Source organism: Lithobates pipiens, unplaced genomic scaffold (assembly GCF_037356315.1).
Source record: "Lithobates pipiens isolate NorthernLeopardFrog02 unplaced genomic scaffold, aLitPip1_a1.2 Scaffold_16, whole genome shotgun sequence".
NCBI classification, from domain to species: Eukaryota; Metazoa; Chordata; class Amphibia; order Anura; family Ranidae; genus Lithobates; species Lithobates pipiens.
Genome location: NW_027507748.1, coordinates 616,995,882 through 617,140,060, shown reverse-complemented (window position 1 = coordinate 617,140,060; position 144,179 = coordinate 616,995,882). Strand labels below are relative to the sequence as shown.

The 144,179-nt window shown below is 44.2% G+C and overlaps 1 protein-coding gene across 1 annotated transcript; it reads left to right on the top strand.

Annotated features, from left to right (window-relative positions):
- The first annotated feature begins 42,518 nt into the window (after positions 1–42,518).
- SLC7A1 (solute carrier family 7 member 1) lies at positions 42,519–133,701 on the top strand. The gene is made up of 12 exons (XM_077484082.1): positions 42,519–42,711; positions 92,589–92,973; positions 98,944–99,102; positions 101,216–101,387; positions 101,853–101,980; positions 102,557–102,779; positions 105,042–105,181; positions 108,992–109,094; positions 109,200–109,408; positions 111,786–111,952; positions 116,913–117,021; positions 124,802–133,701. The coding sequence occupies exons 1-12, from the start codon at positions 42,625–42,627 to the stop codon at positions 124,957–124,959; spliced, it is 2,040 nt and encodes a 679-aa protein (XP_077340208.1). The 5' UTR covers positions 42,519–42,624; the 3' UTR covers positions 124,960–133,701.
- Positions 133,702–144,179: the final 10,478 nt, after the last annotated feature.

Here is a 144,179-nt window from a genome sequence, read left to right as displayed (position 1 = left end):
ATACCTAAATAGGTAAACCTATCCACCCACTGAAGCGAGGTAGAGGATGGTGAGGTCCTGGCCCCCTCGTCCACCGGAAAGAGCTGAGACTTATGCCAATTCACCTTTAACCCGGTGAAGGCAGAGAAGGCACCCATGATTCCGAGTGCGCCCCGCAGAGAATCACCAGGATCATTTAAAAAAAGCAGTAGATCATCCGCATAGAGAGCCACTCTCTCCTCCAGCCAGCCCACCCTATGACCACGGACCTCGGCCGAGCTCCTGAGAGCCTCAGCAATATGTTACATGGCCAGGGCAAACAAGGTCGGGGAGAGAGGGCATCCCTGCCTGGTGCCCCTCTGCAGGGGGAACGAAGGAGACAGGGAGTTATTCAGTTTAATGCATGCTAGGGGACCGGTGTATAGTGTGCGTATTCAGGCAATAAACCTCAGTGGGAAACCCATTCTTCTAAACACCTCCCACAGATACACCCATTCCACCGGGTCAAATGCCTTCTCCATATCAAGGGTGGCAATGGTCCTAGTGCCTTGATTATCATGGGGGGCATGAATGTTAGAAAACAGCCTACGTATATTGATGTCTGTGGACCTACCTGGCATAAAGCCTGTTTGATCAGAGTCAATCAGAAATTTAATTTCTTTATTGAGTCTAGTGGCCAGTATTTTGGTTAATATTTTTAAGTCACAATTTAGGAGTGCTACTGGCCTGTAAGAGGAGCACTGCTTGGGGTCCTTATTAGGCTTTGGAATGAGAACAATATGGGCCTCCCTCATAGAGGCCAGCAGGGAGCCCTGTTGGAGACAGGCTGGATACATCTGAGCCAACCTGGGGGCAAGCAGTTCTACGTGGTGTAATGTTCGGGGGACCAGGTAGATCGCAGGACACAGGCTTTTTATACAACAAAGGGTTTATTAACTTAAATAGCTTTACAGCAGCCAAAAACAAAAGGAAAAAGGTTTGTAGTCTCACCGACTTGCAAAGTCCAGAACAGCTGTCCTTATCAAAACAGAGCTTGATCTTGATGGCAGGTAGCTTCCCCTGCCAGGAGCCTTCCAAACAGGACACTGCTGTCCACTTCAGTTGCTGCAGTCCAAAATAAACACCATCCACCATCCACCATGTCTTCTCCACTCCTCCACACACATCTACCACTTCCTGTCTTGTTTTTTAAAGACACTTCCTTAACAGGTGGGTTAATCAATTTTTTTTTCCTTAAAGAGACCACAACCCAAACAGAGGGGAAATATAGCGTCCTTCCAGGACCCAGCCACGGCGTCCTGTACATATCCCCCCCCCCCTGTGCCCCAACGCCAAGGAGGTGGAGGCAACAGTGGAGCTCAAACAATGGACTCGGGAGAGGGCATCTGCATTTTGATGCAGTCTCCCAGGCCTATGCTCCACTACAAATTTAAATTCCTGGAGTGCCAGGAACCACCGGGTAGCCCTGGCATTAGTCCCTTTTCCCTGCCTCAGCCATGTTAAAGGGGCATGGTCAGAAATCAACCTAAATTTCCTCCCCAAAAGGTAATATCTGAGGGATTCCAGAGCCCACTTAATGGCCAGACACTCTCGTTCAATTATGGCATAGTTTTTCTCCGCTGGTGTTAACTTCCTGCTGAGGAAGACTATCGGGTGTTACTCGCCATGAATAACCTGTGACAACACCGCTCCCAATCCTACATCGGAAGCATCAGTCTGGACAACAAACTCTTTTGAAAAATTGGGTGCTACCAGGACAGGGTGTTGGCACAGCGCCGACTTGAGCTCCAAAAAAGCCTTCTCAGCGTCTGCATTCCACTCCACCATGACCGATTTCCGACCCTTATTCAGATCGGTCAACGGAGCCGCCAACGTGGCAAAGTTGGGTACAAACCTCCTGTAGTATCCCACCATGCCCAGGAATGCACGTACCTGCTTTTTTGTGAGGGGGCAGGGGCCAATTCTGTATAGCCTCTATCTTGTTGACCTGAGGTTTCACTACCCCTCTACCCATGATATAACCCAGGTATTTCACCTCTTCCATTCCCAAAGCACATTTTTCAGGGTTTATTGTAAACCCCTCCTTCCAAAGAGAGTCCAGCACTGCCTGCACTTTGGGCAAATGTGATTCCCAGTCTTTGCTAAAAATGACTATATCGTCCAAGTATACTGAGGCATACTTCTGGTGAGGTCGTAAAATCCTATCCATTGCTCTCTGGAACGTGGCTGGAGCAGTTTGCAATCCAAAAGGCATCCTTTTGTACTGAAAACTCCCCTCTGGGGTAGAAAAAGCAATTTTCGCTCTAGCGGCCTTAGTCAACGGTATTTGCCAATACCCCTTGGTAAGGTCTAACGTAGTGATATACCTGGCTGGACCTAGTCTCTCGATAAGCTCATCTACCCGGGGCATGGGGTAGGCATCAAACCGGGAAACTTCATTAAGTTTCCGGAAATCATTGCAAAATCGCAGAGTCCCGTTGGGCTTCGGTACCAACACAATCGGGCTCGACCATTCACTCTGCGATTCCTCAATAATCCCTAGGTCTAACATCTTTTTTACTTCCTCTGAAACGGCCTTCCTTTGAGCCTCTGGGATGCGGTAGGGCCGGACAAAAACTTTGACTCCTGGTTCTGTGACAATATCATGCTCTATGACACTAGTGAGCCCTGGCAAGTCTAAAAAATTTTCTTTATTTCTCTGCAAGAACTCCTTTGCCTGCTGACTTTGGGTTTTAGACAGGGTATTTGCTACTTGGACACTCTCCACCCCAACCCGAGGCTCAAGTTTTGTACTAGCCAGGGAGGTCACTGGTTCCCTGTCTGTCCAGGGCTTTAACAAGTTTACATGATATATCTGGAAGGGTTTCCTCTTGCCTGGCTGGTGGACTCTATAATTTACCTCTCCCACTTTTTCTACAACCTCGAAAGGGCCTTGCCATCTGGCCAAGAACTTACTTTCCACAGTGGGAATCAACACTGCTACTCGATCCCCCACTTGGAAGTTCCTAATTTTGGCTGCCCTATTATAGACCCGTCGTTGAGCCTCCTGGGCTTTTTGTAAATGTTCCTTAACTAGCGGCATCACAGTTCGGATCCTCTCCTGCATTTGAGAGACATATTCAAGAACACTTTTATGCTGAATTGGTTCACTTTCCCATTCTTCTTTAACAAAGTCCAGTAATCCACGAGTTCTCCGCCCATATACCAATTCAAAGGGCGAAAACCCAGTGGAGGCCTGGGGCACTTCTCGGATAGCAAACAGGAGAGCTGGTAACAGGCAGTCCCAGTCTTTCCAATCCCTTTGTACCACTCTCTTGAGCATAGACTTAAGGGTCTTATTAAAACGTTCTACCAATCCATCTGTTTGGGGATGGTAGACCGATGTGCGCAGCTGTTTTATCCGGAACAGTTTGCATACATCAGCCATAACCTTCGACATAAATGGGGTGCCCTGGTCTGTGAGAATTTCCTTGGGAAAACCTGTCCGTGTAAACAACTGGAATAAATCCCATGCAATAGCCTTAGAGGAGGTATTCCGCAGGGGTAGCGCCTCAGGATATCGAGTGGCATAGTCGAGGATCACCAGTATGTAAGAATGACCTCGAGCCGACTTTACCAAGGGACCCACTATATCCATGGCTATCCTCTCGAATGGGACCTCAATTATGGGCAGAGGGACCAACGGGCTCCGGAAATGGGTCGCCGGAGCGGTCAACTGACAGGTGGGACAAGAGGTACAGTATCTCCTTACCTCTGCTTTCAAGCCTGGCCAGTAAAACCGGTCGGCGATCCGTGCCTCCGTCTTTTCAACTCCCAGGTGTCTAAAACATCATCATGGGCCAGGTCCAGGACCTTGCGTCTATGCTGTTGGGGTACTAATAATTGTTCTACCACATTTTCTCTCACTTTAGTAACCCGATAAAGCAATTCATTACATATTGAAAAATGTGGCCACCGCTCATTAGCACCTGGCTCTTGGGGCTCCCCATTTATTACTACAACCTGTTCCCGTGCCCTGGCCAAAGTGGGGTCCTGCATCTGGGCAGTACCAAATGCCCCCTGGGGAACACCCAAATCTGGCAAGTCAGGGGTAGAGGCCATTTCCTCATCCTCTTCCCCCAGCATTACCTGAAGCGGGGAAGGTTCCCCCCCCCTCAGTGTTCAGGTAGGTCTGAGAACCCCACATATTGACATCCTTAACAGTATCAGCACTATTTTCATCATTATTAACCAAAGTCTTGGCGTTTTTATCAACTGGGTCCATATTACGAATATGTGGCATCTCAGGGTTATTACCCTCAACAACAGGAACAGAGGTACTAGTTTCTTCCCAGTCTCTGGACCTTTCAGATAGTTCTCCTTGTCTCCAAAGTTTTGCAAATAACGGACAGTCACGTCCTATGATAACGTCATGTACCAAGTTCTTTACCACCCCCACCTCTTGAGTACCAGTGCCACATGCTGTGGAGATGGACACCGAGATGAGAGGGTACTCTCTAGTGTCACCATGAATGCACACGACCCGCAAAATTTTGCTTACCGGACCGATCTTCCCAATTACTCTAGGGTGAACCAGGGTTACCATGCTTCCAGAGTCCAGCAAAGCCTGTGCAGGGTGGTGGTTCACTTGAACTTCACACTCAAACTTCCCCTCTCCAAGGTCAAGATGTGTTGTACACGCTTTATGGGCATAAAAAGACCCCCTCTGAAGAACCCCGCATTCCATGGGTTCTTCCTGCAATGGGCAGTGGGCCCGGGTATGGCCCCAGGCATGACATCGCCAACATTGTACATCCCCTCCCCTCCGATCAGGAACAGGTCGCTGAGGGGGTAACGGGTGTGACTCTTGGCCTTCCGGGGTGTTGGTTCCAGGGCTCCTGGGGACATCCTTTCGAAGGGCGGCAGTTGGTCGGAAAGGCCTTGGCAGACTGGGCCCTTGACGCAGATCCTCCACCACTGTATATCGTTCCACCATCTCGACAAGGTGGTTCACGGTTTTGGGGTCTCCATGGCTGACCCACCGTTGAAGGTCGCCTGGCAGTGACCTTAGGTATCAGTCCAGCACGACCCGCTCCACAATTTGGGGGCCAGACAACACTTCGGGCTGCAGCCATTTTTTTACAAGTTGCACCAGGTCATGCATTTGAGATCGCGGTGGCCGATTTGAACGATACTTCCATTGGTGCACTCGTTGGGCCCAAACAGCCGTAGTCACTCCCAACCGAGCCAGTATTTCTGCCTTTAGTTTTTGATAATCTTTAGCATGTTCTGGTGGTAGGTCAAAATAGGCTTTTTGAGGATCTCTGGTGAGGAAAGGAGCAATTAAGCCGGCCCACTGGTCCTGGGGCCACCCTTCTCTCTCTGCCGTCCTCTCAAATGTTGCCAGAAACGCCTCTACGTCATCACTCAGGGACAACTTCTGCTTGCCCTTATGGTCACCTGGTTGCCAGGGGCAACGGCTACTTTTTCACGGCCCTGAGAAAGCTGCTGCACTGCTTCTTTTAAGGCAGTTATCTGAGCCTGCATCACCCCTTGTTGGGTCGCTTGCTGCTAACTGGGCCACCAACAGGCGAGTATTTTCTTGCTGCAGAGCCAGCGCCTCATTGTGGTGCGTTTTTTGTACCTCTAGCTGGGTTGCTAAGCGCTGATTAGCTTCCTCATGGCGAGTCTGCGCTTGCATATTAGCCAAGGACAGCTGTTTAATTAGCTCCTCCATTGTTTCAGCTTTCAACAGTTGTGCAGCTTTAACCCAGGACATAAATTCACTGTACTGTCCCTTTAAATGTCAGTTCAAATCCAATGCAAAAAAAAAAATAGCAAGAAAAACGTCTGTTACTTTGTCCTGCCCGCATTCGAGCACCACTTGTAATGTTCGGGGGACCAGGTAGATCGCAGGACAGAGGCTTTTCATACAACAAAGGGTTTATTAACTTAAATAGCTTTACAGCAGCCAAAAACAAAAGGAAAAAGGTTTGTAGTCTCACCGACTTGCAAAGTCCAGAACAGCTGTCCTTATCAAAACAGAGCTTGATCTTGATGGCAGGTAGCTTCCCCTGCCAGGAGCCTTCCAAACAGGACACTGCTGTCCACTTCAGTTGCTGCAGTCCAAAATAAACACCATCCACCATCCACCATGTCTTCTCCACTCCTCCACACACATCTACCACTTCCTGTCTTGTTTTTTAAAGACACTTCCTTAACAGGTGGGTTAATCAATTTTTTTTCCTTAAAGAGACCACAACCCAAACAGAGGGGAAATATAGCGTCCTTCCAGGACCCAGCCACGGCGTCCTGTACAGTGGGCTCTATAATATTCTATGGGTAGTCCATCTGCCGGGAAAGACCCGATGGCCATCGTGACCTCTTCTGGTGTGATCTCCGAGACAAGGAGTTGTTGCTCCGTATCAGAGAGCCATCCCAGTGCCAGCGTATCCAACATCGAGGTCATTGGTGTGGGGTCAAATCCATCAGGGAGTGAGGAGACATATAGGGAGGCATAAAACCTGGTGAAAGCAGACAAAATATCCTCCAGAGAGGTACCGTATATACTCGAGTATAGGCCGACCCGAGTATAAGCCGAGGCCCCCAATTTACCCCCAAAAAACTGGGAAACCTATTGACTCGTGTATAAGCCGAGGGTGAGATATGCCTGTCCATCCCTGTGTGTGTGTCCATCCATCCATCCATCCCTGTGTGTGTGTCCATCCATCCATCCATCCCTGTGTGTGTGTGTGTCCATCCATCCATCCATCCCTGTGTGTGTGTCCATCCATCCATCCATCCCTGTGTGTGTGTCCGTCCATCCATCCATCCATCCCTGTGTGTGTGTCCATCCGTGTGTGTGTGTGTGTGTGTGTGTGTGTGTGTGTGTGTGTGTGTGTGTGTGTGTGTGTGTGTGTCCAGCCTACCTGTGTCCCCAGCCTCCGTCCGGACCCGAGCCTCCGTCCGGTCCCGTCCCGTCCCGAGCCGAGCCTCCGTCCGGTCCGGTCCCGTCCCGTCCCGAGACTCCGTCCGGTCCCGTCCCGTCCCGAGCCGAGCCGAGCCTCCGTCCGGTCCCGTCCCAGGATCACCGCTCTTCGTCGGCGCCCATTTTCCTGTTCAAATGCCGCGCCTCCCTGTCTGTGATAGGCGGAACACAATTTCCCAGCAGTCTGTGTTCCGCCTATCACGGCCATCCTTTCATCCTCGTCCGTAGTACGAGGATGAGCGGATGTCCGTGATAGGCGGAACACAGGCTGCTGGGAAATTCAGTGTTCCGCCTATCACAGGCGAAGGCGGAGCCGGAGGCGCGGCTTTTGAATTAGAATAGAATGGCCGCTGTCTGTCTGCTCGACACGCTGATCGAGCAGGCAGACAGCGATGACTCGAGTATAAGCCGAGGGGGGCACTTTCAGCCTCAAAAAAGAGGCTGAAAATCTCGGCTTATACTCGAGTATATACGGTAACTAGTACTCCTTCTGCCGTGAGTATTTCTGGTATAACCGCTAAAGGCCTGTCCTGCTGTGCCAGCATAGCTAGTAGTTTGCTATTCTTATCTCCATGTTCAAAGTATTTCTGCCTGCTATCTTGTAAACCAAGCCTGGTGGTGTCTGAAACATGGAGATGCAGTTCTCGCCTGAGTGATGAAAGGTGCTTGAAGTTGGGGACCGTTGCCGAGGCCGAGTATTGATTTAGAGCCTCCAGGTCAGACACCTTGTCCCCAAGTTCTGCCCTAACAGCCGCCACTGCAGAGATATACTGCCCCCTACCATAGGCTTTGGAAGCATCCCATGTCATCTCCAGGGAGGCTGACCTGGCATTGTGCACCCAGTAGTCCTGCAAGGAGGGAGAAACTCTATCGTGGACTGTCATATTATTGATCCAATGGGGTTGTAGCCTCCAAAGGGCTTTACTCCTTGTCTTGGTGGTCCTAATAATTAATTTAAGGGGGTGGTGATCCGATAGGCCAGAGGGAAGGTAGCTGGCCTCCTGGATGTTAGCTAGGAGGATGTCATTAGCAAAGGCCAAATCAATGCGGGAGGATGTTTTAAACGTGGATGAGAAACAGGAGTATGTTCTATCCTGGGGATGAAGCCACCTCCACACCTCCTGGAATTTGGTTGCCTGGGCCCACGTACCAAGATCAGGATTGAAAGTAGATTGTGGGGAGGGTCTATCTAGGTCACGGGACAATGTGACATTGAAATCTCCCATGAACCTTACTACCAGTTAAGTGTGTTTCCTGCAGTAGGACTATATGAGGGTTATGTAGTTTTAAATATTGGAATAACAGCGAATGCTTGTATTCGGAGTTGAGTCCCCTGACGTTCCACAATATAATAGTCAGCGACTCAGCATCTGAGGGCGCCATCATGGAACACCAGGGGGGAACAGAAGCAGCATGATCCTAGACAACCAGTAGATGTAGGCAAACCCAAATTCGGTACACATACTCATCAGCATTCGAGCAGCACAGTACTTAAACATAGCTTTAAGGCAAAAAAAACCCTCCCCCCAGAACATATAAAGCCCTACCCAAACACCATGAGAACCGGGGTCAATGAACAAAACTTTAGGCCATAGAGCCATATAAACCGATGCAAGGTTTCTTCCCATAACTAGAGAAAGAAAATAGAATCTTTAGGTCACTGGGACCCCTGGATGATGGGCCACAGGTGGATGCAGTCCTTCCCAATAGAGTCCGTCTCGGTTTCAGGAGGGGGAATCCAATCATGGAGGGGGGAACAGGGGGGTAAACAGGGGGCACTTCTGAACAAAAGTGGGGTAATTCAGTGGCATTCAGTGGAGCTCCTTAGGCAGGAGTAAACTGCAGTCTATCCAGCAACGTAAGACAAAAACAATCAGTAAGGACAAAGTAGGATATAATGGGGAGGAAAGGGTTGGGGACAGAGAGCAAATGATGCCAGGAGTCTGCTCGAGTCAATTCTTTTGAAGAAGAAGAGGAATACTTGGCTACTTCTTGCCGGCCACGATCGGCCATTACTCCCCCTTGGCCGCTCATGGTCAGCGGGTATCCAGCCACGCTGCCACAGCCTCTGGAGTGTCGAAAAATAAGGTGTTATCACCATCAGTAATTCGTAGCCTGCTGGGATACAGAAGGCCAAAACAAATTCCTCTTTCTCTGAGCCGTGTCTCACATCGGTAAAGGATTTGCGTCTTTGCTGTACTTCCTGAGAGAAGTCCGGAAAAAAAGAAGTCTGGTATTCCCATACTTGATTTCAGGCATGGTACGAGCCGCCACCAGGATGCGCTCGCGGTAATTTAACAGCCGTAGCAGGAAGGGGCGCGGAGGGGCCCCAGGCCTTGGAGGGAGTGGTGGGACCCTGTGGGCTCTCTCCACTACAAAGGTGGGCAGCATCTCCCCCGGGTTGAACAGGGTGGACAAGAGCCTCTCAGTAAACTCAGCGGGTCTAGGGCCCTCAGCACCTTCGGGGAGTCCAAGTATGCGGATATTGTTTCGCCTGAGGCGATTTTCAGTATCTATTGCACGTTCCTGGAGCGTCTTTCCCCTGGATCTGGAGTAAACAATTCATGGTCCATGAACTCCTCCTCGCCCTGTTCATGGACTGGGCTTGGGTCAAAGTAAGAACCCCAACACCAAGCCCCTGCACAGCACGAACTCTTACGACAAGTACGTAACCGCAACATGGCTTCAAAGCGGTCCGCTGGCCAGAACGAACTAACCAAATGTACTGAAGAACAGCAAGACCTGTGAAGTGCGAGCTGAAAATTAGAAACAAGCGGACAAGAACACACTGAAAAACAGAAACGAACTGACTACACACACTGAAAATCAGATACAAACCCACAAGCACAAACTGAACAGCAGTAAAACGATCGGAATAAGCGCGAATATGAAAAGGGCAAATCGTCTCTCACCAAACTTCGACTAACACGAGATTAGCAGAAGGAGCCCAAAGAGTGGCGCACTGAGTATTGAACTTCCTTTTTCTAGTCCCATCGTATGTGTTGTACGTCACCACGTTCTTGATGGTTGGAATTTGGTGTGACCATGTGTTTGCAAGACAGCTTGAGCAAATTCAGTCTGGAAAACCATCAAAGCTTTTTCCGACCAAAATTGAGATCATGTATATGCGGCACAAGACTTTGAATAGATCCAGTATTTGGAATTTGCAGAAGTAGATAACATAACAAAAAATGTAGAACAAGTCTATTTTCAGCTAACAGTCCCTGGATGGATGCTCAAATTTACCTACCCTGATCCTCAGATTCCTCACACAAAGAAGGCTGAAGGAACTTCCACAAATAACTTCCTGTATTTTCTTTGCATCCAATATATTACTAAAGCAAAAAACTAGGAGAGGTTCCAGTGTGACCTTTTTTCGTTGTCAAAACTCAGGTATAACTGTCAGGACCTGGAGCACCTGCTGGTGGCACTGAGCTTCCCAGTTCTGGAGGTTGCAGTTCCAGCATCCAGCATTCCAGCAGCCAGTAGTCTCCAGTAATAAGTCTCCATCTGATGCTGGTTGCTGGGAGAATATACAGTGAGGGAAAAAGAGTATTTTATCCCCTGCTGATTTTATACGTTTGCTCACTGACAAAGAAATGAGGCATTGATGTGTAAATTGTGGAAAAAAATTATATGTAAATTGCTAGAGCATTCATAGGTATGGCAAACTCCCTCAGCCCTGGCCCACCATCACTTTTCTGAATGCTGCAGACATTGGGGATGTACAACAAGCTCTACCATCAGCCTGTACTGCAAAAGGGATGGTGGGGGTGTTCAGAGGTAAACAGAGAAGGGACTGCAGATTGGAAAAGGGGGTGTGCAGGGGGGGGGGCTGGGGTGCAAAGATGGGCAGAGACATGTGGTAATGAGTAATGAGTGGGTTTGGGGTGCAGGGGACGGTTTGGGGTGCAAAGGTTAGCAGGGGGATTTAGAATGCACAGGTGTACTGAGAGAAGGTGGATAAAGATGCAGAGATTAGCAGAGAGGCAGGGAATGGTCTGTCATAATAAATACCCCTGTTGAATGGTTGGTAAGTGTAAGACTCTATTCAAATCATGCAGATGTAATAAAGCATGCACTTTCCCATGCATTGCGTGTAGGGCAGCCTCTCCCACTCTTACCGCAATGTGGCTCCACCCACAGTTTGTTGTGGCGTGCTATACTACCCTACTAAAACTACCCAAATGCACCCTCTCTCACCCTTCCTCTCTCTCTCTCACTCCCTCCCTCTCACCCTGCTTCTCTCTCTCTCTCACACCCTCCCTCCCTCTCACCCTTCCTCTCTCTCTCACCCTCTCTCTCTCTCTCACATCCCCTCCCTCTCATCCTTCCTTTCTCTCTCACCCTTCCTCTCTCTCACCCCCTCCCTCCCTCTCACCCTTCCTCTCTCTCTCACCCTCTCTCTCTCTCACATCTACTCCCTCTCACCCTTCCTTTCTCTCTCATCCTTCCTCTCTCTCACCCCCTCCCTCTCTCTCACCTTTCCTCTCTCTCTCTCACCCCCCCCCTCACCCTACCTCTCTGTCTCTCACCCCCTCCCTCTCTCTCACCCTTTCTCTCTCTCTCACCCCTTCTCTTTCTCTCACCCCCCTCCCTCTCACCCTTCCTCTCTCTCACCCCCTCCCCCTCTCCCTTCCGCTCTCTCTCTCTCTCTCTCTCCCCCCTCTTTCCTCCTCTCTCACCCTTCCTCTCTCTCTCAACCTTCCTATTTCTTTCACCCCTCTCACCCTTTCTCTCTCACCTTTCCTCTCTATCTCTCTCATCCTTCCTATTTCTCTCACCCCTCCTCTCTCTCTGTCACCCTTCCTCTCTCTCGCCATTCCTGTCTCTTACCCTATCCCTCTCTTTCTCTCCCTCACCCTTCCTCTCATTCTCTCTCTCTTACCCTTCCTCTCTCTCTCTCACCCCCTCTCTCTCACCCCCTCTCTCTCACCCTTCCCCTCTCTCTCACCCCCTCCCCCTCTCTCACCATTCCTCTCTCTCTCATCCTTCCTATTTCTCTCACCCCTCTAGCTCTCCCTCGCCCTTCTCTCTCTCACACCACCTCTCACTCTCACACTTCCTCTCTCTCTCACCCCCTCATCTCCTCTCTCTCTCTCTCTCACCCACATCTTCTCTCTCTCTCAGAATAACAACAAAAAAATCCAGAAAAACGCATTTCAAAAAAGTTATAAATTGATTTGCATTTTAATGAGTGAAATAAGTATTTGTTCTCCTATCAAACAAAATAACAAAATAACTGTTAATCTGCCTCGGTCTGAAGCTCCACACAAGTTCTCACCTCATGGAGTTTCAATGATCATGAGAATGGTGAGGAATTAACACAGAACTACACAGGAGAATTGATGTCAAGGCAGCTGAGGCCATAGTCACCAGCAAAAAAAATTGGTAACACACTACGCCATGAAGGACTGAAATCCTGCAGTGCCCACAAAGTCCCCCTGCTCAAGAAAGCACATGTACAGGCCCATCTGAAGTTTGCTAATTAACATCTGAATGATTCAGAGGAGAACTGGGTGAAAGTGTTGTGGTCAGATGAGACCAAAATCAAGCTCTATGGCATCGACTCAACTCACAGTGTTTGGAGGAGGAGGAGGAATGCTGCCTATGACCCCAAGAACCTCATCCCCTCAAACAAGGAGGTGGAAACATTAAGCTTTGAGGGTGTTTTTCTGCTAAGGGGACAGGACAACTTTACCGTATCAACGGGACGATGGACAGGACCATGTACCATCAAAACTTGGTTGAGAACCTCCTTCCCTCAGCCAGGGCATTGAAAATGGGTCATCGATGGGTATTCCAGCATGACAATGACCCTAAACACACGGCCAAGGCAACAAAGGAGTGGCTCAAGAAGAAGCACATTAAGGTCCTGGAGTCTCCAGACCTTAATCCCATAGAAAATATGTGGAGGGAGCTGAAGGTTTGAGTTACTAAATGTCAGCCTCAAAACCTTAATGACTTGGAGAGGCTCTACAAAGAGGAGTGGGACAAAATCCCTCATGAGACGTGAGCAAACATGGTGGCCATCTACAAAAAAATCATGTTTTGCGAAGGAGTCAATTACTTATTTCATTCATTAAAATGTAAATCAATTTATAACTTTTTTGAAATGTGTTTTTCTGCATTTTTTTTGTTCTTGTTCTCACTGTTAAAATAAATATACCATTAAAATTATAGACTGATCATTTCTTTGTCAGTGGGAAAATGTACAAAATCAGCAGGGGATCAAATAAATTTTTCCCCTCACTGTATAGGTCCTCTTCTGCTATTACACAGTGCATCATCATTTTGATTTTCTTGCTGTGCTAGTCTGATGCTCCTGATCCTGCTCTAGCCTTGCATCCTGTTCCCTGCTGCCTTACATCTGCTCCCCTTGTTCCTGTACCCAGTCCTGATCCCCCCCCTCCTTACATCTCGGGTATTCCCTGTTACCCATGTTTCTCATCTTGTATTTCTATTGTACATGTTATACAGTTTGTTAGGCTTCCCGTTACTTGTTAGGCATTTTGGTTCTATGGTTGTGGTTCACTTGTACTTTTATGTTCACTGTTTACTGGTGTGCGCATATCTTTTGTTTTACTATCAAAACATTTACTTCACTATGTATAGTCTAGTCTCAGTTTTCAAGTATAGCCACACAGATCAGGCCATCTTTGCTGCAGATTCCTGAAAATAACATAGGTTAGGCTTCAATAGCTTCAGTAGCTTCCTGTCAGGGCTGGCTTAGCCCTTCCTCCTCTGGGCTGGCCGCTCAGCTGTCGGCTAATTGCCAGCTCTCTTCTCTTTCCACAGTTACCAGCAGTTCCCGATGATGCTCGTCTGACCTACCTATTTAAAGCCTTCATGCTCACTTTTTCATTTGCCTTTGTGTTGGTCACATCACAGGAAACCATCTCCTGCTGTTTGTTTCAAGACTGGCTTGCTGACATCCCACCTGGCTTCTTATCCTGCTTGCGGTTGCTCTCCTTGGATCCCTGACTTCCGGCCTGGCTGATTACCTGATCTGGTTAATGAACTTTGGACTGGCTGACTACCTGATCTGGTTACAGGGCTCTGGCTATGCTTAAATATGCTTTTTTCTATTTACCTTTTTATTTTTATTAATAAACAAGTGTGATTTGATTGTACTTCTGTCTTAGTCTGTTTCATGGTTTCTGACACTTCCTCTTTAACCATAACTGCAAGCCATGAAGCCCTGAGCTTGGTCCTAGTATTCCACACTCAATTTGCAAAGTATGCTTGTGAACACTGATCCAGGTTGAGCCTACGCTTGCCTGCGACTGTTGGGTGCTATAGTAGGCTGCCAAGGGGGTTGCTCCAACTCCCTTCTTCCACAATAAAATAATGCAAAGAACATAGTCACACTCTGTCTTCCAGCATGCATAAGGCTTTATTGTACTTAAAAATACACAACCTCACAAAGACCTTTCCCAATGTGTTTCACTCAGTTTGCATAATCATTAACCTTTTGGTAAAATGCATCAAAGAGTAAGGTCCTGGGGAGGGGGGGGGGGGCATGTACTATAAGACTGCTTAAGATCTTAACAGTTTTACTGTCCTATCTCACTGGGCATAACTGCTCAGTGATTGAACAGTTTGTAGGCAGGTGCCTACTTTTGGCGTGTACACTGCCCTATGTTATTGTATTGCACTGTATTGTATTTAAGTCTGTGTTAGAGAGTTCAAGGTTCAAGGATGTACAAGGTTGTTTATGGAGGTATGAAGCGGTTAAGGTTGCTAATTCCCTAGTGATCATGGTCTTACTTCTACAGCCGATAAATACAAGGGGAGGTGTCAGGAAAGGTTTCACCTGCTGGTGGCACTGTGGCTTCCAGATCTATGGTCTGCAGTTCCGGTGACCACCAGCGGGTGTCTCTCAGCAGTCGAAGGCTGACGGTCAGGAGAGGATTCACCTGCTTGTGGCACTGTGCCCTCAGATCTTTAGGCTGCAGTTCTGGTGTCCACCAGCGGGTGTCTCTCGGCAGTCAGGAGCTGACATCATCCTCTGCAATCAGGCGAATGTTATTACACTTTGCCTTAGTATTTTCTTCCTGTGCCCCTGATCTATCTTCCTGAAACCTTCGACTCTGACCCTGATCCTGCAGCCTGATTCCTTCGTACCCGCTCAGTCCGTCTCCTGGTTCCCTTTCCCTGTCCTGTCTTGTTCCCAACTCCTTTCTGCTTGATCTCCCGTGTTACTGGTACTGATACGATTATGATTTGGTTATCCCATGCTCTGTACATATTGGATTTAGACTGTCATTTGTTTTGTGTTCACTGGTTAGTTTACACTATTTAATTTAATGGAGGTGCGTTTTCTTTGCTGTTCACTCGTCTTTTAATAAATCATATTATTTACACTTTACCTGTGCTTGGTACACTATGTTGCAGTCCACACATTTCTGGTCACACTGATCCCTGACTAGAGGTAACCATCTAGCGCTCTCTAGGAGGCTCTTCTTCATGGGAACTAGTAAGAAGACCTGCTGAAAGATGTACTGTAGCTCTTCTAAAGAACACATGGGCACCCATTTTGAGTTACCCAGTTGGGGTACTAAAGCCAGAACCTGGACTGTTCCTTGCTTTAAGAGATATGACATGAGCAGTCGGAGTTGATTAGAATTAACTGAACTGTGTCTGCAATATATTTGCAAGAACATTCAGTAAAAGTTCTTAAGCCAGAAAGTGTCTGTTCTGATGTCTCTTAATAGGGTGCATGTAAATGTTTCCTACCAAGGTCTACATGTAGAGAATGCTGCAAGAGAAGACCTAAGTGCCATTTCTATAAGTAACCGGTAATGTGTTGGTGCATAGGCTGCCAGACGGAGTGTGTTCATTGTTTCTGGCATGGATGACAGTATACTATGGTAGCAAGGGGGTGCCTGATGTGACCCCCTTCCTAGCAGCCAGAGCCCCTAGGTATCTGGAAAAGGAGTGTGCACGAGGATCCTCAGCAGCATGTTACAGGGAGTGAGGCGACATCAAAGCTGAGCTGGAGAGTGGGATACAGACTCTGTGGTATACCCCTAACAAGTACTACATCATGTAAGGAAGACAGTGTACAGTTGGTCTAGCGTAACATTGCTGTAAAGTGGATAAGACACTAGGAGTTATTTGTGATACGAAGTGTGCTTGCTTCTAAGTTGGAGATGCCCCTTAATGCACATATCTCATTACCATGGTCTCCACCTGCATAGTTGGGCATTAGCGAGTGAAGAAGATAGAGTTCCCCTTTATGGGTAATAAGCCCCACCCACAAGCTGTTAAATACATAAAGTTAACCCATGTTACAATTCTGGCTTAGCCCTCTGCATAATTCAACAGAGGCTTGCATAATTCAACAGAGGCTTACAGATATCACAATAAATGGAAAACCCAGAATGCAGCAAATCCAAATAGAGATTTGTCTTAATAGTTGGCAAAAGAACTGGTGGCATATTTTTTGAGGATCCCAATAGGATATAGTATCTAATTTTGGTGCCTAACCCACACACACCTCCGTGCTATAGTATGAGCAGTCTCAAATCAATTATTTAACATTATATGAAGTAATTGGAAATCATTTTGCGTATATCAGCTTTGACTTCTGATCTGTTACATTTGCACTGATCTCCCCATATTTGGAAATAAATACTCATTAGCTAGAATTAGGACAAATTACCAATTTTATACTGTGTGATCAAATGAAAAAATTGAATATATATTTTAAGTTGAATTTAGAGGTAACTCTTTAGGTATTGCGCATATCGTATCAGTTTACCATTGTGTTAATTTTGGACAGATAAAAGTTAGCCTTATCCTGAATACACTCAGCAGATCCAGGCACCCTGCTGTATAAATGTGCACACCCAGATAAGTTCCAAATGTAAATGGGCACATACAATGGAAACACTGATACTCTTCCAGAAATTATGGCCATCAGACAAACCTCATACAACTGCTAATATAAACTAACATGAACTAACCACATTATGCAAGGCTGCTATCTTAGATGCATAATCCAAATATTTCATGTTTCACAAGCGTCCTTGTCTCTCGGCCAGATATAATAGCAACAAATATTCTGGTATTATTAAAGTGGACACATCTATTACTGAAAAAATAAGTATAACTATTATTCGTTTTACTAAATCAGCCAATTTATGGCCAAACAATTAGCAACTATTTAAAAAAAATATGTGAAATGTGAGAAGCACAGACTAATGATATGCAAAAATATTAGCTAACAGTCCAAATCTGCAGCATTGTGAGTTTTGAAATGTTAGTATTCTAATATTTTTTATGCTGAGATATTTCAAAACATTTTGCAGAATGCATACAATTATCGAGTGGTATTTGAGGATTCCAAAAGACAAGGTACCCTAAAGGGAATATCACCAAAGAAAAGCTCTATTTGTGGGAAAAAAAGGATGTCAATTTTGTTTGGGAGCCACGTTGCACGACCGCGCAATTGTCAGTTACAGCGACACAGTGCCGAATCGCAAAAAGTGGTCTGGTCTTTGGCCAGAAAAATGCTCCGGTCTGAAAGTGGTTAAAGAAAATTGGCATGTGGTGGATAGGGTTGATCGACCAATATTTTGTAAGCCCCATGTTGAGCGTTAGACCTAAAAACAATTTAAGCTCCTCTGCTGTTAGGGGTCTCCATTCAAAAGGGTGGGCATAGCTTGAGCTGGGGTTGTTTTCAATGAATTGTTGGGCAAAAATATTGGTTTGTTACACAATGCTTTGATTTAATTCGTCAGTGAAAAATACATTTAAAAAATCAATTTCGGAAAAACCTTCTGTGTTGACTTGCACACCTGGTTGTGCTGTGAAAGGGGGATCATGGCTGACCCTGTGCTAGAAGGCAGCCACAATGGGTTTGCCAAGGCATCTGGAAGCTGGGTTTGGGCCCTAATTCTTGGGCGTGCAATTCCCGCACTTGTACTGGGCCTTTCCTCCTGGGGTCTAGCATCGCTTGTACTGGGGCTCTCCTCCTGGGGTCTAGCACCATTGGAACTGCTGGTAGCTGCCTGGTGTTCAGACTGTCTTCTTTTTTTATGGACTACTTCCTGCTCCTCTGATTCGGATCCTGATGTGCTGTCTTCGGGGGGCTCATATTCCGAACCAGAATTGGAATCAGAACTGGGCGGTGAGAGCTCCCCGTTGCCCTCATCAGTCAGAATCAGAACTTGATATGCCTCTTCTGGAGTGTATAATTTTCTGGACAGTGGCTGTATGACGGGTGAACACTGAAGAGCTGCACGTCAGGGACTAATGGGCCAAACGTCAGGGACTAATGGGCTGCACCATGGTTGTAATTGGCTGCAGACAGGTACTCCTGATGGGATCACGGGACATGTACTCAGATGGGATGGATGGATGACAGGTTTTCTGACGGGATGAATGAGCCACTAGCGCTTATGCGGGGCTCCATGGGACAGTACATAGGGTGATAAGTGGAATGTCGTCCCCCTCCATTCTTTTAAGTTGCCCCAGGTGATGAAGTTTGTGCAGCGGCATGGCAACAGGTCCTGATTGGCTGAATCGGGCGGGATTGAGCCAGGCTGTGTCTATATAAGCAGGCGGCTTTCCCGCTCCATTCACCGCTTGAAAGACCCCGCTGAGGACGGACCCTGCGCTGTTCTAAGCAGTTACCTGAAGATGGAGGAGTTGTTGCGCCGTCTTATCCACAAGGCAGAGAGTTATGGAGGGGCGGAGTGGTTGAGGTGGTGTTTAGAAGAAGATGCCGTCCCTTCTGTGTCAGCTTCGGCTGATATGGAGCATGCTCAGACTATGCCCATTGAAGTAATGGAGTCTGTCAGTCACAAGGCTCCCCCTGCTGGCCAGAAGAGAGGTCGCAAAGGTAACAGGGGAAAAAGGTTGAGAAGGGAATATTCTCCCTCTTCCCCTGTGAAAGAACAAGTGAAACAGGCAAGGTCACTCTCATCTAACAGAGCCATGATAGAATCACCTCAGCTAGCTTCTGCAGGCATATCAAATGAGGTACCAGCATCTGGGCAGCCTGTTAGCGTGGACCATAATTCTGGTGAGAGGAATGATTTGAATTTATTAGGATTGGGTAAAGTAGTTGGTTCTTTAGCCAATGTACTTGCAAGAATGGGTGAGCCTATTAATATTGGGAATGTATGGAGTGGTGGTGGCGCAAGTGGTTTGAATGTACCATTTAATGATGTTTTTCCACAGAGTAACCCCGCCACTGCAGTGAGTATTAACCCTTTGAGTAAGAATGTTGCTATTGATAAGCTACCTGTTAAGAACATTATTAATTCATCTACACCTCTTTCTGTCTCTGATATTACTATAGCTTTACCTATTAACCACTTAAGGACCGCCGCATGGCAGAGCAGATCTTGCGGTTCATGCACTTCAATGACAATGAACTTTGTCGTCATCGTGGAGACCCTGAATACGATCAGCTGTACAAAATTCGGCCCCTCATAAACCACTTCAACCAACGATTTGCAGACTTGTTTACTCCCCATAAAGTTGTCTGCGTTGATGAGTCCCTGATTAAGTTTACTGGTTGCTTGTCATTCAAACAATACATTCCCAACAAGCGTACCAGATACGGGGTCAAGCTCCATAAGTGCTGTGACAGGGCCACAGGCTATACATGGAACTTTATGGTTTATGAGGGTAAAGATAGCACGTAGAGCCGGAGAACTGCCTTGACTACATAGGAAGTGATGGCAAGATAGTGTGGAACTTGGTGTCACCCTTATTCGGAAAGGGGTACCACTTGTACGTGGACAATTATTACACGAGCGTGCCACTGTTTAGTCACTTGTTTGATCATCAGATTGGAGCATGTGGCACCGTGCGACCTAATCGCCGGGGCTTTCCCCAGCGGCTTGTAGATTCCTGTCTTAGGCTGGGGGAGAGAGCCTGCTTCAAGTGTAATAACTTGGTCGCTATGAAGTGGAGGGATAATAAGAATGTTTTCGTTCTTACCTCCCTTCATGCACACACGACGGTCCAAATTCATACGGCGACTGGTATTGTGGAGAAACCCCTGTGTCCACGAATATAACAAAAATATGGGAGGGGTGGACCTCAATGACCAGTTGTTGGCGCCGTATCTAGTTGTCCGTAAGGCCAGACGCTGGTACAAAAAAGTGTCTGTTTACTTATTTCAATTGGCTATGCTGAATGCTTTTGTGCTATACAAAGCTTCAGGCGGGACTTTAACCTTTCTTTTCTTCCAGAGAGAGGTTGTCACAGAGCTTCTGTATCCATACGGTTCTGCACCTCACCATTCCTAACCAAATGCAGTAAGCCGGCTGCATGAGAGGCATTATGCTTATGCCCTTCCGAGTACCCCTACCCAACGAGCCCCCCAAGGAAGATGTCGTGTCTGTACCAAGCACGGATATAGGCATGACACCCGTTGTTATTGTCCACGCTGTCCTGGCAATCCTGGTCTTTGCCTTGGTGAGTGTTTTGAACCCTACCATGAACTAGTGAAGTATTAGCGTAGGGTACAGCATTTCACAGGCTAGGCAAACTAACACAGGGTCTCCCAAGATGCCATCGCATTTTGAGAGACCCAAAATGTTACAGTTGTTACAGTTTACAGTTCAAAAAAAAAGTAAAAAAAAAATAAAAATAAAAAAAAGTAAAAAAATATATATATATATATAAAATATAAAAACCATAAATAGTTGTCGTTTTATTGTTCTCTCTCTCTCTCTTCTCTCTAATTTTTTATACTTTACTGTTTACTGTGTTTTATTGTTAACCATTTTTTTTTGTTTTCAGGTACGCCATTCAGCTGCAGCGCGGATTTATTTATCTTGACAGCAATAGCGTTTGCTCCCACGATACATAAAGCCGTGACTCCAGTGCTGTAGGAGGTGATTTCATCACCACAGTTATAAAAAAAAGAGCATATATGCCAAAGCATGGGGGCAGCAGGGGAGGAGGAGCTATTTTGCTCCTAATGCCGCGTACATATGGTCGAAATTCCGACGGAGGGCTTGCCCGTGGAAAAGTTCGACCGTGTGTACGTGGCATTACTTTTTTGCAGGAGGATGCCCCCCATGCTTTGGCATATATATATTTTAGGCACAGGTTGTGTTATAAAATGTTTTATTTAGTTTTTTTGGGCATTTGCTTTGCAGGTATGGTATGGTAAGGTTTTACTGTTATACTGTAATGTTACTTTGTTTTAACGTTAACCATAATTTGCTTAGCAGGTACGCCATTCAGTTGCAGCATGGATTTATTTATCTTGACAGCAATAGCGTTTGCTCCCACGATGCATAAAGCCGCAACGCCAACGCTGCAGGAGGTGATTTCACCACTACAGTTAAAAAAAAGAGCATATATGCCCGAAGCATGGGGGCAGCAGGGGCGGAGGAGCGATTTTGCTCCTAATGCCGTGTACATACGGTCGAAATTCCGACAGAGGGCTTGCCCGTGGAAAAGTTCGACCGTGTGTACGTGGCATAACTTTTTTATGGGAGGATGCCTCCATGCTTCGGCATATATAAATGGTGCATGTATGTCCATCATTAGAAGTGGGTGGATGAAGGGAGGTATTCTAATGGTGAGCATACGCACTGATCAATCTCTTTTTTTTCGTACAGCCAACATGACTCTCAGAAAATAGCTTGGGGTGTCTACTTTCCAAAATTGGGTCATGGGGGGGGGGGGGGGGGTTGTGCTATTTTGGCATTTTATGGCCTTCGAAACTGTAATAGGTAGTGAAGAGTGAAATCAGAAATGTGCGCCTTTATAAATCCAGAAGGTGGCGATTGGTTTTCGGGCCCCCGTACGCAGCTAGGCTCCCAAAAAGTCCCACACATGTGGTATCCCTGTACTCAGGAGAAGCAGCAAAATGTATTTTGGGGTGCAATTCCACATATAACCATAGCATGTGTGAGAAATATATAATTTAGTGACAACTTTTTGTAAAAAAAAAATTATTTTTATTTTTTGTCATTATTTAATCTCTTGGGACAAAAAAATATTCAATGGGCTCAACATGCCCCTCAGCAAATAGCTTGGGGTATCTACTTTCCAAAATGGGGTCATTTGGGGGGGGGGGGTTTGTGCCATCTTGGCATTTTATGACCTTCAAAACTGTGATAGGTAGTGAGGAGTAAAATAAAAAATTAATGCCCTTAGAAATCCTGAAGGCGGTGCTTGGATTTCGGGATCCCGTAAGCGGCTAGGCTCCCAAAAAGTCCCACACATGTGGTATCCCTGTACTCAGGAGAAGCAGCAGAATGTATTTAGGGGTGTAATTTCACATATGCCTATAGCATGTGTGAGCAATATATCATTTAGTGACAACTTTGTGCAAAAAAAAAAGTTTGTAATATTCCCACAACTTGTGGCAAAATATAAAATAGTCCATGGACTCATAATGCCTCTCAGTAAATAGCTTGGGGTATCTACTTTCCAAAATGGGGTCATTTGGGGGGGGGGGTTTGTGCTATTTTGGCATTTTATGGCCTTCGAAACTGTGATAGGTAGCGAGGAGTGAAATCAAAAATTTTCACCCTTAGAAATCCTGAAGGTGGTGATTGGTTTTGGGGCCCCCGTACGCAGCTAGGCTCCCAAAAAGTCCCACACATGTGGTATCCCCGTACTCAGGAGAAGCAGCAAAATGTATTTTGGGGTGCAATTTCACATATAACCATGGCATGTGTGAGCAATATATAATTAAGTGACAACTTTTTGTAAAAAAAAAAATTTTTTTTATTTTTTGTCATTATTCAATCCCTTGGTACAAAAAAAAATATTCAATGGTCTCAACATGCCCCATAGCAAATATCTTGGGGTGTCTACTTTCCAAAATGGGGTCATTTGGGGGGGTTTGTGCCATCTTGGCATTTTATGGCCTTCAAAACTGTGATAGGTAGTGATAGGTAGTGAGGAGTAAAATAAAAAATTAATGCCCTTAGAAATGCTGAAGGCGTGCTTGGATTTCAGGGTCCCGTACGCGGCTAGGCTCCCAAAAAAAAAATGTGGTATCCCTGTACTCAGGAGAAGCAGCAGAATGTATTTTGGGGTGTAATTTCACATATGCCTATAGCATGTGTGAGCAATATATCATTTAGTGACAACTTTGTACAAAAAAAACATTTGTAATATTCCCGCAACTTGTGGCAAAATATAAAATATTCCATGGACTCAACATGCCTCTCAGCAAATAGCTTGGGGTGTCTACTTTCTAAAATGGGGTCATTTTGGGGAGTTTTGTGCTATTTTGGCATTTTATGGCCTTCGAAACTGTGATAGGTAGTGAGGAGTGAAATCAAAAATTTTCACCCTTAGAAATCCTGAAGGTGGTGATTGGTTTTCGGGGTGCCGTGCACGACTAGGCTCCCAAAAAGTCCCACACATGTGGTATCCCCATACTCGGGAGAAGTAGCAGAATATACTTTGGGGTGCAATTCTACATATAACCATGGCATGTGTGAGCAATATATCATTTAGTGACATTTTTTTTTTTGTCATTATTCAATCCCTTAGGACAAAAAAAAAAATTCAATGGGCTCAACATACCCCTCAACAATTTCCTTGGGGTGTCTACTTTCCATAATGGGGTCAATAAAAATCGCAGAGGCAATCAAATACCATCAAAAGAAAGCTCTATTTGTGGGAAGAAAAGGATGCAAATTTCGTTTGGGTACAAAATTGCATGACCGCGCAATTACCAGTTAAAGCAGTGCAGTGCGAAATTGTAAAAAGACCTCTGGTCCTTAGGCTGACAATTGGTCCGGGGCTGAAGTGGTTAAAACTATGGTTTCGGAATCCTGTCTTAAAGAAGCCCTCCCTTGTGAATTATCTCCCTTGAAATATCATTTATCCATAGCAGTTAAAGAAAAAATTTGGCGGGGAGAATTCATAGACATTTTGTCATTGCTCCCGTCTTCTAAAGAATTTTTGTTAAAATCTGAGAAAAGAATGGATGACAGGTCTGAAGAAGATAGGAGGAGAGCAATTCCCCGGACTTTCCAGAACTGGTTTCAGGCCTTTTGTATTTTTGCCTCTGTCATGGGTGAACGTTTTCGTGACAAATGCTCAGGTTTGTTTCAACACCTTGATATAATTGCGGAAGCATACCGCCACTTTGGTGCCATTGCATGGTTTAGTTATGATGAGTGCTTCAGACAGAAGCTTTCAGTTCACCCATCTCTCCACTGGGGGGTTAAGGATGTGGGTCTGTGGCTGAATTTGATGCTGCCGCAAAGACCTCAAAATACACAGAGGCCGCAAATTCCGAATGTTCAGTCAACTTTTCGTAAAGCAGTGTGCTTTGCATACAATGATTCACAATGCAGATTCTTATCGAACTGCAGATATAAACATGAGTGCTCATTTTGCACGGGTACCCATCCAGCAGCCCGCTGTTTCAAAAAATCAGCTAACGCATCTCAATCAAGGGACAATATTTTAAAAGGCATGGACGCCAGTGAAGTTGTCAAAAATGCAGTTCTGGCTAGATCATTATCCAGACCGCAAGATGGCGGACCTTCTTTATGAAGGCTTTAAGTTTGGCTTTTTAGTCCCTGCTTTTAGTGGTGAAGGTTGTCTTTCAGTTAAGAATTTAAGCTCGGTTCTTGCGTGCCCGGATATAGTCAAAGAAAAAAATTTGAAGGAATTGCAAGAAGGCAGAATTGCTGGACCTTTTCCTTCTCCCCCCTTTTTAAATTTTCGTTTATCTCCTTTGGGCCTAGTCCCAAAGAAGGAGCCAGGCTCCTTTCGGCTGATCCATCATTTATCTTTTCCTCATGGGAATTCTTTAAATGATGAAATAGCGGAATTTGAATCAACAGGGTCTTATGCTTCTTTTGATGATGCTCTTTGTCTTCTAATGCATTTTGGTGAAAGCAGATATAAAATCTGCATTTCGGCTTTTGCCAGCCAATCCTATAGGCTTTAATTCATTGTTCATTGGTTTCCACTTTGAAGATCAATTTTACTTTGATAAGTGCTTACCAATGGGTTTTTCCAAGTCATGCAGTTATTTTGTGGCATTTTCTACCTTTTTGCAGTGGGTCTTGTCGCAAAATGCCCCTTAGGGTGGCGTTATTCATTATTTAGATGATTTCTTATTTATAGGCCTCCCAGAGGTTCAAGTTTGTTATGAGATGTTGAATTGTTTTTTCAACATGTGCGAGTCGTTTAGTATTCCCTTAGCACATGAAAAAACAGTGGGTCCGGTGACGGTGATTGAATTCTTGGGCATTACAATTGATTCAGTTGCCATGGAATTCCGACTGCCAATGGAAAAAAATTATCAAAATGAGATTAATTATTTTTAAAAAATTGTCAAAAAGAAAAGTCCTGTTACGGGAGGTTCAGTCCTTGCTGGGTCTCTTTGCTTTTGCGTCTAGAGTAATCCCAGTAGCCAGAGTTTTTTCTCGTAGATTTGCTCTGGCTACTTTGGGTCTTAAAAACCCCTTTTCACATGTTAATATTACTCGACCCATTAACCACTTCAGCTCCGGACCAATAAACACCTTAAGGACCAGAGGTCTTTTTGCAATTTCGCACTGCGCTGCTTTAACTGGTAATTGCGCGGTCATGCAATATTGCACCCAAACGAAATTTGCGTCCTTTTCTTCCCACAAATAGAGCTTTCTTTTGATGGTATTTGATTGCCTCTGCGATTTTTTTTTTTTGCGATATAAATGGAAAAAGAGCGAAAATTTTGAAAAAAAAATATATTTTCTTCTTTTTGTTATAAGAAAAATCGAATAAACTAAATTTTAGTCATACATTGAGGGCAAAATTTATTCAGCCACATGTCTTTAGTAAAAAAAATGTCAATAAGCGTATATTTTTTGGTTTGCGCAAAAGTTATAGCGTCTACAAACTAGAGTACATTTTCTGGAATTTACACAGCTTTTAATTTATGACTGCCGATCTCATTTCTTGAGGTGCTAAAATGGCAGGGCAGTACAAATCCCCCCCAAATGACCCCATTTTGGAAAGTAGACACCCCAAGGAAATTGCTGATGGGTATGTTGAGCCCATTGAATATTTATTTTTTTTGTCCTAAGGGATTGAATAATGACAAAAAAAAATAAAAATTATTTTTACAAAAAGTTGTCACTAAATGATATATTGCTCACACATGCCATGGTTATATGTGGAATTGCACCCCAAAATATATTCCGCTACTTCTCCCGAGTATGGGGATACCACATGTGTGGGACTTTTTGGGAGTCTAGTCGCGCACGGCACCCCGAAAACCAATCACCACCTTCAGGATTTCTAAGGGTGCAAATTTTTGATTTAACTCCTCACTACCTATCACAGTTTCGAAGGCCATAAAATGCCAAAATAGCACAAAACCCCCCCAAATGACCCCATTTTGGAAAGTAGACACCCCAAGCTATTTACTGAGAGGCATGTTGAGTCCATGGAATATTTTATATTTTGCCACAAGTTGCGGGAATATTACAAACTTTTTTTTTTTTGCACCAAGTTGTCACTAAATGATATATTGCTCACACATGCTATGGGCATATGTGAAATGACACCCCAAAATACATTCTGCTGCTTCTCCTGAGTACGGGGATACCACATGTGTGGGACTTTTTGGGAGTCTAGTCGCGCACGGCACCCCGAAAACCAATCACCACCTTCAGGATTTCTAAGGGTGCAAATTTTTGATTTAACTCCTCACTACCTATCACAGTTTCGAAGGCCATAAAATGCCAAAATAGCACAAAACCCCCCCAAATGACCCCATTTTGGAAAGTAGACACCCCAAGCTATTTACTGAGAGGCATGTTGAGTCCATGGAATATTTTATATTTTGCCAAAAGTTGCGGGAATATTACAAACTTTTTTTTTTTTTGCACAAAGTTGTCACTAAATGATATATTGCTCACACATGCTATGGGCAGAAGTCAAATTACACCCCAAAATAAATTCTGCTGCTTCTCCCGAGTACGGGGATACCACATGTGGGGGACTTTTTGGGAGCCTAGCCACGTACGGGACCCCGAAAACCAAGCACTGCCTTCCGGATTTAAATATAAAATGCTACCAAAAAAACCTGTTAGCGATGGCAGGGATCAGGCCTGACTCTGCGATCGCTGCAGTTATGTGTTTAGTGTTTTGTAAGTGACAGTGATCGATCGATACTGCACTGGGGTGGGCTGGGCAGAGGGGCAAAACGCAGGTGCTAGCAGGTATTTGGGCTGATCCCGCTAACAATGCGTTTTTTTGGAACCCTAAACTGCTGGGGACGCTAGTATAGATCTGATCAGATCAGATATTGATCTGTTCAGATTCTATACCACTACGGGAGGTGTATGCTTTGCGTGTGGGTGTTAGCGGTACTGGCACTAACCTAGCGCTGCCTGGGGCGACGCAGACCCTGACCCTAAAACCTAATTGATATCACCCGCCGGGTGATCAGGGGGTTAAACCTTTATTGGGTAATAAATGGTGGGTGCCATGATGCTATAAAAAACAAACTAACCAGAGTCACCCGTAACACTTATACGGTGATCAGTGGTGAAAGGGTTAACTAGGGGCAATCAGGGGGTTCAAATTTTTATTAGGTAGTATATGGGGGTCCCTGGCGCTATATAAAAACCTGACGGGGAACCTAAATAACTAACTGGCTAACCAGCGTCACCAGTGACACTTATACTGTGATCGCTGGTGAAAGGGGGTGAAAGGGTTAACTAGCAGCAATCAGGGGGTTAAAACCATTATTGGGTAGTATATCGGGGTACCTAGCGCTATAAAAACCTGGCGGTGAACCTAAAAAAATAGCTAGCTACCTAGCGACACTGATGCAGCGTTCAGAAAAATTATCGCTTAGTGACACTGGCAAAAGGGGCTGAAAGGGTTAACTAGCGGAAATAAGGGGGTTAAAACCATTATTGGGTAGTATATCGGGGTACCTAGCGCTATAAAAACCTGGCAGTGAACCTAAAAAAATAACTAGCTACCTAGCGACTGTAGCGACACTAATGCAGCGATCAGAAAAACGATCGCTTAGTGACACTGGCAAAAGGGGGTGAAAGGGTTAACTAGCGGCAATCAGGGGGTTAAAACCATTATTGGGTAGTATATCGGGATACCTAGCGATATAAAAACCTGGCGGTGAACCTAAACAAATAACTAGCTACCTAGCGACACATGCAGCGATCAGAAAAATGATCGCTTAGTGACACTGGCAAAAGGGGGTGAAAGGGTTAACTCTAGGGGCAATCAGGGGGTTAAATCTTTATTGGGGGGTGATAGGGGGCTACCCTGGACCTAACACTAATTGTCCTGACAGTTTTTACTGGCACAACTGACACTGAATGCATTGATCAGTAAAGAAATGATCAATGCAATCAGTGACACTGTGACTGGGGGGGGAGGGGGGGCGGGGGGGGATCGGGGGGCGATCGGGGGGGGATCGGGGGGGGTTTGTGTGCCTGTGTGTACCTACATGTCAGTGTAGTGTTGGTGCACACTTACTATTAGTCTTCTCCTCGTAGTCCGGTCAAAAAGACCGCCCCGAGGAGAATGACATCACTTCCTCCTTCCTGTGTAAACAATACACAGTGGGAGGAAGCTTCTCATTGGCCAGGAGCGATCCAGAGGGGGTGGCCGAAAACCAACGACCATCCCCTCATCACGGAGCGCTCCTGGAGCGAACCGGACCGCCGTAACCAGCGGGAGGGGGTCCGATCGGACCCCCCACCCGCTGGAAGGCAATCACGTACATCTACGTGATTGTGCCTGCCTGTGCCATTGTGTTGACGTACATTGGCAATACGGCGGTCCTGAAGTGGTTAAGGAGGACTTGAAAGTTTGGGACCAATTTTTGATCAATTTTAATGGATGCGCAGTATGGCAGAGCGAATTCATTGAAAATTTTGATATTCGCTTGTTTACCGATGCATCCATTTCTGTTGGTTTTGGTGCCTTCTTGAATGGCCATTGGTGTGCTAAGGAATGGCCTAATTCTTGGAGGTCTCCGGATATTATCCGGAATGTAGTATTATTAGAACTGTTTCCAGTAGTGGTGGCTATTTCCATTTGGAAAGAATTCTTCAAAAATAAAAGAGTCATACTGCATATGGATAATAAAGGAGTATTATTTGCAATAAATTGTTTGTCGTCAAAGTCGGAATTTGTGATAAAATTGCTCCAGTTTTTGGTTTTGCAATGCATGACGTTTAATATTTGGCTGAAAGCAAAGCATGTTCCAGGTATTACTAATGAGATCGATGATTCATTATCTCGTTCGCAGTTCCAGAGGTTTTGGGAACTCGCTCCAGAGGCAGATCAAGAAGGCTTCCCTTGCCCAGATTTTCTCTGGAGCTTGATTTGGGATTAATTGAAGAAAATATAAGGAATTCCATTGCTCCCAAAACTTGGGAAGAATACTTACAAGCCTGGTTTAAGTGGTGTAACTTCTGTGCAGAGTATCATTTTTCTGTTGATACAGTTAGTGTGAATATGGCTTTATGTTTTGTTTCTTCCCTGATTCAAGCTAAGCTTAGCCCTGCTTCAGTTAGTAAAATTTTAGCAGGGGCCTCATTCTTTTTAAAATGATCAGGACATCCCGCTCTCAATTCCCTTTTTCCAGTCAAGCAAATGCTGAAAGGTTTTAGAAGATCATCTCCAGCTGTTGACAGTAGACGCCCTATTTCCTCAGAATTAATGATAAAATTGATGTCTTCCCCGGAATGAGTTTGCTTTTCCCCTTTTGAGACTTCGCTGTTTAGAGCAGCGTTTGTCATTGCATTTTTTGGCGCTCTTAGGTTGGGGGAATTCACTGCACCTAATAAATATTCTTCTTCCTTTTTGGTTTTCTCAGACATCTCTGTAGATCCGGTTAGGATTTTTCTCCGTAGATCCAAGATGGATCAATTAGTCAAGGGTCACTGTTTAACTATTTATAGAGCCCCTTTTCAGATAATATGTCCAATCTTTAGAGTTTCTCAATATCTTTCTGCCCGAACCCAATTTTTAGGTTCCTTTTTTATTCATGATAATCTATCTCCATTAACAAGATTTCAGTTCTCGTCTGTCCTGTCTTCTTGCCTTAAGCAGCTTAATCTATCTGGTTTCCAATTTTCCTCACATTCATTTAGAATTGGGGCTGCTACAGAGGCAATCTTGCTTGTGTTTTCTAAGGATGGTTTAAAGCAATTGGGGCGTTGGGATAGTGATAGATTTAAATTGTATGTTCGTCCTGATCTTATCATTGTTTAATTTTTTCCTTAGGTCCTTCCAAGCGTGTAATTTGGATAATAGGACATTCCTTTATATTTTGGGCCAAAAGGAGAGCTTCCATCAAGAATGGCAAAATCAATTTGGGTTTGGATGAGAGACGTTTTCAGGTTCTGTGGTGGGGAATAAGGGGGCTGAGATGGACAAATTTAGAAGATCAATTAATTTACCTGTTAGGTCAGGGGCCTTCTCCTGATGTGCTTATAGTTCATGCCGGGGGTAATGACCTGGGCAAAGTAAAAACTTGGGATCTGATCTGTGAGATGAAAATAGATTTATCTGCCTTTAAGTTACTATTTCCTTCCACAGTTATGATTTTTTCCGAAATGGTCCCAAGACTGATTTGGTCAGATGTAAGCATTCACTATTTAGACAGAATTAGGAAGTGGGTGAATAGAACTATACGCAATTTGGTTCTTTCACAAGGCGGTCTTTCTTATCACCATATAGACCTTGAGGGTTTCCTGCCTGGTCTATATGGATTTGATTTGGTGCACCTTTCCGAAGTTGGTTTAGATTAGGGATGAGCTTGACGTTCGACTTGAACATCAGCTGTTCGCAGGTTCGGCGAATACCGAATGTTATGGGCCGTTCGTGTGGCGCTCACGGCCCACAATGCACTGCGCATTCGCAGTGCATTGCTGGCTCATGATTGGCCAAGCATGCACTGTGACCCCGCATGCTTGGCCAATCACAGCGCCGGCAGCGAGGAGAGCCATGACTGGCCACAGGCAGGATGCCTGTGGCAATCATAGTTCAGGCTGTGTAGTACACGCCCCACACTATACAAGGCCTCCAGCGCAGCGGCCTTGTGTAGTGTGTTGGCGTCTGTAGGAGTTAGTGGGTGTTCTCTGTGTACCTTCAGTATACACCATTCGTTATCGGCCGATTTAGCGTTCTTGCTCTTCTGTAATTGAGCTTTAAGCAATCTGCAGGAGTTTGTGGGTGTTGTCTGCGTGCCCTGACCGCAGTATACACCATTATATCCACCTATATAACTAGCTATATTGCTCTTCTGTAATAGAGCTTTCAGTCAGTTGTAGGAGATTGTGCGTGTTGTCTGCATGCCCTGACCGCACTATACACCATTATATCCACCTATATAGCTAGCTATATTGCTCTTCTGTAATAGAGCTTTCAGTCATTTGTAGGAGATTGTGCGTGTTGTCTGTGTGCCCTGACCGCACTATACACCATTATATCCACCTATATAGCTAGCTATATTGCTCTTCTATAATAGAGCTTTCAGTCAGTTGTAGGAGATTGTGCGTGTTGTCTGCGTGCCCTGACTGCACTATACACCATTATAGCCACCTATATAGCTAACTATATTGCTCTTCTGTAATAGAGCTTGCAGTCAGTTGTAGCAGATTGTGCGTGTTGTCTGCGTGCCCTAACCGCACTATACACCATTATATTCACCTATATAGCTAGCTATATTGCTCTTCTGTAATAGAGCTTTTAGTCAGCTGTAGGAGATTGTGGGTGTTGTCTGCGTGCCCTGACCGCAGTATACAGCATTATCCACCTATATAGCTATTCTCTAATTGAGCCATCTGCAGGAGTTAGTTGGTGTTGTGTGCCTCCAGCACAGCACAGTATACATCAGTATCTACCCTTTAATTCCTGTTCTATAATAAAGGCATCTGCAGGAGTTAGTGGGTGTTGTGTGCCTCCAGCACAATATACACTACCCAATTGCTGGTTTTCCCATCTCCCTTCAGGCCATTACCATGTCTGGAAGGCAAACAAGGAGAGGCAGACAGGCACAAGCCGATAAAAGAGGGCAAGCAATCTCTGTGTCTAGAGACAACAGTGCTGGTCGTGGACGCGGTGCATCGTCATCATCAGCACGTGGCCATGGGACACGCTTGTCCTTCTTTTCGGCAGCTGGACGTGTTGAGCCGCATCATGCCGAAGACTTGGTAGAGTGGATGACCAAGCCCTCTTCATCCTCCTCATCCTCTCTCACCCAAGCTCAGGGTACTAGCAAAGCAGCTGCCAACGCATCTTCTTCCCTCGTCTCAATGTCATCATCAGTGACTCCTTCCCTAGACCCACCACGTCCTCCTGAGGAGTCCCCTCAACTCTTTGAGCACAATGTTGGGTACATGCTCCAGGAGGATGCCCAGTGTTTTGTAGACTCTGATGATGATACTCAGCTAGAGGAAGGCAGTAGCGTGAGCGCAGAGAGAGGGGATGCTCAAGAAGGACAGCAATCTGGCAGTCATGTTCCACAAGCTGCAGCATACTGCCAGGTTTGCTACAGCGATGAAGAGGGAGGGGATGATGAGGGCACTGACTCCACGTGGGTGCCTGGTAGGAGAAAGGAGGAGGAGGCACATGTCCAACGAGGCAAGATGCCCTCCGGGGGCCAGCTTAGGGGCAGGACACCGACTAAATAACACAGCAGAGCTTCGCCTGTGCAGGACGCTGCCTCTACACGTTATTCTAAAAGTTCTTTGGTGTGGGCCTTTTTTGAGACGAGTGCATCAGATCGCACCGCTGCTATTTGCAACATATGTCTCAATCGTATCTCGCGTGGCCAAAACATCAGCCGCTTGGGCACCACATGCTTGACCAGACATATGTTGACCTGCCATGCAGCTCGTTGGCAAGTGTACCTCAAAGACCCACACCAAAGAACAATGCGGACCTCTCCTTGCTCCTCATCAGCTGGCATCTCCAACCCCACTAGACCTTCAGTCCTCTCTGAAACCTGCTCTGAGAGGAATGAAGGTGTAGAATTAGGTGTGTCACAGCCAAGTGCTTCCGGGCACTCTGCTAGCAGTACAACCACATCCGATTATAGCAGGCAAATTTCCCTGCCCCAGCTGCTGGACCGTCGAAAGAAGTCCACTCCCAGCCATCCAAATGGCCAGCGGTTGAATGCTGGCTTGGCTAAATTGCTAGCACTTCAACTGATGCCTTTTCAGTTGGTAGACTCGGCCCCCTTCCGTGAGTTTGTACAATGTGCGGTTCCTCAGTGGCAGGTCCCCAAACGCGATTCCGGCTCTCTACCGGCATGTGGAAGGCAATGTCCTTGCCTCGCTGGACAGGGCGGTCAGCGGTAAGGTGCATATTACTGCTGACTCATGGTCCAGCAGACATGGACAGGGACATTACCTGTCTTTCACGGCCCATTGGGTCACTCTTCTGGCAGCTGGGAAGGATGCAGGACAAGGTGCAGTAGTGTTGGAGGTTGTTCCACCACCACACCTCCAAAATGCTACTACTGGTTGTAACACACCTCTCTCCTTCACCCCCTCCTCTTCTTCTTCTTCCCTGGCCTCTTCCAGTGCTCTGTCCTCAGAACCAGCAGTGCTCCGTAGGCGTTCAAGGTGCTACGCAAGTACGCAGGCAAAACGATGCCATGTCGTGCTTGCACTGGTTTGTTTGGGGGACAGGAGCCACACTGGGGCAGATATTTTGTCAGCTCTGCAGGGGCAGGCTGAGAGGTGGTTGACGCCACGCCAGCTTAAGCCAGGAATGGTGGTTTGCGGCAATGGCACCAACCTCCTCTCCGCCCTCCGACAAGGACAACTGGCCCATGTGCCCTGTGTGGCTCACGTCCTTAACCTGGTGGTGCAGCGGTTCTTGGGCAGGTACCCGGGCTTACAGGATGTCCTGAAGCAGGCCAGGAAAGTCTGTGTGCATTTCCGCCGATCATTTAATGCCTGTGCTCGGCTGGCTGAGCTCCAAAAGGAGTTGAACCTGCCCAAGAACCGCCTTGTATGTGACATGCCCACCAGGTGGAACTCAACATTGGCCATGCTGCAGCGGCTGCACATGCAGCAGAGGGCCATCAATGAGTACCTGTGCGACTACGGCACCAGGACAGGGTCAGGGGAGCTCGGTTTTTTTCTCACCACACCAGTGGGGCATGATCAGGGATGCATGCACTGTCCTGTCACCGTTTGAGGAGGTCACAAGGATGGTGAGCAGTGACAGTGCATGCATCAGTGACACTGTACCTCTTGTCCACCTCTTGGAGCATACGCTGCGTGGAATAATGGACAGGGCACTTGAGGCAGAACAGAGGCAGGAAGAGGAGGAGTTCTTTGCCTCTCAAGGCCCCCTTTATCCAGACAGTGTTCCTGGAGGAGGAGGAGGAGGATGATTGTGTCAGCATGAAGGTGGAGGCTGGCACTCAGGATCAGCAGCAGCAGCAGCAGTCTTGTAGGGATGATTTACAGTCCCAAGAAACCCATGGACTTGTACTTGGCTGGGAGGATTTAGCTGCGGATCATGTTGTCCTTAGTGACCCAGAGGAATCCGGACCGAATGCCTCAGCTAACCTACGCTGCATGGCCTTCCTGATCCTGCAAAGCCTGCAGAAGGATCCTCGTATTCTTCGGATCAAGGAGAGGGACCATTACTGGCTGGCCACTCTACTTGATCCACGGTACAAGGGTAAGGTTGCCGACCTTATCTTGCCATCACAGAGGGAGCAGAGGATGAGACATCTCCGGGAGGCCTTGCAGAAAGGTCTGTGCAACACGTTCCCGGAGACTGGGAGGTTACAAACTCCTGGTTCTGGACAACATGTTGCTGAGGCATTGGACAGAAGGAGCGGTGGAGAAGGTGGCCATCTGACCGATGCGTTCAGACAATTTTTTAGTCCGCAGCCCCAAGGTATGATCGGTTCCAGCAACCATCGCCAGCGTCTGATTTACATGGTGCAGGAATACCTAGGGGCAAGGTCAGACTTGGACACCTTTCCCACCGAAAATCCTCTGGCTTACTGGGTCTTGAGGATGGATCACTGGCCAGAGCTTGCACAGTATGCAATTGAGCTACTGGCCTGTCCTGCATCCAGCATTCTTTCGGAACGCACCTTCAGTGCTGCTGGTGGCTTTGTTACCGATCACAGGGTGCGCCTGTCCACCGACTCGGTTGATCAACTGACCTTCATAAAGATGAATCAGTCTTGGATCACCCACAGCTACCAAGCACCTGAAGCTGATGTAACCGAATATTTTTTTTCTGAAATATCACATCCCTTCAAGACTGCCTATGCTGATGCTGAGTGACTGTCCTGTTATGTTGATTGTCTATCCTTTTCCTCCTCCGCTGATATGTTGGAAGAACATTTTTAGTTCTGGGTGATGCCACCAGCCCAATTTTTCAGCCCCTGTTTAACAGGGGCATTTAATTACAATTTTTGATGCAATGCTTTGCAGCAGTGCTCATTCCTGCACCACAACTAGAGTATATGGGAGAGGTTGCAGTGTCGTGGCACCAGCACCAGTGCCTAAGGCCCAATTTTTAAGCCCCTGTCTACCAGGGGCGTTTAATTACAATTTTTGATGCAATGCTTTGTAGCAGGGCTCATTCCTGCACTACAACTAGAGTATATGGGAGAGGTTGCAGTGTCGTGGCACCAGCACCAGTGCCTAAGGCCCAATTTTTCAGCCCCTGTTTAACAGGGGTGTTTAATTACAATTTTTGATGCAATGCTTTGCAGCAGGGCTCATTCCTGCACCACAACTAGAGTATATGGGAGATGTTGCAGTGTGGTGGCACCAGCACCAGTGCCTAAGGCCCAATTATTTCAGCACCTGTTTAACAGGGGCGTTTAATTACAATTTTTGATGCAATGTTTTGCAGCAGGGCTCATTCCTGCACCGCAACTAGAGTATATGGGAGAGGTTGCAGTGTCGTGGCACCGGCACCAGTGCCACCAGCCCAATTTTTCAGCCCCTGTTTAACAGGGGCATTTAATTACAATTTTTGATGCAATGCTTTGCAGCAGGGCTCATTCCTGCACTACAACTAGAGTATATGGGAGAGGTTGCAGTGTCGTGGCACCAGTGCCACAGGCCCAATTTTTCAGCCCCTGTTTAACAGGGGCATGTAATTACAATTCTTGATATAATATTTCACAGCAGGGCCTGTTCCTGTGCCCACGAGAGTAACTGTGAGGACTTATAGTGTTGTGGCACCAGCACCACAATCACCAAAGGCCCAATTTTTCTTCCACTGTTCAACAATGGCATGTAATTACAATTCGTGATATAATCGTTCACAGCAGGGCGCTCCAGCGCCCACCAAGAGTCACTTTGAGGGCTTACAATGTTGTGGCAACACCAACACCTTGTTCCGGAATTTCTGCAGAGCATATAGGGCAAGACCCTATTTTCAAACATCCAACTTACAAACGTCTCCTACTTGCAAATGGAAGGTGACAACAGGAAGTGAGATGAAAAAAGACGGACGGCAAAACAAATTATACAGGGGTGATAAACCTTCCCTGTTTTCCAAAAAGCTTAAAAATTGATTTTTTGACTGGAGCTACACTTTAAAAATGTACCAGTTCAAAATTACAAACAGATTCTACTTAACACAACAAACCTACACAGTCCCTGTCTTGTTTGCACCGCCTGTATACTGCTGTTCTGAGTATATAGGGCCTGGGGGCCCCACGTCTTTTCTTTTTTTAATATGGGTACGGGGTTCCCCCTTAATATCCGTACAAGACCCAAAGGGGCTGGCAATGGGCAGGGGGGCTACCCATGCCATTTTTCTCAATGATTTTCATCCATATTGCCGGAACCAGATATTACATTAAAAACGCAAGCAGTTTGAAATTACTTTTTTTCAGTTAAATGTCATTTTGTGCAGGGACTGTTCTAAACACAGGAAACATGTGGCACTTCACAGGCATACTATAGACACCCCCCCCCCCCCCCCCCGGCATGATATTTAAAGGAATATTTCACTTTTTTTTCACTTTAATCGTCATTAAAATCAGTGTTCCCGCCAAAACGGCCATTTTTAAAAACATTTTAGGCATTGACCCATGCCCCCTGGGGCAGGAGCCAGGTCCCCAAACCCTTTTTAGGACAGTATCTTGCATGTTAGCCATTAAATTTAGCACTTTTTATGTCGAACGTTCGAGTCCCATAGACTTCAGTGGGGTTCTAAAGTTCGTACGAATTTGCGGTCCGTTCGAAAGTTCTGATGCGAACCGAACCGGGGGTTGTTCGGCTGATCCCTAGTTTAGATATATTTCTTTTGGGTTTACAGAACATGGTTGAGCAGGCCATGGCATTTTGGGGGCTTCAGCCACTCAGTTTGTGAGTGGCTTTCAGCTGTTGGGGTTTGTCATCCAGTTTAGTTCTGGATGGACTTCGTGAGATTAATAAATTAAATAATTTATGGTTATGGAATTTTAAGTTAAAGATTTTGTTAAGAGTGATTATTGTTATGTTGGGTAACCCCTTAATAAATGCAATTTTTTGCCAAACATGAAATTGTTTGTGTCTCTTTATTTTATATCTTTATGTATAGCTATTTTAGTCCTTTGTGCTGTCTCATGAATGAGCCACTAGCGCTTATGCGGGGCTCTGTGGGACAGTACATAGGGCGATAAGTGGAATGTCCCCCCCCTCTCCCTCATTCTTTTAGGTTGCCCCAGGTGATGAAGTTTGTGCAGTGGCATGGCAACAGGTCCCGATTGGTTGAATCGGGCGGGATTGAGCCGGGCTGTGTCTATATAAGCCGGCGGCTTTCCCGCTCCGTTCACCACCTGAGGAGACCCTGCTGAGGACGGACCCTGCAGTGCTCCCACCCTCCCTCCCTGAAATGTATACAGAAGTTTGAATTTGTCATGGCATTTTTTAGTGGGGTTTGTCATCCAGTTTAGTTCTGGATGGACTTCGTGAGATTAATAAATTAAATCATTTATGGTTATGGAATTTTAAGTTAAAGATTTTGTTATGAGTGATTATTGTTATCTTGGGTAACCCCTTAATAAATGCCGTGGCCATTTTTTGCCAAACATGAAATTGTTTGTGTCTCTTTATTTATATTTTTATGTATAGCTATTTTAGTCCTTTGTGCTGTTCCATGCATGGATGGCAGGTACTCTGGTGACAGGTACTCTGATGGCTGGTATTTTGGTGACAGGTACTCTGATGGCGGGTACTCTGGTGGTGGGTATACTGGTGGCGGGTACTCCTGATGACGGTTACTCTGATGGAGTGTACTCTGGTGACAGGTACTCTGATGGCGGGTATTTTGGTGACAGGTACTCTGATTGCGGGTACTCTGATGACGTGTACCCTGGTGACAGGTACTCTGATGGCGGGTACTCTGGTGACAGGTACTCTGATAGCAGGTAATCTGGTGATAGGTAATCCTGGTGACAGGTACTCCTGGGAAAGGTACTGTGGTGACAGGTACTTTAGTGACAGGTACTCTGTGACAGGTACTGTGGTGACAGGTACTCCGGTGACAGGTACTCATTATTGGGGGGGGGGCAATCTGGACACTGTAGTATAAACTATGCAACTCACTGTTAGCTGATCTCCTCCTCACGCTGGATCGGTGTGTGAGGAGAAGAACCCAGCAACAGCTGTTATACTGCAGTTTGTTGACATTTGTGACCGGCTGTGATTGGACACAGCTAGACAAGTGGTAAAGAGCCAATTTCCCTTCATATTTCAGTATGGATGGGGGCTCAGTATTCGGGGTCTGTATGGATGGGGCTCAGTATTGGAGGGTCTGTATGAACGCGTCTCAATATTGGGGGGTCTGTATGAACGGGGCTCAGTATTGGGGGTATGGATGGGGCTCAGTATTGGGGGGCCTGTATGGATGGGGGCTCACTATCGGGGGGGTCTGCATGGATGGGGCTCAGTATTGGGGGTCTGTATGAACGGGTCTCAATATTGGGGGGTCTGTATGAACGGGGCTCAGTATGGGGGGTCTGTATGGATGGGGCTCAGTATTGGGGGGCCTGCATGGATGGGGGCTCACTATTGGGGGGTCTGTATGGATGGGGGCTCGGTATTGGGGGCCCTGTATAAATGGGGCTCAGTATTGGGGGTTCTGTACGGATGGGGCTCAGTATTGGGGGTCTGTATGGATGGGGCTCCTGTATGGATTGGGCTCAGTATTTGGGGTCTGTATGGATGGGGCTCAGTATTCGGGGTCTGTATGGATGGGGCTCAATATTGGGTGGTCTGTATGAACGGGGCTCAGTATTGGGGGTATGGATGGGGCTCAGTATTGGGGGGCCTGTATGGATGGGGGCTCACTATCGGGGGGTCTGCATGGATGGGGCTCAGTATTGGGGGTCTGTATGAACGGGTCTCAATATTGGGGGGTCTGTATGAACGGGGCTCAGTATGGGGGGTCTGTATGGATGGGGCTCAGTATTGGGGGGCCTGCATGGATGGGGGCTCACTATTGGGGGGGTCTGTATGGATGGGGGCTCTGTATTGGGGGCCCTGTATGAATGGGGCTCAGTATTGGGGGTTCTGTACGGATGGGGCTCAGTATTGGGGGTCTGTATGGATGGGGCTCCTGTATGGATGGGGCTCAGTATTTGGGGTCTGTATGGATGGGGCTCAGTATTGGAGGTCTGTATGGATGGTGTTCAATATTGGGGGTCTGTATGGATGGGGCTCAGTATTGGGGGTCTGTATGAATTGGGCTCAGTATTGTGGGGTCTGTATGGATGGAACTCAGTATTGGGGGGACTGTATGAATGGGGCTCAGTATTGGGTGGTCTGTATGGATGAGGCTCAGTATTGGGGGGTCTGTATGAATGAGGCTCAGTATTGGGGGGACTGTATGAATGGGTATCAGTATTGGGGGGGGGGTCTGTATGAACAGGGCTCAGTATTGAGGGGCCTGTATGAACGGGGCTCAGTATTAGGGGGGTCTGTATGGATTGGGTTCAGTTTTGGGGGTCTGTATTGATGGGGCTCAGTACTGTGGGGCTGTATGGATGAGGCTCAGTAGTGGGAGGTCTGTATGGATTGGGCTGTGTATGAATGGGGCTCAGTATTGGGGGGTCTGTATGAACAGAGCTCAGTACTGGGGGTTGTCTACATGAACGGGGCCCAGGATTGGGGGGGGGGGGTCTGTATGAACAGGGCTTGGTATAGGGGGGGGGGTCTGTATGAACAGGGCTTGGTATTAGGGGCCCTGTATGAATGGGGCACAGTATTGGGGGTTCTGTATGGATGGGGCTCAGTATTGGGGGTCTGTATGGATGGGGCTCAGTATTGGGGGTTCTGTATGGATGGGGCTCAGTATTCAGGGTCTGTATGGATGGGGCTCAGTATTGGAAGCCTGTATGGATGGTGTTCAGTATTGGGGGTCTGTATGGATGGGGCTCAGTATTGGGGTCTGTATGAATTGGGCTCAGTATTGTGGGGTCTGTATGGATGGAACTCAGTATTGGGGGCGACTGTATGAACGGGGCTCAGTATTGGGTGGTCTGTATGGATGAGGCTCAGTATTGGGGGGGGGGGTCTGTATGAATGAGGCTCAGTATTGGGGGGACTGTATGAATGGGTATCAGTATTGAGGGGGTCTGTATGAACAGGGCTCAGTATTGAGGGGCCTGTATGAACGGGGCTCAGTATTGGGGGGGTCTGTATGGATCGGGTTCAGTTTTGGGGGTCTGTATTGATGGGGCTCAGTATTGTGGGGCTGTATGGATGGGGTTCAGTAGTGGGAGGTCTGTATGGATTGGACTCTGTATGAATGAGGCTCAGTATTGAGGGGCCTGTATGAACGGGGCTCAGTATTGGGGGGGGGGTCTGTATGGATTGGGTTCAGTTTTGGGGGTCTATATTGATGGGGCTCAGTATTGTGGGGCTGTATGGATGGGGCTCAGTAGTGGGAGGTCTGTATGGATTGGGCTCTGTATGAATGGGGCTCAGTATTGGGGGGTCTGTATGAACAGGGCTCAGTACTGGTGGTTGTCTACATGAACAGGGCTCGGGATTGGGGGGGGGTCTGTATGAACGGGGCTTGGTATTGGGGGGTCTGTGTGAACAGGCTCGGTATTGGGGGAGGCTGTATGGATGGGACTCAGTATTGGGGGGAGGAGTCTCTATGGACGGGGCTCAGCATTGGGGAGGCTGTATGGATTGGGCTCAGTATTGGGATGTCTGTATAATGTCAGATGAGTAGTTGTATGAATGGGGCTCAGTATTGGGGGATCTGTGTGAACGGGGCTCTGTATTGGGGGAGGCTGTATGAATGGGGCTCAGTATTGGGGGGGTCCTATGGATGGGGCTCAGTATTGGGGGAGGCTGTATGGATGAGGCTCAGTATTGGGGGGGTCTCTATGGATGGGGCTCAGCATTGGGGAGGCTGTATGGATGGGGCTCAGTACTGGGATGTCTGTATAATATCAGATGAGTAGTTGTATGAATGGGGCTCAGTATTGAGGGGTCTGATGAGTAGTTTTATCTCTCCTCGGTGACGTATGCAGTGTGATATATACACTCTGACGACAATGAACAGTGTGTATGAATGGGGCTCAGTATTGGGGGGGTCTGTATGAACAGGGCTCAGTACTGGGGGTTGTCTACATGAACAGGGCTCGGGATTGGGGGGGGGGGGTCTGTATGAACGGGGCTTGGTATTGGGGGGTCTGTGTGAACGGGCTCAGTATTGGGGGAGGCTGTATGGATGGGGCTCAGTATTGGGGGGAGGGGTCTCTATGGACGGGGCTCAGCATTGGGGAGGCTGTATGGATTGGGCTCAGTATTGGGATGTCTGTATAATGTCAGATGAGTAGTTGTATGAATGGGGCTCAGTATTGGGGGATCTGTGTGAACGGGGCTCTGTATTGGGGGAGGCTGTATGAATGGGGCTCAGTATTGGGGGGGTCTGTATGAACAGGGCTCAGTACTGGGGGTTGTCTACATGAACAGGGCTCGGGATTGGGGGGGGGGGTCTGTATGAACGGGGCTTGGTATTGGGGGGTCTGTGTGAACGGGCTCAGTATTGGGGGAGGCTCTATGGATGGGGCTCAGTATTGGGGGGAGGGGTCTCTATGGACGGGGCTCAGCATTGGGGAGGCTGTATGGATTGGGCTCAGTATTGGGATGTCTGTATAATGTCAGATGAGTAGTTGTATGAATGGGGCTCAGTATTGGGGGATCTGTGTGAACGGGGCTCTATATTGGGGGAGGCTGTATGAATGGGGCTCAGTATTGGGGGGTCCTATGGACGGGGCTCAGTATTGGGGAGGCTGTATGGATGAGGCTCAGTATTGGGGGGGTCTCTATGGATGGGGCTCAGCATTGGGGAGGCTGTATGGATGGGGCTCAGTACTGGGATGTCTGTATAATGTCAGATGAGTAGTTGTATGAATGGGGCTCAGTATTGAGGGGTCTGATGAGTAGTTTTATCTCTCCTCGGTGACGTATGCAGTGTGATATATACACTCTGACGACAATGAACAGTGTGTATGCATTGCTCAGTAGAGGACATATCCGGCCTTCCCGCTCGGTCTGTGTGATTCATGTCTGCCCGGAGGACCCGGATGTCTCCTCACACCGCCCGGCTGACTCCGGTGTTCCGTACCGCCACAATGGGCTCACATTTAGCCTTATCCCAACACGCATTGTGAGATTATGAGATGACAGGGAGGAGGAGGAAGAAGAAGAAGAAGAGGAGGAGGAGGAGCGGCTGATGTAATATCTATGAGGAGGAGTCCAAAGGAGAAACACAGAGCACGCTGGCCACATTTCACTAGAGCCGACCTTGTGCCGGGAGGAGAGCGGAGACATGTGAGTATCCCGCCTTCACTCATAGGACGGAGCGGCCTACCGGAGAACCGGCACCGCCATGTGTCCGTCTACATTGTACGGGGTCAGTGTACAGACAGGCGGCCCGGAGGAGACCATGGCCGGGTTCTGTCACACTGAGGAGGAGCTATGAACTCGGAGCACATGGCTCCTCCATGTCAGTGTCCGGGATTATTACTGTATGTAGGTGCCGGGTGTGTCCCGCCCGGTGATATTATAATTTATTAGTGATGATCGGTGATGAGGACACAAATTCGGTACATTGATTCTTCCCGCACTATTCTCTTCCAGATGATGCAATATAGTACCGGAGCCCGCCCCCTGGTGACAGTAGAAGTGACACGTGACGCTATGCCTGAGAACAGGAGGGGAGGAGCGATCCTCCTACTACACTGTGCTCTGACCACCTGAGGGGGGTGCATTTCATCCTGTGACACCTGGGGTGGGGGGAGTCTACTTCATCCTCTGACACCTAGGATGGGGGGGGGGGTTGCACTTCATCCTCTGACACCTAGGATGGGGGGGGGGGGAGGTTTGCACATCCTCTTGTGACACCTGGGATGGTGGGGGTTGCACTTCATCCTCTGACAACTGAGATAGTGGGGGTTGCACTTCATCCTCTGACACCTAGGATGAGGGGTTGCACATCCTCCTGTGACACCTCGGATGGGGGGGGGGAGTTGTGCATCCTCCTGTGACACCTCGCATGGGGGGGGGGGGAGTTGCACATCCTCCTGTGACACCTGGGAGGGGGGGGGGGAGTTGCACATCCTCCTGTGACACCTGGGAGGGGGGGGGGAGTTGCACATCCTCCTGTGACACCTGGGAGGGGGGGGGGGGAGTTGCACATCCTCCTGTGACACCTGGGAGGGGGGGGGAGTTGCACATCCTCCTGTGACACCTGGGAGGGGGGGGAGTTGCACATCCTCCTGTGACACCTGGGAGGGGGGGGGGAGTTGCACATCCTCCTGTGACACCTGGGAGGGGGGGGGGGAGTTGCACATCCTCCTGTGACACCTGGGAGGGGGGGGGGGGAGTTGCACATCCTCCTGTGACGCCTGGGAGGGGGGGGGGGGAGTTGCACATCCTCCTGTGACGCCTGGGAGGGGGGGGGAGTTGCACATCCTCCTGTGAAGCCTGGGAGGGGGGGGGAGTTGCACATCCTCCTGTGACGCCTGGGAGGGGGGGGGGAGTTGCACATCCTCCTGTGAAGCCTGGGAGGGGGGGGGAGTTGCACATCCTCCTGTGACACCTGGGAGGGGGGGGGGAGTTGCACATCCTCCTGTGACGCCTGGGAGGGGGGGGGGAGTTGCACATCCTCCTGTGACGCCTGGGAGGGGGGGGAGTTGCACATCCTCCTGTGACGCCTGGGAGGGGGGGGAAGTTGCACATCCTCCTGTGAAGCCTGGGAGGGGGGGGGAGTTGCACATCCTCCTGTGACGCCTGGGAGGGGGGGGGGAGTTGCACATCCTCCTGTGAAGCCTGGGAGGGGGGGGGGAGTTGCACATCCTCCTGTGACACCTGGGAGGGGGGGGGGAGTTGCACATCCTCCTGTGACGCCTGGGAGGGGGGGAAGTTGCACATCCTCCTGTGAAGCCTGGGAGGGGGGGGGGGTTGCACATCCTCCTGTGACGCCTGGGAGGGGGGGGGAGTTGCACATCCTCCTGTGAAGCCTGGGAGGGGGGGGGGAGTTGCACATCCTCCTGTGACGCCTGGGAGGGGGGGAAGTTGCACATCCTCCTGTGACGCCTGGGAGGGGGGGGGAGTTGCACATCCTCCTGTGAAGCCTGGGAGGGGGGGGGGAGTTGCACATCCTCCTGTGAAGCCTGGGAGGGGGGGGGGAGTTGCACATCCTCCTGTGACGCCTGGGAGGGGGGGAAGTTGCACATCCTCCTGTGACGCCTGGGAGGGGGAGTTGCACATCCTCCTGTGAAGCCTGGGAGGGGGGGGAGTTGCACATCCTCCTGTGACGCCTGGGAGGGGGGGAAGTTGCACATCCTCCTGTGACGCCTGGGAGGGGGGGGGGAGTTGCACATCCTCCTGTGACGCCTGGGAGGGGGGGGGGGAGTTGCACATCCTCCTGTGACGCCTGGGAGGGGGGGGGGAGTTGCACATCCTCCTGTGACGCCTGGGGGGGGGGGGGGGAGTTGCACATCCTCCTGTGACGCCTGGGAGGGGGGGGGGGAGTTGCACATCCTCCTGTGACGCCTGGGAGGGGGGGGGGAGTTGCACATCCTCCTGTGACGCCTGGGAGGGGGGGGGGAGTTGCACATCCTCCTGTGACGCCTGGGAGGGGGGGGGGAGTTGCACATCCTCCTGTGACGCCTGGGAGGGGGGGGGGGGAGTTGCACATCCTCCTGTGACACCTGGGAGGGGGGGGGGGGAGTTGCACATCCTCCTGTGACGCCTGGGAGGGGGGGGGGAGTTGCACATCCTCCTGTGACGCCTGGGAGGGGGGGGGGAGTTGCACATCCTCCTGTGACACCTGGGAGGGGGGGGAGTTGCACATCCTCCTGTGACACCTGGGAGGGGGGGGGGTTGCACATCCTCCTGTGACACCTCGGATGGGGGGGGAGTTGCACATCCTCCTGTGACACCTGGGATGGGGGGGTGCCCACAATGTCCTCTGCTGATGGGACACCCTCCAGTCAAATGATTCAGGTGGTTGAGAAGTCGGTTTCCCCTACAGAAGTCCATTACTGAGTTGTGGATGGAGTGGGGCTGTCACTAGAACGCCCATATGCATCCAATCAGCTGCAGGCATTGCTCCGGTGTCTGACAGCTGTGCCTAGCCGTTGTCAGGATACAATAGCCGGGATTCATTCATCATTCACTGGTGGTGTTAGTTGGGAATCTATTATACTTCTTTGGTTCTGCTCATGCCCAGGATGTGGGGAAATCTATTAGTTAATTGGCTGGCTTAAAGTATATGGAAACCCCCGCTTTGTAAAACAACCTGGTCATTTAAAAATGGAAATGAAACACAAAACATTTTGTGTATAGATAAAAAAATAAAGGCATTTGTAAATTTTTTTTTTTTTTTTTTGTATAGGTGATCACATGATCTCTTTTCTCAGCTGCATAAAGGCTTGCTGCGGTTGGGGGAAGAGATTGCAGAGTGAGGGTATGTCAACACAAGTCTGACCATAGGACCATTGTTCTCCCAGCACAGCCAGAAAACTGGCCACGCTGGGAAGCATGTGCACTCATGCCTAGTGTGGTCAGTTACTAGGAAAGCAGGACTGGCAGGAACACCAGGGATTTCACACGAAGGAAGCAATACAAAGATAACAGGATGTGGTACAGCATGCACATATTAGGAATATGAAACGTTGGGGTAGCAAACAGTTTTAACTCCAGGATTTTTTTATTGGGTTTCTCAGGGTGCTTTCACATCGCCTCGCTGCACTTGGGCCACAGCACAGCGTATCCGCAGTTTTTCTGTTGGTTTGCTGCACTATTCCATAGGCTTCTATTATGTCCCATGGTTTTGGTGCACTTTCATTGTTAGTGGGGCAAACCAGCATTCATCTTCAACTACAGTGACGAGAAAATTCCAAGAAGCAGGATAGAAAGTTCTTTTTGAATGTACAAATGCCTTGCAGTATGTAGTTTTCCTTCAGTGAAGTCTATTTGTTCCAAAAGCAAATTCTAAAAGCAAACAAAACCTTGAACTACTTTCAAATGACGTACAAATGTTCTTAGAATTATTGTTCATAATTCTACTGCAGCTTTACCCAACGTTTTGGATCTCTTTGTATATTGGAGACGGTGGTCACTGGGACAACCAGAGAGGGCATCTCCCCAGCAGGGCACACACAATAAATACTGACCGGGGTATAACACGTATTCTGCCCAGTATGAGTTTTGGATTCATACACTATACCCCCCTTGGTGTTTCCAACTTTTATAGAACACAGCAAGCCCCACCAGGGCATGCTGGGGCTTGTAGTTCTTCCAAAGTTAAAATAAACTGGTCCTGTGCATTCTTTCAAGTGCCCATTTGCACTATATAGAGTTGCAGAAATGCACTCGCTGCAACCTGCTTTATCATTTATTGCAACATTCCTGAACCAAAGTAGCCAAGCATGTAAAAGCCGAAGCACACTTTGTTTTGTTTTCTGGGAGCCGTGTGGGTGTCTTGGGCCTTAATCACACAAAAGCACAGACATCATTTTATTGCAGATCTAAACTGATCAGGGAAACGCATCCAAATACGTACAAACGTAACGCTCACATACACAAGGCCCCATGAGGGCAAGTTCACAAAAGTAGGAAAAAGATTTGCAGCACTTGCAGGAAAAGGCATTGGGGGTTATTTACTAAAGGAAAATCCACTTTGCACTGCACGTGCACTTGGAAGTGAAGTCGCTGTAGATCCGAGGGGGACATGCAAGGAAAATAAAAAACAGCATATTAGCTTGCGCATGATTGGATGATAAAATCAGCAGAGCTTCTTCTCATTTCAGATCTACCCCTAAAGCTGGCCATACACCTATAGTTTATCTGCAGATTTTCTATGGTTGGATGGAAAAAGTGCAACAGATTTCTCCATGTTCGCTAAACTGTGTGGATGGAGGAATCTCCCACTTTTTCCATCTAACTATAGAAAATCTATAGGTGTATGGCCAGCTTTAGATTTAGAGCGACTGCACTTTCAAGTGCACTTGCAGTGCAAAGTGGCTTTTCCTTTCGTAAATAAACCCCTATGTGTGCTCTCCATCCAGATTCAGGAAAAGTCCTCCGGTGGGAGGATAGGCCATTATTGAAGATTATTACTTATTTAAAAGCATTGATTGTGATAAATATAGTGCAGGCTGTACTGGAAAACTATGTGTATAGTTGGTTCCCTCTCCCCTGGATCTTTCTGTACTTCTGGTTTATGATTGTGGGTGACTGCATTGTGCACAAAGTGTATCACTGTTTATTACTATATATAGTGTCGCAACAAGTTATACTGCTCATAAATGTTGGCCTGCAGTCCACCGTAACTATTGTGAATGTGTTTGTTTTTATATTGTGTGTGTGTGTGTGTGTATATATATATGTGTATGTGTGTGTATATATATAATTATAAAAAATATAAATAAACAAGGCAGCCCACCAGCCGGTCGGGTCAATGTAAAGCTAGTGACAACAGGAGAGGTGCACAAAATCAGGGCAATTGCTCCATTTAACACGAAAAAATAACCAAACTCAAACTTCACACACAGAGTGGTGCAGGTTTTTCTGAAGGTTTTTCTGAAGAATATCCCTGTATTTAGCACCATTCATCCCTCGACTCTGACCAGTTTCTGCTGAAAAAAATCCCACAGCAATGATGCTGCCACCACCATGTTTCACTGTGGGGATGGTCTTCTTTGGGTAATGTGAAGTGTTGGGTTTGCACCAGACATAGCTTTTTTCTTTGGTGGCCAAAAATTTTAATTTTAGTCTCATCAGACCAAAGCACCTTCCCCACATGCCTTTTTGCAAACTGAAAACTTGCCATTTTGTTTTTTGCTGAAAGTAATGGCTTTCTTCTGGCCACTCTTCCATAAAGCCCAACTCTATGGAGTGTACAGCTTATTGTTGTCCTATGTACAGATACTCCAGTCTCTGCTGTAGAACTCTGCAGCTCCTCCAGGGTTACCTTAGGTCTCTGTGCTGCCTCTTTGATTAATGGCCTCCTTTTTTTTCTTTTATAACCATATCCCTGACTTTTACTTCTTAACAACATTGTCCCTGACTTGTTTGGGGAGTTCCTTGGTCTTCATGGCAGTGTTTGGTTAGTGGTGCCTCTTGCTTTGGTGTGGCAGCCTCTGGGGCCTTTCAAAAAGGTGTGTGTATGTAATGACAGATCATGTGACACTTAGATTGCACACAGGTGGACATCATTTCACTAATTATGTGACTTCTGAAGGTAATTGGTTGCACCAGAGCTTTTTATGGGCTTCATAGCAAAGGGGGTGAATACATACACACATGCAAAATTATAATCTATTTTTATTTTTCTGAAAAATCGTATGTATATATTAGAGCTGCACGATTAATCATTATCATGATCTTGTTTCCCGATTCTTTCTATGCAGAGAATTCTCTCTGCTCTGCTAAAGCCAACAGCCATGAAAAAAGACTGCCAAGAGTCACAACATTCTTTAGCAGTGAAACTTGAGCATAAACATTGTAACGATTTGTCCTTTTTTAGATCAAAGGAATACACTTTTTGTGTGAAAATGAGGAAAGTTTAACCACTTAAACGCTAAACCTTTTTCTGACATTTGTTGGTTTCAAGTTAAAATTTATGCAGCTATAGACGCTAAACTGTAATGGTGGTGATCAACAACTTATAGCGTGGCGGGCAATCTGGCACAGATACTTTCTGGGGCACTGACCTTCCTAGTGACACTAATACATTGGTAATGCTGTATATTGACCAATGTACTAATGACACTGGCTGGGAAGAGGTTAACATCTAGGGGCAATCAAGGGGGTTAACTGCATGCCTATCTGTGTAATATGTGCTGCTTTTACTAAGAAACAGCTAGATTGCTGTTCCTATGTACACAGAGTTCTTTGTTTTTGTAAGCGCGGAGCTCTGATTGTGATTGGACAGAGGCCCGATCTGCTGAAATCTGCTGCCAAACTCCTGTTGTGGCCAATGACCGCACAGGTCGGCAGGGGGCAGGCGCATGGGCATCCAGAAGACAGGCACAGTAAAACTATTGTAGGTGGGTGGCAAGTGGGTAAGGAGGAAAGGGATGTCTCCAGGTAAGCCTGCTTTTAATAGCTATGCATTGCTGTATACATGTATTATATTTGGGACCCTTATTCCTTGAGCAGATTTAAGCAGAGAAATATTAAACCGTTTTTGTTTAATGTGCGTGTTTTTTTTTTTTTGTTTTTTTTTTTGTGTGTGAAGAGTTCTGCTGCTATGCCTCTATTTGTGTGTTTTTGTGATTATATAAATGTTTTTTTTCCAATGTAATTTCTGTACATACTGGTCAAGCACAGCAAAGGTCAGCTTGAATTTGTAGCCGTAGCAATTATTTTAAATCCTCACTGGCATTACGACTTCACATACATGGCTGTCGCTTTCATTTCGTACCAGCTGTGAAGTGTTAGGAGTCAGTGTTCCTCTGTCTGTCATTTTTGCCTATGGGTTATGTTGACCCAAGGTGTGTGCCAAAACCTGCCTAACTGCAGTTATTTCAAGCTTTTAGTCTTCCGGTGTCTTTGGAAGCCAGCAAGGGACAATTTGACACTATTAATGTACCATTGTAGTAAGGTACAAAGCATTTGATATTTCATGAAGGCATATTTCACAAACTCTCTAAAATAAGGAAGGAACTGTCTACATTATCTTGTTCACAAACTATTAGAACACTTGTGTGGACCCGAGTTTAAACTGCTCTGCCTCTGTAAAGCAATCCACATTCAGATTGTTTTTTACAGTAATAAAATAAAAAGACAATCAGCGCTCACATGTACTAGAAAAAAAGATTTTTGCAGCTGAACACCTAAAGGAGCAATACACAAAACACCTCACAATCAAATTAAAATATACAAATGGTGCAGTGCAAATAAAAGTCCACCAATTAAAAAGTATATGGGGAAGACACCATGTAGTGAGATGGCTCTTCTTATTTGTGTGATCACTCCTTCCACCAGCAGAAATAAATTCTTACCAGCTGTTTTGGACCTTTGAATTTCTCAGATGGTCAGACATGCAGATTCTCACTCATAGTGTGCAGAAGCCTTACTGGTTAATTTCCCACGTGTGGATGGAAAAAACTTCAGATCCTGTTCGATGGCAGTCAAATGTAGCCGGCTTCCAATCTATGCCCAACGATTTCACTCCAGGTATATATGGGCAAATGTATGTAGGCAGAAGGTCCGAAAAAACCTCAGCCAAAATTCAATGTACAAAAAGAATAAAAAAAACGATCTAAGTGTAGCTTTAAAAAGGATCGTTTTATTTAATATCCAAAAATAAAGAAATTTGTGGTTAAACCCTTACAAACCACTTTGACCTACAGGTAAGCCTAGATTAAGGCTTACCTGTAGGTCCAAGAAATATCTCCTAAACCTACACGGTTTAGGAGATATTTACTAAGACAGGCACCGCTGTCTATGGCGCATGCGCCATAGACAGCGGTGCGCAGGCGCACTATCGCAGTCAGCAGCATGCCGCTGCTAACGGCAATATGCCGTTAGGGGAGGCTCCCATGTGCATGAGCGGGAGTGACGTCATCGCTGTTCAGGCATGGTGAGTGGCCGGAGCAGCAACACCCGGAAGAGATGGACGCTCCATACTACAGGGGACAGAGGTGACATCGCTGGCTCCTGAGTCAAGTAAGTGAAACATAATGGGCTACTATGTGATGCGTAGTAGCCCATTATGCTTTACCTTTGCAGGGAGACAAAGAAGTAAACCCATCAGGATTTACTTCCTCTTTAAATAGTTATTGTACAGGTTTCATGCTGCAACTCCTGTGGTTTTGTAATCAAGCCTGCTTGAGAAAACAAAGGTAAACTCCTTTTTAATAGCTGGGAATTTTATAATACAGTAGTGACCGATTTGTGGAGAGGGACACTCTTGTGCCAAGCGCTGGATTAAGATCAGGCTTGGATAAGTATTTGGGGTTGGGGGAGCTGTGGGGGGCAGAAAATATGTATCTTTTTTTCTTTATCCTAATTCAGAGGTAGCAAACCGTCTTCCTTTAGAACTACTATAAAATCGTGCTTCATCCTACCCAACAAGTATGCCCCATTTTTAATAGCTAATACAGTGCCTTGAAAAAGTATTCATATCCTTTTGAAATTTTCCACATTTTGTCATGTTACAACCAAAAATGTCAATGTGTTTTTTTGGGGATGTTATGTGATGGACCAATTCAAATTGGCACATAATTGTAAAGTGGAAGGAAAACGATAAACTGTTGTCAAAATGTTTTACAAATATGTGAAAAGTGTGGCGTGCATTTGTATTCAGCCCTCCTGAGTCAATACTTTGTAGAATCACCTTTCGCTTCAATTACAGCTGCAAGTCACTGTCCCCACCGTGAATCAAAGACCGCCGATTGCTCTGTACACAGAGCTGCGTGAGCAGAGCGCTGGTGATGACTGTCAGTCACCAACTCTCTGCTCAACAGCGATGGGCTGAGGATGGGGCAGGAACGGCTGGTTCAGGCTCGCTGGGAGGCTGAGCCAGGTGTGGGCATATCCCAATTTTATTGTTGCAATCTTGCCCCAGCCTGGATGGCTCTGTGACTTCAGCTGACAGCGGGCTTCAGCCTGCTGTCTGCTGAGAACAGGTCATAGGAGTGCAGAACAATCTACTCCTGTGATCCACAAACGTACAGCCAAACGAGCTTTGGCTGTACTTCTCCTTTTTAATGTGAATGACCTTTCGTAATTGTGAACGATTTTAGGTCCCTCTCATTTGATACCAGATATGACTAAAGGTCAACTGTGTCGTTTACAATCTAAAGTCTACTAAAGGATATCAGTCTTGATAATACTGTTCTTTATAATCACCTGTATTTTAAGTAACACCGTACATCAATACAAAAATGCCAATGACAAACTTCCGACAAAGGAAGTACAGAAGCATAGGGTGGCAGGGCCCTGCCCTAACAAGCTTATAATTTATTCATTTACACGTAAATTGCTAATCTTAGCAAATTAGTCTATTTATCCGTCACTACTTCATTTCCCAGGTTGCAAAAGGTGCTGGAAGAGCTTTGCCTAGAGTCTTTGTTTACATTATCTTTGTTATGAAAAGTAAAATTTGCATATTGTGGTTTTTTGATGTCCTTGCTTTCCCAGATGGTGTAAGCAGACTCTAACCAGTCATTGCCATGACAGACAGCGTAGACGGCTTCGAATTCACTTGGCATTCTCCTTCCAACTAAGCACACGCCTTCCTTCTTCCTAACCTGTTTGCTGTATGATGGAGGAAGCTGAATTCCCACCCAGGGACAAGTCAAGTTTACTATGAATCCTAAGGACGCTAGTTCTAAAGTTGTGTTTGTTTAAAGGTGTCGCTTGTTTTCATTCACCTTGGAGATATTCTTCCTCTACCTAGGGGCTCAGCTGTCACTAGGGGCTCAGCTAATCACTTTACTGTGATTAGTACTATTTGTCATGAGGTATAATATGGTCTCTATGGTTGTGCACAACACTGTTTGGGGACTTGTGCACCAGCTACTCATCCCACAATATTAGTACAAATTCTGACCATGTGATGTTTGGGCTGCAATGAATTTCTATGCCAACGGCTGCCCAGAGAAATTTGTAACACAATAGAAAAATGACAATGTCTATTAGGCCTCATGCACACTGGACGTTATATATATTTAAAAAAAGAAAAATGAAAAAAACTCCAGTAGCACTAGCTGTAGAATTAGTTTGGGAGTAGTTTTTTTTTTTTTTGTTTTTTTTGTTTTTTTTTTGCATTTTTCAGCTTTCTTTTAGCAAAACTATGCTCCCACAAAAGCATATGGCTCCAACGCTGGGAAATGCAAAATAGTGGTGTTTTTTCAGCATTTTAAAGCTTTTATCCGAGTTGGAGCATTTTTACAGCTGAAAAAACTCCTCTTAAAACCCACGCCCCTGCCAAAAAATGCTGATAACAGCCTACATGTGCATGGACACATAGGAATAGGATAACATGCTGGGAAGTTTACTGGCTGCAGAAAAAAAAAATTCCTGAAGCCAAAAGCAGCAGCTGTAAAACCGTCCAGTGTGCATGAGGCCTTAAAGTGTTACTAAACCCACAAAAGTAAAATCAGTCTGTATATGCAGTAAAGCCTGCTTGTTATACTCACTGTGGAACCTAAGGGGTTAATCCTCTGCATTGTGTAAAAAGCAAAAAAAAAAACTGTTTGATCCTGTTTTCTCTGATCCTCTCCTCCTTCCTTTGTTCCCCTGGACAAGTCTGGATAAGACATAGCCTTTGGAGTCAGGCTGCATATGCTCAGGTTGGTGTGTATTGCTAGAGAGTTTTTTTTTTTTTCTCGTGTGCATGTGATCAGCACAGGGCCAATCGGCACTGTCCAAACAGAGGGTCATGAGCCCTGCAGCCTCATAGGACAGCTCAGTGCAGTATGAAAACAACTCCTACAAGCTTTAGCAGGAACTGATAGAGATCACAAGACTGTTAGAACCTCTATTAAATTTTTATTACAGTTTGTTCTTCTGTTGAGATTTTCCCTCTAACTTTTTTGGCAGGTATTGTAAAAGTTGTGTAATATCTGCGCGTTCTGTGAATGCTTGAAAAATGCACCATCCATTGTTAATAGCACCCCAAATGCGTGTTTTCACACTAAGCTTAATTCCCCAAAAGGTACAGGAGCTTCTTTGGCGTGTTTGTGCGTGATGCTGGCCATACACTATACGAAAAATCGTCTGAAATTCGGTCATTTAGTTAATTTTTCCGCCAGTTAATGGACACAAAATCAATAATTGGGACGTTTTTGAGCTGAAAAAACGAAACACAAGTTTGGAAATTTTCTGACGAATGAACAATAAATTGAAAGGCTAATGTGTTACCTGTCCGAACTGTCTGCACAAGGTACATGTAAAAAAACAAGCAGAAAATGCATTAATTTAAGAGTAAACATATTAACTTATGAGTAAACATGGCCCTCTGTGGGAATACAGTTATGAATGCCCCATGTGAACAAGGCCTAAGTGGCTGGATCTGCTACGATTTGCAAGCATATTAAAGAGGTTTTAAACTTACAATTAAAAAGACAAAAAGGCATAACGAGCTATTAGTGCTGTCTATTAGTGCCCATCAATTCTACATATCCGTGCTGCCTCATCAGTGAAGGAGAAAACAAAATGTATTAACAAATGAAGAGAAACATTTTTTATATATTATTTTTTTCAAAAATTTTCTGTTTTTGCAAAAAAATCAAAAAAAAAAAAAAAACCCCAGTGGTTCTCAAATACCACCAAAAGAAAGCTCTATTTGTGGAAAGAAAAGGAGAAATATTTAGTTTGGGTACAGTGTTGCATGACTGCGCAATTGCCATATAAAGTGCGAAAGCGCTGAAAGCTGAAGATTTGTCCTGGGCAGGAAGGAGGGAAAGTGGCTGGTATTGAAGTGGTTAAATAGCATCATCTCTTGGTGAGGTAGTAAGTTGGCCATCTTCTGTTGGCTATAACCGAGAAATCTTGGCTGCATTTAGAGGTTTCCTTTGCTGAAAGTGGTAAACGTATTTTAACCTTTTTGAGTACCAGCCTGTATATACCCCACTATTGCTGGTGCTGTGATAGTTTGACATTTTAACTTGGTCAACACTGTAAATGTATATTTTATGCATCCCCCTTTTTTTTTTTTTTTTTTTCTGAATTATACTTGCCTAGGTGGATGTAGCATCAATCCCCCACTGGCTCTAGCACTAAGAACTGAGCTATCAAACCTTGCTGATCGCTCGGTTGTCAGTGCTCCCTGAGCAGAAAGCTGGTGACTGTTTGTCACCGGCTCTCTGGTCTGCCCCCCCCTCGCTCACTGGAGTGCTGGGCTGTGGCTGTGGCGGGGCGGGAGAGGCGGAGCTGGGTGATGATCCAGGCAAATGGAGGCGGATCTGGACTTCATTGTCGTGATCTTCCCAAGCCTGGACCGACTCTGTGATGTCAGCAGGCTTCAGCCCGCCGTCAGCTGAAAACGGGTCACAGGAGTGCAGAACAAACTCTCATCCAAATGAGCTTTGGCTGTACTTCTCCTTTTTAATAACCACTGGATTTCTAATTTTTTACTACATACAGTAAACTGCTGAACATTTTTAGGGGGTGGGGGGGGGACTTATATGGTTATAACATATCAAATAAAATTGAAATCAAAGCATGGAGCGGGCACTTCTGGAGAAAGTCTTGATAATGTTTATTCCAATATGTACAAAACGATGAGGCCTAATGCTTTTCGATGGGAGCCTTGTTCATGAAATGCGTTAGCACTCACCATTTTGTACATGATCATATTGGTCATAGTGCGTTTCAGTGGACAGGCCTCCTGCCGAAACGCATTAGCCTCACCGTTTTCTACGTGGTCATATTGGAATAAACATTCTTTTTCTCCAGAAGTGCCGGCACCATTATGCTTTGATTTAGTTTGTACCTGTCTGGGCTGTTGAAAAGGAAGTCCTAAGCCAGAGCACCTGGACTGGGTGTGACGTTTACTATCCTAGCAGCTACACTGATCAGAGCTACATAGATCAAATGCCAGGGCAGTACAGACACCCCCAAAATGATCCCCTTTTGGAAAGTAGGCACCCCACAATTTCATGGAAATGTAGAAACGTGCTGCTACCAAAGTAGTAAAATATGGAGCTTGGTAATGATGCACTAGATACAGCGAATCATTTATTGTACAGGTCATACACAGAGGGAGAAGGAGGTAAAGGAGGGGGAAATGTTGCAGGATGAAGGGGTGAAAGGGTTAATGAGTGGGAGCGTGAATATATGAATGGGTTTCAGAATAAGGGAGGGGAAGGAGTTAATATACAGGTCAGCACAGAGACGGGATGGAGATATGTAGGGAGGAGCAAGGTTAAATAAGGATCCCACAAATGGGGCTTTGAAATTATTTCAAACTCGACGATCGGTGCGGCTTGCCAACATCTGTGCGATTTCATGTGTGGATGTCAATGCAAGTCGCACATGAAATTGCCAAAAATAGTGCAGGAACCTTTTTCAGATCAGTGCAAGTTGGAGTCGCACCGATTTGAACGATTCCACGTGCACAAATAGGTTGTGACTTGTCATGCGATTGTGAACTGTCAAATTCCACGACAAGACGCATCGGTGTGAACGGGGCTCAATCCTTCACTGATGAAGTGCCCATCCTCTGTTATGAGAGGAAGGGGTTGGGCTCAACTGTTGGGAGTGTTGACATTTATGACTGCTGTGGCCATCACAGCGATCACAAGGCACGGAGCCACTCTAATTGGCTTTGCATTTTGCCTATGATTTGTGTTGTCTGACAGCATGGCCACAGGCATTGTGTGCACACATATGTAGAAAACAGCGCAGTTTATAAAATGGCACTCCAGAAATGTACCTCCACCTAATGGCTGTTCCATAAGTGCAGGGTGATATGGTGGTTAAAGCGGAACTATACACTATGCCTCTGCTGCAGAGGTGTGATATCTGAGTTCCTTGCCCTGTATTCTGCTGTGTTTTGAGATCTGTGGTCTGACAAACATGTAACGCACACGTATGCACAGGGATTCAGCCTGAAACCGGAAGAAGCAGCATGCAAGGCTCAGTCTACATTGTTGAGTTCAGCTTCAAGTAATAAAGCACTTTGGTGATGACATTAGTTTGAGATTGAGTGTTGTCCTAGTGAGGTGAATTGGTGTTGGGGAAGTATTCAAGTTGCTAGTTTCTTTTGACCTTGTAACATACTGACATGGAAACAAATTGTTTTGTTAGCACTAGGTGTCAGAATAGGGCTTCCCCCTGGCCATTTACATCTACCCTTCAATTCTTCATGGAATGCAAGAGGTAGACAGAAGGTCACATCCAACTCCCCTTTAACAATAATTACTAATGACGGCTGTGTCTGAGAACGGTGCTGGCCAGGAGTTACTAGCTTGTTCTATAGTTTCTGATGTTGTGTTTTTTTTTTGTTTGTTTTTAATGGTTCTTTTTATTTAAAGTTTTACTAAACCCAGTAATATGAAAATTGTTTATCTGCCTACCCACAGTGCCCACAGCTCATAAATGGGGTTGCCACCTGTCCAGGATTCACCTGGACAGTTTGGGTTTGGAATCATGTGTCCGGGTTTCAGACTGCCTGAAACCCGGACACATTTAGACTGGGCTATGGCTTCCCAGCAGGGTTGCTGCATGCAGTTGTCTAAGCTGAGGGTGTCGGGGTTCTCAGGTCACCCCTTACATCAGAGTTCCCCTTTACACCAGAGGTCACAGTGTTTCCCCTTACATCAGAGTCCTCTCCATACATCAGAGTTCTGTGTTACCCTTAAATCATGGTTCCCAGAGCATCCCTTACTCCCCAGAGTTCTTTCTTACATCAGAGTCTGCAGAGTCCCCCTTTATAGTGAAAGGGAACTCTGCGAGTTCAGATGTAAAAGGGAGCCCTTGTTATTAACTTCATATGATTAGAAATGTTATTTAATAGCAAAATATATGTATAAAAACAAATTGCTGTGTGCCGCTAATGTGTTCGGGTTTGACTTGAAGAAAAAGTGGCAACCCTACTCATAAATCTTCTTTTTGCATTAAAAAACTGCCACTATACAGTGGTACCTCAGTTCACGAACTTTAATTTGTGAAGCAAGGCAAATTTTGCCATAGGGTTCAATGTAAATCGGGTTAATACTTTCTGAACTTTTTTTGTTTAGCCAAAAAAGGCTTTTAAACCTATATTACATACAGTCTTTTACATTAAGCCAACCTCTTTCACGTGTACATCTAAAGGAGAGAAAAAAAACACTATAGCAGCTCCTTAAATACTTGTTTGAAACAATCCCAAACTCCAATTTAAATGACTAATCTAGGGGCCAGAAAACGGCACTGTGCATCCAGGAGAAGATCATCTGAGGGCACGATAAAGTTGTAGAATTCATATGAACTGCCATTCCATGATTCCCACTCGAGTGAGCCCACCCTCATGGTAAATACGGGTTTCTGCCCACTATCTGAGTGGACAGGTTCTCCTAAGGCTCGGTTCACACGGGGCGATGCGAGGCGACACGACTTGCCGCGCCGCGACCTGCCGCGACCTCAGCGGCGACTTGCAAATGACTTCTGTATAGAAGTCAATGCAAGTCGCCCGAGGTCGCCCAAAAGTAGTACAGGAACCTTTTTTCTAAGTCGGAGCGACTCGAGACGCTCCTTTTAGAACGGTTCCGTAGTACAGAACGGGGGCGACTTGTCAGGTCGCGGCACGGCAAGTCGTGTCGCCTCGCGTCGCCCCTTGTGTGAACCGAGCCTAAGGCTCTCATCTTGCACTGCTCTTCTCAATATGAATGTGTCAGTACAGGGATAATGACCGCAGAGCAGAGTTTGTGAACTCTTCTGTCGCAAACCAAGTTGTTTGTGAACAGAAGCGGTTGTGAACTGAGGTATCGTAGTATACCTTTTTGGCTAATTTGTATACCACAGTCACATGATAACCTGCTGTGTGTACAGGTAGGAGGAGATTTCTACTACAGCCTGTATACACAGGCCCACATGTGTGATTCTAATATGTGACCTGGCTAGCTCTGAGAACAAGGAAATGTTCTCTCCAGCAAGAGAGAATAAACTGAGCATTTGCAGGTTAGCTACCCTGCCTGTGTGTTAGTTGGTCTTCCCCAGATAGACAGCGCAGGAGGGGAAGGATCTATGCATACAAGATACAACAGCCTTTTTACACAATGCAGTGTATTAACCCCTTAAGTACCACAGTGCGTATAACAAGCATGCTAGTCTGCATATATAGACAGATTTTACTGTTGTGGGTTTAGTAACACTTTAACACACCTTTCACACTGGAGGCGCTTTTGCGCTAAATATAGCGCCTGAAAAAAAGCCTCAGCTGCAATCCCAGTGTAAAAGCCAGAGTGTTTTCACACTGAGGCGCTGCACTGGCAGGGCATCACAAAAAGTCCTGCAAGCAGCTTCTTTGCAGCGCTGTAGGAGCGGTGAATACCACGCTCCTAAAGCGCATGAGCTTTCTGAAAACGTGTGTTGGAAATAGTGTGTGAGGATGTGTGTAAGAAAATCGAGTGGCAAGACAAACTGAAAAACAAAACAAACTAAAAAGTGATGGGACTACATGAACGGATAATGTGGGAACGAAGTGAATTGATGGTGATAAGTGATTATTAAGTTAGTGCCATAATACCATTAATATATGGCCGAAGTGGTATCATCTCTAATATATGAAGTAGTAAAAAGTAATGAAGCAAGCACTAAAGTGCTCATTATATCAGTTATATAATAAGCGCTAATATTGTATTCGCTGATGGAGAGATTAATCTACTATGCTAGATGTAGTACTTACGTTTGACATTGATCCTTCCAATGTATGTGTGTGGAGAGCTAACCTGGGATCACATTAAGATCCCAAGGGGACGCCCCTTTTTGTTAGAAAAAAAGATCCCTCAGGGGATGTGGTGCTTAAGTGGTATCTAAACCAATTGCTGACAGGTGTCGTTCCAATCACTCCACCCCTTCCTCGTCCTCACTGCCATTGGCGGCTATCGTGTGGCTCCCTCTGCGTTCCTGTGGGCCGAAGCGCCAATCATTACTGTCTGTCACAATCGCGTGACGCCGCGGGTATGTGGGGCCACGGTCGCCAGTGTGCGCAGCGTCATTGGGCGTCCAGTGGTGATCAAGGAACGCCACTGGCATGGTGATGCTCCCTCTGGTGGACAAAGGTGTCAGTGGCCCCATCATGTAAGGGAGCATATGGAATGGGAGAACCGTGAAAGAGTTTCACGTCTCCCCACCGTGCCAGGTAGCCTGAATTGAAGCCGACGCTCCCCCGGAGAAAGGGGAGAGGGGCAAAGAGGAGACCAATTGGATCAGTGCACTGATACAGTCCTTGAGAGCAATATTATTCTATACAATTGTAAATTTATCTAAAGATTATTAGTTCAAAATTTCTTAAGTAACCAGAGACTATATCTTTAAAAAAAAAATAAAAAAATATTGATTAATAGTCTGTACTTTACTGTTCGTATTAAGGATTGATATATTTTTATGCCGCTAAAAAAACGCTTGGGGGCACTTCTCAATCTATTTTTGAATTCTCTTGGGATGCATGGCTGACTCTAATTCATATGTTTCCCCTTTTTGTGCCCTAAGGGATAATTTGGTAGACAATCTGACTAATCTGTAGGCCAGCAATCGGTTTTGATATTTTTAAGCAGAACTGCCATTACAATTGTGGGTTCTTGGGGGGAGAACCAACACAAAAAGAGAGAGAACGTTGTGAAAGTACACACATTATTTATCCAGTGTGTACTATTTGTGGAACAGCTGTGCAGTTATGAAAAAAGTAGGCAGTAGGAACTTGGTTTCAAAGGTTTTAGCAAAGCGTATCTCTAAACCCAAGAACACAAATTTTGAAAAAATACAACTGACCGGTCCTTTAGATATGGCGGCTGCATTTAGTTTTCTTTTTTAAGGTTTAATGTATTTTCTAAAAGTACAGAAAAACACCTGTGATCCTAAAATAAATCCAGAATCTTTAACCTTCTCTGCACTAAACTGAAATTTCAAAAATGGTAATAAGCCTTCCCATCTATCGTCTCCTTTTATTTTTTTTTATTTTTTTTTCATTTGGAAGATTTCCATCTCCTCAATTCTGGAGAGGCAACATCTTTTCAGAGCTGTTGATGTTCTTTAATGAAAAGCATACCTTTAGTGGTATCTGGCTTACCTAGGCCATTCATATTTGTACTCATAGCAAATACCACTAGCACATACCATACAATCTTTTTGAAACAAGATAACATTGTTTACAATCCCGATGTGCAGAAGTCTACTAATTTGTAACAATGTAATAACTATTGAAAAATTTTGTGCTTGGTTTTTTATGCTGAGTGGAAAAAATGTTATTAACCCCCAGTATTCCAGTTCCAATTCATGTAAAGGGATGACTGGGATAAGTACACTGTTGCCCATACCGGCCAGTAGGTTTCCATGTTTAACTTTTCTAGCGCCGGTTTAAAATTCGCTTTGCTTCAATGGATTGGTCTTTGTGTTTCCCACTGAGATGCCTTATTCCTAGAGAAAGGAAAAGCTAACTAGATTTGTTAGTATAGATAATTCCGCTAAATGTGTTTTTGTGTGTGGGTTTTTTTTTTTTTTTGTATCATGCCCTCAGTCTCTTACATATACTTTAACCAGTTCCCGACCAGCGCACGACGATGTACATCGACAGAATGGCATGGGCAGGCATATTGGCGTACATGTACGTCCAATCTTCAATGCCGCCCTGCTATCGCCTTTTTGCGATTTTATTTATTTATTTTTTTACCAAAAATATGTAGAAGAATACGTATCGGTCTAAACTGAGGGAAAAAAATGTTTTTTTATATATTTTTGGGGGATATTTATTATAACAAAAAGTAAAAAAAGAATGCGTTTTTTTTTCAAAATTGTCGCTCTATTTTTGTTTATAGCACAAAAAATAAAAACCGCAGGGGTGATCAAATACCACCAAAAGAAAGCTCTTTTTGTGGGAAAAAAAGGACGTCGATTTTGTTTGGGAGCCACGTCGCACGACCGCGCAATTGTCAGTTAAAGCGACGCAGTGCCGAATTGCAAAAAGTGGTCTGGTCTTTGACCAGCAAAATGGTCCGGTCTGTAAGTGGTTAAACACATTGGCAATAGTATTAGCAATTTCCATTCGATGCACCTCCTAGCAGACAATATACAGGAGATGGTCAGAGACTGCGGCCTACCTGTGCCCAGCAGCCTCACCAGTGCTCGTCGGATGCAGCCTGCCAGTGCCCAGCAGCCTCATCAGTGCCCGTCATGCAGCCTGCAAGTGCCCAGCAGCCTCACCGGTGTCCATCATATGCAGCCTGGTGGTGCTAACGGCTCACCAGTGGCAATTATATGCAGCCTACCTGTGTTCAGATCAGCGGCGATCTCCGTGTGTCACTGAGCTGGATTTGAATTACGTGGGCTGCAGTAACAATCTCCCGCCTCCTGTGATCACATCACACTGATTCAGTGTCCCGGCATTGGATCAGTGTGCCATCTGTCACAGGAGGCAGGACATTGTTACTACGGCCTGGGCAATTCAGCTCCATGACACACGGAGATCAAGGACAAGAGCGTGTGGCGCAATGGGTGGCACCCAATGTAGACCACGCCCCCTTTTCGGTATCTGCTGTTTTTTTCTTTCACCCAAATAAAAAAAACTGGTTTCGGCAGCTGAAATTTTGGTGCACCTCTAGTGTGGTCGGTTGTTTTTTTCCCCTGGTAAATGACACATTGGAACCCATAATATTGCACGTGACTTTTGAGACAGCCTATGGGGCTGGCACCTAACCTGTTGCCTAAGGAACATTTGTGATATTTTTGGGTTATGCCATGCGTCCCTTGGACCCCACCAGTCTGTAGTGGGAGCATTTGTTTTATAAAGGGGGTTGTATCCGCCATAACCTTCTAGAAGTCTTATTTAATATGCCCCTGGTATCTGTCTCTAGCCACATCTCTATAGAAAGTCCACAGTCTGGCTGTTTCCTCTAACTGTGCATTCGTATTACATATATTGAACCTTGTGTTTGGCCCAGTCATCAGGGGTTGCAGTTGAGGCCTGCTATATCTCAGAAACTAGCAACCAATGGTCTGCTGACATCTCTGGATTACTATGGGTTGCCAGCTAGGCTGTTATCACCTTGTTGCATAGCCTCCAAAATGGGGCATCACGCTTTTATTTTTATTTATTTTTTTCCAATACAGAACTTCCTCTTTCAATGAACTGTGTGAATCAGTTGTAAAACTGCGACTTCCTTATTTGAAAACGTGTGTCTGGAGCTGACATGTGAACATGGAGTTTTTTCTGGGCCTCCTATCGCCCATTTTGCTCTGTCATTGTGGCCCTCGTGTGGTTTAAAGAGTTTATGATAAACGTGGCCCCTGCTGTTTTCCAGGAAATAAGGGCTACATTTCCTTTTCAAGTTTTTGAAACCAAATACGTCAAAAGTTACATTTTTGTATTTTGCAGTTGTCACTATAGTGTGTGTGTGTGATGTAAAATAAATATATATATATATATATATATATATATATATAACAACATTTCTGGGTTTAGGCAGTTTCTTTATAGACCCAGCTCGCCCACATTTTTTTTTTTTTTTTTTTTTACCACTTACTCCACAGTTTAAATTCAGTATCACTTGACTGATCTGGAGACGGTTCAGGTGAATGAGGTGAAAAGGGAACCATTAGGGCAGGGGTGCTTAATCCGTGGCCTGTGGGCCTCTGATATGGCCTATGATCTCAAACAGGGAAGTGCATGTCCATACTACAGTGCACCTCACTGCTGTATAGTGACCTGTGATCCTGTCCAGTGCCCTGCAATAATAGGCAACATGTCTGCATTCTATCCCAAATCAGTGCAGTGCAGCTCTTGGTTGCAGTGTAAATAGGACACACAGAAAACAATTGTTTTGTGTGTCCTAGCAGCGATTGGTGTTCTTCCCGTTGGACTAGTGTGAATTGCCCCTAACATAAATATACTCTTGTACAACAGACTAAGTGAAATTTACAGGAGAAACAAGCAAAATACAGGCGGATTGATCAGGTAGAAAACCTAGTCTAGTATGTACTGACATTGTGCACTGAACCAGAAAGGTAGTGTATACAAAATCACGTTCTGAGCCCCCAACTTCACAACCATGTGTCCAGTAACTGTTACCGCTATTGCTTTGCCACTCCCGGATGTTGCAGATACATGATCTGCTGAACTTGTAAACCACTAAAGGGATAGTTCTGTGTAATTGAGTGGTGATGTCAGGAGGTTTGGAGAATCTTGCCTTATAATCCTTTGTGACTCCGTATAAATGTTGGATACTACTCTGCTTAGCAAGCAAGGTGGGGAGCCAGGGTGAAGTGTGTGTGTGTGTGTGTGTGTGTGTGTGTGTGTGTGTGTGTGTGTGTGTGTGTGTGTGTGTGTGTGTGTGTGTGTGTGTGTGTGTGTGTGTGTGTGTGTGCGCGTGCGCGTGCGCTCTGAAAATTGACTAGTTGGAAATCCGCAGGTCTTCATTACTAGCTTGGTACACATGAAATGAATAGCAAATATTTGTCCAGCAGAGCATATTTTTACTTTTCAGATTTTTCTTTATTAGCGAGCATCTGTGTAGGATGCTTGACTCAGCAGAGTATACCTTGACTCCGCATATGCACAAACTTAAACTATTTCTTACAGCCTCCCATTTTACTCTTAGCATTGTGAGGTAGATTTTTTGCTTAGTTAATGTTTTTTATGAGGTTGAAGTGTTTGTTTAATATGATGTCTAGATTTTATAATTCAAGATCGAGCAAGCTACCAATCCTGTATATAGAGTGCAGTTCTCTTGAACCCGGCAGAATCATGCTTGATTTACATGTGCAGTAAATGTCCCAGCTCTGCTAGCTAGCAGAAGTTACTTCATATAAATCTGGTTCTTAATGTTAACACTGTTTGTCAGTGTTGCACACCAGGACGAAGTGCCTTTAGAAGTGTAGGCTAACTAGAGGCTCATAATTGCCTCTGTAAGGGTTTTTAACATGCAGAAGAGCATCAAGCACCCTTGTTAAAGTGATATTAATGGTTTGGTTTATATAAAAAAAAAAAAAAAAAAAAAAAAAAAAATAGACCTGTCATGCTTGTTCTGTGCAATGGTTTTCCTCTTCTTGTTGGGTCCCCTGCCAGCACTCCTGGCTCCTCCCTTTTGACCAGTACCCCAACAGCAAGCTGCTTGCTATGGGGGCATAATCACTGCTGTCTCTGCCAATGAGGAGTGCGAGTCTGGGACAGCCGAGGCTCTCGTGCACTTTGTTGGATCAAGAGTTGGCTCAGGTAAATAGGGGGGGGCAGCACACAGAAGGGTTTTTTACCTTCAAGGCATAGAATGCATGAAGGATAACGAACTTTCAGTCTTTACAATCACTTTAATTCTGTGTTCAAATGCTCTCCAAACAGTGCCTTGGTAGCCAGGTACTGCTGAAGTGTTACATGGCGTATCAATCCAGTGGTTCAGTATCTCTTGATAGGCACCAAATCCATGTGGGAACTGTGCATGTATGAACCCTAAACATGCCACAACCCATGAGAGGTACAGACTTGCACAGTACACCAAAAGAATGGAGTGCACCTAGAGCAAAAATGAACAATGGCAGGCAACTTCAATAATTTACAGCTTAGCTTAGAGCAAGGGAAGTGCATATGGGGGGGAATGCCACTTGTACAACAGGGATGTCTTTTTATTAAAATGTGAAAGATGTGTTTTAAATTGGGTCCCTGTGCCATCTCGCAGGGCTGAGCTGCTTGCCATATGGCTGCTTGCCATTTTTCTGCCGTTTCATGCAAAGGCAACTTCACTGAAAGTTGCATCATCCCTGCCTGAGCTTTTACTTCACCTTCCCTTCGTGAAATGAAGAGCATTCTTTGAGGCTTCTAGTGATTTACTGCTAAAGCTGTAATTGCTACCCCACCTCTGGAAAAATGCAGAATAATTGATTTTTTTAATAGAGACGTGATAGTTGTACAATGTAATGTTCCACACGTCGCTCACTGTTCTTTGACTTTGGTGAATGGGCACTGTGTCTGACCAGTACAGTGATGTGCAATTATTTCCATTTAGAGTTAAACCTATGCCATGGATTTAACAGAAGTTTACACGTACACAGCAAATGCACTAGGATGGGACATTTGATAAAATTTAAAAATACAAATGTTAAGACCTGCTTCAGAAAATTTAGTACATATGTGTGTGTAGAGGGGGAAATGGGATGGGAGTTTGTAAAATTAAATCTTTATGGACCTAATCTTGTAGATTTTGTTAATGGTGACCTGTGGAGCCTGCTGCTTGTGCACAGGTATCTACCAGCAAACTTGCATGGAAACAATACCTAGTGGTTACAGATGAAGTCAATTTGTCAGACCAGGACAAGCTTTTTGGGACTGGAGCACCAAGAATATGGTATTTATGTACAGGCTACAGCCACATACCAGAGTTGAGAGTTTAATCTGAAGTTGCTTTATAAAATGGTCCATCAACTGTGCTAAATGGCATAAAGTCCAGATGACTTTGGAGAATGAACACATAGAGGTTGATTTACTAAAGTCCAATAAACTGTGCGATTACACTTTGCAAGTGCAGTTGCTCCAGGGCTTCATAAATGAATTAAGGCTTCAGTTTGCAAAGAATACCCAATCGCATACAAGGGGGAAAAAAATATATATCTTATAATTTTTATTTTTTTTCTTGCACAAGATTGGATGATGAAAGTCGGCATATCTACTGATTTACTAATCTCCTGAAGCAGCTGCTCTAGCAAAGTGCACAGTCTTTTTGCCTTTAGTAAATCAACCCCATAGGGCAAGGTTTGGTAACCTACGGCCAGTCAGTGCATGTGAGAAATTCATGTGCACCCGGCCCGCAGACGTTTTTAAAGTGATTGTAAAGGCTTGTGGGGTTTGTTAATAATAATAATAATAATAATAATAATAATAATAAAGAAAAAAATACTCCCCACCTCCGTGCAGTTGGTTTTGCACCGAGCAGCCCAGATCCTCCTCTTCTCAGGTCCCATCTTTGCTGGATCTGGCCCCTCCCTCCCTATCCAGTGCCCCCACAGTCAGCAGCTTCCTATGGGGGCACTGGTAGCTGGGTCAGAGCTCCGTGTATCCATTCAGACACTGAGCCCCGTGCCCGCCCCTGATTGGCTGACTGACTTTGACAGCCATGGGAGCCAATGGCGCAGCTGCTGTGTCTCAGCCAATCAGGTGGAGTGTCCCAGGCAGCTTAGACATTTGTGGACATCGCTGGAGAGAGATGGGGCTCAGGTAAGTAATTAAGGTGTGCTGGGGAGGTTGCTACACATACTTTTTTTTATTTTTTATCTTAATGCATAGATCTACTACTAGATATTCTTATACAAACGTTGATGGGTTACCATTTATTTATTTATCATAAACATTGAGCAAACGTTACAGTTTAGCTTTAGGCGTGACAATGGCCATACTGCCCTTATAAAGGCTTCAGTTTTTTCCCACTCCCTATTATGTTGTATGGAACACTCTGCTCTGGTGTATAACACTAAATATAGATGACAGCCAGACCAGGTTAATCTGTGATTAGACTCTCTTGTATGTGTGACATCATGTGATGTTCTCTTAACATTACTAGTAATTCTATAATCTCAGTCATGAGTGCTCAGTGTGATTTAATTGTCAATGATTTTTCTCAGGGTCATACAAACAACAAAAACGTGAACTGTTTAATACATTTGTGTTCATGACCAAAGGCTGGGGCTGCCAGGGGATTATTCATGTAAATGCCCTAAATCTGTTTGGTGTCATGTAGTGACATACTTTATTGTCCCAAAGCCAATGGGATGCTGGTAAAATATGGTTAGAACAGAAAATGTATATGGTCATTGCTAAATCCTATTACCATTTGCCTGACTGGTAATAGGTTAAAAAATAAATAAATAAATAAAAAAGAAATAAAATTAAAAAATATCAGAGGGGGGAAAAATAAAACAAAATCGGAAGGAATCTATTTTGTTTATTACTTTGTTTTAGATGAGAGAGACTGAGACTCTCTCTGCATATCGCTGTGTGCGTAATAAGTTCTAGGGCCATTATTCATGGTTAGAAAAGATGGCGGCGCGTCCAGAGAATAAAAACAGCTTGTTTTATTGTGCAAAAATATGAATGAAAGACATGCCACACACTCAACCCGCGGAGGGTCTACAGATGCATTTCACACTCCTGCGCTTAAAGTGGTTGTAAACTCTGTTACACCACTTGTAACTACAGGTAAGCCTATAATAAGGGTCAGTGCCGAAACTATGGGGGGGGCGCACACAACCCGGGTGACGCATGTAGGGGGTCGCTGCTAGGGGTTCATTCCCCCCCACCCACACTGGGAAGCGCTGCTCTAAGGGTGTCACTGCTGCCCAGTCAACTGTAATAGACTTGAGAACCAAAAAGGAGACAACACAGGCGCACTAGCGCTGAATCGCTCTGCTCCTCCAGCCTGCCAGCACTATAGAAAGGCATTCCAGAGCAACGCTTTAGCATGGGAGAGCCTTCATAGAACTGGAAGGCATCTATTAGGTCAAGGAGAGGGGTTTGTGTGCAGAAAGCCCTGAACTAGGAAGTTGGCAAAGGATTGAGGGGACTGGTGGAGTGCAGAGAAGGCCCCAGACTGGGGGGGGGGGGGAGTGGCGCAGAGGAGGTCCTTGACTGAGGGATGCAGAGGAGGCCCTGGATTGGGGGGTGCAGTGGGGGCCTTGGGCTAATTGGGGGGGGGGTGGAGGAGACAGTTAACTGAGGGGGTACAGCGGAGGCCCTGGACTAGAAAAGGGATGGTGTGGCAGAGACCCTGATTGGGGAGCGGGGGAGAGAATACACAGGAGGCCCTGGACTAGGAGGGTAGTACACATGAGGTCCTGGACTAGGGGGGGGGGGGGGTTGCAAAAGAGGCCCTTGACTAGGAAATGGTGGTTGGCGTGGCAAAGACCCCTGGATGGGGGGCGTGTAGGAGGGAGATGCTAAACTAGGTGAGGATGTGTCTGGAGGTCCCAGATTTAGAAGAGGGGGGTGTCTGGAGGCGGGAAACCCTCTGGACTTGGAGAGGGTCTGAAGGACTTGCCAGCTTCAGTGAGCAAGGGCCTGGATCTAGAGTCTGGGATAAGGAAAAGCCTGCCTGGGCCCTAGAGGGTGAGTTCATATCATAAATAGGGACATGTATCAATTGTCACAAGTAATGCCAAACAGGAGCACAGAGACAGGCCATGTGATAAATGTATTGCTTGTTTGGCTGTACTTCTGTGGATCACAGCAGTGCAGATTGTTTTGCACTCCTGTGACCTGATTTCAGCTGACAGCGGGCTGCTGGCTGACATCACAGAGCTGGTTCAGGCTTGGGAAAGATTGCAATTATATGGTCGGTATCCGCTCACATGCCTGAACTGGCACCCAGCTCAGCCTGAGCTGGCCGCTCCTGTCCCCTCCACAGCCCAGTGTTTCAGTGAGCGTGGGGGGGCAGAGTAGGGAACCAGAGATGGGCAATCACCAGCTGTTTGCTCTGGAAGAACTGAGTGATTGGCGGTGTTTGATTACTCGGTTCTCAGCCTTAGAGCCGGCGGGGGACAGATGCAGCATCCACCTACGTATGTATGATTAAAACAAAATTGCCATAGTCGACATCTCTTTCCAGCTATCTGGCCCACATGAAAATTAGGCCTCATTCGTATGGCGCATATGAGTCCATGCCCAGTGTGATGGTTGTGTACCACGTGGGGATACTTGATGTTCTGTGCAGGCAGTCCAGTCAAAGTCAATTATATAAATGAATAAAAAAATTATTAAGTAAAAAAAAAAAGTCAATTGAGACGCAGCAGCTGAATGGACAGTCGAATGCCAAAATTTCACACACAGGAAGGGATGCGTGTATCTGAACGCACAGTGTCTTCATTCGGGTCTGTGTAACCACTTCTATAGGTGAAGTTCTCTGGTGAATGCAAATGCAGCAAAAAATGGATCAGCATACAGGACCTGTCCCAGCGCCTGTCTGAGCCCTTATGCCGGCCATACACGGTTCGAATTTCGAAAGAATTTTCTTTTGAAATTCGTATCTAAGAATTTTCGTATGAATTTCGCACCATTAGTGGGCTGCAGCAACAGCCAATTTTTTCGTGCGGAAATAAAATTTGAGGAATCGGACATGTTGAAAATTTTTAGAAAAACGAACGATTTTCTAATCAATGATGGGAGAATCGTGCGAGAAACGTAATAAGAAAAGAAAATGTACGGAGATAAAAGAAAATGTACGGAGATAAAAGAAGATTCCCAGCCAAGAAAATTCTTTTCTGTAGCAACATGAGGTGAAATTGAAGGCTTGGTCGGCCGAATTTCGAAAATCAATGGTGGCATCATCGGATCACAGAAAAAACGAATTTTCGTTCGAAATTCGACCGTGTATGGCCTGCATTAGGGGAATTTATCAAAACCTGGCTTTCATTTTCAAAGCTGAAGATAGAATCTGGAACAGCTGTGCATGGCAACCAATCAGCTTCTGACTGTACAAGTTTTGATAAAGTCCCCTCACTGTGTTTTACATTTCTTACTCCTGACTACTGCATTCTGAGTACAGCATATTCTTAGTGGTTGTGAAGGCACAAGGTTTTTACCTTCGTGCCTTCTATGCATGAAGGTAAAAAACCTTCTCTGTGCACCAGCCTCGCCTAATACTTACGTGAGCCCCCACTGGATCCAGTGATGCCCACAAGAGCCTCGGCTCTCCGGGGACTTGCATTCCTGATTGGCTTTTGCCAGCAGGGTAGGTTAGTATAACATGTTTGTTATCTAAAAAAAAAAAAACTTTATTATCACTTTAAGGTTAGCTGTGTAGTAAAGGATATGCAGTAGAACAGTTTTATTTTATTAAAATGAGTGTACTGAGGTTTGTACTGTCTGTTACATATTCGCTTGTGGCACAGTTATTAAAGCATCTGGCCATTTAAGCCCCTCCCACCATTGATACAATCTGACATCACCCACAATTGTGGTGCTGCTATATTGCCATATTCCAATTCTTTATTTTTTTGGGGGGGGGGGTGGTGAAAAAAAATGACCAGCCGTGGGTGCCAGATTGCCATCTACGCCACTGATGAGGCTTACCTTTAGTTACTGTAAATATCTCCTAAACTTGCACAGTTTAGGAGATGGCCCCTATATACGCTGCTGCCGACATCATCGACGCATGCACACTGAAGAAATGGCAAGTTGGTGCCGATTTATTTATTTTTTTCCTCAGGTCTTGTGCTCCGGTGTAAGGATGTCGGCCGTGCGAGCGGAGTGCGGGTGGCACTGCAGGGCATCGTTCTAAGGTATTTGATAATGAGCTAGGAATGTAATGCATACTAGCTCATTTTGGCTTTTTGAATTGCAGTTTCACAACCTACTTTAATCCTTGCTAGATTATTATGATTATTCATAGTTACCTCTAAACTGATGAACTGCAGAGGCTTTTAAAGCATCCCCTTTGGACAAAATATAGGGTACAGAAACTTGTTTTGCAGTCCCAAGCAATTTTAAAGCTTGACATGTTGGATATCTATTTACTCACCTAAGGCCCCATGGCACGCAAGACTCTGTTAAACGTGTGTTCAGAGGCAGTTAGACCCTTTTTTTTTCAACTGCCCTCGAACTCATTCAATGTTATCCTATGTGTCCATGTACACAGTCTCGTTTTTTGCCGTTTTTATGAAGTTGCATTTTAACCTAGTTTTTCCAGAAGCAAAAAATGGGTTCAGACGCAAAAGTTTTCTACGTTTCAGAAGCAAAAAAAAATAGGTCACCTTTAAAAACGCTTATAAACTAAAACATGGCAAAACGATTTGCCGCGTTTTAGTTTATAAGCGGTTTTAAAGGTGACCTATTTTTTTTTACATTAAAAATCTCAAAAATTATGGCAAATGATGAAAAACCATTAAAAAAAATATTTTAAACAATTGCAATGGCAAGTGGACAATCCCCAACATGTGGCAAGTGGACAATCCCCAACATGTGGCAAGTGGACAATCCCCAACATGTGGCAAGTGGACAATCCCCAACTTGTGGCGGGTGACGTGGCAAGTGGACAATCCACAACTTGTGGCAAGTGTACAATCCAGTCCGCTAAATCGCGGCAAAACGGGCGTTTCTAAATGCCGGCTAAGCTTTTAAAAACGTGTTCAGCAGAGTTTGCATCGGCGTCTCGTGTGCATGGGGCCTTAAACTAATCCTTTTCATATTTTACCTTAAATTTGGTAACATATTGCGATTTTACTGAATTAACTTACCTGAAGTTTTGTGCTTGATGAACATTTGTGCAAATATTGTGTGACATAAGAAAAAAAAATTGGAGTGAACAACATTTTATTCTCCAGAGCCTCTGGTTTCAGAAAATATACATGGTTATATAGCTAGTTATCTTCCAAAGGACCATTTAACATGAATTGCAAGTTGGCTTATGTAATAGACCTTTTGGTGACCTTTTCGGGATAAATAGCAGGTTGCTAAAACCAGTATTTATTTTGATATTTGATCCAGCTGGTGATGTGGGGAGTGATATTTTTTCAGATTTGTGGATAACTTTCTGGCCAGTAATGCTATAGCAGAAACTTTTTTTAGGTGGTGACGATTGGTAGCATAAGTGTATTACCACTAAACCATGTTTGTGCCGGTATTGACAATATCACTTAAGCCTCGTACACACGATCGGATTTTCCAATGGGAAATGTGTGAGTCTGTTGGCAGAAAATCAGACCATTTGTACGCTCCATCGGACATTGTTGGATTTTCCCTAGACAAATGTTGGATGGCAGGTTTTAAAATTTTCTGCGGACAAATGTTTGTTGTCGGACTTTCCGAGCCTGTGTACACAAGTCCATCGGACAAAGTACAATCAAGCATGCTCGGAAGCAAGGCCGAGCCAGAAGTGGTCGGTCTTTGTAAACGTGCGTTCTTAATGGAGAATGTGGCTAATTATGAAATCTCTAAATGCAGCGCACAGTCACTTCAATGGGATAATAATGAAGCTGTTTTGCTGGTGATTTTCAAAGGCTTTTATTTTCTAGTGATATCAAGAATCTTATTAAAGGATCACTAAAGGCAACATGTTATACTTGCCTCCACTGTGCAGCTCGTTTTGCAGAGTGGCCCCCAAACCTGCTCTTCTGGGGTCCCTCGGCGGCTGTCTCGGCTCCCTCCGGCAAGAGCTCCACAACTTCATGCGAACTCCCTCGCATAGTGTGGAGTGCTTGCGGGCGCGCTCCCGTGATACAGCAAGCGGCCGTAGCCATTCACTGTATTACTCGGCCCCGCCCCTGGCGCCCCGCATCATTGGATGTGATTGACAGCAGCGGGAGCCAAAGGCTGTGCTGCTTTCAATCCATCCACTCTAGCCAATCAATGGCCAGAATGAGCGGCGAAGAGGACGTTGGGGGCGAGCGTGGGATTTTCGAGGGGTCGGGTAAGTAAAACGGGGGGGGGGGGGGCTGGGGGCGCCGGCTTTGTCAGATGATTTTTTTTTTTTTTTACATAAAAGATTTTATTGAAAGATTCAAAGCATACAAACATGCAAGTCAGAGAATCATCATAAACAAAAGTGCTGCCACGACCCTATCCACTCGCAGTACAGAAAGCTCTATTACACTGCTGCATTGGTCGTGACTAGTAGAACAGTGCTATACAGAGGTATAACTTGTCAAAAAACGTATAACTAATATGATCCTATCTTTAGAAGAGGCTTACTCAAGTTGTGCCAGGTAGTGCTGGGCCTGAGTGCCTAGCCTGCGGGACCTGTATCCTCCGGTCCAACTAGGGTGCTTTGGGTGATGTAGTTCCTGACACTCGTGACCGAGGGGGATAGCAAACGGCTGCCTTGTTGCAGCCCTGCAGAATTAACGGTTGGGTAAATGTTCTATGGGAGGAGTCAACATTTGGTTGGGTAAATGTGAGGGGTTAAAATATCGTGGGAAGGGGTAGAGGGAAATAGAAAATAAGGGTATAGGGAGAAAAAAGAAGAGGGGGCGGGTGGGTGTCCCCCCGGCCCCCGCCGACCTTGCGCCTCTTTGTTTTATAAGTGTGGGGGAAAGAATGTCTTATATTTGTCCGTGGATTGAAAATGTTTCCAGCACGCCCAGATAGTCGAGAATTTCTGTAGCCGGTCTTGTGGGGGTATATATCAGCTCTTCCATCTCCTCTATCCTAGCGACTCTGGTCAGCCATTCCCGAATGGAGAGAATATCAGTAGATCGCCAGTGTGTGGGAATACACAGCCTGGCTGCGTTAACCATATGCATGGCTAATGATTTAAGGTAGGTCCGTTTAGGTAGAGTCGTAAGGTGGAGGAGATATTGTGCGGGGTTATAGTTTAAGGTGTAGGTGGTGACCTGTGTGATAATGGAGTGGACTTCCTGCCAGAAGAGTTGTATTAAGGGACATTTCCACCATATATGAATCATTGAACCTATTGCTGTCTGGCATCTCCAGCATGTGTTGGGAATCGTAGGGGAGAATTTATGTAATCTAGCAGGGGTCTTGTACCATTTAGTGGCGATCTTATATCCATTTTCTTGAATTGCTACGTTCATCGAACCTTTATGAACGTAAGTAAAAATTTCCTCCCACTGTTCATTGGTAAGGTTGATCTGCAAGTCTTTTTCCCAGGAGCTACGCGTGGGTGTCGTCAGTGTCTGGTCAGGCTCATCATGCAGTAGTACATATATGCTCGATATTAAGTGTCGCAAAGGGGTGTCGCTTGTAAAAAGGCGTTCAAATGGAAGAAGTTGTCTACACCACGTGGTGGATGGACTTTCCAAGGCGAGGAAATGTCTCAATTGTCTATACGACCAGAAGGGGAAGCTTTGAGTCGGGGAAAGTGCCGCTACATTTTCATATGAACGTGGTCTATTTTTGTAGAAGTGGTGTGCTAATACCACCTCATGTGGCCACTCTCTGCTTAAGAATGCAGTGCCTTCTCCCGGGCTGAACTCTGGGTTGTTGCGCAAGGGGGTCAGAGGTCCTGGTCGCGAGGATACTTTGTAGAGACGCAAAGCCTGGTTAAAGGCCACTAGGGAAGGAAAGATAAAAGGGTGTGTTTTAATGGCCTGGTTCCAATGGTTCGGGGTAATCCAGGGAAGGGAGTGTCAGATGTTTTTTCACCTTAATGCATAGAATGCATTAAGGTGAAAAAATATTTACCTTTACAACCCCTTTAAGCTTTTATAGAAAATATAACTAATCATTATTATTCAACCAAAAAATAAAATAAAAGCCCATGCATGTGTCCTGCTCCTTAAAGTGGTTATAAACCCTTACAAACCACTTTGACCTAGTGGTCCAAGAAATATCTCCTAAACCTATACGGTTTAGGAGATCTTTACAAAAAGACAGCTACCGATGTCTACGGCGCATGCACCGTAGACAGTGGCGTGCAGGCGCACCGGGCAGGCTCCAGATCGTGGCGATATGCAGCGGGAGTGACGTCATCGCTGCTCCGGTGAATCATAGCGCCGGAGAAGCTAGACCCAGAAGTCACTCCGGGATCCACGGCAGCGGCGGACATGAAGACGGAGGCCCACTTTGGGGGCTTTGTTCTCAGGTAAGTGGATCATAATGAGCTAGTATGCTATGCATACTAGCTCATTATGCCTTTGCCTTGCAGGTTTCTTTTTTTTTTTTTTTTCCCTATGGGTTTACAACCACTTTAATACAGAGGGTCAACAATGCCAAGAGTTGATGAAAGCAGGGGTCTGTCATCCAGAGAATTTCCGACAATCATCTGGATTATTCTCCTGGAGCTCCCTCAGCAAAGGCATATGACATAATTGGCCACGATTAACAAAGCTACCAATTTTTGGTCCTCCTCCTCCTCCCCCCCCCTCCCCTTGGGTCAAAGCAATAACTCCAAGGCCTATAATAAATAACACGTAATCTCCTCTGATTCCGCAACATGTCTGGTTGACGAACGACGAATGTTTAGAAACAAACTGAAACGTGCAAATCTACATCCACCGAACTAAGTCACATTTGTGTTTGTTGCCCGACAATTCCTTGCCGTTTGTATGCAAGACAAAATCCTGGCACGCACCTTCGGACAAAAGTTTGAGTTTTTTTCTGCGGAAAATCTGATCGTGTGTAGAGGCTTAAAATAATGCTTTATAAAAATATATATATATATATATATATATATATATATATATATATGTATATTAGTATTTTTTTATATATTTTTCCGTAACTGTCTCATTTTCAAGGTATACTGTGCATATCCTATAACCTCCTACTGGTCTGTCGGCAGATATGCATGTGGTGTCTAAAATCATAATAAAATAGTTGGTGTTGACTTCGGTACGCATGCTGATGTTTGCAGCATCCTCATACAGCAGCTCTGAAGGGGTTTTGGAGCTGCTGTAAAAAGGCTGTACTGTAACCCCACAGTGGTCACGTGACCATATACCTCAGCTGCCCAGCAACACCTTGCTAAACACGTTAGTGGTCCTAGTGCATAATAATGGCTACCTCTGTTTGGAAATATCTTGCCAAGCTCTAAACCTTCAATATGGAAATTTTCCCCTTAGGAAAAGGCAGGACTTTTTAGGCATAAACTGTGACTCTACAATAGTTTATAGGAATATATCAAATACTTTTATTGAAACATAAGAAAAAAGAAAAATATATACATTCATTTTTACATTACAAAAGAAAAAAACATTATTTCCTTCATATATTCATAAAACCATAAGACTGTTTTATACTTATTGTTCCAAAGGCGTACTCTTATCACATTGTACGTATGCACATTCGGAAGATGTAAGAACAATTAAACAAAAAAGAGGTTTTGTGCGTCCAATGTAGCCTACGCGTTAGAGTCATAACCTCCTTCTTCAGGGATAGTTAATTTTTGCACATTTGTTTTGAAAGAAGGAAAAGGAATCAAAAAAAAAAAATAAGAAAAAAAAAAAAAAAAAAAAAAATATATATATATATATATATATATATATATATATATATATATATAATAAATTATACACAATGCAAAAGGGTGGGAGGGAGAGGGGGCACGCATCACCTCTTTCTTCACCAAGACACAGATATGGGCCCAAAGGGGGGGGGGGGGGGTCACCTCTCTGGATGGAAACCGGGACCGCAGTGGTAGGTTGGCTGTAGAGGAGGAGGACCAAGAGTGGGATGAATGCATGTAATTACACATGCCTTTATTTAGTTACATACTAAAAATATTTTGTTGTAACAAAAGTATAAGTATAGAGAATTTTTCATGTGTGTCCCCTCCCCATTACTTCCCATTGTTGTCCTAAAATAGGGCAGCCCTAAAAAGGGAAAAAAATATATATCTAGAAAAATATATAGTACTAGCGATACAATAGACCAAAAGTGTCAAAAACTACCTTTTGATTGATCCTGTGACAGAGGCGTCTTTTACGATAGTCTCCTATGTCCAGAATCCATTCGCCTATTCCAATAGTATAAAACTTTCAAAGTTGCCACAATGTCTAATAATCAAAAAACTATCTTCCATCTGTAGCACTATATGGAAGATTTCACATAGGGCACACAGACCAAGTCCAACCTAAGGAAGGAACATTGCATACAATTAATCCCCATTCATTACCGAGCAGGGAGGCATACAAAAACAGCATAGTTTGTTACCTTCAGCTGTAGCCCTGGAAAGAAACCTTCACACTGACCATTGCGGACTGAGCACAAACCACTTGTGGCTCATTAATATATCCCACAACCCCGCCTTGTTACCTCCCTTTGTAGGTGAAGATAACGATCACCTGTGTCGCCTCTGACCTCTAAGGCGGTCCCCCGAGTGCGTGGCGCACGGCGTCGCCCCATACCCACGTCCAAAATGGCGCCGTGGGAGGAGTGACGTCATGCGTCACATTCCCACCGGCACGCATGCGCAGACCGTTCCTATGTAACCTCTAGATGGAAACAAACAGTCGGATATACTACATCAAGCTCTAAACCTTCATAACGCACAGCAATGACCAAGTACAGGTGGGATCTTGAGGGTCCCATAGGCTGTCCATACATTTATACAATTTTTCGTTTTACTTTCAACTATGTAGTGCAAGGGCCTGCCTGATTGCATACTAATTGAAAGTGTTTAGGTTGGATCTCATATTCATTATATGGTTTTGGCAAATCTAAAGGAAAATTGTAATAATGTATGGCTGGCCTATGGGACCATCAAGATCCCACCTGCACTTGATCATTGTGCATTCTGAAAGTTTCACCTTTTCTGAGTTTCATACCTGTGGACAACTTTCCAACTAATCTGGTGTTTCCAAAACGGTAGTGTAATGTAGCAGAATAGCTGCTACTGTTGTATTTTGGCACAATGCCCTTGAATTCTGGACAGGGTATGGAAACCTGTTTTCTTGTCAAGGCCAGCTGACTATTACGTACGCAACACTCCAAGGTCTCCAGAGATGGGTGCGCACAGAATGATAGACTTTCCAGGAGTCTTGCTGTTCTGTTCCTGGGATGAGGACATGTATAATACTTGCTACCCTCTGAGCTGTAATTTGCAGAGCAGAGGTTATAATCATCGTAACAATGTGTCAGTTGGCTTAGAAAGTGACACTTTTTGAAAACTTGATTTGGACTGTGGAGAAATAACCATTTTGAATATTTTTTTGTTTGTTTACCTTTTTATCTTTTTCTCTGTTGAAGATTTACCCTTGCTTACTATACTGAAGACCACCACAAAGTCCTGGTGGTCACAGCATGTGAGGGGAAATCATTCCAACATTAACATAAACCATAATGGTGTATCTATAGTAAAGTCGTATATTCATTTCCACAATGTATTTGAATGATTTTCTAGCCTACTTCAGTTGATCTGAACATTCCTGAAGTTTGTAAAATAGTTTTATAAGGATCCCCACACATTTACTTCCTTGAAGTCTGTGACATATTCACTTTGTCCTGTGGGTAGGCACTGGTGTGTCACAGAATTCAGAGCCAGCCTTCTGAACCGCAGAGAGGAGGAGTTTCAGGAGATGGAGTCAGTACAGCAATCACAGCATGCAGCAAGGTACCATGGGATATGTAGTCCTTAGAAATTGAAAGTAAGAGGAAAAGCTGCAAAGCATGCAAGGAATCCAGAAAGTTGTGGAAAGAGATGGCCAGCAGGCAGGCAGAACTCACAATGTGAAAGGAGATTTTTCAAGTAAGCTTATATTGGATTGTCAATAATTTTATGTATTGTTACACTGGTGATGATATAGATACATTTTACATACATACATTTGCTGTGACCATAGAACTCCTATTCTAATTTTTCCCATCTTATCTTAAAATAGTTAGACTGATTCATGAGGTCTAGTGAGAAGTAAGCCCTTTCACGGCTTGTTCTGCTCCTAAACATTTGTAACCATTTCATACTAGCTTAGTCATGTTAATGTACTCTTGGAGATTGTGTGTTGCCTTGCTACCCTACCATAGGGTGTTGTCAGTCTTTGTAACAGTCCAAAATGCTGTGTCATTGTATTAGTGCACAAGTTTACTAAACAACTAGTAGAATATTTGCTTTGTGTTTCCAAGTTTCTACAATCTCATAAACGACATATCTGTCAAGACTTGGTCATACTATGAAGACATCGTAATATATATGGATTGTTTGTAATACTCTAGGCAAAACCCATGCCAATAGGAAAAAAAGTGTGTGTGTGTATACATTATATAAGTGTGTGCATGTAAAAGTGTGTTATACAGTGTGTGCACTTTGATATATAGTTATAATTTCAGGACAACAGTAAAGTTGAAACCCTAAATACCCTAACAAATCCCTCGCTTTTATCATTAGCACCCATGTGTCATAACATCGAGTTCAAAGTGGCAGCAAAAAAAATGGCTGGGAAATTTCCAAATCGAAAGAACAGAAACAACAAGTACATACAAAATGGTTATACGGTAAATGAAGGATGAGCCAAACCCAGGCATTAATGGCAAGTGCCGGAGACATGAAGGCAGCATCATGCTGTCTAGACAAGATGGCTGCCAAAGTTTAATCAGGACTGGGATAGGAGAAAGTGGTGCACAGTTAAATGAACAGGAAATGTGGCTCCCACTGAGTGCAGGATGGGCACAAGGGGGAGGGAGGTGCCCAGGGTGCCGACACCCCTACTGGATGATCTTTCTGCAAGTGAGAGAGGCAGAGACACCTATAGTGTGTGGGGAGGTACTAGAGCCAGCTGGGGGCTTCGGCCTAATACAGCAACAAAAGTAAGACAGGTGGAAGCTGGTGGTGACAATAAGGTGGGAGCAGTGGAGGGGCAGGTTGCATAGAGGGGTGAAAGTGAGATGGGGATGCAGAGGTAAACGGCTGTGGAAGAAGGATGACCTCTGTGTGTAGTGCACCCCTGAACTCCACACTATATGTGTAATGAACTCCTGATATTTATGCCCCCCCCCCCCCCTCACTGTTCCTGAAATTTAACCACACCTAATATTGTGTATATGTGTGTTATGTATGTACTGTATGTATGTATGTGTGTGTGTGTGTGTGTGTGTGTGTGTGTATGTCTTTTTAAGTACATACAGCTAGTGGGTAGTATTTCCTGTTGTGCTGCATGTGAAGGCATGCTGTTCTTCATTGCTTGTACAGCTGGTGTTCAGCTTGGAGATGTGATAAACCAGCACTTATGTCACTGCAGCGTACGATAAAGAGTTGTTTTGCTCTAGCTTCAGCACCTACACCCAGCTGTGCAGTTTTTGGCCTTGATCACAGGCTAATTACTTTGTAAACTGTAAAATTCTTTACTCAGATGCAACCATCCAGAACACCATAATATTTCACCAAGAAAAAAGCTAATATTTTTATTCGTGGAAAGTGTCCATTAAAACGGTGTGAAAATTATTTTAGCTGTCGAAAGAACAAAATAAAGGAAATGTTGGCCTTTCATGCATGCTACATCTGTGAATTCTGGAAGAGATACTTTGTTAATTATGAAGCTAAAGAGGAACTTCAGTTTAAAAATGCTATGGGGGTTATTTATGAAAGACAAATTCATTTTGCACTACAAGTGCAAAGTGCACTTGGAAGTGCAGTCACTGTAGATCTGAGGAGGACATGCAAGGAAAATAAAAAAACAGCATTTTAGCTTGCACATGATTGGATGAGAAAATCAGCAGAGCTTCCCCTCATTTCAGATCTACCGCTTAGATTTAGAGCGACTGCACCGCCAAGTGCAATTTCAAGTGCACTTTGCACTTTTAGTTTGCACTTGTAGTGCAAAGTTGATTTGTCTTTCGTAAATAACCCCCTGTAGCTGCTAACTTTTAATAAAACCACACTTGCCTGCCCAGGCATCCAGCGCTGTCGTCACCTGAGCCAGTTCTTTGCCCATCTTTGGTTCCCTAGCACTGCCATGTTGTAGGAGGGTCACCTTTGACTTCCTGCAGCTTCACAGCCAGCTCTCCACTGCACATCAGCTGCACTTTCTTAATGGTTCCGCAGCCTACTAGGACTGTGACGTGTAATAGGAGGTTTTGGGTGGTTGGGCTGAATCTAGAAGATCCGTGCGGAAAATAAACTCTCAATGCACACAGAGAAGGATAATTAGCGGAACTCCCTGTAATAAATGAATTTCCACTCTAAGGCCCCGTTCATGCCAAAATGCAGTGTGGGAAACTCTTATTCGTGCACGTTTCCTGCACCATGTTCTTAATTCACTGGGTGTGAAATCTGTTGTGGGTGTCAATGTAATTCTAACGACGCCCCAGATGTAATGCATTTGCCTGCACCAGATCGCATTGTACTGAAATACCATGTAATCCAATTAAAAGTATTGCATGCACTTTTGGTGCGATCTCAGCCCATTAAATGAATAGGCTGAAAATCATAGCGTACATGAACTGGCACTTAAGCCCCCCTTTTCTTTGCCCACGTTTACAGACATTGCTGAACAATATAAGCTATTCACAATATAAACAACTCATCAGTGCATATTCAGGGGACAAAAATTTGTTTTAGATGACCCCTAAGACCCAACAATTCACTCATTGAGTGCTGCCATCTTGCCTCTTACATTATATCTACTGTATGTCATATCCCACACCTCAGGCATCTCTGCCCCTTATAGAACAGTCATGTGTGTTCTAGTGTGGGAAAATGCAGCATTCTGTACGTAAATGCACATGAAAGAAACGCAGTGGTGTAAGTTAGGCTTTTTGGAATGCATTCATTTTTCTTACAGATGCGTTTTGTATTGCATTTACTGAGCTGCTGAAAGATGCTTGCTTGCAGGTAGTCGCACGCAGTTAGTACTTCCTCCAGGGCCTACAGCTTGTTTTAAAGTGAAATAGAAATATTGCTGATGGCTTCCTCTGCCTTGACATCTTGTAACCGTGAGCCTGGTAAACGCGTCTTCCAGTTCATGACATTTTGTGAAGGCTTGACTATTTACTTTTTCTGCTGAGACGTAAATCATTAATCCTCATAACTCTAAATCATGTTTGCTAAAGGATGGGCGTCTATTAAAAAAAAAATAATTATATATATATATATATGTGTGTGTGTGTGTGTGTGTGTGTGTGTGTATGTGTATGTATATATATATATTATAGTGTGTGTAATATTTTTTTATTTTTTATTTTTTTTTTAAGATCCACTATGTGGAAAACACCTAAAACTTGCAATGATGGGGAATTGATTTTATCATTTATTTTATTTCTTTCATAATTTGTGTGCTTTTTCTCATTCAGCTGATAACCATGATTAGTGTTTTAGTGTAACATTTTTTTTTTTTCTGTGAAGAATTTCTCACCAGCAGCTTCAAGGCCCCTAAGATTAAATTGTTTCATAAATCAAACAAAATTATGATAGTGAAAGGGAGGACATCTATCTCTATAGGGAGAGGTAACTTCATGTTGTACTGTAAATACTGAGTGAAGGAACATGCAGCCTTTAAGGTGGTGTGACAGCAGTACAGAGAGACGTTTCCCATCCCTGCCCTGGCTGTGTCATTCATTCAGAGAATGAATGAACTACAAGTACCAACAGCCTTTGCAGCTGTCAGCTTGTAGTTCTCAATGAACTACCACAGCGCTGTTGAGTCTTCCTGTCAGTGGGCAAATACGATGTACGGGGCAGACAGCTTACACTTGATGGTGACAAAAATAAAAAAAATATTTTTTTTCATCCCCAATAAATTCTATTTATATATAGCTCTCATCTCCTCCTCCTGCTCTAGACTAAAAAAAAAATTTCTTGCTGAAATTGGGATTAAACACCTGTTTAACTAGGAAATTGGCCACATATCAGCTAATCTATTACCCACTAAAGCCACAGAAGATTTGACTGATCAATGACCAGGTAATTTTTGTGCGATATGGCACTGAGTCGCTTTAACTGACAGTTGTACGACACTATATCCAAGCAAAATTGACGGTCTTTTGTTTCCCCACAAATAGAGCTTTCTTTTGGTGGTATTTGATCACCTTTGCAGTTTATTTTTTATTTTTTTGCGTTATAAACAAAAGAATTGTCAATATTTGAAAAAATCTTTAACTTTTAACTTTTTGCTATAATATCCCACGTTTTTTTTATTTTTTTCAAAAAAACTATTTTTTTCCTCGGTATAGGCCAATATGTATTCTACATATTTTTGGTAAAGAAATCGTTTTAAGCGTATATTACCCAAAAGTTATAGCGTCTACAAAATAGGGCATGGATTTTTGGCATTTTTTTTTTTTTTTTTTTTTTTTGCCGTGATCTGTGACTTTTTTTTTTGTTTGTGTTTTTTTTTTTATCGGGAACTGTGATATGGTAGCGAACAAATTGGACACTTTTGATGCATTTTTGGGACCATTGATAATTATACAGCGATCAGTGCTATAAAAATGAACTGATTTACTTATACATGTCACTGGCAGGGAAGGGGTTAACACTAGGGGGTGATCAAGGGGTTAACTGTGTTCCCTAGGTGTGTTCTAACTGCAGGGGGGATTGGACTGACTAGGGGAACAGAGAGATTGGTGTTCATACTTGGTATGAACCCACGATCTCTCCTCTCCCCTGAGGGAACCGGATTTGTGTGTTTTACACACACACAGATCCCGGTTCTTGCTCTGTCACGAGTGATCGCGGGTGCCCGGCGGTCATCGTGCCCACCTGGCACTGGCATCAGCTCTGGGCACATGCTGCGAGATGTAAGGTAACGTAGTTTCGCCCAGCCATGCCATTCTTGTGAGGCGGTGGGTCGGCAAACTGTATAAACAAAAATTGAAAATTAATGGTACCTGAAAATGCAATTTGTCCATTTTGCATATTGCTAGCAGAATTCTGTTTGATCGCAAATGCCCAGCTGTGGACTTGGCCCTAAAGCCCCATACACACAATCAGATTTTCTGCTGATTTTTTTTCCTTCAGATTTACCAAAACCATGTAGTGCAAGGGCCTTCCTGATTGCATACAAATTGAAACTCCTAAGGTTTGACCTTCATATTATATGGTTTAGGTAAATCTGAAGGAAAAAATCTGCAGACAATCTGATAGTGTGTATGGGGCTTAAAGGAGAAGTCCAGCCTGAACTTGTTTGGTTGGGCTTCTCCTATCCGTTTTCAGCAGAGAGCAGGCTGACTTCACTGGAATTGGCCCAGGCACCATGTCATGCCGACTCTGGAAGTCTAGATCAGCCAGGTGCCTGATAAGATGCCAGTCCCAGCGAACCGCTGAGATGGCTGCCCCCCGCCCTCCACAGCTCAGCTCTCCAGTGAGCACCTAGGAGCAGGAAAGCTGCTGATTCACAGGCAGCAGCTCTCCACTCGGGGACCAGTGAGAACCGACCTATTGGTATTGTTCGATAACTCGGTTCTCAGTGAAGAGGTCCCGGGGGACTGATGCAGCATCGGACCAATGCTGCATCCACCTAGGTAAGTATTAATCTGCAAAAAAACAAAACCCATACTTCTCCATTTGAAGGTAAAAAAAACCTTCTGTGTGAATCCCATCAAAACCACACCACACCACCATGAATTACATGAGCCCGATCTCGATCCAGCTCTGTGCCAGAGAGCAGAGGCGCTCTCTCCTCTTTCTCTTATCATTGGCCATGGAGGCAGCAGTGGGGAGTTATTGGCTCCAGCTGCTGTTGTTCACAGCCAGTGAGGATGAAGCAGGAGGTGGGGCCAAGCCCCGCTGGGTGTGTCGGCAGACACACAGAGCATATCTTGGGAGCGAGCCCACATGAGTGCCCCCATAGCAAGTTGGGGAGGAGCCAGGAGTGCCAGTGCAGCAGAATCGGGCCTGCTCTGTGCAAAACCACTGTACAGAGCTGGTAATTATAACATAACATGTTTTTTTGTTTTTAAAAAAAATCCCCTTTACAATCACTTTAACCACTTCCCGACCAGCGCACGACAATGTACGTCGACAGAATGGCATGGGCAGGCATATTGGCGTACATGTACGTCCAGTCTTCAATGCCGCCCTGCCATCGGGAGCGCGCCGCCGGCGGCACGCTCCCGCGCTGGTCGGGACCCTCGTGAGTCCGGTCGCGGGACCCACGGACTCGATCGCCGCGGGCATCCCCACGATCGTCTCACGGGACGGCTGAATGGAGGAAATGCCGTGTAAACAGCATTTCTCCATTCTGCCTAGCAACTAGTGACGCTGATCTCTGCTCCATGTGATTGGAGCAGAGATCAGTGTTCACTAAATGAAAGCCCAATCCCCCATAGTTAGTAACACACCCCTAGGAACACTTAACCCCTACACTGCCACCCACTGGTTAACCCTTTCACTGCCAGTGTCATTTACACAGGAATCACTGCATTTATATAGCAGTGATTACTGTATAAATGACAATGGTCCCAAAAATGTCCGATGGGTCCCCCACAATGTCGCAGTCACAATAAAAAACGTTGATCGCCGCCATTACTAGTAAAAAAAATAATAAAAAATTATTAATAAAAATGCTATAAAACTATCCCTATTTTGTAAACGCTATAACTTTTGCGCAAACCAATCAATAATCGCTTATTGCGATTTTTTTTTTTTTTTTTTTTTTTTTTTTACCAAAAATATGTAGAAGAATACGTATCAGCCTAAACTGATTGTTTATAGCGCAAAAAATAAAAACCGCAGGGGTGATCAAATACCACCAAAAGAAAGCTCTATTTGTTTAAAAAAAAGACGTCAATTTTGTTTGGGAGCCACGTCGCACGACCGCGCAATTGTCAGTTAAAACGCCGCAGTGCCGAATCGCAAAAAGTGGTCTGGTCTTTGACCAGCAAAATGGTCCGGTCTGAAAGTGGTTAAAGAGGAAGTAAACCCTGGTGGGTTTACTTTCTCTTTTTTTCCCTGCAAAGGTAAAGCATAATGGACTACTCAAGCATCGCATAGTAGCTCATTATGTGTCACTTACCTGACACAGGAGCCAGCGAAGTCGCCGCTGATCCCTGTAGTCCGCCGCATCCATGTTGCTGGTGGCGTCTCGCAGCTCCGACGAATCAGAGCGGCGAAGCCGCGATGACGTCACTCCCGCGCATGCGCACGGGAGTCGCGTCTCGCAGCTCCGCCGCTGCCACTCGGCGAAGCCGCGATGACGTCACTCCCGCGCATGCGCACGGGAGTCGACAAATTTGGCAAATCCATTCATGGATTTGCCGCATTTAGTGCGCCTGCGCGCCGCTGTCTACGGCGCATGCGCCGTAGACAGCGGTGCCCATTTTCGGGCAAATATCTCCTAAACCATATAGGTTTAGGAGATATTGCTTGGACCTACAGGTAAGCCTTAATCTAGGCTTACCTGTAGGTCCAAGTTGTTTGGAAGGGTTTACTTCCTCTTTAAGTTAAATGGTATGAAGCTAGAAAGTAGTTTGTCAGATGTGCTCTTCAGGTGGAAGAGTGATCTCCTGAGGGCTCTCTTGGCTGGCTGTTGTAGTTGATTGATGTTCTTTTATGTTTCCATTACAAGTTTACTTCAAACCATTCTACTCTCAACAAACATGCGTGTGATTGTGTTATGGTAGCTCAGGGAGCGGTAGGATATCAACAGAGCATTCCATAGCTGCTCCGCTATGAATAATGTTGGTGTTTTTTAGTTCTGAAATCTGGTTACATCTAGCAGCAGATAGAAGGATCCTGCCAAAACTTTTCTGTGTTGGTTTGTGACCTGTCTTAGCTAGGTGTCCTGCTTTTGTTAACTATTTTGAAAGTCTACATGCATTGTTGTAGGTCTTAAGATTGTCTTCTGAATTAATCACAATTTTGTTGGCATAAGTATTATTTTATTAAAATGATGTAGCTATAAACTGAATGGGTTATGTAATAAGCCAGTGCCAAATGCTGTAAGCAGTGTAAAATAGCAGACTGTTGCTTTAAACCTAAGGTGTGTGTGTGTGTGTGTGCACGAGGGAGCCGATAACCGGCAGTCACGATGTCCGCCAGGCACCCGTGGTTGCCCCTTCAGAGCGACAGAACAGAGGTCTGTCAATGCAAGCAGACAGATCTCCGCTCTGTCAGGGGTGAGGAGAGTGTTCTGTTGTTCCTACTGCTTAGGAACAAGGCTCGGTCTCCTCCCCCAGGCAGTCCCACCCCCCACAGTTAGAAACACTCCCTAGGACACACGTTTAACACCTTGATTGCCCCCTAGCGTTAACCCCTTCCCTTCCAATGACTTTATACAGTAATCAATGGATATTTTTAGCGTTGGCCGCTGTATAAATGTCAATGGTCCCCAAAAACTGTCTGATCTGTCCGCTGCAATTTCGTAGTCTCAAAAGCAAATTGCTGATTGCCGCCATTACTAGTAGTAAAAAAAAGAAAAAAATGAATAATAAAAATGCCATAATATATTCTAGGGCTGAAACAACTAATCGATTAATCGACAACTAATCGATTATGAAATTAATCGATTACTATTTTCATAATCTATTAATCGGCCAGTAACATAATGGGGTTAAGAAAAATGAGCCCTTTATAGTACAAAAAGAGCAAATAATCGCTACTGTAAATTATACTTTCACAGTTCTCGGTAAAAAAAATTAACCCCTTACAGTAGTGATTATTTGCTATTTTTGTATTTTGTACTATAAAGGGCTCATTTTAGTGTTTTTATTTATTTATTTTCTTTCCTTTTTTCCCCAATATGTTACTAAACGTCTTAGACCTGGTTCACATGTATGTGTTTTTTGGTGCTTTTTGCAGAAACGCACTACACTTCATTTAACATGGTTTCCTATGGGACACATTCACATCTAAACTTTTTTTCAGCCGCTATGTATTTGGAAAGGGTCAGGGACTTTTTCTTTTTTTAACGCAAAATGGTGCTTTTTTGGTTCAATATACTTCAATGGAGAAGCTGCAGAAAAGCATGTAATGCGTTTTTGCAGCAATTTGTTTTTTTTAATCTGCCCAACAACAAATTGGTCAAAAAAACTGTCTCTTCTAATAGTATATACAGTATATCTCCTCTAATAGCGTATATACAGTATATCCCTTCTGTCTGTTATTCTCAGAGTGGATTTGATATTTTGCTTCCTAACCATATAGTTGGTTGTTTATATTTACCACTGCATAGAGATTTATGAATAAAATTGCCTTTTTTTTTTAAAACTTTACATATTAACTAAATTATACGCCACACTTATTTTATTTTTATTTTTTTTATGTTATTAATCGATGAATCGAAACAATAATCGTTAGTTGCAGCCCTAATATATTCCCTATTTTGTTGATTCTATAACTTTTGCACAAACCAATCAATATGCACTTTTATTGCATTATTATTAATAATGTGTGTGTGTGTGTGTGTATATATATATATATATATAATTTTTTTTTTTTTACCAAAAATATGTAGAAGAATACAATGCCTTGCAAAAGTATTCACCCCCATTTTTTGTGTTTTGTTGCTTCACAACCTGGAATTAACATGGGTTGTTTAAGAATTTGCATCATTTAATTTACAGAACATACCCACAACTTTGAAGATTTTTTTATTTTATTTTTTTTGTTCTTTTATTTTTATTCTGAAGCAAACATCAAATGGGACAAAACAGAAAAAGTCAATGTGTATAACTATTCACCCCCCCCCCCCCCCCAAAGTCCATACTTTGTAGAGCCACCTTTTGTGACTATCTCAGCTCCAGCTCCTTCAAGTGGGATGGTTTGCACTTGTGAACAGCAATCTGCACAAATGTCTGACTACAGATTTTCAATTGGATTGAGGTCTGGACTTTGACTAGGCCATTCCAACACATTTACATGTTTCCCCTTAAACCACTCAAGTGTTGCTTTAGCAGTGTGTTTGGGGTCATTGTCCTGCTGGAAGGTGAACCTCTGTCCTAGCCTCAAATCACACAGAGTGGTACAGGTTTTGCTCAAGAATATCCCTGTATTTAGTACCATCCATCTTTCCCTCAACTCTGACCAGTTTCCCAGTCTCGACTGCTGAAAAACTTCCCACAGCATGATGCTGCCAACACCATGTTTCACTGGGATGGTGTTCTTTGGGTGTTGTGGTGTGTTGGGTTTTCTTTGACCAAAAAGTTCAATTTTAGTCTAATCAGACCAGAGCGCCTTCTTCCGTACATTTTGGGAGTTTTCCACATGCCTTTTCGCAAACTCAAAACGTGCCATTTTTGTGTTTTGCTGAAAGTAATGGCTTTCTTCTGGCCGCTCTGCCATAAAGCCCAACTCTCTATGGAGAGTACGGCTTATTGTTCTATGTACAGATAATACAGTCTCTGCTGTGGAACTCTGCAGCTGCTCCAGGGTTACCTTCGGTCTCTGTGCTGCCTCTCAGATTAATGCCCTCCTTGCCCAGTCTTTTGGGCATACTGGATGACCTCCAGTTGATGGAACTTTAGGTGGTAGCAGTGAACAGAGCTTTATTCCAGGCCTGTAAACTCCTTTTGCAACTGGAAATCTCAGAGGACCTCCGCCCACAAAGAATGGGTACTTAATATGGAGCACACCCTCCGACTGGAGAAAATGATAATCTAGCACAGAGGGAGCCTGAGTAAATTTGACAGGCTGTGGGGGGATTGGCTGGCCATGCCAGGTCTTGCTCCTCTGGAATTAGTCCTAGACAGGATCCTAGGCTAAGGAAGGGATAAGTGTAAAATATATTATGCTACTGTACGAGTATGTGCCCGAGGGGAGCTCATTGTATTGTACTGGATTTGCTTTGAATCTTATCATTGGTCTGTTTATATGGTTGCATGTGCTTTAAGACTTAATAAACATTATCTCTGATTTAAAAAAGAAATCGCACGTATACTTGAAAAACAAGAGGAGTGGTCATCTGTGGGTCTCATGAAAAAACATAAAGCGTTAAAGCGATAGTAAAGCCCGCTTTGTTATTTTTACCTACAGGTAAGGCTTACCTGAAGGTAAAATCTATATCTCCTAAATGTTCACCATTTAGGAGATATTCACTCTGCATGCAATCAGTGCCATCGTTGCTGTGTGCTCTCTGAAGGTCCAGCATACCTTGCCGAAAACGTCAGAGCCTCATGCGGAAACTGAGGGCTCCTGCGCGCATGGATGGGAGTGACGTCATCGCGACTCCAGCCAATCGCACAGCTGGAGCATGCAAACCCATAAGGACCTGGGTAAGATTTCATTCCTCTCAGCAGTGACAGCGCGCTGCAGAAGGGCTTTGTTCTAAGGGGAGTATTCCATAATGTGCGATGCATACTGGCACATTATACAATTGCCTTACAGGTGTCACAACCACTTTAACCTTGTCTACAGCTGCCACTGTCCCTTATTGGTAGGGTTAATTTGCTTAAAATGAAGGTTTTGCCAGTATTTCTCTATTTTCTGCGTAATTCCCCAATTTGGGTTCCTTGTTCGTTTTTTCGACGGGTCAACAGTCTTTTTGGCTCCTTTCTATGGGCAGCTACACACCCCAGAATAAGCCTTAGGGTTTTGCAGGAGCCATGGGGTCAAGGTGGTTTGGCACTGCCGGATCTTTTTAAATATTATCTAGCTGGGCAAATGGTGGTGGCTGGCCGCTGGCTGACGCGGGAGGACGGGGATTCGGCAAATGTACTGGAGGCGGCTCTGTTGGGCTCATACGAAAGCTTGTCCTATTTGGTGTATAGAGGTCCGAAGGCTTCATTGGAGCTGACGGCCTCGATGCGAGCAACAATACGGGCCTGGGACAAGGTGCAGGCCTTGCTGAAACAACCAGAGGGGAGTTGGTCTCCTGACACTCCTCTGTGGTTTAATCCTAAATTGCCGCACTTTGGAGAAATCCCAGATCCGGTTATATGGGCCAAAGTTGGTGTTAAACAATTGAAACATGTGGTAGGACGGGGGAAACTTTTAACGTTTGATCAGCTTAAGGCTCAATATGATCTTCCAAATTGGTATTTCTTTCGATACCTGCAGCTGCGGCACGCTTTTCTCTCTCAGTTTGGTACTGGGGCTGTGGAGATGGGAGTGTCGCCTCTGGAGAAGACGCTGCAGACGGAGGATCTGAAAAAGCCTCTTTCCGTAGTGTACAGACTGTTGTTCCATGACAGACCAAAGCCTATCCAAAAATGTAGAGACATCTGGAGTGTCTTGGTACCTGACTTTGACGGGGATGATTGGGATGACATGTGGGGCTACCCGTTTCAGACCCTAGTCTCGGCTAGGGACAGACTTATTCAGTTTAAATTACTGCATAGAATATATTACACCCCGGCTAGACTGGCCAGAATTTATGGTACGGGTGCGGAGGGATGCTGGCGTTGCACAGCTGACCGAGCTGACTTTGATCATGTGTTTTGGCTGTGTCCACAGATTGTTGAGTTCTGGAGGGGTGTAACGCAGGTCTTACAGTCTGTACTTTCGGTGCCGATTCCGGTCACGGTCGCGACGTGTTTGCTCGGGCTGGTGGAGGAGTTGGCACCTCGAAAGGCGCAGAGGACTCTGATTTCTTTGGCGTTATTTTATGCACGTAAAGCTATCCTGTTATGCTGGAAGAAACCTGCACCTCCAACGATTTCCTACTGGAAGGGTTTAATTAATAAAGCTTTGCCGTTATACAAAGCCACTTATCTCAGTAGAGGGTGTCCTACTAAGTTTGAGAGGGTGTGGAGATGCTGGCTTGATGCTGCAGATACTGTGAATTAATTGCCAGGCGGGAGGTGCACTCTCTGAGGGGTGGGGGAGGGGCGGGGCGGGTGCTGCTATATTTGGGTTGGTCTACATCTTCATTCTGGGTATTCAAATCGTCGGTTACGGTATGAGTCATTTTTGTTGTATGGGAGATACGGTTGTGTTCATAAAATGAGCTAAGAAGTTGAGCGGAGGGCTGCACAAGGAGGAGTTTGTTGGGTGGGGGGTGGGGGTTTGGGGGTTCTGTTTTGGGGCTCCTTTTGTATGTTTGTATGTTATATGTGTGTTTAAAAATCTTCAATAAACATACATTTTCAAAAAAACCTTGTCTACAGCTTGGAGAGATAAATACATGACAGGGAGAACATTCACAAGCAAACAATGACCAGTGTAGAAAAAAAATCGCAGACAACAGAAAAGCTCAAAAACGCATGTTAGAATACTAGCAACACCTGTAGTGTGTTTTTTTAATATTCTATTTATTACAGAGAATAGTTTAAGTTTTGACAACTAACATTGTTCATTCTATTTTTATTTCAGATTCAGAATTACAAGATGGCCTGTAACTTGATTCTCGGTTTTGGAAATCAGCTATTCCGTCGTAAAGTTGTAGGATCTGACGACAAGGAGAGCAGATTGTCACGATGCCTCAACACTTTTGACTTGGTTGCCTTGGGTGTGGGTAGCACGCTTGGCGCTGGGGTATATGTGCTGGCTGGTGCTGTGGCGAGGGAAAATGCCGGACCTGCAATCGTTCTCTGCTTCCTTATTGCTGCTCTGGCTTCCGTTCTTGCCGGCCTATGTTATGGAGAATTTGGTGCCAGAGTACCAAAGACCGGTTCTGCCTATCTGTACAGCTATGTCACAGTGGGAGAGCTGCTGGCCTTTATAACAGGCTGGAATTTAATCCTCTCTTATGTTATTGGTAAGTTTTATATAAATAATAAAACATTTTAAAGTGAAAATCTATTGTGAATACCCACTTTCCCTTCATATTGAGTAATTTCAGTAAATAAATAATTTGATCTCTGCAGTATAGCTTTGTTATTTAGGTAGAAAAATATATTTATTTTTTTGTTCACTTTTGCAGCCAAATTGGGAAAACACCTGTTTTTATATCCGTTGCATGTTGCCATACACATAGTATAACTTAGAAAATTATTTTAAAATCGCTTCTTTTTTTTATTTGCTTAAAAAAAAAAAAAGCTGTAAAGGCTAAGGCTTCATGCACACGAGACGCAGATGCAAACTCTGCTGGACACATGTTTTTAAAAGCTGAAACCGGCGTTTAGAAACGCGCATTTTGCCGCGATTTTTACCGCGATTTAGCGGCGTTTTAACGCGTTTGCGTCTAGAAGCGTTTAGTTAAGCTAACATCATAGACCCTCCCCAGCTCAAAAAACAGTATTATTAACTATTTCAGCAATTTTGTGAGACCAGAGTGAGTAGCAGCAGCTGTGAGAGCTGCAGTGTACTTGTATTTAGCGTGTCACTTGCCACGGCACCTGCCACAAGTTGTGGATTGTCCACTTGCCACGTCACTTGCCACATCACCTGCCACGTCACTTGCCACATCACCTGCCACAAGTTGTGGATTGTCCACTTGCCACGTCACCTGCCACGTCACTTGCCACAAGTTGTGGGTTGTCCACTTGCCACGTCACCTGCCACGTCACTTGCCACAAGTTGTGGATTGTCCACTTGCCACGTCACTTGCCACGTCACCTACCACAAGTTGGGGATTGTCCACTTGCCACATCACCTGCCACGTCACTTGCCACATCCCCTGCCACAAGTTGTGGATTGTCTACTTGCCACATCACCTGCCCTGTCACTTGCCACAAGATGTGGATTGTCCACTTTCCATGTCACCTGCCATGCCACCTGCCACAAGTTGTGGATTGTCCACTTGCCACGTCACCAGCCACATCACCTGCCACAAGTTGTGGATTGTCCACTTGCCACGTGACTTGCCACATCACCTGCCACGTCACTTGCCACGTCACCTGCCACAAGTTGTGGATTGTCCACTTGCCACGTCACTTGCCACATCACCTGCCACGTCACTTGCCACGTCACCTGCCACAAGTTGTGGATTGTCCACTTGCCACGTCACCTGCCACGTCACTTGCCACAAGTTGTGGGTTGTCCACTTGCCACGTCACCTGCCACATCACTTGCCACAAGTTGTGGATTGTCCACTTGCCACGTCACTTGCCACGTCACCTACCACAAGTTGGGGATTGTCCACTTGCCACATCACCTGCCACGTCACTTGCCACATCCCCTGCCACAAGTTGTGGATTGTCTACTTGCCACATCACCTGCCCTGTCACTTGCCACAAGATGTGGATTGTCCACTTTCCATGTCACCTGCCATGCCACCTGCCACAAGTTGTGGATTGTCCACTTGCCACGTCACCAGCCACATCACCTGCCACAAGTTGTGGATTGTCCACTTGCCACGTGACTTGCCACATCACCTGCCACGTCACTTGCCACGTCACCTGCCACAAGTTGTGGATTGTCCACTTGCCACGTCACCTGCCACGTCACTTGCCACGTCACCTGCCACAAGTTTTGGATTGTCCACTTGCCACGTCACCTGCCACATCACTTGCCACAAGATGTGGATTGTCCACTTGTCACATCACCTGCCACGTCACTTGCCACATCACCTGCCACGTCACCTGCCACAAGTTGTGGATTGTCCACTTGCCACGTCACTTGCCACATCACCTGCCACGTCACTTGCCACAAGATGTGGATTGTCCACTTTCCACATCACCTGCCATGCCACCTGCCACAAGTTGTGGATTGTCCACTTGCCACATCACCAGCCACATCACCTGCCACAAGTTGTGGATTGTCCACTTGCCACACCACTTTCCACATCACCTGCCACATCACCTGCCACAAGTTGTGGATTGTCCACTTGCCACGTCACTAGCCACATCACCTTCCACGTCACCTGCCACAAGTGGATTGTCAACTTGCCACATCACTTGCCACATCACCTGCCACAAGTTGTGGATTGTCCACTTGCCACGTCACTTGCCACGTCACCTGACACAAGTTGTGGATTGTCCACTTGCCACGTCACCTGCCACAAGTTGTGGATTGTCCACTTGCCACGTCACTTACCACATCACCTGCCACGTCACTTGCCACAAGATGTGGATTGTCCACTTTCCACGTCACCTGCCATGCCACAAGTTGTGGATTGTCCACTTGCCACGTCACCAGCCACATCACCTGCCACAAGTTGTGGATTGTCCACTTGCCACACCACTTTCCACGTCGCCTGCCACATCACCTGCCACAAGTTGTGGATTGTCCACTTGCCACGTCACTAGCCACATCACCTGCCACAAGTTGGGGATTGTCCACTTGCCACATCACTTTCCACGTCACCTGCCACGTCACCTGCCACAAGTTGTGGATTGTCCACTTGCCACGTCCCCTGCCACGTCACCTGCCACAAGTGGATTGTCCACTTGCCACATCACCTGCCACAAGTTGTGGATTGTCCACTTGCCACATCACCTGCCACAAGTTGTGGATTGTCCACTTGCCACGTCACTTGCCACGTCACCTGACACAAGTGGATTGTCCACTTGCCACGTCACTTGCCACGTCCCCTGCCACAAGTGGATTGTCCACTTGCCACGTCACATGCCAGTCACCTGCCACAAGTTGTGGATTTTCCACTTGCCACGTCACCTGCCAGGTCACTTGCCGTGTCACCTGCCAGGTCACTTGCCACGTCACCTGCCACAAGTTGTGGATTGTCCACTTTCCACGTCACTTGCCACTTCACCTGCCACGTCACTTGCCACAAGTTGTGGATTGTCCACTTGCCACGTCACTTGCCACCTGCCATGTCACTTGCCACAAGTTGTGGATTGTCCACTTGCAATTGCAATTGTTTAAAATATTTTTCTAATGGTTTTTCATCATTTGAAATCATTTTTGAGATTTTTAATGTAAAAAAAATGTCACCTTTAAAAACGCTTATAAACGAAAACGCGGCAAAACGCGTTAACGGCGTTTTGCCGCGTTTTGCGTCTGAAACGTGGAAACTTTTCCGTCTGAACCCATTGCTTCTGGAAAAACGAGGTTAAACGCAACTGCATAAAAACGGCAAAAAACGAGACTGTGTGCATGGACACATAGGATAACATTGAATGAGTTCAGGAGCAGTTGAAAAAAGTGTCCAACTGCCTCTGAACACGCGTTTAACTGCGTCTCGGTTTGCTTTTTATTTTTTTTAATAAAGGGTTTCATCACATACACAGGACATGACATTGCATGCAAAAACATTGTCTCAGGGTCTACCATATTGATATTGCTAGCATTTCAAACAAAGTTAAAGCGTGACAAGATCAAACATTTGTAGTCACAGCAGACTGATTGGTATATTTATATATAAACTTTGTTTTGTGGAAAAAAGACCAGTCCATGTTTAGTGATGTGACACAAATTTTTACCAACAACTGGGGAGCAGAAAACATCTGAGTCAATTAGAGTCAAAAGGGAAAGACAGGAAGAAAGGGAAGAATGTGGGATTGTGCCGGAATCGCCGTCTGAGGGGGGTCCTGCCCACCAAGTGGTTGGTATAAAAAGAGATGGGGGGGGGGGGGGGAATTATGGTCCAGTGTTAGTCGCATATATCTAGGGTTTTAGTATTTAGTATTGATCACTGTTCCAGTACGGAATGATGGGCTGTTGTCTGTTTGGTGGGAAATTTAGCTGTTCAGTTCTACTGTTTTATATCTGGAAAAATATTTGAATTTATTCCAGTAAAATTATTTCTTGATTTAGGCCTGAAGCCCTATCTTTAAAGTGGTTGTAAACCCTTACAAACCACTTTGACCTACAGGTAAGCCTAGATTAAGGCTTACCTGTAGGTCCAAGAAATATCTCCTAAACCTACACGGTTTAGGACAGGGATATGCAATTAGGGGACCTCCAGCTGTTGCAAAACTACAAATCCCATCATGCTTCTGCCTCTCGGAGTCATGCTTGTGGCTGTCAGTCTTGCTATGCCTCATGGAACTTGTAGTTCTGCAACAGCTGGAGGTCCGCTAATTGCACATCCCTGGTTTAGGAGATATTTAACAAAAGACGCCGTAGACAGCGGCACACTATTGCCGTTAGCAGCATGCCTCTGCTAGCGGCAATATGACTTTAGTGGCGGCTCCCGTGCGCATGCGCAGGAGTGATGGCATCACTGCTCCGGCACTGTAAGTGGCCGGAGCAGTGATGCCCGGAAGAAGACGTACTAGACTCCGTACTACAGGGGACAGCGGTGACATCGCTGGCTCCTGTTTCAGGTAAGTGACACATAATGGGCTACTATGCGATGCATAGTAGCCCATTATGCTTTACCTTTGCAGGGAGACAAAAGAAGTAAACCCATCAGGGTTTACCTCCTCTTTAAGGCCTGCTGTAAGATCTTCCATTTATTGTATATTATTCAACCTTGCAAACCATTGTCCCTCAGTTGGGGGTGAGGAGCTTTTCCAGGAAGTGGGGATGCATGCCTTGACCATGTTTAACAGCTGCAGTAACATGGATTTTTTACTTTTTTTTGGAATGGGCACACGTATAATGCACAAACATGCACACATGCACACACATAACATACACGCACACACATGCTAGACACCTCTCCCTTGCTTTCACTTTCACAGTAAACAGTGTGCCCAGCTCCTGCACAGCCGATTTACACATCGGCTGAGGAGACATATGCAGCCACTGCTGGGGAGAGGGGGACTTTACAGCGAGACCCCATGGGCTGCCTGCAGCATGGGTGAGGAGGAGAGAGTAAAGAAGGGCGCTCCAGAATGACACCCCCGTGATGGGCGACACCAGGAGCGGGGCTGAGCCCAGCAGGCCCCGCTCCATTTTTGGCACCAGTATCGGCGAAAATTATTTTTCGGCTTTTTGCCGAAAGAGCCATTTTCAGCCAATATGTTTCAGCGGCTGAAATTTCAGGGGATCCCTAATTCATATACTGAATGGTTATAGACATGAATAAAACCGTAGAGAATATAAATTGGTCCATGGTAGTAAAATGTAAGACTTAACACATTTCGCTGCCTTATAGCTGCTCATCAGAAGCATAAACCATGGAAAATATCTAAAAACTAAAAATATTAATTCTAAATGGTCAAAAGGATAATTGATTTTAGTTAGGCAAATAAAAGAAAAAATAGTATATAAAGGTTTGTTACCAGGTTGCATAACCTACAACTGCATCTGTGCAGCGGCAGTGCAGCATTGAAAGTTGCCAAAAATCGCAAGGTCTCATCTCCGGGCACTGCGGTCGCCATAAGGGTGATCGCAACCAGCACAGATAATTTGTGGGCCATGTATGTGTGAATGGACAACCCTGTGAAGGGAAAAAGCAGTGAGCCTGATGGAAAACCTAAGATGCAAGATAAATACATGAGAAAGAAAGGTGATTAATGTAGAATGTAAGTGGATTATAAAGGTGAAAATCAGTGAGGTGAGCAGTGAAGGGTGTAAGGGGGGGGGGGAATATATATATATTTAATATTTTCTCTCATTTTGGGTTACTAGAAAATGAAAACAAACACGGGGTGATAGTGAATAAATACCTATGAATTACAGATGAAAAGAATGATCAGTGTGAGTGGAAGTGATCCAGGATGTGTGGAGTGAGAGATGTGCCTAAGTAAGCTGCAGCTACCACAACCGCGCTCCAAGCGTCAATTGGATGTACATTAAACGAGAGAGGAGCGCTTTTACCTGGGCGGCTCAGCCGTCAGGCGATTTAGCACCTGTTAACCTCTCTCGTGTGTGCGCCAATGGGAGACCCCTAGACGGGGGTGGCGTGCTATATAATAATCTTGTACTTTATTTTTAGGTACATCGAGTGTGGCTCGAGCATGGAGTGCAACATTTGATGAACTTATTGGAAAAAGAATTGAACATTTCTGTCTAGAGCACTTCACCATGAATCTGCCAGGTGTTTTAGCCAAATACCCTGATATCTTCTCAGTGTTCATTATTTTGGTGCTGACAGGTAAGGTGTTTTTCATCAGCAAATGTGAATACAGTTTTCTCAACTGCTCCTTGTCATTTATCTAATAAACAATGTGCAACCAAATGAAAATAGAGATTACACAAGGTTCCATGTATAATGCCATAACTTGCAACTCGAGGTAACTTATTATACTCCATTTTCCAAAACTGACTTTCTTGTATATTGTAATCTGAAAATAGTTACTTTCCACGATAAGTTTTTACAACCCTGTACTCCATGCATAGCTAATCTTCCAGTCATTTAACCATTTAAGAACCGCGGCATATCCGAATGACTACAGTGTGGCTCGATAAATGAGTGTGTACGATGTCTTTGCTCCCGCATGACCCTTAGGGCGCGCACCTCGGAATATCCGTGACCGGACACTGTGCATCACGGTAAAGGGCCAGTGACAGCAGCCCTTTACCACGTGATCGCTCCATCAAATGACGGAGCGATCACTTTTAAACAAGCCAACGCATGTCTGGCTTAGCTCTCCCCTCTCTGTACCGATCGATAGTGTGAGAGGAGATGGGGAGAGAGCGGTTGCAGCGCCCTTGTCTGGATCTGTAGTGCCCACAGCGCTGCTCTGTGCCCATTCCTGCACTCCTCCATCCATACTCAGCCATCCCATCCATCCCCATTCATGCTCGGTTATACTCAGCCATCCTCATTCATGCTCATCCATCCACATTCATGGCTTCCCCATCCACGGCTTTTTTTTACTTCTTTTTTTTCCCCCAAAAAGGGCACTTGAAAGACTGCTGCCCAAATACCATGACAAAAAATATTGCAACGATCACCATTTTATTCTCTAGGGCAGTGATGGCGAACCTTGGCACCCCAGATGTTTTGGAACTACATTTCCCATGATGCTCCACTACACTGCAGAGTGCCAGAGCATCATGGGAAATGTAGTTCCAAAACATCTGGGGTGTCAAGGTTCGCCATCACTGCTCTAGGGTCTCTGCAAAAAAAAAAATATATCTGTATATAATGTGTGTATGTATATGTTCAGGGGTTCTATGTAATTTTCTAGCAAAAAATACAGATTTTAACTTTTAAGCAAAAAATGTCAGAAATATGCTTAGGCGTGAAAGGGTTAATGGCTAAACCGCTTTCAACAATAGTGAGTACACCCCTAAGTGAAAATGTCTAAATTGGGCTCAAAGTATTAATTCATTAAATTTTTTGTGCGGCCACCATTATTTTCCAGCACTGCCTTAACTCTCTTGGTCATGGAGTTCACCAGAGCTTCACAGGTTGCCACTGGAGTCCTCTTCCACTTCTCCATGACGACATCACAGAGCAGATGGATATTCGAGACTTTGCGCTTCTCCACCTTTGGTTTTGAAGATGCCCCACTAATGCTGAATAGGGTTTAGGTCTGGAGACCTGCTTGGCCAGTCCATCACCTTGCCCTCAGTTTCTTTAGTAAGGCAGTGGTCGTCTTAGAGGTGTGTTTGGGATCGTTATCATGTTGGAATACTGACCTGTGGCCCAGTCCTTGAAGGGAGGGGATTATGCTCGCCATTCACACCTGAGACCTTGTAGCACTAACGCGTCACATGATACCGGGAAGGGATAATGGCTAATTGGGCCCGATTTGGACATTTTTGACTTAGGGGTGTACTCCATTTTGTTGCCAGTGGTTTAGACATTAATGGCTGGTTGTTGAATTATTTTGAGGGGACCGCAAATTTACACTGTTATACACTCACTACTTTACTACAATGTAAAGTACAATGTAAAGTGTCATCTCCTCAGTGTTGTCACATGAAGATATAATAAAATATTTACAAACATGCGATCGGTGTACTCCCTTTTGTGAGATACTGTACATAAAAGGTAGTGGTTGCATTTCATTAAAAGTCTTTTGACTGTACAATGTGATCACTGGGTCATAGCTGAGATAATGATCAATAGCCTTCCTGATTGGTGCCGGATCCTCCATTGTGGACCAGAGCAGTGAGTGACTACCAGGATTGAGCGCCACAAACCACACAAAGTTCTTTACAATGTCTGTTCAAAAACTGGTATGCAGTAAAATCTTTTTGCCTTTTTGCTGAAGGCATTGACATGTTTTTGTGTCTGTCTTTCTTTTCTTCCTCAGGTCTCTTGTCATTTGGTGTGAAGGAATCGGCATTTGTGAACAAGATATTCACATGCATCAATGTACTAGTCCTGGGCTTCGTCATCGTATCCGGCTTTGTGAAAGGATCCGTTAAAAACTGGCAGTTATCAGAAAAGGATATCAATACTACCAACATTACAGGTTTAGTCAAGTATGTCTGCCATTCCTTCTTAGCTGTTTTTATACAGGTTTCAATAAGTGTCAGAGGTGTAATTATTTCACAAAGTGGGGATCCATTCAGCTTGTGTCATGTATCTGTATGGTGTGAAGATTTTAAAGTACATCTCATGTTCTTTTAATAATCGATGCACAGGCTCACATTGGTGTGCCAAGTAAATCTAAGAGTTTGACATCAGGGAAATTGAATATGTCTGAGGTTTTTATGATGAGCGTTTTTCTATCACATGGATGGTCATCTGTAGTGCACAGATGCTGCCTATGTGCCAAAATTCCTCTTATTGGAGCAGTATACATTTAGCAGCTTGTGCTGCGTGCGTTTTGTATATTGGTGTTTGCAAAGCACTGTTGCTTGTTAAAGTTATGACTTAATGTGTTCTTGTAAAGAAGTCAATAACATATACAATTTCTTTTTTTTTTTTTTTTCTTTTTTTTTTAGTGAAACACAGTCGAATACCTGGGAATATGGCACTGGTGGATTTATGCCGTATGGTTTTGCTGGAGTCCTGTCTGGAGCTGCGACTTGCTTTTATGCGTTTGTTGGTTTTGACTGTATAGCTACTACAGGTGAGAGTACATGAAAGCTGTGTACTTCTGCTATATTCCAGGAGATAAAGTCACTGCAGTGAATGTGATTACAAAAAGATCCCGTATAGGTATTTTTGATGCCTTATTTTTCTTATTATATAGGTAATCAGCTAATTTTAAATAAACTATAAAATTGTACATTTTAATAATAATAAAAAGTATTCTTTTGTCTGTACTGCTGTTCCCAGAACCTAATAAAATGTATAGGTCTGCCGCTATACTAATAACATATTTTCATTTAGCTTCATATAGAGTATGTGAAGTCTGCCTTTTTTATATTATGTTTAAATTTCTTAAAGGTATTAGCTTTGGCATTTACACTTGACCATTGAAAGGCCTGTATTCCACCAAACAAGGCCTGTTGCTTACATACCCACAGGTATACCCTAGTTTTCACTTGGGTGTCCTGAGGGCTTCAAGTGAGGTCATCCAGTTAGGTTAGCGACAGTGTTTTGGGCAACAATTTGAATGATGGGCATCTTTAACTACCTATCCGAAAACTTATTTTACTTATATATATTTATTTCATTTTTTTATATATTTGCTTGATGCTAGGTGAAGAAGTAAAGAACCCCCAGAAAGCCATTCCTATTGGCATTGTGGCTTCTCTCCTCATTTGCTTTGTGGCATACTTTGGCGTATCAGCTGCCCTCACTCTCATGATGCCCTACTATTTATTGGACAAAAACAGTCCTCTGCCAGTGGCCTTCAATTACGTGGGATGGGGTGGCGCAAGATATGCTGTTGCTGTTGGATCTCTCTGTGCCCTTTCTACAAGGTAATTCACTTTTCTGTGCATGTATACATTTGTTCCTTAGTTTCCTTATTGGATATTATTATACAGTTGATATTCCATAAACCAGCTACTCCTAATATAAAAATAAAGTATTTACTTTTCTACCATTTATTGCACTTTGCACATTATTAAAGGTATAGTCTGCCTGTTGCAAAGATGTAATATATGCACCCACATTAATAAAACAAAAATGTGCATTTATGAAATGTTTGCATTGCAGCCCTGACCAGTGCGATGCAGTCTATTCCCCCCCGGACTCAGGTTCATATGGAGGTATGGACCTATAGTTATTGGGCTGGAGGAAGTAAAGGGTTGAAGGTGAGACTTGAAGTATTTCCATTCACAGATTCCCTATGAATGGATGACATGGCTGTGCAAGCATAGCCACAAACAGCTGTGCTAGGGGTGTGTGTAGGGAAGAGAACCCCAAAATTTGCATAAGTCGAGGACTGGGGACAGAGACCATGTTTCCATGTTGCTTTCTGATGGATGTTACATGAAATATGATCAGAGAAGAGGACTAAACTTTTCAAATGACTCTGGTTTAATGTATGTATTAATGCAAAGTACCTTCTATTGCTCATGGACTCCTTCAATCTCTACATTCCTCTTCTTCCTTCTTTTTTTTTTTTTCTTTTAAGGCTAGTTACATTTGTTCTACATGGTCCCACTGTATATAGGAACGTGGCGAGTCTTTCTCTCCTGATACACATAGCCACCCTCTTTCTCACCCCAGAGATGAACTATGGGCTTTGTAGTGTGCATAGAACAGTGCACCTGACTGCAACTAACATGCTTCTCGTTCAAAACAAATGGTTCTGGAAAAAGGAGAGGTTTGGGAGCTCACAGTGAACATTACATGGAGGCAAAAAACACATAATGATTTTATGAGAAATAGATTACAGATTTTGGTAGACTAAGGATATTGTTTAATGTTTTAATGCGGTTTCCTTTATAAGCCTGCACATTTAAAAACATTGTCCTGGTATCGTATAATCTTACGTTCACTAAATCTGGATATGATCGCCTAGTATTGCTTCTACTTTGTGGGACCAGTCTTAAAGAAAACCTTGTCATTAGTGAAATGTTTAACCAGTTCCCCACCAGCGCACGCTGATGCACGTTGGCAGAATGGCACGGGCAGGCATATTGACGTACAGGTATACCCGCGATCGTCTCACGGAGCGGCTGAACGGAGAGATGCCATTGTAAACAACATCTCCCCCCGTTCTGCCTAGCAACATGTGATTGGAGCAGAGATCAGTGTTCACTAAATGAAAGCCCAGCCCCCAACAGTTAGTAACACACCCCTAGGAACACTTAACCCGTACACTGCCACCCACTGGTTAACCCCTTCACTGCCAGTGTCATTTACACAGGAATCGCTGCATTTGTATAGCAGTGATTGCTGTATAAATGACAATGGTCCCAAAAATGTGTCACAAATGTCCGATGTGTCTGCCATAATGTCGCAGTCACAAAAAAAATGCCATAAAACTATCCCCTATTTTTGTAAACCCTATAACTTTTGCGCAAACCAATCAATAGCTTATTGCGATTTTTACCAAAAATATGTAGAAGAATACATATCAGCCTAAACCAAGGGAAACGTTTTTTTTTTATATATATATATATATATATTTTTGGGGGATATTTATTATAACAAAAAGTAAAAAATAGTTTTTTTTTTTTTTTTTTTTTCAAAACTGTCGCTCTACTTTTGTTTACAGCGCAAAAAATAAAATCCGCAGGGGTGATCAAATACCACCAGAAGAAAGCTCTATTTGTGGGAAAAAAAGGGCGTCAATTTTGTTTGGGAGCCAATTCGCCTGACCGCGCTATTGTCAGTTAAAGTGACGCAGTGCCGAATCGCAAAAAGTGGTCTGGTCTTTGGCCAGCAAAATGGTCCGGGGCTGAAGTGGTTAAATGGTGCGCTCCCCTAACACCCATACATACACAGCATGCTGCACTGTGGAGAGCAGAGTCAGATTTACACCTGCTTCATCTTCAATCCCGACCACACTCCACAACTGATGTTCAGATAGCATACTTTTGTTAATTTTTACTTTTAGAAACTCTACACACAATTACTGTTAATACTTCATGGTAGTATACTTCATGGTAGATTTTACAAATTCCCTGGGTAACTGAAATCAAGACAATACACATTTCAAATTTGAATAATTCATCTACTTAAATTGTAATAAATGTATATATATATATATTTTTTTCCTTCTCTTTTAGTCTACTTGGTTCTATGTTTCCCATGCCTCGTGTGATTTATGCCATGGCAGATGACGGGCTGCTATTTAAATTTTTAGCTAGAGTCAGTGAAAAGAGCAAAACGCCAATTATAGCCACAGTTTCCTCCGGAGCTGTTGCAGGTAAGCTGAAATATGATGTAGTCATTATTTTATAGTGGTTAACCTTACAGGGTTTGCATTATTCCTATAAATTGTGTCTTTTCATACAGCTAGAAGTCTGCCACATAAAAGGGATTGATTTACTAAAACTGGAGAGTGCAAAATATAGTGCAGCTGTGCATAGAAACCAATCAGTTGGCCCTCGTGGGCAGTATGTTGCTCTGATCCATAGTAACTAACTATGTAATAACACTGCCCCCTATGTTGGTTTATGTATTGCCTACTATGCTATTGTACATGCTTCTTTTCTTCAATAAACATTAATAAAAAAATAAAAAAAAAAAGAAACAAACCAATCAGTTTCCAGGTTTTATTGTCAAAGCTTAATTGAGCAAGCTGAAATTCTGTAAATCTGAAATTAATTCTGTAATCTTGTAAAGCAAAAATTGCTATACTTACATATTCTGCAGCCGATCCGGTCTGTTCCCAGCATCCATTGTCAGCGGGTGCACGAGAGGCAGCCAACAACAAAAGCCCCATAGTAATTCTATGGGTGACATCACTCCCCAGCCATTTCACAGCCGTTATCTGTCCTCTCATGTACACAGCTTCCACCACTGAAAACTGGACCGGATGCAGAATAGGCAATTACAGCGATTTTTGCTTTACAGGGTTGGATAGTCCAGTTCTGGGCACCAGTCCTCAGGAAGGATGTGCTGTAACTGGAGAGAGTCTAAAGAAGGGCAACAAAGCAAATTAAAGGACCAGAGGATCTCCACTATGGGGAAAGACTACAAGCATTGATCTTATTCTCTCTGGAGAGGAGACGCTTGAGAGGGGATATGATATCAATGTACAAATACCGTACTGGTGACCCTAGCATAGGGGAAACAACTTTTCAGTGAAAGGCCGTTCACTAAAATTAGAAGAGAAGTAGTTTAACCTTCTCTTCCACAAGCAGTGGTATCAGTGGGGAGCACCGATAATTTCAAAAAACTATGAGATGGATACCTTAACAGCCACAACATACAGGGGTATACAATGTACTATTAACTTAAGCACACACACAGGTTAGAATGGGTGGACTTGTGTCTTTTTTGATTTTATTTTTTTAAACCTCCTCAACAATGTAACTATGTAGATAGATTAGGTTTAGAGTTCGTTTTTACCTGGACTTTATTTTTTATATTTTTTTAGGGTTGTACCCTAATGCATTCTGTGCATTTTGATAAAAAAAACTTCTGTGTAACAGAATTCTCCCTGCCTCCCCTTAGACTTACCTGAGCCTATAGCCGATCCAGCACTGTGCATGAAAGCTTTCCTGGATCTGTCCCTCCTTCCTAGCAAATTGATAGCAGATGGCCTTTAGCTTCCACTGCTGTTAATCAAATACTGTGACGAAGTGGGGGGCAGGGCCAAGTCGCACGGTCTATGTCAATAGATGCAGACAGGGCAGCTTGGGAGTATACCTGCACGCATGCCCCCATAGAAAGCCGCTTTCTATGGGGCACTCGCTGAAGAGGAGGAGCCAGGAATGCTGGTGGGGACCTGAGAAGAGGAGGATTGGGGCTGTTCTGTGCAAAGCCATTGCATAGAGCCGGTAAATGACATGTTATTTTATTAGAAAAAAAAACTTTAATATATTAACATGCGTTGTGGTAAACCCGACTGTCACTGTAAAGATGACAGGGCAAATGAGTCCTGACTGTGGCTGGGTGCACACAGAGCAACGTGTACTAAATCATTTGCTTTCCTTGAAAGTGCTGTCCCTGTACAGTGAAACATTGTCTTAGATAGCCCTACTCCATCAAGCAATACTTGTTCAAATGAGCCCCTGTAGGTCCTATGGAAAGAAGAAAAATATAATCAAGTGTTTTACAAACTGTTTTACCTTCATCTTTGTAGAATCTTGGTCCTTACACCTAGAAAGGAAAACTAAAAGTAACAAATGTGAACTGTAATAATAAAATGCTTTTACGGTGCTTTCAGAAAATCCCTGCGATTTTCATTGATTACAAACCCAGAGTGTGTTATGTTAGATGCTTCTTCAACTTTAAACACATTAAACATTCACAGCCAAGTTGGCTGCCGGCTGTAAATTAGCATAGGCTTTTTACGGCTTGGGCTTCGTGGAATGTGACAAGTCATCTCTGAGATATTTTTGGTATTGCCTAATGTATTACACTTCCTGTTAGGGGAACACTGACATAGTACAGTACAGAGCTGGGCTTCTTTATTTGGAGCTCTTTGATGTGCTTTATGACCTAAAGATTAATAGTCGTGTTTTCTTCCTTTTTTTTTTTTTTTTAACCATATTTAAAAGGTTCATTGAGTATCAGGAATTCATCATTTCAGAAACCTAATTTCCGCCATTCAGACATATTCAGTAAATGATTGGAAGAATTATTTTAATCTTTTTTTTTGTTTATAACTGCAATGCATAATTGGCACTTGCGATGTATGAAAAACATACATACAAATATCCCCAAAAAGTGTATTATCCCAGCTGCTGGAATCCTCCTCCTTTCCCAAAAAGGTCTCAAAATTATAGTCCTATTTCCAGTGCTAGAATTTCCCCGTGTGTAAAGTTCTTTAACCTCTTAAGCCCCGGAAGATTTGCCCCCTTAATGACAGGCCATTTTTTGCGATACAGCACTGCATCGCTTTAATTGACAGTTGCGCGGTCAGACAATGTTCTACCCAAACAAAACCGATGGCCTTTTTCCTCACAAATGGAGCTTTCTTTTCGTGGTATTTGATCACCTCCTACGGTTTATTTTTTTGCACTATAAACAAAAAAAAGCGACAATTTAAAAAAAAAAAAAAAATTTTTTTACAGTTTGCTATAATATGCCAAATTTCAAGAAACAAATTTCTTCCTCAGTTTAGGTCGACATGTATTCTACATATTTTTGGTAAAAAAAATCGCAATACATATATATTGGTTTGCGCAAAACACTTTTTTGGGACCATTGACATTTATACAGCAATCAGAGCTAAAAATAGCCACTGATTACTCATTGGCAGGGAAGGAGTTAACACTAGGGGTGATCAAGGTGTTCAATGTGTTACCTAGGGAGTGTTTCTAACTGGTTTAGGGGTGAGGGGTGCGGGTTGGGGTGGGACTGTCTGGGGAAATAGACCAATTGTTTAAGCATTAGGGACAGTAGATCCGTCTCCTCACCCCTGACATAACAGAAATCTGTCTATTTACATTCTGTGGGCCCTGTAGCGCTCTTAAAGCGGCTGACGTAAAGCTATGACGGCTCACCCAGGGGAGCCAACCTGCCGCAGTATAACTGCAGCGGCTGGTCGTAAACTAGTTAATGACCCATCCTTCAAGTGATTGTCTCACCAGATAGTGAGACCCCTCTTGTATAATTGGTCAAATCGCACTTGTGCTCAGCAACAATCCAGTGTCACTTTCTCTTCCACTGCTTGTCACACCTTTTTGTTTTAATAATACCTCATAGACCTATAAAACAAAAACCACCATATTGTGATACTACCACACCACAATCAGTCTAAAAGGCACCCAATCTCGACTTTCTCCTCTTCTCTGCTGCCATCTATGTATGGATGTGTGCTCTTTCCCTTGGATATGTAAGCATATTGGAAAATATATACTTTTACTTAAAAACGCTACAATATTGGAAGCTTTTTTGAGGTTGATATACTGTAGCGTAGAAAAGGAGCAGGTAAGTATAACTTTTTTTTTTGTGGTGGGGTTTGTTTGTTTTTTTTAATAAGATTTACAATCGCTAAAAAAAAAAAAAAAAAAAAAAAAACATTACCGTAAACTAAAAATTTTCATTGTCTCTTCTCTTCCAGCATTGATGGCATTTCTGTTTGACTTGAAAGATTTGGTGGATCTCATGTCCATTGGCACACTTCTAGCCTACTCTTTGGTCGCTGCCTGTGTATTAGTTTTAAGGTAAAGTCAGAGTATTTGTATATATTGTATGGAAAGATTTTTCATGTAGTTTCATGCTTGGTGCTATTGCAACTGGTTTATTTGGATTTTTCCCTTGTTTTACAGGTATCAACCAGAGCAGCCAAATCTGGCTTATCAAATGGCCTGCACAAACGAAGAGCCAGATATTAATGAGTCTGTCAGTACCAGTGAGTCTCAGGCCGGGTTTCTGGGAGAAGATGAGAAACTGACTCTCAAATCTTTGTTCTGCCCAGCAAACTCTGAACCAACCAGATTATCGGGAGCCATAGTAAATTGTGCAGCTGGTGGTGTAGGTGAGTGATGGGGTTGTAGCTCTTTACTGTCATAAACGCAACCCAGTGGGATCTGAATGAGAAGAACTGCAGTTCCCAGAATTACCCGATTCCGAACTGCCCACTGTATATATACGTCATTATTTTGACGTTATGTACAATAGTTTTGGCAGCAGATAGCTGCCATAACACCGGCATATTTTTACCCAGTGGGCGATCCTCTTTTAGATAAAATTTTTCCCAGGGGCAGGTTCCATTCCCCGCTTACCGGAAATGCTGGTAGTTGCAAAAATGATCCGACCTTCTGGACTGATGGGCAGGAAGCCGAGTCAACCATCACTTCCACCCTCTTGCCTTTAAAGGGCCCCCTTTTACATTTATTAAAAAAAAAATTTTTATTTACTTATTTTTTTTTTATTGCTTTTAAGTGCAAATGTGAGACCTGAGGTCTTTTTGACCCCCCAGATCCGCATTAAGGAGGCCCTGTCCTGCTTATTTCTATTACAACTGATGTTTTCTTTGTAATAGGAAGAATGGTGATCAAAACATTTTTTTTAAAGGGACAGTATAAAAAGGTAAAAAAAAATGTATATATTGTATATATATATTTTTTGTTGCATCCCGTCCCTCCAAAAACACATACACAAATCACGCCCTCCTATGTAAATGGTGTTTAAAACCACACTAGCACTAGATCACCTCTAACTCTTAACAGGTAACCTGTAAAAAAAAAATGTAAGCACCGCCTATGGAGCTTTTTAAGTACCCTAGTTTGCGCCATTCCACAAGTTTGCGCAATTTTAAAGCATGGGTATTTACTTTTTGTAACATAATGCAAAAAATCGGGCTAACTTTAATCTTTTCTTATTTTTGAATTCAAAAAGTGTATTTTCTCCCAAAAAATAGCTTTTGTAAGACTGCTGCGCAAATAGTGTCACAAAGTATTGCAGCAATCTCCATTTTATTCTCTAGGGTGTCTGCTAAAATTATATAATAAAATATAATGTTTGTAGGATAACCTGCCGAGACTGTAATACCACAGGTATTGGGAAATGTCCCTTATTTCTCTGGCAATTCCCCACATAGTTTTGTTAAAGGCTAAATTCACATTCTAAACATGTTACAACCATATTTATGGGAGTGCTGATAGCCACTTTAAACAAGCTGTTAGCAAGCTTCAGCACTTCTTGAAGCTTGGAAAAAATACATAAAAGGTGGCGCTAAGCATATACAAGTGAATATACAGTATATATATCATGAACCTATATTGCTGCAAAAAAATGCATATATTGTTGAACATATAGCAAGCCAAAATGTCTATTGGTGATAGTGTTCCCAACACAAAAAAAATGCTTTTAAATGAAGCTTCCAGTTCTTCCACCGCAGATGCTCAATGGAAAGGTGGCAACTCCACTTTTTAAGGTAGGTCAAATTACGCATTTTGGAATAAAAAATGTATTCCCACTGCCAGCACCACTCCACTCCAATGGAGCCTCTGGATGAAGCTAGGGCATAAAATTGACTCCATGGGAGACGAGAGAGTCTCATAGTGCAGTATATTTAATAAAATTTAAAAGTAATGACAAAGTAGTAAGTTGCACTGACCTGTAAAAATGCCTGCCTGGCACTAGGGAAAACGGCGTGTATGGATCTGGCTGGTTCCTAATGCAGTAGCATGCATTGCATCCCACTGGTAGGTGTAAAGCCTGCTGTGGGTTGACAAATCTGGACCCGGACGTGACAAATCCTCTGCTTCGGTGTACATTTCACCGTAAATGGCGTCTTCAGGACGTGACCTCTTGGTCCATTGAGCACCTGCGGTGGAAGAACTGGAAGCTTAATTTAAAAGCATTGTTTTGGTGTTGGGAACACTATCACTAATGGACTTTTTAGCCTGCTATATGTTCAACAATATGTTTGTTTTTTTTATTAGTTTTTTTGCAGTGATATGTTCATGATTTTGGTTCATGGTATATACTGTATATTCACTTGTATATGCTTAGCGCCACCTTTTATATATATCTATATATATATAATTTTTATTTTATTTTTTAAACTTTTTTGTCACCTTCAAGGGGCAACTTCATTTGCAAATTCCTCATTCATAGGGTGACTATTCTAGGTATCCAATCACTTTACTACTTCTTGAAGCTTGTTGAAAGTCTTAAAGTGACAAGGCTCCCATTAAGGATCTATGTTAAACATTTACAAACTGGAGTTGATACTTTAAAAGTGTCAACAAAGCTTACTGAAAGCTCTGCAAATGCTTTGTCCAAGATTGCTGTTCACACTGCTCTTATTCAAGGTAAAGCCCATTTTAAATGATTCAAATAGAATGCTGTTAGATGTTTCAAAGCATCACCAATTTCTAATAAGTTGCACTTTTTCTCTTTTTCAGGGCTGCTGATTATCATATTTTGTTGTGTCTGTGTTCTCGGCCAGGAGTCTCTGGTAAATGGAAACGCTTTAGTGATCTCCCTTCTTGCTGTCAGTAGTCTTTTATGTTGCCTCTTGACCGTAATCATTTGGATGCAGCCTGAAAGCAAAACCAAGCTATCTTTTAAGGTAACTAATGTGACACTTAGTGGAAATCTTATGTCTTAGACCTTTTTCTTGCCATATTTCCACTCAAGGTGACTGCAAAGCAAAGCGCCCAGTCGAGATCTCTTCAGAATTTCCCAGGATTGTAGATGGGCTATATGATCTCATATAAAAAGTACTCGCTAGTTAAACATGAAATTTTGAGATGCAGACAGAGATATTGGCCTGTTTGCCTATGACTTCATGATTCCATATAGACTTTATAACCAACCAGCCCACCCTACTTTTTTGCTTTGGGAATTTTTTTTTCGAAGTGTTTTTCCCAAATGCCCACCAACAGGCTCCTTGTCTTGCACCCAGAGATTTAACGACAATTCTTTGCTAGTAAGTTTGACTGCCACCAATCGCATTTGAACCTACCTTGGAAGTTGTGGTGTGTTTTTTTTTTTTTTTTTTTTTACTCAGCAAAGCAGCAAACCGTTTCAGTGTAGGAGGGCTTTGTACAAGTCTACAGCATAAAACAAACAAAACCCAGGTCAATGCCTGCTCTTGTACTTTTTTTTTTTTTTTTTTGTGTTCTGTCAACATTCAGCCTTTCTTACCCATAGCCGAGAGAGCGATGAGCATCAGTAAGCTCACATATATAAAGGCCTGTGGAAAGCGGAGCCTAATGGGGGTCTGGCTAACAGGTAAGCTATGGACATAGGAATGGGTGATTTATCCCCCACCCAAAGCTCTACAAAGTTTCTGGGTTCCAAGAACAGAAATTAAGATTCTACAAAAAAGTTTCTCTTTCGTTCAGTGATGGACACAGCACCTTTAATCTTGACCTTAGGGTTATATCGCCACCTTCAGGAGAGGCCTAGGCAGAACATGTAAAAACAGCAAAAATGCACAGTACCACCCAGGGAGCGGTCCTACTGGCTATAACCCATCATTCTGCTTCCAGCAGCTCGGTTTTTTTTCTGCCTAGTGTAGAAGGACCTGGCTCCCAGTGGGGACCATTGCTCCTGGGATTTTTTTTTCTGCTTTTTGATTCCTGTGATCTACAATCAACAGCCAGGCTGGGTGACAGGCTGGATAATATAGATCCTGGAAGTCTCCCCAGCCTGGCCATCGAGCGTGAGCAGACCTTAGCTACACGCTGGGTTGGCCACGGCATGCCCCGTCTGCTTCGGGGCACAAATATGGCGGAGTTACTGCTGTCCGTGTTACAGTGTGCTGTGGCCACCAGCCACTCCATACTGCTCAGGTGGTGGCTTTTTCTGTGGAATGCATCCAGCAGTCCCTGCAGGAGGGGCAAGTATGGTTCCATCTGTCTCGGCAGGATGGAGCAGTTGGCCATTCCCTGGGAGGTTGACTAGGGGTCTCTCCATTTCTTCTCTCCCTTTCCCTCCTCCCCATGCTATGGGCCGTTGTGTGACTGGGCCTAGGGGGTGCAGTGCATGTACCTGGCCGGGGGGACTCTGGATCCCGGCAGGGGGCTGCGCTGGGCGGTTGGTGGTCTGCTCGTCTTTTTCCCTGGTTTTAGGCCATGGTATCTGTGTGTATGCTATGTGGGCTGGCTGCCGTGCGAACCATGGCCATTTTTCCTTAATCGGCCATTTTCTGGAAGTCCGGTGGCCATTTTCCTGGTGCTTTCAAACGTTTATTGCTGAAGTGGCCAGTGGCCATTTTCTAGTAGCCTCAGTTTGTTTTACTCTAGCGCTGGGTGGCTGGTTCATTCTGGAACATCGCGAAACGTGCACAGAACACCTTGTGGCTGGCACAGGGGAGAGCAGACGGCGGCAGCACAGCGCAGTACCTGGGTCAGGTGGTGATTCCTGCAGGGAGCCCCTCAGTCTGTGGCAGCTAAGAGGGTGGGCATTTTGTGTGACTTGCCTTAGGTCCCTAGTGGTGACAGGCGAGAGTATATCAGCATGGCGTCAGAAGCTGACGCTTCTTCCCCAGACATCCCTGTTATTGCAACTGGTTCCCTTGCATCTGTGGTGCCTATGGACGCTCTGTCTGCGGTCCTGGAGTCCTTTGTTGCCAGGGTGGAAGCGGCATGTGGACGCAAGGGGGTAAAAAAACACCCTCTTCCCCCACTGTCTTCTGGGGAAAGCTCTGATTCAGACTCTGGTCCCGCTGTAGCAGGCGGCCCCTGTTCTGACATTTCAGAGGATGCGGACCAGGACCATTCAGACAGTGAGGATGACTCGGTGTCCGGATCAGTGCAGGAAAAGCGCTAGTAGGAGAACTTATCACAGTGGTGTGGGATACCCTAAAGATGGAGGATACGGCAGGGGCATCTACAGAGGTGTCGGTCCCTTTTGGGGTCCGCACTGCTAAGGTGTTTCCCTACCTAACTTATTTTGATAAGCTTATTTACAAGGAGTGGGGAAGCCCGCAGCGGACCTTTTCGGTCCTGAGACGGATGGCAGTGCATTACCCCTTTTGAGGAGAGTTTCATGAAAAAATTGACATCTCCTCCGGGTGCTGACCCCCAGTATCCAGGTTAAATAAGGTAATCACGATTCTGGTGGAAGGGACCCTGCCAACAGAAGGGCCGAGGCGGTTGCCCGGTCCATGTTTATGGTGATGGGGTCAGCATTGCGGCCAGTGTTAGCCACGGCCCTGGTGTCACAGATTCTTACTGAATAGGCAAAATTTTTGCACTGATTTGGAGAAGCAACAGGTTTCCCCGGTCTGCATGGAACAGGCAGACCAGTTGGTGCAGGGCCTGAAGTATGTCTGATACGGCTCCCTTGCTTTCTAGAGCCTCAGTATCGGCTGTCGTGCTACGTCACCTGATTTGGCTAAAATGCTGGTCTGCGTAGGAAGCACTGGCGGATTTACCCTTCCAGGGGGAGAGGCTATGTAGAGCCTAGCTGGATGACATTATTAAGAATGTTACTGGGGGAAACAGTACTTTGCTCCCAAAGTCCAGGAACGGTAAGGAGCCACACCATAGGCAGGGGCCCTCCTTTTCCACTCGGAAGCAGATTTTTCGCTCGCCCGGGTCGGCAGGTAAGTGTTCCCAGCCCGACAAGGTACCCGCTGAGGGACAAAAGCATCCCTGGTTTTGCAAGCCAAACAAACCTGCGAGCAAATCTGTTGCCGCATGAAGGTTTGGCCCCGCCCAACTCTTGGGTGGGGGAAGTCGCCTTCGGGAGTTTGCAGCTCGGTGGACCTTCCTACTTTCCAACCAGTGGGTTTATGAACTGGTTTCATCAGGCTACAAGATATTTTCTTTCTTGTCCACCAAACTGATTTTTTTTTTCCCTCCAATCTTCATCTTCTTCCCGCTCGTTGGGAAGCCCTGTTCGGGGCGGTACAGGACCCGCTGCCGTGCGGGGTGATAGTACCAGTGCTGACACTGGAAAGGTTTCAGAGATTCAGTAATCTTCACTATGCTTAGGGCACAGAAGTCCTCTTCTCGGAAGATTTATCATCGTACGTGGAAGGCCTACATCTCCATGTGTGAGCAGTTGGGGTGGCGTCAGTGTACTGTTTCCAGGATCCTGCTGTTTTTGCAGCGAGGAGTGGATCAGAAACTTGTCTTCATTTCTTCCAAAGGTTGCTTCGACCTTTCATCTAAATGAGGACATTGTGCTTCCATCCCTATGTCCCGTTGACGTGGTTCCAGCTCTGCGGGTGTATCTGTCTGCTACGGCTCCTTTCTGGAGGTCGGGCTCGCTGTTTGTATCGGTGGCTGGGTCGAAGAAGGACCTGGCGGTCTCGTTGGCCACCATTTCTCGGTGGTTCAGACAGATTGTGGTTCAGGCTTATGCCTTAAGGGGGCGGGTGCCCCCATTCCTGTCACGGCACATTTGACCAGGGCATTCGGTGCCTCCTGGGCTTTCCGACATCAAGCGTCCGTTTCCCAGGTGTGTAAGGAGGCGACCTGGTCGTTCGTTCACACTTTTACTAAATTTTACACGGTTGATGTGAGCGCATCTTCGGCCACAAGGTTTTTCAGGCGGCTGTTTAAGGTTGCAACTCCTCCGTTGAGGAGTCCTGGTTGTTATGGGTGGAGTTTATTTTCTTGCTGTTTCCGCCCCTCATTTTTTGACACTGCTTGGTCAAGATTAAAGGTGCTGTGTCCATCATTGAACAAAAGAGAAAATAGGATATTTGTACTCACCGTAAAATCCTTTTCTCTGAAGTTCATTGACGGACACAGCATCCACCCCTCCTATTAATGTTTGCACTGCTTTTTGACGACCTGAACTGCTGGAAGCAGAGTGAGGGGTTATAGCCAGTAGGATCGCTCCCTGGGTGGTACTGTGCAGTTTTGCTGTTTTTGCATGTTCTGCCTAGTCCTCTCCTGAAGGTGGTGATATAACCCTAAGGTCAAGATTAAAGGTACTGTGTCTGTCAATGAACGAAAGAGAAGGATTTTACGGTGAGTACAAAAATCCTATTCTTTTCTGCATATTGATTGTAAAATCTACAGCCCAGCGTACAACTGGTAATTGGGTTGATTGATTTTTTTTTTTTTATCCTGCATTGAATTGCTAGAAGTTTTTGCCCACAAACACAAGCAGGACCATATGGCAGTTTGCAAAAGCACACTGGCAGGGGTGGGTGTGTGTGTGTGTGTGTGTGTGTGTGTGTGTGTGTGTTTTTTTTAAGATTTCAAATATCAAACTAAGAACTGAATCTGGTTTTAAACCCACTGGTATTGTGGGAAGTTTCAAATAAATGCATGTGGATAATATTGTAAATATGATGTACCTGGTCACATTTGGTTTATTGAACTGATATGATACAACTTAGAGAGTTCCATGTATTATACAAGGTATGGAAGTGAGTAATCCTTGTTAAAGATGATGCTTTCAAGGTAAAAAGTCTCTTGTCGTTTACATTTGACACAGCAAGCTTTATACATTTTCAGATGGAACATTTTCATGTAAACTAATAAGAGCTCAGCATAGAGCCAGTATGAACACTGTATTTATTCTTTCTCTTATCCTTAAATGTGTTGTATTCTGCTCTTTAGGTACCGTTTCTACCTGTGCTGCCCGTTTTGAGCATCTTTGTAAATGTTTACCTTATGATGCAGTTGGACAAAGGCACGTGGATACGATTTGCAATCTGGATGGTAATAGGTAAGAACTAGCACATTGCAATTTACATTCACCGTCCTTCATTTATTCTTGCATTAATCTACTACTAATGTAGCATGTAAATAGGCAGGTGCCTAGTGGTAATATTTGTGGTGTCAGAAATCAAGCATCTGGTTACTATGGACAGTAATACTTTATTACACATTTTCGAAAATGCTATTTCTGTGAGAGAATACTGAAAATGGAAATGTTTCTAATTGTATACCTAACAAAGAGGTATAACGTACACGTGTGAATAAGAAATGGTACACCCTTTAGGGAAAAAAAATTGCAAAATTCAGAGCCATAATTTTAGAGAACTCCTGCTCAATTGGAACATTCTGAATCGATCTTTATTCACAATAATTCAGCAGTCTTATAAAAAGTTTGTGTTTGCCCACTTATGCAGCTATATATACTTTGTCTGATCCCTAGAAATTCTCCCTAAACTGCTTTTTCCTGCACTGTCAAAGTTGAAATGGTATGTAAGGTCAGGTGGACTGAGCAACCGTTGTCAGACTTTGGGCTTGTACACTACAGATCTGTTTTCTTGCATTTTGTGTAAACACAGCAAAATGCGTGTACAGGAGGAAATTCACAAAGCTACCACACACCAGGATGATTGTTCTTGGTTATTTTCAGCTGAGTCCAATGAGATTTTAAAATTGAAGTCATGTGGCTGAATTAGAGATTCACAGCCTCTTGGCAAATAGTGACTCTGGCAGTCACAGTGGCTAGTTCCACATTAGTTGAGTTGTTTATGATTGACAGCAGGCAGAGGGCGAATTCTGTAGCTATTAGCAGGCTGTGTATTGGCTATGGATCTGCCTGCTGTCAATCGCACTGAGATTGGACCTGATGGGGAACTAGTGTCTCAGCTTTCCCAACCGGCACTGCCCGCTCAGCCATAATCTTCTTAGCACTGCCCTATCGGTGACCTCTGTAGTATCGGAAGGGACCAAGGTGCTTGTCACAGGTACTTGAGTCTGTCACCAACACTGATATTTAGCGTATGGAAACTAAATTCTAAAGAGTGTCACAAACGCTCTTTATAAAATCCCCTGTTTGTTTTTGAAAGTACCCTTTCACAGCAATAGTGTGTGTGTGTGTGTGTGTGTTGGTTTTATTTATTTTTACTACTTTTATCATACATCACGGGGTACAGAGCAGGCTATTCATCATGACTAGCTGAGTTATGTGTTGCCTATAGGTAAATGGACAGGAAGTCCTCCCCTATTTAATGCCTCACAGGCAGTACCTCCATTTTGTCTTGAAGGTGGTGGCCACTGAAGTATAAATCTGTATTGTATTACCAGATTCCTCAAGTGGTTCCAGCAGGGATCAGGAGACTGGTTGGCCAGATAGATTGTTATAACTGTGATGCTGAATTGGATGGTTCCTGGGCCTCGCTGCGATGAAGATGGAAGTTTTGGTGGGGAAAGCCTGTAATGTGGCTTTTTGGCGTTGGACCCTGCATTATGAAACCCTGTTCAGTTTGTTTGCTGTTCAGGCCCACGACAGTGGGCCCCAAATGTAAAGGGGACAGAGTCCCTGGAAGTCCACTGTGACAGCGCCTGCTGTGATGGGTGAAGGTTGGATCTGTGGCCTTGTGGTTGGATCCTGCGGCAGGAAATGGGTGAGTGGCCATTTAACTGGGGATCACGGTCAGTTTGCTTAGCCCTAGAAAGTCTTCCTTGTCTGCCCACTAGGGGCAGTGTGAAGGCCTGTGTATCCCTATGTATTGCTGATGAACCTGTGAGCAAGCCGATGATTCTCCCGGTATTAATTGAGCTGTTTCTCTTTTTTTTTTTTTTTTTTTTTTTTAAGTCACCAGCTTGGCCCAGGATAATATAGTATGCCAACAACATGAACCTGGTGATAGATGGCCCCTTTTGGCTTGGCTAGGTCTCCTGTCTCAAAGGCTAATATTGCATTCTGCTTTATGGTCGCGTTATTCAACAGCCTGGCTGAAGGATCAAGTAGTCTCTGGGCCAGTTACTAAAGGCCAGAAAATCTTGCTCCAGAAAGATTGACCATAGGGCTTGGAGGTCTAATGTCTTCTGATGTGAGACCAGAATGTTTAATCCCCAGGAATGCCTGTTTGGAGGAAAGTCAAAATGTGACCAATCAGGGGAGGAAGTGAATTTGGTTTTAAGCACCATTAAAGGGCAGATATCTGCCCCATTTTGTTTTTCAGAGACCTATTGCTTATTTGTTGATGCATACTTTTTTTTCAGGGGTTAACCCATATGGTCATGCTTGTTAAGCCCCCTCTGTGTCCATGGGACTTGAATTTGGGCGTGTCTGTCTTGTAGAAACCAATGTTGAACCAACTGGTGAGATTCCGTTAGTCCTATTGTGAAGGTGTGTATTTTTTTTGTTTGTTTTTTTGTGATCTCCTCAGCAAGGAGAGTGTCAGAATTGGCAGCCCTTGACAGTAAAGAGACATTTTTAATTCTCCACCAGTACACAAGGTGGTTGTGCGTCCTCATCCATCTTTCTTGGCAAAATGTGGTTTCGAGTTTTCATTTGAATCGGGACATCCTTACCTTAGTTTTTACCCTGGTCATCGGTTGTCCAGAGAGAAATGCTGCACACATTGGATGTATTTCGGACTGTCAAGGTTTATTTGAAGATTTCAGTAACGGTAAGGCAGGCGGATTCGTTATTTATCCTTCCTGAGGATTTTACAGTGGATTTGGCTTAAAGCAGGGGTGCCCAACCTTTTGGAGAGAGGGCCACTTAAGCGATATGGTAACCAGTTGAAGGCCACAATGAGCGGAGCGGGCATTTGAAAGGTTCATGTCCACTCTGTATATGCAGAATGGACTTGGTCCGCTCTACTCTTTGGGCCCTCCGTTCTGATCAGATGGATGGGGACAGATTACCACCTGGGTTTTTTTTGTTTTTTGATCGGATTGGAGGTAGGCGGGTGTAAATTAACACAAGTTAATTTACATTTGCTGCTCCGTAGAGGTGAATGGAGGGTCCGATTGTGTCTAAGGCTGCTTTCACATTGATTTTCTGCGGTTTATCAGCACTGCAGGTGGAGCTGTGGCTTTCCTGTGGGTTAGCTGCACTTTGCCATAGAATCCCATTATATCCTACAAAAATGGCGCACTTTCTGAAAGCGCACCAAACCTGCAGGTAATATAACAGAAGTCTATGGCTCGGTGCAGGTCACCCGCAGGCACGCTGTGCTGCACCTGTGGATCAGTTTCAAAGTAGCCCAGTAACCACTGCCAACAGATATGCCCATAAATACACTGATTCTAGTAATGTACCTTTTAATAACAATCTTTTATTCAGGTATTGCAGGCTGTTGCTGTCCCAGGCGGATGCATTTGGCCACGCCTTCACTCATCACTCCACCTGTGACAGGAGTCAGCAATATGCAGGCAGCATCGGTTTATGTGGCTCTGCTCTGCAGCCACTTGCTTCCTCTACCGCCAGCTTCATTCAAAACACGGATGGTCTGGGATGGCAGGTCGGCAACCCACGATCTGGTCTTGCTATCCCAGAACATGAGGTTTCGGGCCACATCAGAGGGCTCCGCGGGCCATTGGTTGGGCACCCCTGGCCCAAAGGGTACGGTTCTGCCTTTTTACGCAAAGGCTTTCTCTATTAGGAGTGCTGGGTCTCCTGGATTATCTATTATCGGGCGTCAGTGGCTCATGCCTGCGAGGCTGCAACCTGATTTTCAGTACATACCTTTTACAAGGTTTAACCAAGTGGATGGAAGGGCCACTGTAAATCCTTCTTTTGGCCAGTGTGTTGTGTCCTTGGGCCTGATGGTGGCTTCTGTGTGTCTCTCCCCTCATGTACATTGTTTTGTGACATGGATTTAAAGCCTGCTCTGTGTCCCGTGAAGTATGACAAAGAAAACTGGATGTTTTCACTTGCCTATAAAATCCATTTCTTGGAGTACATCACAGGACACAAAGGTCTCGTCCCCTTTCTGGATGTTCATTGCTTGCTACAAAACGGAGGTACTTTTTATAGGAGGGTTCTATAGGGGAGGTCTTCCTCCTCCTCTTCCTCTAAAAAGAAAAAATAGATATTACTTTCTGACAGCCTATGTGGTGAGGCCACCACTGCTCCCTGGCTGCTACAGGTATTCAACAGTTCAGAGGAGTGGAATACCTTCTTCTGTACCGAATGATGGGGCTCTCTGGATTGCATGTTGCTACATAATGCACAAAGGCAAAATGAACCACTGCATGTAGAGATTAAATAACCTTAGGTGACTGGGGAACTGGTGGCATTTCAACACATGGACTGCCAGAACAGAAAGTATTTGATCCCCTGCTGATTTTGTAAGTTTGCCTGCGGACAAAGATGATCGGTCTATAATTTTAATAGTAGGTTTATTTTAACCGTGAGAGATGGCAGAACAACAGAAATATCCAGAAAAATGAATTTCAAAAAAGTTATAAATCTGATTTGCATTTTAATGAGTGAAATTAGTATTTAATCGCCTATCAATCAGCCAGATTTTTGGCTTCCAGGTGTCTTCTATACAGGTAGCGAGCAGAGATTAGGAGCACTGCCTTTTGAGAGAGAGCTCCTAATCTCTGCTTGTTACCTGTATACTGTCCACAGAAGCAAATAATCACATTCCAATCTCTCCGCCATGGCCAAGACCAAAGAGCTGTCCAAGGAGGTCAGGGACAAGATGGCAGACCTACACAAGGCTGGAATGGGCTACAAGACTATCGCCAAGCAGCTTGGTGAGAGGATGACAACAGTTGGTGCGCTTATTCGCAAATGGAAGAAACGCAAAACTGTCAATGTCACTCTGTCTGGAACTCCATGGAAGATCTCACCTTGTGAAGTTTCAATGATCATGAGAACGGTGAGGAATCAGCCCAGAACTACACGGGAGACTCTTGTCAGTGATCTCAAGGCAGCTGAGACCATAGTTGCCAAGATAACAATAGGTAACACACTACATCGTGAAATTCTACAGTGCCCCTGCTCAAGAAAGCACATGTACAGGCCTGTCTGAAGTTTGCTAATGAACATCTGAATGTTTCAGTGGAGAACTGGCTGAGAGTGTTGTGGGCAGATGAGACCATAATCAAGCTCTTTGGCATCAACTCAACTTGCCGTGTTTGGAGGAGGAGAAATGCTGCCTATGACCCCAAGAACACCATCCCCGCCATCAAACATGGAGGTGGAAACATTATGCTTTGGGGGGGGGGGGGGCGTGTTTTTATGCTAAGGGTACAGGACAATGGATGGGGCCATGTATTGTCAAATCCTGGGTGAGAACCTCCTTCCCTCAGCCAGGGCATTAAAATGGGTTGTGGATGGGTATTCCAGCATGACAATGACCCAAAGCACATGGCCAAGGCAACAAAGAATGGCTCAAGAAGCAGCACATTGGGGATGTGGCAACCGAGCTCTAAGATGGACGTCTAATCCACGAGCTCCGCTCTGCCACCGGGGGGATCCGCACTCATCCGAGCCCACCACCACCCTAGCAGCTATAAAACGCCTCCATCCATCTCTGGAACAGCCGCAGGATGACCGCAGCAAAATGGCGTCGGCACCCGCTCCTCACAGTACACCGAGAACACTGGCGGGCCGAGGCTAGCACAATACTAATAGGGCACAAACGGGGTCGCAGCACCACCTCCAGCCCAACCACTCGGAGCCCAGTGAAATCAAAAGCTCACAAACACTCTCCACCCAGAGATCCAGCAGCACCAGACATCCAAAGGAATCACCTCGGTGCCAGGCCCCATATCAGATTTTCCCACTACAGAACACAGGCCTGTGTCAGACACCGTGCTGACGGATATGATGCTGTCACTCAGGGCATCGCTGCAGGCTGACTTGGTGTCCAGTGTGAAATTGTGCCAAGTGGAAGTGCAAGTTTTAGGAGGAAGGGTAGATCATGTGGAACACACCATGGGGGAGTACTCTGCATCCTTTAATACTTTAGTAGACTGCCAAAACCCAACTTTTCCATCTACTGATGTGCCCAGGGATGTCCTCTTAAGGGTACATTTTTACCACGTGAAGGAATTGCTGATGACATCATTCAGGAAAGCTGAACAACTACCAGATGTATATGTGACAATTCAGTTCCTGCCTGATCTATTCAGACACGCCCTTCAATGCCGCCGCAACCTAGCGACCATCACCAAAGCACTGAGAACCCATCGGATTCTATAAAAGTGGAAATACCCTGCTATACTCTTCATTACCCATAATGGAGCAACAACCACGGTGACAACCCTAGAAGAGGGTCTAAGAAGAAGCACATTAAGGTCCTAGAGTGGGCTAGCCAGTCTCCAGACCTTAATCCCATAGAAAATATGTGGAGGGAGCTGAAGGTTAGTTACCAAATGCCAGCCTCAAAAACTTCACTTGAAGAGCATCTGCAATGAGTGGGACAAAATCCCACCTGAGATGTGTGCAAACCTGGTGGCCAACTACAAGAAACGTCTGACCTCCTGTGATTACCAACAAGGGTTTTGCCACCAAGTACGAAGTCATGTTTTGCGACAGGGTCAAATATTTATTTCACTCCTTAAATTGACAATCAATTTTTATAACCTTTTTTGAAATGTGTTTTTCTGGATATTTTTGCTGTTGTCCTGTCTCTCAATGTTAAAATAAGGCTACCATTAAAATTATAGACCGATCATTTCTTTGTCAGTGGGCAAACGTACAAAATCAGCAGGGGATCAAATACTTTTTTCCCTCACTGTATAGTATTTTTACAGGCTGACTATTGTGTACATGTGACAGGGTTACTTTAACCACTTCAGCTCCAGAAGGTTCACAACCCCCACACCCCTCCTGACCAGGCCATTTTTTAGCGATACAGCACTGCTTTTGTTTTAACTGACAATTGCACGGTTGTGCCACACTGTGTACCTAAATAAATAAAATTGATCTCCTTTTCTTTTTTTTTTTTCCCACAAATAGAATTTTCTTTTGGTGGTATTTGATTTATTTTTTGCGCTATAACCAAAGAAAATCCACGCTTTTGAAAAAAATAAAATAGATTTTTTTATTTTCGGCTATAAAACACATTCAATACAAAATGTAAAAAATCTAATTTCTTCAATTTTAGGCCAATATGTATTCTGCTTAATATTTTTTGGTTAAAAAAATCCCAATTTTGGGGAAAAAGAAAAATCACAATAACCGCATATGGACCGCTGTTCTGCCTCTCCCGGAATGAACGCTGGACCCGCTGATTGGCTCCTGCTGTGTCCAATCCCAGCAGGAGCGTTTTGCCAGTTGCACGCACGCATGCCCCAGACCTGGGGAAATAAAAAAAAATTATGTGATTTTGTGATTAAGGGCCGCACTGTTGCCGTATATGTACATGGGGCTGTCCTTAAGCAGTTAACTAGTAGGATGTATAATTTGACCAAATGAAAGCAGACCTGAAACCCTCAAATTGGTTTCCCAAAAGCATTACATTCAAGACATCCTATGAATAAAGGTCATGGTTCCTTCGACTCTCAGCCAAACTGTTAAGCCATCAATTGGGTGATTTCATACATTATCACATACGCAGTACCATGGCAGCTACAGAGCAAACAGAGGCTTGAAGTAGCAGGTTGGGGGGCAGGGGGGGAGGAGGTGAAGGGAAACTAGAACATTTTATACCCTAATAGGGGTGTGACCACATCTAAAAGTTGACTTTCAGTTGAAATCTGATTGCTCTGTGCAACATTTCTTGCATCGTCATTGGACAGCATCTATGCTATTATTGATACCGGTTTTATAACCATTAAATGTATCTTTGTTTCTACAGGTTTCATCATATATTTTGCTTATGGCATGACGCATAGTACAGAAGCTGCGGGCTCCATACCAGACAGGAATGCTTCTGATAGCAAAAGGACCAATGGCTTGAATAATGAGAAACAAGCTTTTCTAGACATAGATGCTGCTAACCCAACAACTGCATGATACCCCCTGCTGAACATTTTACATTTGAAGGCAATGGAACTACTATAAGAATTTGAAACCACGGAGAATGACTTTACCCAAAGCTTGCAACCCGCACAAAGATTTCAGTGTCAGAAGAGCTGCTCTACTTCCAGAACCGTAGAGCCAGAGTTACGGTTACCTCTTAGTGCTGCTACTCTGTTCCCTATACAATTAATAGATCTTGCTTTTAAGGTCGATCAGATATATTGAATGTCCTATATGGATCAAGTCCACATTGTCCTTTACAGCAGGAGGAAAACATGTTTTCTTTTAACTATTGCTTCTAAACAAAAGAAATGTTGCATATGTTTCTGTGTACCGGAAGAGCTCTCATGCAATTCCAAACACCACCAGTCCATAGAGGATGGATCTTTTGTGTTAGGATTTGCCAATATGTTTGGGGTATGATTTATGAACGGGGCATTTCTTGCTGATAGACTGAAATTCTGAGCAGAAAAAGGCATTTACAGTCAGTGGAGCTCAAGTGATGCTTATTTTATACCTTGAAGAAATGTTAACTTATTTTTTTTATACATTTTTAATGTAAAATAAATGTGCAGAGCACTTCAAAGGGAGATTCAAATATTTTGGTCTTAAGATTTAGCATTCGTCAACATGGAACATGTACGCTAAAGTGATTATGTGCAAACTTTAGTAAGCAATGAGAGTTCAGTTTACTGCAGTCAAATAAGGAAACGTGAGCTAGCTACCATTGGTTACTGCACTTTTTGTATCTAATCGTTTTAATTGCACTCCCTTTATTATTGTATGTCAATTTGTGTAGATAATATTCGGTCTAATGTGTTTAAAGTACAGGTGCATCTTTTGTATGAAGTACACTGTACATGGCTACAATCTGTTATGCCAAAGATCAGGCCTCAGATGCAGTGCGATCCCATTTACACTGCCAGTCTCTCTGCTGTGTTTACATTCAACCTTCTAAGAATGCCTGTTCTCAAGTGCACACACTTGACTACAATATGTTATTTGGGAACATGTATGTGGTTTTTCATGCAAAGGTACACCAATATTTTTCAATGAGCCCATGGGTGTCAGAAGGCCCTGGTGAGATTTCAGCAGGACCAGATGACAGTTGGCATATTTGGCATCCCCATAGGCTGGTTTGGAACTTGGTGGCCAATAGGCTATTGTTCCTTATGACCGTGTTAAGAGTGATGCCATTGTCTGCCTGTCGCATAAATATGCATACCTGTTTACGTATTGGATGGAACAACATTTGGTGGCTGAATCATATCCTGACATTCAGCTCCTATTAGTAGTCTTGCTCAGTAAAGCAGTTGATAGGGCACCCCATGGGTACAAAGTTCAGTAATCCATAGCAGACCGTGAGATTATGAATACCACCAGTATAAATAAATTCATGATTGTCCATGCTAGTAATGGGTGAACTGGTGGTTACCCACTGGGGCACAAATCAGTCAAATCTTATGAACCGGTGGAAGGGATCCTTTGAATTTCTTATCAGTTGACTGGCTTGCTGAGAGAGCCAGTGTTTCATCAGGCAAAGCACAGGATGCGTAGGTGGACTAGTCAGGTGTGTATCAGCTTCTTTTAGCTGTTCAATAACTGAAGATTCATGCCCTCTGTAAAGTACCCCATGGAGCTGATTTGTTACTTTGCCAGCAGAGCATATCTAATTAGATTTATTCCCCATTTGCCATGGATTACAGTTCTTGGTATGTTTTTTATCTTTTGGTTTATTGAATAAGTCTATTAATGTTGAAAAAAATCCAAATTTTTTATTTTATTTTTTTCTCTGAAGCATCTATGTGGTCTGAACATGTAAGTCTATGTTGGTTTTCCTTTTAGCAACCATCATTTTATCTCTAACCAAAATTGTTATCTTTTGATATGTGTTTTAAATGTCTATTTAAAGTAGAATTGCTTTTAATCCTCTATTTATGTAGCATGATGAAGTAGAACACTTTATTTTTTTTTATTTTTTATTTTTTGGAGTTGAATTTGTTTCAGTACATTTTATATTTCAGGCTTCTGTCTGTATTGGTTGAAACTTGAAGCCTACTCTATATGTACCCAGATTCGGTCTACATATCTTTTACAGAGGTCCTATCCAATTTGTGCACACAGTTGAAATGGCAGCTTAGCCAGGATCTATGAAGTGCACTAAAATCTACATCCTCTCAAGTTGGTACAGACAATCACTTCTAATCTTCCACCGTGCCTGGAAATAAAAATACACATTGGACTCCTATTTTAGTAACTAGTGAGCAGTGTAAACAGACAAATGTAATAGTGAGTAGTAATAAGCAGTGATAAGAGTTTGTGCTCCTTTCTAGCTGGCAATAATAGAAGATGCCTATAGGTTTAAAATGATTCTCAATCCAGCCAATAACTGTTGGATTAATAAATAATAGCATGTCTGTTGGTCACTCCCAAGCCAACCAATCTCTGGTCCATTTCCAGATATAGATTTTCTATGCTAGTCACGATTGTTCTGATCCAAGTTTGGTGGTGGGCCAGACTGCCGGCATTTGTCACCCTTTAGTAAATCTACCCCTTCATTATACCAAGTGTTTACAAAGGACAAGTCTGATAATCTTAAGTGGTGAGCCCTGGACATTTTTTGATTCTTGAGGTACAGTCCAGTCATCTTTTGAGAAATATAAGAAAAGTATTTACCTTACACACACGGACTGTGTATTTTGTCCTAAAGTTGCAATTGTACACCAGGCTACCCCTGCTGCCAAAGCTGCTTTTGGTGACAGCAGTCTGGCACTCTGGGAACATCTGTTAATGCCTTAAAAAATGTGTCTGGAGTTCCCCTTCCTAACCGCTGACTGCTCTGTCATTATCTTGGTCATGATCTCCTTCATCAGTCTGTATTGATGCAGGCCATTTCTAATGCTTCTCCGCCCTTTCTTCCAGTCACTTTCTTTATTGCTTCCTGATGTTTGAATAAAGTATTAGTCCTACCCAGGAGCTTTTAGCTGTGCCAGGATTAGCCCAAACTTCCTTTAAGATAAAGTGAGTGAACACCTTATTCATGTACAGTTTAATTTTTTTGTTTTTATTCTGCTAGTTCAGTGACTGTCTTGTTGCTCGGAATTTTCTCAATGATGAAATTTAAACTCTACAAAATAAAATTTGATTTTTGGAATGGACAGGTACACTTTCTGGGAAACTCCAAACACTGCTAGCTAAAAGCTCATTTCTGATTGGTTAATATGCCATGCAGCACTTCAGTGTTTTTTATAATATTACATTTTTTGGGTATCCCAAAACCAGTTGTTTTTATGTGTGTGTGTGTTTTTTTTTTTTTTTTTTTTTCAGAATGACTTTTCTTAAGTAATCTCCTTCAGTTCTTTTATTTCCAAGTAAAATGCAATCCAAAATTGTAAAAAATTCAGTCTTTCAAGCAGCGCCTGCCATTTTCACAGGCTTCGCTTTTGGAATGTGCTAATTCAGAAGACAGTCCTGTATTTAAGGCCCCTTTCATACTTGTGCGGCTGGGGACTGCAAAGGTACCGTTCATATCTGTGCAACTTCAAAGTAGTCCCTGCACTACTTTGGTCTGGCTTTGAAGCGACTTGAGGTTCATAGACCTCAAGATTACACAGACATTGCCTCCAGTCACATCAGTCGTACAACTTTCAGGTTGCACAAGTGTGAAAGGGGCCCAAGGAAGAAGTCCAAGAATGAGACAAAACACTTTGGGCCAGTTTGGCTCAAACTAATTATCCATGCTTCCTACAGTATGCAGCATCCTCTTCTGGTGGGTGCTCAAGCAACTTTTCCTCTGAGCACTAAATGCGGATAGTCGCACCTCCACCACTTAAGAAAAACCTTCTAAATATTTTTTTGGATGAAGACCTATTCTGATCGAGGTGGAGGAGGAGTGGAAAATGTCACCATATTCCTCTCAGCCAATCCGAGAACACCTTTATTCATTGGAAGAAATGTTGCACAGAGAAGTCACTCAAGCACCTGCCAGAGGAGGAGACTGCCTACTGCATGTAAGATGGCATCTGAGTAACCTTGTTTGAATCAGTTAGTGTTTTAACCTCTTGATGCCAGCTGCACATATATATGCAGTGAGTTGGTTTTGACGCCAAGCGGCTACATCTGTGTCATGTCACCTTGAGGAGAGGTGACAGATGCACACTGTAGGGATTAGGAGTGCACCGCAAGGTTGTGGACCCTACGGCTGACTGCTGCGGGCGGAGGTCAAGGTGATGGGAGGGCAGGGCCACCAGAACACCAAGATGGATCCCACTGGGGTTAGAGCGTAAGATTCCCTGGGGCTCGGAGTCTAAGAGCCAGCAGGTGTTCACCAGAGCCTTGAGTGGTGAGGATGGACTTGGCTGCAACTGGCTCCAGGTCGTGACCCCCAGGGTCCCCCAGCTCACACCCACAGTAGGCAACAGGAGGATAGGGATGGTGAGGGACAAAGCCAAGGTCGGGGCCACAAGCAGACAAGAATAGTCAGGGACATGCCAAAAGGTCAGGATCACAGGCAAACAGGGATGGTCAAGGACACGCCAAAGTCTGTAACGGAATAACAGCAGAGCACATGGCAGGTAACAGGAAGCTAACACACAAAGGTTGATCAGTAGCGTTGGCCTGCAGTGCACAGGTTAATATAGAGTTCCCTGATAGGAGCTAGGGTGGAGCCATGCCAGAGGATGGATTACAAAAGCAGACAGGTGAGGGTCGGCTGGTCTCTAGATGAACACATGGGAACAGGTAAGCAGATAAACTATTGCATGATCATATGCGACCCTGTTAAAACAACTTGCCATGCTGAGAGCGCACTCTCTGTATGCTCCCAGCATGGCAGCTGGTGGAGATCAGCATGCTCCTGATGCATACTTGTGATCAGTAGCTTTCTGATCATGTGACAGCCAATTGCAGCGGTCACACGGCCCGAATGCTGCCTTTTGGCTTTTAGAACCCTTAAAGGGCTGGGAGGTGATCATCGCGAAGGGGTTAAACTAGTGTAATTTCTTGAGTTTGTCTTTTAAAGTCTGTTTAAAAAGTTTGGCGGACAGGGCCCATCAGAATGACATTAAGCCTGGTGATAAGACTCATACTTTGAGTGCTGCATCTGATAATTGGGGGGGGGGGGGGGAGTGGAAGAGCCATCATTCTCAGTTAAATGTAGGCAAAGTGCTCAAAATTCTTCTCTTGACCTCCATAATTGTATGGAGGTCACTTTGGGGGCATCTGTGTCAGAAAACATTTTTTACACGGTTTATATCTGTTTATTGTACCCAGAAAGCTTAGAAGCTCTTCAGAGACAGTGCATTTGAACACCACCTACGTCTCTGAACTTCCCAGCCTACATTTTACTTGTGAAACCTCTGGTTTACAGTGTTGTCTGTTTAAACTAAAAGCGAACTGTTACATTAAATATGCGTTGGCATATAATAGCCTACAATAAGCATTGATTTTGAACTATTTTCAATGATAATCCTATGCTGGAAAACACTCGTCCAAATACTTATCTGGACATATTGTAAATATATTTTTCTTATTCGTGTGTGTGTATAGAGAGCTTTTGTCATATGTTTTTAAGCCATAAAGCTTGCTATGTTTGTTTTTTCTTAGTGATGAGGCACTTTTTGTAAAACTAACCTTTCTCATCTAGTAATTTTAGAAGAATTCTCAGTTCATGCTCACATTTACCATTAACTAATGAAAGTATTAAGTGGTTTAAATTCAGTCATTAAGGTGTCATATAGGTATATAATGCGTAGTATGTGGAAATGAGGCCTCACAACACACTAAACTCTTCTTAACGCCTTTCTCCTGACAGAAGAAAACCAGCGATAATGTGCCTAAAGTGGTGTTTCAAGCTTTGGCCGTTTTATTTGTTTCATTGACTGGAATCATTTTTCTGGCAATTTAAATTTAATGAATGCGCCCATCGTTATGTGTTTTTTTTTTTTTCTGCCCAAACACTCCTCTCCTGAACGTGATTTTGGTGTGTTTGGATTTCTGACCCGGCCTCGAAACACCTGTAAATGTCTGTGTGCATAGACTGCTGTTGTTGAGGGGCGTTTAGGAGGGGGGAAAGTCAAATGCTTGGAAAAAAAAAAGGACATTTTAACAGCTGCAGTGTGCATGAGGCCTAGCCAGATTTTAATAACCAGTACAGTCAGATCTTATGCTGAATAATAATTGGCAGCCTATTGTTATGGCAGAATTATGGGTTCTGTTAATTATTCTCTACTATAAAGAGTCTGCTATGTTGGCATGATACTTAAGCCGCGTACACACGGGTGGACTGTATGGCCTACTTAGTCCGTCATACAATCTGACGGGCAGTCCGTCATACTTTCGAATGAACGGACTTGACCACACACGGATGCACAAACAGTCCGTCGAAAGCTTGCGCGATGACGTGTACAGCACGTACGACGGGACTAGAAATAGGAAGTCCAATACACAGCAATGCACCCTTCCGCCGTGTAAATCCTTTCTGAGCATGCGCCATTCTTAGTCCGTCGGACTAGCCTACTGACGAGCGGACTGTCCGCTGAAACCAAAGTATGACGGACAGAATTTCGAAAAATCCGAAATACTTAGTACGCCAGACTGCACGCTGAAAAAGTCCGCTGAAGCCCACACACGAGTGGACTGTCCGCTGAAATGTGTTTCGACGGACTAAGTAGGCCATACAGTCCGCCCGTGTGTACGCGGCATTAGAGGAAGTAAAACCTCCTGCACAAATAATAATAAAAACACATCCTGCAAGATAAAGGCATAATGAGCTAGTATGCGTAGCATACTAGCTCATTATGAATTACCAGAGAATGAATCCCCCGCAGCCATCCTCTTCTCCCCCTCGGGCTGCCGACATATTGCCCGGGGCTTGCTTCCGGGTATCACGGCTCCGGCGCTGTGATTTGACGGAGCCGCGATGAAGTCACTCCCGCGCATGCATGATGGAGCCGCTACAAACAGCACAGTACAACTGAAGCAACGGCACGTACTGCCATTGCTTCAGTTGTCTTAAGTGCATATGTGCCGCATGATGTCGGCACATGCAAATACAGGGATATCTCCTAAACCGTGCAGGTTTAGGAGAGATCCAGTGCAGCTATAGCCAACCCTAATTATAGGCTTGCCTGTAGCTTAAAGTGGTTGTAAAGGGTTTACAACCACTTTAATTTGCTACAGAATATATATATTTATATATATATATATATATATATATATATATATATATATATATATATATATATATATATATAAATACCCTAAGGGTCTATTCACACCATGTGCTATGAGCTGTGTTGCCCGATTTGCACATCACAAAGCATTAAATAAAAACGAATAAAACATGTACATCAACACAGCTCAATGCATTTTAAATTTTTTCAAACATACTTCATCTCTTTAGAGTGCACACAGAGGTGAAATGAATCCAGCAAAAAATGCAAAATATGTACTTGGCTCTTGGACTGTCAGTGTTCAAGGCATATTGCAGTTCTATCTCTGCCAAGCAGCCGATGACCATATGATGTAATGTCGCTTTTTCTTTTCTGTACTCTATCATAAAGGTCCTGTTTTGTATCAGTGGCTCCTCAACTTTACTCTACCTCTTCAGTCTTGATAGCCCTTTACTGCTATTCCTGGTCTGTTGCTGGAAGTGGTGTTGCTTCCTTCCTACAATTAGTACTTAATGTTTAATGTTGAAACAGTCACAGGGCTCAAAATTAAAAACTCGTAATTGTTTGTTAGTTTTGAGGTATTGAGAGAACATTGGCAGCTGTAGTGGGGGCAGTTGACACATGGAAGGTCTTGCATGCAAAGTTGGATCTTCCTCTGTTACAGTAGGAACAAATGGACCAGGTGGCAGAGATGTGAAGCATCAAATCACAACTTTTAACATTCGACTAAGGCACTCTATTTTCAATCATGTGACTCCAATAAAAACATACGTATTTGAAGATAGATACTTATCCTGGTGTGTCAGTTTGTGACTTGCGCCTAAAGTGTCAAAGAAAAAACATGCAAGTTGTAATTGAATGCGCATAAGCTTTAAGGTTCTCAAAAAGTATATATTTATATATAGCCTAGCCGTACAGGACATGAAAATGCAACTGCTAGATTCCCACCTTCGTCTGCTGATTTATATAAATGTCCTGACTATAAATTGTAGCTCTCATCAAGGAATTTATTGAAGCTTCAGCAATAACAGTAGCTTTTATAAAGTAATGGATTGGTGAAACTGTTGCTGCTGTTGCCTGAAAATTCAACAATACCTTAACTTTGCTGTAACTTGTGGTCTGAAATTTTCATAAAACTATATGTAGGACATGCATATCGTTTCTCAATCTAGGTGGTGAAAATTTAGGCAAACTTGATACCTAGTGAAATTGTGCCTTTTTCATTCTCTTTAAAGTACTTTTTGTGTTCCCTTTTTAATTACTCTGTTTTTTTTGTTTACTTCTGTGCATTTTGTTTATAATATAAAGTCGGCTTTTGCTGAAATTTTTTATGTTTTCATAAGACAAATGTGTAAAGTTTTCTTAGCCTTCTCTTCTGTAAATATATGTGTAGTATTTATCTTATTTAAGTATCTTGGTAGGCCTTTTGTTGCTTATTGGTTAAATTTTTGTATTTGTAAAGAAAATTTCCTAGAGAACGATTTGGGGTAATATTTGAAATGAATTTTGTGCCGCTGTGTGAATATCTGCAGAATAATAAAGTTGAGCTATACTTGCAAATAAATCAGTCGTTTCTGATGCATTTTAGTATTGAACTTCCAATTTTTTGAAACCGTGCAAAGTAATTAAATGTTGCTTCCTTGTAATAATGCAAACTAAGAGCATTTTATACAGAATTTGTATAAAAAAAATCACTAGAATGGCAGTCCATTTTTGCCTGCACTGCTACTGAGTGATTGTCCAGTGCGTTGCTGATGGTACATGACATTTCAGGAGGATAGAAGCAGCATCGAGAATAACACTCCAGTAAAAAAACAAAAAAAAACTTGGTGCAATTCAATTTTAAACACAACAGGAGGAGTGAGCCTTCTAGTGCTTCACATTAGAAAATGCTTAACAATAGAGATGATGATGATTAAGAGCTCTCTAGTGTGAATCACATTATACAGTTGTGCTCAAAATAGCAATCCAACATCACTAACCAGATCAATCACTGTTTTTGGTATAAACTGTTTCCACATGAAAAAACAGGTGTCAAACAGGTGGCCCTTATTTAAGGACGAACGCAGCAAATGTACGTGCTGGGTATAGTGAATTGTATCTCTGAAAATTTTGTAAAATGGGTCGTTCCAGACATTGTTCAGAAGGACAGCGTACTTCAATTATAAAGTTGATTTGGAGAGGAGAAAAACTATAAAGTGCAGAAACTGAAAGGCTGCTCAGCTAAAATGATCTCATGCTTTTTGGCAACTAAAACCAGAAAGACATAAAAGAAAATGGGAAAACTACCATTCAAAAGGATGGAAGTATACCCAAAATGTCAAAGACACTGCCAATGATCAGCTCTAGGGGGATCAAAGAAGGTCTAAAGTTACCTATGAGTACTGTAACAATTAGACGACTGTTGCAACCAAGCTATCTGCAAGAAGCCCCCACAAAGTCCCATTGTTTAAATAAAAAAATAAAAATAAAAACTACCTGTGCTGAAGAGGTTGCGATTTGCCAAAGAACACAATGACTGGTCTAAAGAGAAATGGTGCAACATCTAGTGGACTGATGAAAGCAAGATTCTTTTTGGGTTTAGGGGCCTTAGACAGGTTATCAGATGACCCCCTAAAGCCCCATACACACTATCAGTTTTTCTGCTGTGTTTTTCCTTCAGGTTTACCAAAACCATGTAGTAGAAGGGCCTACCTGATTGTATACAAATTGAAACTTCTAAGGTTTGACCTCCTATTATATGGTTTTGGTAAATCTGATGGAAAAACTCAGCAGAAAAACTGATAGTATGTATGGGGCTTTACACTGAATTCAAGCCACAGTATGCTATGAAGACCGATTTCTCATACTATGGTGTTGGGCAGCTTTATCGCATACCAGAGATCATGGATCCGATATACATCAAAATACTTGAAGAGGTCATGTTGCCTTATGACGAAGAGGACATGTACCCCAAACACACCAGTAAACAAGCAGCATGTTGGTTCCAGACCAGTGGCGGCCCATCTATTGGGGTCGCACAGGTGCCACCCCCCCATTAATGGGTCCGACCCCCTAATCTATATGCAGGGCGCCGGATTCCAAACCAACAAGATTAACATTAATGGAGTGACCAGCCCAATCCCTGGACCTTAATCTAATAGAAAAGTTGGGAGACCTAAAAATGCTGTTTAAGATAAAAACAAGAAATGCAGATTAATTGTGGAATGTAGTGCAATAGTCCATGGCTCAAATACCCACTTGTACAGTGAATGTTTGAGTTTGTAAAGAAAAATGCAGATACTGCTATTTTTTAGGGAAACGCCGAATATTCCTTTTTTATTTTTTGTTTATTTTTTTCTTCACTTTCTGTAAAGTAAGGAAAAATGCAGGGTGACTATTCCCCTTTTAAAAGTTTTTACAAAGCAGAGGACAAGGGGAAAAAGGACTCTGTACCATGGACAGATTCCACATTGAGTAAAAAGTGTACATTTTATAATCTATATTAATACAGAAATTGTATTAAAAACATCCAGTTATAGATTACAACAGGAGTTTATAAAAATTGAAAAAATATATAGTATGACAATACACGTTACACTGGTGCTGTATTTACTCCACAATGGGACATAGGAGATATAATTAGTCCTCCGTGCACGGACATCCTCTACATGTTTTGCAAAAATGTTACTGCTTCTTCAGGAGGAACAGTACTAGATAAAATCTAAAGGTGAGATGACAAAATATGCCTCTCCAATTTAAAGGGTGTAGCAGTTGAAGGGCGTCTTTTCCATCATTCCAGTGAGAGTAGAGATCATCTAATCGTGAGTTGCATAACACTACACTAACACCAGTACACCCAGGTACACTTGCCACCCCCCAATCGCCCCCTCTCCCAGTTAACCCTTTCACTCCCTGTCACCAATTGCAGTTTTCCGAATTTTTTTTTTTTTTCACTGATCACTGCATTGGTGTCATTTCTGACTGAAATAAGTGTTAGGGCAGTTAGTAGTAGGCCCCGTTAGGTCTAGGTGACCGACTAAACCCCCGTAATAAAGGGGGAAATCAACAAAGCGAGATGGAAAAGCCAAACTATTGATACCACATTCCAAATTTTATGCGAAGACAAAGAGGGGGGCCTAAAGAGGTCACAGACTTCGGGACTTTAACGGTATCAGATATATGTTCCAACTTGAAATATCGGTGATGAAACGGTAACCATATTATTAAAAAAGAAATAAAAAATTATTACAAAAATATTTATAAAATAAACACAATTAACAATGGTACATTCAAACTGAGTCAAATTTAACCTCTACCACACTTGACATGTTTCACTCTAATCGAGTTTCTTCAGGAGCTTGGTGGCACAGTTTGTTTATATACTATAATAAGACTAGGAAAGTTCTATTTAAAATACAATAGTTGACATAATGTATATAAGAACATAGACATAAGCATAAATGCAAATCAAAACCCACATTAGAACAAGAAGGACGTATACAGCATGTGGTCAGGAGTAGGGAAAGCCAAATCTCACGTCAAATTGTTTAGACGTCCAAAAAAGGGGAATCATAAAAACAAAATACATAGAAAACAGCCTCATACAAATGGATGCCAGGTTATTGATGCTTGCAGAGAGATCTCCCACAATTTACAAATCTAAAATGATCGAAGAGTATATATAAATATCTCAAGCCCACAAGCCACATAGGAAAAAGAACCTCAATTAGATTGGTACCTCAAAATGGTTGAAAAAAAGCGTAGGATCAATAAGAAGAAATGTAGGCTGCTTGGCCGATAGATGAGGTGCCAACAAAGCTTGAAAGTGTCAATTGACGACAAACCAAGTACCAGTTGAATCACCAATCTAAATAGAAATGATCAAAAAAGTTATGAATAAACAAATACATATTCATCTGTGAGTGGCACTTATGCCACTTCACAGATTAAACTGTATAGATAATAATGAATTCTAGATAGCCATTGAATGAAAAAGCATTCACCGAAATTTACTAATAAAGAAATCATGATTATCTTACCCCAATGATGAAAAAAGTAATGGGACCTTTAACCACTTGCTTACTGGGCACTTAAACCCCCCTCCTGCCCAGACCAATTTTCAGCTTTCAGCGCTGATGCACTTTGAATGACAATTGCGCGCCCATACAACACTACCCAAATGACATTTTTATCATTTTTTTTCCCCACTAATAGAGCTTTCTTTTGGTGGTATTTAATTACAGCTGGGAGTTTTATTTTTTGCTAAAAAACAAAAACAAAAAAAGATGCAAAAAAAGAAATCATGTTTAATAGTTTTATAAAATTTTGCAAACAGGTCGTTTTTCTCCTTCATTGAAATGCGCTGATGAGGCGGCACTGGTGGGCACTGATAGGCGGCACTGGTGGACACTGATAGGCACAGTTAAGGCGACACTAATAGGCACAGATAAGGTGGCATCGATAGGCACAGATAAGGCAGTACTGATGGGCAAAGATGGGCACAGATAAGATGGCACTGATGGGTGGCACTAAGGGGCATTGATAGGTACCACTGATAGATGGGACTGATGGGCACTGATAGGTAGCACTGATGGGCACTGGTAGATGACACTGATGGGCACGGATATGTGGCACTGAGGTGCAGCACTGTTGAGGCAGATTGTGGGCACTGATAGGTGGCACTGTGGGCACTGATGTATGGCACTGTGGGCACTGATGGGTGGCACTTTTATTAATAACTGGCAGGGGACAGGTGGGCACTGATAAGTTGGCCGTGATCGGGACTGATGTCCCGATCACAGCCACCAGTGATCGGCTTTTTTTTTCTCTCCTCGCGCTGTCAGCGCGAGGAGGAAAAATAGCCGATTACCGGCTCTGTTTTCTCATATGATCAGCTGTCATTGGCTGACAGCTGATCGCGTGGTAAGGGGTCGCGATCGACCCCCCTTGCTCGGATCCGTGATCAGGCAAGTCTGATAGATTCGCCGATCCCAGAGCGCGCCACGCAGGCCGCTCGTGCACGGGACGACGTCAATAGACGTAGTCCCGGCAAAGCAGGTCCGCGCTGTAGCCGTCATCCAGCTATAGCACGGATCTCTAGTGGTTAATAGAGAAAGCAGCCTAATGCCGTCCCTCACTAGCCGTCTCCACAGAGGGTATAAGGCACAAGGGTGCTGCCTTATAAGAGATCCCTCCGACTCGGTGGCCTCTGACGTCACCGCCGAGTCGCCGGCGGAAGTTCGGCCTCACCGTCTGCCCGGAAATCCGGACCATACGCCTCCCTTAGTAGTATAGTGTCTGAACAGATCAATATTTAATCAGATCTATGCTAGCGTCCTCAGTAGTTCAGGGTTCCCAAAAACGCAGTGTTGGTAGGATCAGCCCAGATACCTGCTAGAATCAGTGTTTAGCCCCTCTGTCCAGCCCACCCAAGTGCAGTTTCGATCACGGTCACTTACAAAAACGCAACACACAACTGCAGCATTCGCAGAGTCAGGCCTGAACCCTGCAAACGCTAACCGTTTTTTTGGTAGCATTTGAATCAGTCGCTGACACAAGCTTTTTCCTGCAAGTCTCACTAGTGTACCAGTAAATTTAGAGACCAAAATGTCAAATCAAAGGTACACTAATGAAGAGGCCTACATGTTTCTGAGCATGACAGATAGTGAAGAGGAAGTCGCTCATCTGTCAGATTCAGGCTCAGAATACGATCCAGCAGCGGCACCCTGACGGATAGCTCTGATGACGGAGTTGTGGTCCCTGCCAAGGTTAGGCGTAACCGACCCCCGTTCTTCTGCTGTCGTTGAGGTGCAAGAACTGCAGGGCTCTTGTATAGAGCAGAGAGCCAGTACTAGCGCCACTCAACCTGGTGAACTGGCAAGCACCGGTGGCCTAGTACACCCTGGTCATAGTCAAACCAGCACTGCACTAACATGCTGGTGTGGCGAGTCCCATAAGTGCAGTTCAAGCTGGTGATATGGCTAGCACAACTAGTGTCCCGCAGCCACCAAGAAGACAGACAGGCCAGTCGAGCCCATAGTGCCCTTCCTGCTGCATTTTCCAATCCTAATTGGGTGTCGATCACTTCTGCAGCACCCGTACTTCCCCCATTCGCTGGCCAACCTTGAATTCAGGTGGAATTTTACGTCTCTTGATTTTTATTCGCTGTTTTTCACGGAAGATCTCTAGATCTTTGTTGTGGACCAAACCAATTTGTATGCTGGTCAATTCATCGCCGCTAATTTCCATTTGACCCTTGCCAGAGATTGGAAACCTATTATGGTTTCTGAATTTAAGACCTTTTCAGGCCTGTCCTTTTTCATGGGCATAACTAAAGAGTGAGTTGCAGTCATATTGGTCCACTGACCCAATTCACCATATGCTCATGTTCTCTGACTCCATGGCCAGGGCATGATATGAGCAGATCTTGCATTTCATGCACTTCAATGACAATGAACTCTTGTCGTCCTCGGGGTGACCCTGGATACAATCGGCTTTACAAAACTCTGCTCCTCGTAAACCACTTCAACCAACTGTTTGCAGCCTTGTTAACTTCCCATCAAGTTGTCTGCATTGATGAGTCCCTGATTAAGTTTTATGGTCGCTTGTCTTTCAAACAGTATCTTCCCAGCAAGAGTGCCAGATATGGGGTCAAGATGTATAATCTCTGTGAGAGGGCCACAGGCTATACATTGTATGGGACTTGGTGTTACCCTTATTACCACTTCTATGTGGACAATTATTACACAAGCATGCCAATCTTTAGTCACTTGTTTGTTCATGGAATTGGTGCATGTGGCACCGTGCGGTCTAATCTCCGGAGTTTACCCCAGATTCCCATCTTAGGTTGGGGGAGAGAGCCTGCTTGAAGTGTAATAATTTGCTCGCTGTGAAGTGGAGGGATAATCGGAATGTTTTCGTTCTGTCCTCCCTTTACACAGACACGACGGTCCAAATTTCTATTGTGACTGGTGTTGTGGAGAAACCTCTGTGTCCACGAATATAACCTTAATATGGGAGGGGTGGACCTCAACAACCGGTACCTAGTTGTCCGTAAGGCCAGACACTGGTACAAAAGTGTATACTTATTTCAAATGGCTCTGCTGAATGCTTATGTGCTATACAAAGCTTCAGGACGAACTTGATCCTTCCTTAAATTCCAGGAAGAGATCATCACATCCCTTCTGTTTCCAGAGAGTGCTCTTGCCCAACTTCCCACTCCAAATGCAATAAGCCGGCTGCATGAGAGGCATTTTCCGTATGTCCTCCCTAGTACCCCTACCCAAAGAGCCACCCCAAAAAAATGTGTCTATAGAAAGCACAGATATAGGCATGACAACCGCTATTATTGTCCCTCCTGTCCTAACCATCCTGCTCTTTGCATTGGTGAATGTTTTGAACACTACCACACACTAGTGGAGTATTAAGGTACAACACTGCACAAACTAGGACATGCTTTCACAGGGTCTCCCAAGATGCCATTTTGCATTTTGGGAGAATCGAACCTGGAACCGAACCGCTACAACCATTACAGTTACAAATAAAATTGTAAAACGGTTTAAAAAAAAGTGTCTCTTTCTCTCTCTAATCTCTCTCTATTCTGCTCTTTTTAATGTTTTCTACAATACAATGTTTTATTGTTACTATGTTCAGATATGTAATTCTTTTATACTTTACTGTTTACTGTGTTTTGTTGTAAACCATATTTGTTTGTTTTTTTGTTTTTTTCAGGTTTGCCATTCAGCTGCAGCACTGAGCGTTTGCTCCCACAACACGTAAATCAGCGACTCCACCACTGTAGAAGGTGATTTCACCATCACAGCTTAAAAAAAAAAGAGCATATATGCTGAAGCATGGGGGCAGGGGTGGGGGGGCTATTTGCCCCTAACATTAGGGCCAGATTACCCCCATGCTTTGCATATATTTTTTAGGAATATATTGCGTTAAAAAACGTTATTTTTATACTATGTTTTATTGTATTTGCTTTGCAGGTATGGTATTTGTTAACTGTCATTTGCTTAGCAGGTAGGCCATTTACCTGCAGCACTGATTTATCTTGACAGCAACAGTGCTTGTTCCCACGATACGTAAATCGGAGACTCCAGCGATGTAGGAGGTGATATCACCACCACAGTTTAAAAAAATAAAATAAATGGTGCATGATGTATGCCCATCATTTGAAGTGGGTGGATGAAGGGCGGTATGCTAATGGTGGGCTCACTTTTTTTTTATCCAGTCTACAGGCTTCGTGAAAAAAAAAAACATTACAATGTATGCCCAACAAAGACCAGCAACGTACTGGTGTGTTGCTAGACTTTGGTTATACCAGAATGATGCCTGCAGGTTTAGGTATCATATTGGTATCATTCTTTCCAGCCAGCGGTCATCTTTCATGTAAAAGCAATCCTAGCGGCTAATTAGCATCTAGACTGCTTTTACATTAGCAGTGAGAGGGAACGTTCCCCCCCCCCCCATCTTCAATGGCTTTCTTGGGCTCTCCTTTCCCAGGGAACCCAAGAATGCAGCCGGTGGTTCCGCCAGCTGACCATAGAGCTGATCAGAGACCAGAATGGCTCCAATCATCTCTATGGTCTAAGAAACCGGAAGCTATGAGCATTTCATGACTTAGGTTTCGCTGGATATAAACAGCGCAATTGGGAAATTGGCAAAGCATTTTATCACACCGATCTTGGTGTGTTCAGATGCTTTGAGGGCAGAGGAGAGATCTACGGTCTAATAGACCCCATTTTTTTCATTTACTATCATAGGGGATATTTACATTCCCTGAGATAACAATAAAAATACAATAAATGAAAGGAACAGTTTAAAACAGTGCTTGGTTTTCCGGGTCCTGTACAGGGCTAGGCTCCCAAAAAGTCTCACGTGGTATCCCTGTACTCAGGAGAAGCAGCAGAATGTATTTTGGGGTGTCATTTCACATATGCCCTTGGCATATTTGAGCAATAGATCATTTAGTGACAACTTTGTGCAAAAAATTTTTAATTTTTCCACAACTTGTGGCAAAATAATATAAAATATTCCATGGACTCGACATGCCTATTGGCAAATAGCTTGGGGTGTCTACTTTCCAAAATGGGGTAATTTTGGGGGGGTTGTGCTATCTTCCCATTTTATGGCCCTCGAAACCGTGATGGGTAGTTAGGAATGAAATCAAAATTTTACCCTTAGAATTCCTGAAGGCGGTCCTTGGTTTTCGGGTCCTGTACGCAGCTAGACTCCCAAAAAGTCTCACACATGAGGTATCCCCATACTCAGGAGAAGCAGCAGAATGTATTTTGGGGTGTAATTCCACATATAACCATGGCATGTGTGAGCAATATATCATTTAGTGACAACTTTGTGTAATTTTTTGTCATTTTTCAATCACTTAATATTCAATGGGCTCAAAACCTCCTTGGGGTGTCTACTTTCAAAAAATGGGGTCATTGGGGGGGGGGGGGGGAGGTTGTACTGCCCTGCCATTTTAGCACCTCAAGAAATGAGATGGTTAGCCATAAACTAAAAGCTGTGCAAATTCCAAAAAAATGTACCCTAGTTTTTAGACTCAATAACTTTTGTGATAACCAATAAATATTTTTATTGACATTTTTTTTTACCACAGAGATTTAGCTGAATACATTTTGGCCTAAATGTATGACTAATATTGAGTTTATTAAATGTTTTTTATAACAAAAAGTAGAAAATTATCATTTGTTTTTCAAAATTTTTGGTCTTTTTCCGTTTATATTGCAGAAAATAAAAATCGCAGAGGCAATCAAATACTGTCAAAAGAAAGCTCTATTTGTGGGGATAAGGACGCAAATTTTGTTTGGGTACAGCATTTCATGACCGCGCAATTACCAGTTAAAGCAGAACAGTGCCAAATTGTAAAGTGCTCTGGTCATTGAGCAGCCAGTTCCTCTGAGGCTGAAGTGGTTAAAGAATACTTTGGGGTATTTACTCTCCAAAATGTGGGTGTTTCTACTGTCCTGGTGCTCCAGAGCCTCCAGAAATGTAACGTGATAGGTTGTCAGGAAATTAGATATATAATTTATGCCCCTAGAAAGCCCAAAGGTGCTCCTTGGATTCATGGTATTGACACAGATATAAAGCAATAGCAGAAAGTGGTTGTAATTCACATTTGTTAGAAATATCTTGTCTTATTATTTGACAACTTTGTGTAAAAGAAACTTTTCATTTCCATTACACATTTTCAAAAGACTTTCTCTCTTTCAGAAAATCCCTTAGGACTGTTTTCTTTCCACTATATTTCAATTTTGTGGGTGTTTCTCCTGTCCTGGCACTTCAGGGAATAAAGAGATATATCATGGGTAGTTAGGAAATTAGACGCATCATTTATGCTTCTTGAAAGCCCAAAGGTGCTCCTTGGATTTTGGTCCCCTCTATGGGCATAGGCTGTGAAAAAATATCTCACACGTAGTATCCACATAATAGAATGTGTTTTGTGGTGTAATTAGTAAGTATGCCTATGCTGTGTGTGAGAAAAAACTTTGTGAAAAAAAGTGGTTTCCAAAAAATTGTGATGAAAAATACCTTAGACCAGGGACGTCACATTCAGTTTCATCGTATGCGGTGCTGCTGGAAAGAAGCTGGAGGCGGCACTGGGAAGTAGTGCAGGGTCCAGAGGAGGGCTGGAGTCTGCTGAATGCTGAGACCAGGGGGTGCTGTGGCTGCACAGAGAGGCGCAGGATCTATGGGAGGAGTTCTGTTCTCTCTGCTGCCAACTGCTGAAGATAGGAGGGTGGTAGAGATTAACCTCTCCACAGCTGCACAGAGAAGTGCAGGATCTGGCAGAGGACTCCTTTCATCCACTCTGCTGCTGACGGCTGAAACAAGGTGGCGGTGGATACGAGAGGGGTTCTACAACCCGCGGGTCTTTGACACATTTGCCTTGGACTGTCTACTTTAAAAAATAAAAAAAAGGGGGCTGGTCAATCTTTAAAAATATATACCATAGCTTGTAAACTTTTACACATACTAAATAATATACACTCGTGGGTTATTTTTTAGCAAAGAAATGTAGCAGAATATATTTTGACT

Coding starts and splice junctions, on each gene's coding strand:
- SLC7A1 (XM_077484082.1), top strand. CDS start 42,625: ATGAGGAGGAGTCCAAAGGAGAAACACAGAGCACGCTGGCCACATTTC. Junction 101,388..101,852: donor AACATTACAGGTTTAGTCAA/GTATGTCTGCCA, acceptor TTTTTTTTTTAG/TGAAACACAGTCGAATACCT. Junction 101,981..102,556: donor TGACTGTATAGCTACTACAG/GTGAGAGTACAT, acceptor GCTTGATGCTAG/GTGAAGAAGTAAAGAACCCC.